The 144179-nt window shown below is 41.3% G+C and overlaps 3 protein-coding genes and 1 long non-coding RNA gene across 6 annotated transcripts in view; 2 read left to right on the forward strand and 2 right to left on the reverse strand.

Moving 5' to 3' along the window:
* The first annotated feature begins 32391 nt into the window (after nucleotides 1–32391).
* On the forward strand, nucleotides 32392–90760 carry glp2r (glucagon-like peptide 2 receptor). The gene is made up of 11 exons (XM_073026553.1): nucleotides 32392–32491; nucleotides 33810–33934; nucleotides 35742–35848; nucleotides 43193–43349; nucleotides 44464–44623; nucleotides 58622–58682; nucleotides 61006–61075; nucleotides 65881–65969; nucleotides 74487–74625; nucleotides 84437–84478; nucleotides 89717–90760. The coding sequence occupies exons 2-11, from the start codon at nucleotides 33857–33859 to the stop codon at nucleotides 90014–90016; spliced, it is 1203 nt and encodes a 400-aa protein (XP_072882654.1). The 5' UTR covers nucleotides 32392–32491; nucleotides 33810–33856; the 3' UTR covers nucleotides 90017–90760.
* A 12724-nt stretch (nucleotides 90761–103484) lies between these two features.
* On the reverse strand, nucleotides 103485–109461 carry LOC140714550 (recoverin-like). Its single transcript, XM_073025832.1, has 3 exons — nucleotides 108914–109461; nucleotides 104346–104457; nucleotides 103485–103719 (listed from the first exon to the last, which is right to left on the reverse strand). Exons 1-3 carry the CDS (start codon nucleotides 109292–109294, stop codon nucleotides 103610–103612), a joined length of 603 nt encoding a protein of 200 aa, XP_072881933.1. The 5' UTR covers nucleotides 109295–109461; the 3' UTR covers nucleotides 103485–103609.
* Nucleotides 109462–132890: 23429 nt separating this feature from the next.
* On the reverse strand, nucleotides 132891–134245 carry LOC140714552 (uncharacterized). Its single transcript, XR_012095904.1, has 2 exons — nucleotides 133949–134245; nucleotides 132891–133587 (listed from the first exon to the last, which is right to left on the reverse strand). It is a non-coding gene; the product is annotated as an uncharacterized lncRNA (long non-coding RNA).
* pts (6-pyruvoyltetrahydropterin synthase) overlaps nucleotides 133552–144179 on the forward strand; it is a 15616-nt gene continuing 4988 nt past the window's right edge. For 2 of the 3 annotated variants that reach the window (XR_012095903.1, XM_073025833.1), the window contains exons 1-5: nucleotides 133552–133865; nucleotides 137437–137516; nucleotides 139340–139362; nucleotides 140870–140926; nucleotides 141142–141212. Coding sequence is in view for 2 of the 3 variants with exons in the window: in XM_073025833.1 (XP_072881934.1) it covers nucleotides 133771–133865; nucleotides 137437–137516; nucleotides 139340–139362; nucleotides 140870–140926; nucleotides 141142–141212 (326 nt within the window). In the remaining variant the exon portion in view is untranslated. Of the gene's footprint in view, nucleotides 133866–134149; nucleotides 134262–137436; nucleotides 137517–139339; nucleotides 139363–140869; nucleotides 140927–141141; nucleotides 141213–144179 lie in introns of those variants that run through there. The other variant, XM_073025834.1, reaches the window with a different exon arrangement.

The following is a 144179-nucleotide window of genomic DNA, read 5'->3' on the forward strand; positions in this document are numbered from 1 at the left end:
TTTCCTCCCTTTCCACAGGGATTGCTCACTCCGTGATTCCCTGGACCATTCATCCCTCCCTACTAATCTCCCTCCCGGCACTTATCCCCGCAGTGGCCAAAGTGCTACACCTGCCCATTCACCTCCATTCAGGGCTCCAAACAGTCCTTCCAGGTGACACAACTCTTCACCTCCGAATCTGCTGGGGCTGTCTATTGTGTTCAGTGCTCCCAATGTGGCCTCCTCTACATTGGTGAGATCCATTGCAGACTGGCAGATGACTTCATCGAGCAGCTCCGCTTCATCCGCCAAATGAGGAACTTCCCAATGGCCAGACATTTTAATTCCCATTTCCATTCCAACATGTCAGTCCATGGCCTCCTTGTGTGCCACGAAGAAGCCATACTCAGGGTGGAGGAGCAACACCTTATGTAGCCTCCACCATGATGGCATGAATATCAATTTCTCATTCCAGTAAAAAAAACTTCTTCCCTCCTCCTCCCCTCTACTTCTATTCCCCCTCTGGCCTTTTACCTCTTCTCTACCTGCCAATGGGTCCCCTCCTCCTCCCCCATCTCCTGTGGTCCACTCTCCTCTCCTATCAGATTCCTTCATCTCCAGCCCTCTAACTTCTCTACCCATCTGACTTCACCAACGCAAGAATTTCTGCAGTTGCCGGAAATCCAAAGCAACACAAACAAAATGCTGGAGGAACTCAGCAGACCAGGCAGTATCTGTGGAAAAGAGTAAACAGTCGACGCTTTGAGCCAAGACCCTTCAACGGGACTGGAAAGGAAGGGGCGAAGTATGAATAAGAAGGTGGGGGGAGGGGAGGGAGCAGTACAAGGTGGCAGGCAATTGGTGAAACTGAGAGACAGGGAGCATGTGAAGTGAAGAGTTGGGAAGCTGATTGGTGAAAGAGATAAAGGGCTGGAGAAAGGGAAATCTGGCAGGAGAGGACAAAGAAAGAAAGGAAAAAAGGAAAGGGGGAGTAGCACCAGAGGGATGTGATCAACAGGTGAGAAGACAAGGTGTGAGAGTGAAACAAGAAAGGGCAATGGTGAGCAATGGAGGCAATTACCAGAAATTTGAGAAACCAGTATTCATGCCATCAGGTTGGAGGCTACCCAGATGGAATATAAGGTGGTACTCCTCCACCCTGAGTCTGGCCTCATCTCTGTAGTAGAGAAGGCCACGGATTGACATGGCGGAATGGGAATGGGAAGTAGATTTGAAATGAGCGACAACTGGGAAATCCTGCTTTATGTGGGAGATGGAGGAGAGGTACTCAATGAAGTGGTCTCCCAATCTACATCGGGTCTCATCAGAAGAGGTACAGTTCAGATAGCTGTGAGAGTCAGTGGATTTATAAAATATATCATTAGATAGACTCTCTCCAGTGATGGAGACAGAGAGATTGAGAAAGGGAAGAGAGGTGTCAGAAATGGACTAAGTTAATTTGAGGGCAGGGTGGAAATTGGAAGCAAAGTTGATGAAATTGACAAGCTCAGCATGGGTGCAAGAAGCAGCACCTATGCAGTTGTCAATATAGCGTAGGAAGAATTGGGGATCGATGCTGTTGTGGGCTTGAAACATAGACTGTTCCATGTAGCCGACAAAAAGGCAGTCGTAGCAGAGACATGTACGAATGCCCATGGTCCACCTTGAGTTTGAAGGAAGTGGGAGGAGCCAAAGGAGAAATTGTTGAGGGTGACAACCAGTTCCACCAGATGGAGGAGAGTGGTGATGGAAGATAACAGGTCTCCTCCCTGCATCTTTTTATTCCACCATCTTTCAGCTTCCTTTCCAGTCTTGAAGAAGGCTTTTGGCCAAAAACATCAATTGTTTATTCATTTTGATAGATGTTGCCTGACTTGCTGAGTTCCTCCAGCATTTTGTGTGTGTTACTGAGTTGTTAGGTAATTTGTATTTTTAAAGTGCGGAAGATTACAATTTCAGTTTGTTACAGATTTCTGTGTACAATAACCAATTTATATAGGGTAAATATGAGCGGTGATTGATAGGTTTGTGGCCTAAGGTAGAAGGAGTCAATTTTAGAAAACCTGGCACATTTATTTTTCAATGTAGTCCCCTCCTACATGTACACACTTAGTCCAGTGGTCGTGGAGCATACAGATCCCTTCTTTGTAGAAGTGGTCCACAACAGGGGTGATTGATAAGTTTGTGGCCTAAAGTAGAAGGAGATGAGTTATTAACTTCAAACCTTCTGCATTATCACTCAAAGAGTTGAACTGCATGTGCATGTAACGAGAGTGTCTTGGACCTCCAGATGGTCCACAGCAGGGGTGATTGATAAGTTTGTGGCCTAAGGTAGAAGGAGATGAGTTATAGAGCTCTCGTTACACGCACACAGTTCAACTCTTTGACTGATAATGCAGAAAGTTTGAAGTTAATAACTCAACTCTTTCTACCTTAGGACACAAACTTATCAATCACCCCTGCTGTGGACCATTTCCGGGGTCCAAGACGCCGACTTCTACAAAGAAAGGATCCGTATGCTCCACGACCGCTGGACAAAGTGTGTAAATGTAGGAAAAATAAATGTGGCAGTTTTTCTAAAATTGACTCTTTCTACCTTAGGCCATGAACTTATCAATTACCCCTCGTACATTTTCATGTCAGTTTGTATTTTATATACATGTTGTGGGAAAATAAAGTATTCCAAACATCCAATTATTGAATGAAGTATTCTTGAATCATGGAATAGATTGCTATTTGGCCAAGTTAAACTGCCAAAATAATTGCGCAGTTAACAGCTTCTCAATTGTGTTTGTATAAATAATAAGACAACTTCAGACAGGAGGCAGGCTTGCAGTTATGTGTAAACACAGCTTCACAAAACCTTCAGAGAGAATAGCACGTTGCTATTTGCCTTGTAAGTACAGTACCATGTACTGGAGGCCACGAACCTCCGGAATTTGCGTAACAGATTACATTTGCTGCAGCGCCTGCAATTATGTACTACAACAGTAATACTCTTTTACTGATGTGTTAATATCTGCCAAGTATTCATTCTTAGTACAAAAGTTTTTTTCTTTTCTCGATATGGGGTCTCAGATAGTGAACTGGTTCGATAAATAACAAATATTTATCATTTGCACTTTGGTACTTCATTCTCCTTTATTAGACATCAAGGAAAAGGAAGGGAAATGCACAGCCAGTGCAGAGTACACCTGTGGTCATTCCCCTCAATAATAAGTTAGCAACTTTAGCTACTGTCGAGGGGGGAAGCCACAGTGACAGGGTCTCTGGCACTGTGTCTGCTGCAGTGGTTCAGAGGAGCAGAGGATTGCAATGTTGATGGGAGATTCCATAGCCAGTGAAACAGAAACGAGATTCTGTGGGCAAGACAGAGACACCAGGATGGTATATTACATCCCAGGTGCTAGGATAAGGGATATCTTGGATCAGATCAATGGCATTCACAAAGAGGAGGATGAGCAGCCAGAAGAATTGGTACATATTGGCACCGATGACATAAGTAGTCAAAGTGAGGAGGTCCTGAAGAAAGATCATAGGGAGCTAGGTAGAAAGCTGAAAAACAGGACTGCCAGGTAGTAATCTCTGGATTGCTGCCTGTGCTACATACCGATAAGGGAAAGAATAAGATGATTTAAAAGGTGAATGCATGGCTGAGGAACTGGTGCAGGGGACAGGGGCTCAGACTTATAGATCTTCTGGGGAAGGTACAACCTGTACACCCAAATCCAAAGGGGGACCAATATCGTTGCAGGCAGGTTTGCTGGACCTGTTCGGGAGACTTTAAACTAATTTGGCGGGGATTGGAAACTGGAGACATAGTGCTGAAGATGAGGCAGCTGATTCACAAACAAAGGCAGTATGTAGTGAGACTCCTAGCAATGAGAGGCTGATGAAAGGGCAAAATTTGCAGTCAACATGATGAGTTGCAATGTAAAAGATGAACAAAATCAAAAAGAATACAAGACTGAAAGTGTTACATTTGAATGCGCACAGTATATGGGATAAGATAGATGAAGTTGTAACACAGTTACAGGTAGGCATGTATGATGTTGTAGGCATCACTGAATCATGGCTGAAAGAAGATTATTGCTGGGACCTCAACGTCCAAGGATACAAAGGCATTGAATCGTTGTGGGTAGAGCTAAGGAACTGCAAGGGTAAAAAGAACCTGATGGGAGATATATACAGACCCCCAAACAGTAATAAGGATATGGTCAACAAGTTACAAAGAGATAAAAAATGCATGCCGGAAGAGCAATGTTACAATAGTCATGGGGGATTTCAAAATGCAGGTAGATTGGGAAAATCAGGCTGGTGCTGGATCCCAAAACAGTGAATTTCTAGAATGTCAATGAGATGACTTTGTAGAGCGGCTCATTGTTGAGTGCACCAGGGAATCAGCTATCCTGGATTGGGTGTTGTGCAGCGAACTGGAATTGATTGGAGGGCTTAAGGTAAAAGAGCTCTTAGGGGAAAGTGATCATAACATATTATTATGATCAAATTCACCCTGAAATTTGAGAAGGAGAAGCTGAAGACAGATTTATTAGTATTACAGTGGAGTAAAGGGAATTACAGAAGCATGAGAGAGGAGTTGGCCAGAAATGATTGGAAAAGAACACTGGCAGGGATGACAGATAGCAAAACGATGGTTGGAATTTTGGAAGGCACAGGTTATGTACTTCCCAAAGAGGAAGAAGTGTTCTAAAGCCAAGATGACACAACCTTGGCTAACAAGAGAAGTCAAAGCCAAAGGGAGAGCATATATTAGAGCAAAATGTAGTGGGAAATTTAGAGGATTGGTCAGCTTTTAAAAACTAACAAGGCAACTGAAAAATACATTAAGCAGTATTCCCTAAAGGCTAATTTGTAGGTTGATTCGGTGGTGAGGAAGGCTGATGCAATGTTAGCTTTCATTTCAAGAAGACTGGAAGATTAAAGCAAGGATGTATGTTGAGGTTTTATAAAACACTGCTGAGGCCTCATGTGATGTACTGTGAGTTTTTTTGGGCCTCTTATCTTAGAAGGGATGTGCTGACACTAGAGAGGGTTCAAAGGAGGTTCGTGAAAATTATTCCAGAATCGAACAGCTTATCATATGAAGAGCGTTTGATGGCTCTGGGCCTGTATTCACAGCAATTCATAAGAATAAGGATGACCTCATTGAAACCTATCAAATGTTAAAAGGCCTTGATAGGATGGATATGGAAATGATATATGGTGGGAGAGTTTTGGACCAGAGGACACGGCCTCTGAATATAGTGGTGGCCTTTTAGCATGGAAATGAGGAGGAATTTCTTTAGCCAGAGAATGGTAAATCCGTGGAATTTGTTGCCACAGGTAGTTGTGGAGGCCAAGTCTTTACAAATGTTTAAGGCAGAGGTTGATAGGTTCTTGATTGGTCAGGGCATGAAGGGATATGGGGAGAAAGATGGAGATTGGGGTTGAGAGGGAAAATAGATCAGCCATGATGAAATGGCAGAGCAGTCTTGATGGGTCAAATGGCCTAATTCTGCTCCTATATCTAATTATTGTTTACCCAGTCCATTCCAATTCCACATACTCTGTTTCCTGCACTGCACTGTCACCAGATTAGACTTTAAGCTTCCTGGTCAGCAAGGTGTTTCTTGGATTGTGGGCCATAGGAGTTATTATACTCAGTGCCAAATGCCACTCATAGTACAACTGTAATTAAGTTTGATCCTATCGTCACTGATGTAGGGAGGGAATAGGAGTACTTTGAAACCAGTCACTATGTTGCTGTATAGTTGATCCGATCATTTAATGTGTGCTTCTTCTGTCCATGTCAGTATATTTCAATGTAACAATGATTTTAAATATGATGACAGCTCTAACTGTATATGAAGGAACTTCTGGAGGGCATGTACGTCCTGAATGGCTGCAGCAACATTACGTGCCCTTTATGGCGTGTTTAAGGACACTGAGGATGTTACTCTCTCGCCCCAACATGGCTAGTCTCGAGTCTGATGGATCTGTTTGTGTGGATCAGCGCTAACTCTGTTGACGCTTGCACGCCAGTGAGGGGGCATCTGTCATAACCAAGTGCCAGTGGCCAGTTGGAGCAGACTGGAGATTATGTTGGAGGCATTAATCCTGTCATGAAAAATAAGGAAAGTAACTGAGCAAACATAACCTGGTGGCTATAAGGGATGGAGTAAACTATACCTTCAAATCATTTACCTTGTATGAAAAGTTCAAAGGAGTAGACAATATTGTCAAGGTGCTTTGACAGGACACAGAGCAGAGCAATGCTGGGCCACATTACAATCTGATAACAACACACACAAAATGCCGGTGGAACACAGCAGGCCAGGCAGCATCTATAGGGAGAAGCGCTGTCGACGTTTCGGGCCGAGACCCTTCGTCAGGACTAACCGAAAGGAAAGATAGTAAGAGATTTGAAAGTAGGAGGGGGAGGGGAAATGCGAAATGATAGCAGACCAGAGGGGGTGGGATAAAGCTAAGAGCTGGTAAGGTGATTGGCGAAAGTGATACAGAGCTGGAGAAGGGAAAGGATCATGGGACGGGAGGCCTCAGGAGAAAGAAAGGAGGGAGGGGAGCACCAGAGGGAGATGGAGAACAGGCAAACAACTAAATATGTCAGGGATGGGGTAAGAAGGGGAGGAGGGGCATTAATGGAAGTTAGAGAAGTCAATGTTCATGCCATCAGGTTGGAGGCTACCCAGCCGGTATATAAGGTGTTGTTCCTCCAACCTGAGTTTGGATTCATTTTGACAGTAGAGGAGGCCATGGATAGACACATTTTGAGAATAGAGGAGGCCATGGATAGACAATCTGATGTTGTGCTTGTAATAAGCGCAGGGACATACCAGAATTTGGTGATTCTCTTAGCCCAATATACTACGGACCAGGTGTCTTGTGAGGTATTGCAAACAACTTGAAGGGATCGTTTAATTCAACCACTTCAGTAAGTGTTAGGAGCTACAAGTTTAGCTCTTGCACCCATGAAGCAGATGAAATGGTTGTCATATGTATAGTCAGCGAAGCGTAACTGTCAAGTTCTTCAAATCCAATGGTGACATCACTTTGTGTGCGAACTTGCCAAATGCTGGATCTGGCATGTAGGAGTGTGCAAACTGCCACCATGGTGGAGATGCTGTATAACATTGTTAAACAGTTTTGCCGATGTCAAGGTTCAAACAAGGAGCAAGCCTACAAAAATATGCTGTTATAATCATCTTCTTTGAAAATGGGTCACGAGGACGCTACAAGTGGATTTGTAAGGACAAAAGTAAGTAGGAAAGAGAGAAGGCTTGCCATGAGAGCCACCATGACCTAATGGCCTAGAGCTCAGAACAGCCTAAACTTCTAAGTGGTATCAGTGTCATAAGGTAAGGGAAGATCCACAGAGGTGTAGGTCTCTGAATAAAGTAATTGTGAGTAAAGTCAAATTTCTGGTGTGGGCCTGGACACAAAATCACAGAAAGACCCACACCCTGGCCAGTCAAATCCACATCAGCTTTATCTAAGTAAAATCCAGCTATTCCCACTCTCCTGACCTCATCCCATTGCCCAACAATTGCTTTCCTTTCATAAGACATAGGAGTACAAGTGCATTGTTCTTTGAAAGTGGTGTCGCGGGTATTAAAGGGTGATGAAGAAGGCATATTGGCATATTGGTCTTCTTCAGTCATTGAATATAAACTGCCCATTCACCTGCTCTCTCACCACCACTCAGGGCCCCGAACAGTTCTTCCAGGTGAGACAACACTATACCTGCAAATCTACTGTCATCTACTGCATCCCGTGTACCCTGTGTGGACTTCTCTACACCATTGAGACCTGGCAGAGATTGGCGGACCACTTTGTTAAGCACCATCGCTCCATCTGCAACAGGAAGGGTTTCCTGATGCCAACCGTTTAATTCCACTCCCCATTCCAATTCCAACATGTTGGTCCATGGCCTCTTCTATTGCTATGATGAAGCTACACTCAAGTTGGAGGAAGAACACCTGATATTCCATTTGGGTAGCCTTCAACCTGACTGCATGAACATCGATTTCTTCATCTCCCAATAATATCTCCCCCTCCTCCTTCTGTCCTTTTCCATTCCCCATTCTGGCTCCCCACCTTATCTCTGCACTTCTCCTCACCTACCTATCACCTCTCTCCAGTACCCCTCCTCCTTCCCTTTCTCCCATGATGCACTCTTCACTCCTATCAGATTCCCCTAGTGATGTTGACGGGACACCCAGATGGTATCTTGCCTCCCAGGTGCTAGGGTCAGGGATGTCTCAGATTGCCTCCACAACATTTTGGAGGGGGAGGGGGAGTAGCCAGATGTCTTGGTACATATTGGTACCAATGACATAGGAAGGAAAAGAAATGAGGTCCTGAAAATAGAATTTGGAGAGCCATGTAGAAAGCTGAGAAGCAGGATCTCCAGCGTAGTAATTTCTGGATTGCTGCCTGTACCAGGCGCCAGTGAGGGTAGAAACACAATGGTTTGGCAGATAAATGCATGGCTGAGAAGAAGGTGCAGGGGTAGGGCTTCAGGTTCTTGGATCATTGGGATCTCTTCTGGGGAAGGTATGACCTGTTCAAAAGTGACAGGTTGCACCTGAACCCAAGGGGGACCAATATTCTTGAAGGGAGGAGTTAATAATCTGGCATGGAATACTCTGGTGGGAACCGGAGTGAAGGAACTCAGGGTAAGACAGACAGTAACAAAGTAAAGGTAGCGTGCAGTCAGACTGTCAGGAAGGACAGGCAGGTGATGGGACTTAGTTGTAGCCAACAGGCTGAGTATCAAATCATTAGGGATGCAGAATCAGAAAGGGTAGCAGATACAGTACTCAAGGTGTTATATCTAAATATGTGTAGAATAGGAAATAAGGTGGATGATCTTGTTGCAATAGTACAGATTGCCAGGTATGATGTTGTGGCCATCACTGAATCGTGGCTGAAGGTTGATTATATTTGGGAGCTGAATGTCCAAAGTTATACATTATATCTGAGGGATAGGAAGGTAGGCAGAGGGGGTGGTGTGTCTCTACTGGTAAGGAATGGCATCAAATCAGTAGAAATATGTGACATAGGATCAGAAGATGTTGAATCCTTGTGAGTTGAGTTAAGAAAATGCAAAGCTAAGAGGACGTTCATGACAGTTGGCTGGGAGGTTACAACAGGAAATAGAAAAGGCAAGTCAAAAGGGCAATGTTATGGTAGTCATGGGAGATTATAACATGCGGGTGGATTACAGTGGCATGAGAGAGGAGTTGGCCAAAGTAAACTGGAAGGAGCTGCTGGTGGGTGTATCAGCAGAGCAGCAATGGCCTGTGTTTCTGAGAAAATGAGGAAGGTCCAGGACATATGCATTCCAAAAATGAAGAAATACTCAAATGGTAAAATAGTACAACCGTGGCTGACAAAGGAAGTCAAAGCCATTGTAAACGCAAAAGAAAAGGCATACGACAGAGCAAAAATTAGTGAGAAGATAGAGGATTGGGAAGTTTTTAAAAACCTAGAGAGCAAATAAAAAAATCATTAGAAGGGAAAAGATGAAATATGAAAGCAAGCTAGCAAATAATATCAAAGTGGATAGTAAAAGTTTTTTCAAGTATGTTAAAAATAAAAGAGAAATGAGAGTGGATATTGGACTGCTAGAAAATGAGGCCGGAGAAATAACAACAGGGGCAAAGGAGATGGCTGATGAACTAAATGAGTATTTTGCATCAGTCTTCACTGTGGAAGACACTAGCAGTGTGCCTGATGTTGTAGTGTGTGAGGGAAGAGAAGTGGGTGAAGTTACTGTTACAAGAGAGAAGGTGCTCAGAAAACAGAAAGACCTAAAGGGACATAAGTCACCCGTCCAGATGAACTGTATCCCAGGGTTCTGAACGAGGTAGTGGTAGAGACTGTGGTCGCATTAGAAATGATCTTTCAGAAATCATTGGACTCTGGCATAGTGCCAGAGGACTGGAAAATTGCAAATGTCACTCCACTCTTTAAGAAAGGAGGAAGGCAGCAGAAAGGAAATTACAGACCAGTTAGCCTGACCTCAGTGTTTAGAGTGAATTGTTAAGGATGAGGTGATGGAGAACTTGGTGACACTGGACAAGATAGTACAAAGTCAGCATGGTTTCTTTCAGGGAAAATCCTGCCTGACAAACCTGTTGGAATTCTTTGAGGAGATTACAAGTAGGATAGATAAAGGAGATGCAGTGGATGCTGTATATTTGGACTTTCAGAAGGCCTTTGACAAGTGCCACACATGAGGCTGCTTACCAAGTTAAAGCCCATGGTATTACAGGAAAGTTACAAACAGGGTTAGAGCATTGGCTGATTGGTAGGAAACAGTGAGTGGGAATAAAAGGACTCTTTTCTGGCTGCCGGTAACCAGTGGTGTTCTGCAGGGGTTGGTGTTGGGCAACTTCTTTTTATGCTATATATTAATGATTTAGATGATGAAATAGATGGTTTTGTTCCCAAGTTTGCAGATGATATGAAGATTTGTGGAAGAGCAGGTAGTGTTGAAGACACAGGTAGGATGCAGAGGGACTTAGGCAGATTAAGAAAATGGGCAAGAAAGTGGCAAATTAAATACAAACGTATATTGTTGGGAAATGCATGGTCGTGCACTTCAGTAGTAGAATAAATGTGTGGACTATTTTGTAAACGGGGAGAAAATCCAAGAATCTGAGGTGCAGAGGGACTTGGGAGTCCTTGTGCAGAACTTCCTGAAGTTTAACTTGCTGACTGAGTTGGTACTGAGGAAGGAAAATGCCATGATAGCATTCATTTCAAGAGGTCAAGAATACAAGAGCAAGGATGTGATGCTGAGGCTTCATAAGGAACTGGTGAAGCCTCACCTTGAGTATTGTGAACAGTTTTAGTTCCGTCATCTTATAGAAGATGTGCTGGCATTGGAGAGGGTCCAGAAGAGGTTCACAAGAATGATTCCAGGAATGAAAGGGTTATCATTTGAGGAACGTTTGATGGCTCTGGGTCTGTACTCGTTGGATTTCAAATGGATGAGGGGGGTTCTCATTGAAACCTTTTGAGTGTTGAAAATCATAGACAAAGTAGATGTGGAAAGGATGTTTCCCATGGTGGGAGAGTCTAGGACAAGAGGGCACAACCTCAGGATAGAGGGGCGCCCTTTCAAAACAGAGATTCAGAGAAATTTCTTTTGCCAAAGGGTGGTGAATTTGTGGAATTTAGTGCCACATGCAGCTGTGGAGACCAGGCCATTGGGTGTATTTAAGGCAGAAATTGATAGGTTCTTGATTGGACATGGTATCAAACTTTACAGGGAGAAGTCCGGGAAATGGGGTTGAGGAGGGAAAAAAATGGATCAGCCATGACTGAATGATGGAGCAGACTCAATAGGCCAGATGGTCTAATTCTGCTCCTATGTCTTATGGTCTTATGGTCTTATTTCTTCAGTGCTTTACCTCTTCCACCAATCATATTCTACCTTATTTCATCCTCCCTCCCCCACTGACACCTTCCCATCACCTCATTTCACCTATCACTTGTCAGCTTGTACTCCTACCCTTCCACACTTTCTTATTCTGGCTTCTTCCCTTTTCCTTCCCAGCCCTGATGAAAGGTCTCAGCTGGAAATGTTAACAGTTTATTCCTCTCTATATTTGCTGCCTGACCTCTAAGTTTCTGCAGTATTTTATGTGTGCTACATTGAATATAGGAGATAGGAAGTTATGTTGTAGTCACATAGAGGTTTACTTGGAGTATTGTCTGCAGGTTTGACCACCCTATTATAGGAATAAGTTATTAAACTTGAAAGAGTAGAGAACAGATTTCAGGATGGAGGCCTGACTTACAAGGAGAGGTTGTGCAGATTTAGGATTGGGAAAGTGAGGGTGACCTGATAGTAGTTGATAGATCATGAGGCAGCTTTGGCAGAATAGAAGAACATAGTCTTTTCTACATAGAGGGAGTGCTAAAAACAAGAGTGCATAGGGTTTAAGATCAGAGTGAGAGATTCAAAAGGGACATCAGGGACAGTTTCTTCACACAAGAGTGGTGAAATAAGCTGTCAGAAATAGTGGCTGGAGTGAGCAGATTAATAACATCTAAAAGCTATCTAGATAAGTACGTAGATAGGAGGGATTTGGACGGCTATAGGCCAAACACAAGCAGATGGGACTTGTTTGCTAGACAACATAATTGACATGAATGAATTGAACCAAGGACCCTTTCTCTATGCTGTATGATTCTATGATTAATGTCCCCCAAAGGGATGACTGATCAAATCCCATGCAAATCCCTCAATGATTTCTCCAAGAAATTATCATGAAGGACAAAAATTAAAGGCAGCCATGTGAAAAAGTGGAACATGGAATGCGAGCTCACATGGGCGTGTGTGGTGATCAAAGTGATCAAAGACAGCAAGGCACTGTAACTGTTACAGAAAGAACCTGCCGACCAACTACCTGGAAACAAATGTGAAGTTTGGGTTGCAATTGAGGTAAGAAGCTAAATGTGAGACTTTAAAAAGCTAAAGACTTTTAAAGTTAGGGATTTTCAATAATGGCATTCAGGTATCTATCAGTAAGTGGGTAGACACGTCTGCTTTGTTGTGATTCACCAAGTATCTAAAATACTGGATTTTCATGGCAGGAAGGTGTTGAACCCAATGCAAAGTTAATTAAGTTTGCAATGACGAGTAAGAGGCAAGGCAGTGAATGAGACCAGGGTGGGATAATCAGAGTGAGGGATAGTGCATCATAAAACACCTGAATCTAGCATATCATTTAAATACAGATTTAGCACTGTTACATCAAAAGGAATGTTCATAATCCTCAACAGTTATTAAGAGGAAATATTGGTGATGTGTTCAGAATGGTACAAGAGTCTGTTCACTTGAGATGTGAAATAATAGCTGTGTCATTAAAAGGATCCAGAGAGGGTGAAAGATAAAGGACAAGGTGACTTCAATAACGTTTGGCAGAAATGGTACTGTACAGAAGACGAGAATGTGTGAGTGTTAGCAAACAGGCTTCTGTTTTTGCAGAATTACTGAATTAACTGAATCAAGTGCAGACTGAGCCGGATGCTTTAAGGGAAGTTTGCATTGTCATGTGGAAGCATTTCCAAAGTTCCAAAAAAAATCCTACAGAAAATGCGAAAATGGGCATGGACTTCCTGATGTCAACTTGACACAGCAAAGCCAAAGTGTAACAGGAAAAGTTGAAAGCATGACCGAACAGAAAGTCTTGGTGACATCCCAGAAAGTGAAGGTGTTATGGAGAAAAGTGAATGACTTCCAAAGGGACGGCAATAAAGAGGAAACGTCCAGGTTTAGTGGAGGTCAAGACGGAGTGAAAACAGAAGCCCAAAGATCGAGAGCCTTGAGAACAACCAAAGCAAAAATGACAGTAATTGAGCTTATGGTATCAGACAATATACCAAGAAAACACATATAATGCAATAACAGCCAATATCAACTGTTATGTTATTGAGTTTATCATTATCTATAGTTTTGGAGAAAACTGCTAATACAATTGAAACATAGAATGTGAGATCAGATGTATCTGAAATATCAGAGAAGTTATTCACTGGCATTTATCACAGAGCAGACTAATGCTAGGGTAGAATTGAGATAGTTTAGATTTAGACATATGGGCTCTATGAACAATCTTAAACTGTAAAAGGCAATGGCGAGCAGAAAGAGAGGTTGAGTTAACCGATTTGAGAACTGTGTCCCAGCTCTCCTCGGATAAGGAGATAATTAAATCCTGCTCCCAGGCCATTTTAATTTTATCCACAGGGGCCCGTCATAAGGCTGCTAGTTTATCTCGGATAATTGATATTAAACCTTTACCTAGTGGATTGATGGAAAGAAATAGGTCCATAGCATTTTTCGCAGGCATTTCAGGAAAGTTAGGAATTAAAGGAGCAATAAAGTGTCGGATTTGGAGATATCTGAAAAAATGAGCGTTAGGCAGATTGAACTTAACAGAGAGCTGCTGAAAAGAGGCAAAGCGATTATCAATGAAAAGATCTTCAAAATGTCTAATGTCCTTCCTATACCAAACATGGAATGCTGAATTGTACGTAGTAGGTAAAAAAAGGTGATTATGTGCAACAGGGCTGGAAACGGAGAACACCTGGAAGCCATAGCATTTCCTGAACTGAGCCCATATACGCAAAGTGTGTCTAACGAGAGGATTAGCTATTGATCTGGACAGGCTACTAGGGAGTGCAGAGCCAAGAAGTGCAGAAATAATAATTCTTTAATGGAGCTCAACTCCATTGCCACCCAGTTAGGGCACTCAGGTTGGCTGTGGAGAAAGACCAGAAGGTAGCACAACGTATATTAGCTGCCCAGTAATATAAGCGAAAGTTAGGTAAAGCCATGCAACCCTCTTTTTTAGATTTTTGGAGATGTATTTTATTAATTCTAGAGCGCTTATTTTGCCACAAATATGACAAAATAATAGAGTCTAAGGAATCAAAAAAAGATTTAGGAATAAAAGTTGGGATAGATTGAAATAAGTATAAAAATTTGGGGAGAACATACATTTTAACAACATTAACACGACCTACCAAAGACATAGATAGTGGTGACCATTGTACCAGACTCTGTTTTGTAGCATATGAAAGATTGGCAAAGTTTTCACGAAAGAGATCTTTAAACTTCCTTGTGACTGTAATTCCAAGATAAGTAAATTGATTATGGACTACTTTAAAAGGGAGATCACGAAATGTTAGTTCTTGTGCTTCTTTATTAATTGGGAAAAGTTCACTCTTATGTAAATTAAGTTTATAGCCAGAGATCTGGCTAAACTGGTCAAGAAGTGAAAACATTAGAGGTAAGGACATAGACGGATTTGAGAGTAAGAGTATTAAGTCTTCAGCATAGAGAGAAACTTTATGCTCAACACCCCCTCTCCAAATCCCGGTCAATTCAGGACAGTTTTGAAATGCTATCGCCAGAGGTTCTATAGCCAAATCAAAGAGAAAGGGACTTAAGGGGCATCCCTGACAGGTGCCACATTTGAGATTAAATACTTGGGATTTCTGAAAATTAGTTAAAACAGAAGCAGTAGGACACAGGTACAGCAATTGGATCCAGGAGATGAAACTTTGGCCGAGGTCAAATTTTTCTAAGACTGCAACAAGGTAGTTCCACTCTATACGGTCAAATGTTTTCTCCGCATCGACGGATATAACACATTCAGGAATCCCAGTTGGAACTAAGTATAAAATATTAAATAGACGCCGAATGTTAAAAAAAGGGAGACGGTTTTTAATAAAGCCTGTTTGGTCATCAGAGATAATGGAGGGAATAACGGTTTCTAGTCTATGAGCCAAAACTTTAGCTAAGATCTTTACATCAACATTGAGCAGAGAGATCGGCCTATACGAGGAACACTCTATTGGGTCTTTGCCCTTTTTTAAAAGAAGAATAATAGATGCCTCATTGAAAGAGGGTGGCAATTTGCCGTAATTAAACGAGTCAGATAATACTGAAAGTAACTGAGGAGAAAGAAGTGAAGAGAATGATTTATAAAATTCATCAGGTCCAGGAGATTTCCCTGAGGACAGTGCAGAAATTGCAAAAGATATTTCTTCTGATGATATAGGCGCATTGAGTTTGGCTTTGAAATCAGATGAAAGTGAAGGGATATTCAGATTCTGTAAAAATTGATCAACAGAGATATTGTCATTCAGAGATTCAGAGGAATAAAACCGAGAATAGAAATTTTTAAATGCATCATTAATTTCTAAATGATCCGATGTAAAGTCTCCGTTCTCCTTCCGGATCTTTGTAATATGTTGTTTGGCTTTGGAACGCCTCAGCTGATTGGCTAGGAGTTTACCAGACTTATCCCCATGAATGTAAAAGCGACTCTTGCTTTTGAGAAGTTGGCGTTCGATAGGTTGAGTGGACAGAAGGTTAAATTTAGTTTGGAGTTCAACGCGCTTCTTGTATAATTCAGGGTTCTTAGTTTGGGCATATATTTGATCCAATTCTTTAATCTGGTTAATGAGGTCTAGTCAATCTGCATGGGATCTTCTGTTGAGATTTGCTGTGTAAGAGATTATTTGACCCCTCAGATATGCTTTCATGGCATCCCAGACAATCTGGGATGGCACTTCAGGTGATGTATTAGTGTTAAAATAAAAGGTTATCTGATCCTTAATGAATTTTTAAAAATCATCATCTGATAATAAAGTTGAATCAAACCACCAGTGTTTATTCCTCTGAGAGAGACCAGGAAAGTTCAGAGAGAGAGTAATTGGGGCATGGTCAGAAATCAGTATACTCTGATAGTCACAAGAGTGGGCAAATGGAATAAGTTGGTTATCGAGTAAGAAATAGTCATTTCTAGTGAAGGTATGGTGAACATGTGAGAAAAACGAATAATCTCTCTCGGTAGGATGAAGGAAACGCCATATATCAGAGATACCAAAATTAGAGAGAAACGATTGGATAGCTAAGGCAGATTTAGTAGGTGATCTGGTAACAGAGGACAATCGATCCAGATTAGGATCCAACCAACAGTTGAAGTCACCACCCAGTATAAGAGAGTATGAGTTTAAGTCTGGTAGTGAGGGAAAAAAACGTTCAAAAAAGTTAACATCATCAAAGTTGGGGGCATACAGGTTTGCTAGTGCAACTTTAGTGTTATATAGTTTACCAGAAACAATAATAAAATGGCCATTTGTATCAGAAGTTTTATTATGGAGTTCAAAAGGAATATTTGTTTTAATAAGAATGGAGACTCCCCTAGCTTTAGCGGCAAAGGATGAATGAAAACGCTGGCCCGCCCACTTTGACAGAGGCCGGGAGTAATCAACACACCGAATATGAGTTTCTTGAAGGAAAGCAATGTCAGCTTTGAGTTGTTTGATATGTGAGAATACCTTCCTCCTTTTAACAGGGTGATTCAATCCCTTTACATTCCAGCTCACGAATTTAAGTGCACTAGCCATTATCAATTATTAATGCATAAAAGGCAGCAGGCATATAAAAAGTCAAGCGGTACAATAGCAGTCTGGGAGCAGAGATGTAAACATAGATTCGTAAAATCAAAACATATACGTGTCCTGAACAATAAAGAGAAACAATAAATACAGTGAGTGATGTTGGAACTGGAAAATCCGCCCCAGCCACACAACCCAAAACTAGACGGCTACCAAAACAAGTAGCTAGCTCTACCAAAAAAATTAACCCAAATACAACTTCCAGATCTGTGTCATTAACAACAGTTCCGTATAAATACTATAGCAAATAGTAACTAGTTTACGCACTAGAAAACATAACTACAGATTAGAACACCTTCTGCAGAAATATAAAACTTAATACAGAGAAAATCGGGAGAAAACCAAAACTAACCTACCCGCGAAAAATTATAGAAGAATAAAGTAAGAGAAAGGGAAAAAAAGGTTAAAAAAAAGAAAGGGAAAATTATAAATTCAAGACAAGTATTTATCAACCATTTACAGAGAGGAGAGAAAAAAAATTCAGAGATTAGAAAAAAGGGTGAAGAAAAGAAAGACAAAAAAAAAAAAAAATATAAAAAAAGGAAAAATAAATCAGCAATTAAACTGTGAACCAACAAACAGGGAGGCCTTCACTAAAGACTTCAAACCTCCAAAACAAGTTAGAGTCAGTTGTAGAACTCTGTAGATAAAGTTATACAAGAATAAAATAGATTACACACACACCAAATCCAGGGAGAGATTGTCGACAGCCCTTAGAGTTTCAATGAATAATGTCTGAATGATTCACGTAAAGTCTGAGTCCAGAAAAAGTAATTTTACTATGAGAAGTACTTATCCACCATTTTAGGAGGTCCGATCGGGTTCCGAAGATGACTGGATAGCCGGAAGACTTGCCACAAATGCTTCAGCTTCCTTCACTGATTTAAACCACTTGTATTTTCCAGTATTAAGCTTGATTCATAGATCAGCAGGAGTATGAAGAGAGGGTTTAAAACCACAATCAAAAAGCACTTTCATTGCACCTTTAAACTCAGCGCGCATCTTTAAGGTCTGGGGTGCAAAATCTTCCACAAAGTGAATGGTTGTATCCTGGAAAGAAAAAGAACCTCTGCGATGTGCCTCGACAATCAGACTGTGTTTTACCTGGTATTGATGGAAGCACAAAATTACTGGTCGCGGGCGGGAGCCCAGAATTCAGGGGGGAACGTAAACTCTGTGTGCCCGTTCGAGCTCGGGCGGGTTCTTTCCCGAGCAAATCTTTCCCGAATATCTCACAGAGAAACTTGGCGAAAAACTTCACTGTTGATCCCTGTTCAGTGGTCTCTGGTAATCCAAGAATTCTAAGATTGCAGCGTCTCCTGCGATTTTCGAGATCCACCATTTTGGAAAGGAGTTTGTTACATTTTCCCTCTAAGCTGGATCAGAGGGTCTCCAAGTATCGAACACGGCTTTCTAAATCTTCAGAAGTCGAATCGATGCGAGATAAGTGTTCAGCATGTTTGTCCACTTTATCGTTGATCCAATCCAGTTTGTCTTCCAACTGTTTGAAAGCGGTTTTGAATTCCTTTAAAATTTCGTCTCGGAGCTGACCGAGCGCAGCCCGGGTCTCGTCTGAGGGAGCCGTAGCTTCCTTTCTCCCAGATTTAGAACTCTTGCTAGACATTGTAAGTTAAATGTGTTCACAGGCAAGTAAGAGATACCGAAAAAGTTCCTAATTAAGGTTTAAAAAATGGAGACATTTAGTGCAAAGATAGCGACCGTAACGGAACAAAAGTTCGAAGCAGCTAAGCAATCGCCATCTTACCGGAAGTCCCGGTATAATTTAAAGTAAATAAATTATTCATTGATTGTTGTCAGGGTTTATTACTTTTTAAGGAGATCTATTGTATTAGAGAAGCTTAATTGTCTTTAAAAACTGAGTAAACTGTACCTAATGATATTTGATGCTTTGTTGAAGCAGTAGCTGACATTAATTGGACATTGTCTACCTTTAATATCTTATGTTTTGTTGGTAGTTTCACCTCTGTGGTTTCCCTTTGCGGCACTAAAGAGCCCATAGTCAACAAAAATCCCCTGCAACCCAAGGAGTGAAGCCCTGCGCTAAGAAAAGCCCACCTGGTCAACGATGTTTGTCTGGAAAGAGATCATTGTTTTAAAAAAGTATTCCAGGCATAATGTTTGAACTCGTGCTTTGTCATCTCTTCGGTTCTTTTCTCTGAGGATTCAGTTCAATGAACAGTGCAGCGCGAGACCAACAGGACCTCTGGGTTTTATCAGCGGTCGCCACATGGCCTGTGCATAGTTCTTTGATAGAAGCTGAATCTGTGGAGTATCAGTCTGAACACTGAACTCCGGCTATTACACGACATCTAATATATCAGAACGTAATGATCTTGATCAGCTAAGTAATTAATGCACATAATTAAGAGACACGACTGTGTTTGATAATCCCCATGTCAGCGTGTAGAACTACCAGTCAAGACTAAAAATGAAATTAAAGCAACATAATTAATTATTAACGAACATAATTTACAATACATCTGTTGCATTTGGATGTTGCACTGAATGACCACTGTGGCAATTTGGAAGCAGATACATCAGAACTATTTCAGAGTAAGCTTGATGTGTGCACAGTCTATCTCCCTGCTTCCTCCCTCGTGGGGAATCTGTTGGACAGCTTTACCAAAAAACAAGTGGGCAGAATATCCATGTAACATTTTATTATCATCACTCTTCATGGAAGAGCTAAAAGCAATGACTCTTGCAGAAGTAACGTGAACAAACTGTGCTCAGTACAGTTCTCTATGTTATACAGATCCTCTATTATTATGCAGGTAAAAGATCATTGATTTTTCTCAATGACAGATTTTTTAAAATAATCATTCATTGTCTTCTTTGACATACTCTTTTTCTTCTGCTTCTCTTGATTTATCTTTGACAAGACATGCACTGGTATTAAGTAAAATAGAACATAAATTTCAACATTCACGGTTAATACCAGTGCACATGGTACTATCAAAGAAAAATGCCGAACCACAAGCAAAAGATTAAAGGTCTCAGCCTGAAACGTCAACTGTTTACTCTTTTCCGTAGATGCTGCCTGGTCTGCTGATCTTCTCCAACATTTTGTGTGTGTTGCAGAAGATTAATGCCTTTTTTATTTATTGAGATACGGCATGGAATAGACCCGACCGATCTTTTGAATGATGCTGCCCAGCATTCCCCTGATTTAATCTTAGCCTAATCACAGGGCAATTAACGATGACCAATTAACCGACCAGCTGGTATGTCTTTGGACTGTGGGAGGAAACCGGAGCACCTGGAGGAAACCCACACGGTCGTGAGGAGAGCATACAAATTCCTCACATGCAGCAGTGGGAATTAAACCCGGGGTCGTCTGTCTAAAGAGTTGTGCTAACCACTACACCAACATGCTGCCCAATACTAGTCAGGTGCTCTCCATGAATTAGTGAGTTCCTGACTTGCATAGTTGCAGATTGTAAGGGTGATGTGAACTGAAGATCAGACACTGGCAGGTCTGTTCCCTCTCCATCTCATTGGACTCAATACTGAATCCAACAGCAGAAAGTCAATAGGTTGACCTGTAAGATTATATGTAATTTGCTTCAGCTTGTTCAACTTGACACTAATCATGACTGGAGAATATTGTGCAGCCTTCTGAATAGTTTCACTGCTCTGATCAGAAAGTGTAAGTGCAAGTGAGTGAATTTGTTCTATTTATTCTACATTTTAATTATTAATGATAATTTATTATCTTTGGTTGATATTTTAAATAAATAATGTTATACTTTAATTTTTAAAGTACTTCTCATGTTTTAAATTAAAATATTCCTGTTTGGGTAACTAAAATTCACCTATATGGAACAAAAATTGGTTCTTGTGGAAGTTATATGAAAAAGGAGCAAACATTAAATGTGTACAGAGAACAAAATGAATTTACCAAGAGAGAAAATTACAGACTTCCGGTTCACAGCAGGAGTTCATGTAAGGTACTTGCTTTGGAAACTGACAAGGCAATATCTTTGATTGATAAATGTGCAAATATACTTTATCAAATAATGTAATCAAAAATTTCTGGTTAATTGAAAGAGCAACCCTTTTTTTTGCCTAAAATGTATTCATAATTCCGTTGTTTGTAGGCTGATGCACTCCTGAGGATATGACTGTTGAGAGCCCATCTCCCACAGAGAAGTGCAGCTCCACTTATAACATGGGATTCAGTGAGAAAGAAGGGTTCATATCATGGAAAATAACTATATATCAGCGGTTTTCTAGGGATGTAGTCCCTCTGTAATGTAGTGGTACACCATGCACTGAAATGCCAAAATAGATTCATGCTTGACGACCCAATTCCTATGCCCTTTCATATGTTTTACTCTGAAGAAGTACATTGCCAAAGGTAATTCTACAAAGTTATTTCAGTCAGGCAGAAAAAAATCAAAAGAAAAATATAAACGATAATTGTTTAAGTTTGTGGGATTTAATTTACAAATATAAGCAGATAGAATACAATTCCCAAACACAAATAAAACTAGGCTAGTTTTTGAACTGATTAACTACTTTTCTGATTCTATCCCCACTATTAGCATTAGTTAAAATATACACTCAATGCATACTGGGTAAGCTTATCATCCAAGGAATCCAATTTAAGTCTCTAGTTAAATAATAAATCTTAAAATTAACTGACTTGCATTTTGTCAGGAGATTGTTCAAACAGACCTCGATAGTAAAGATTTTGTGATGTTCGTTGTGTTGAATTGTACCTTAACATATCTGATAGTTTTTCATAAACTTACATCAGGTTACTGTAAATTATGCCACAGGTATTGAAGATTAGAAGGAGTGATAAATCAAGAAATAAGGTATGAGAATTCAACTCGGTTGGAATCAAGTACATTGCTTTCCACGCAAATCATAACAGCAGTCATTTCCTCTAGTAACTTGTAAAGTATGTTTCTTGTTGTAATTGCTCAGAGACTTGTTTATATCTTCCATCCTGTTTATTCTGCAGGTCAATGGCACGCTACTGGAGGATATGGTCAATAAATGGCACTTGTATAAGGAAGAGTGTAAGCAAAACCTAAGCCTGTCTAATGGTAAAACTGGTGAGCAACCTATCCTAATAGCAAAATTAATTCATAGGAAAATAATGCTCTTTAAACATTTTTAAATTAGGCTAATAGAGTTCTAATGAAGAGATGGTTGTTGAATGCCCTCAGTCCCCTCATTGAATACAGTCAGATGCTCATTGGTGTTTGGGATCTACAGAACCATATTATGTAGTAACATTAAGAGAGGGGAATAGCTAAAGGAAGCTTTGTCAATAGTTTGACCTTGAAGAGTTGTTTCAATGTGGGATCATAGTCTGTAGTAAAAACAGAAACTTACTAACTGGTCCTAAAGAATACATTTTCTGCTTTCCTCTCCCAGAAAATGATCTCACCCTGCAGAAGCAAAGGAGGAAGCTTATGCCAGTATCACTTACAATTAGTAAAAACTTATCTTCCACATATGTACGTGAAAATACTCTTGATGGATAATGTGATCCACTGCAAGATAAGAAAATAATTTGTCATGCTGAGTACTGTATTGAATTTTTAAGCTGCTCAATAGGAGAGTTAGTTCCGAATTTAATTCTAGAAGATATAGGCCGCTTATTTTAAGTGAAGTTTGAATATTAATAATTAGTGATTGTCTTACTTTTATTTTTCTTCTGTTTGTGAAGGTTTTGCTTATAAATATTCAATAACATGAGGCAATTCCGGTCATTAGAAAAAAAGTCATTCAGGAGTGAATAAAAACTAGATGAATTGAATTCCCAATAATGGGCCAGAAGACCTTGGATCTGGCCTGCCTTTGTGACTGGTAGAATGTGGTATTTGTGTATATGAACATGTGAAAGAGTTGCATATGCATGCTACACACTGCCTTCATCATATGTGTAACATAAGCATGCATGTTCGTTGTTGCTGTTCTGCAACCTTGCTTTGAAGTTCCTATTGTTTCATGGACGTTATTACAGATAATAATTACCGATCCAACAATGAGTAGCTGGAGGGAGAATCAGATCAGCTGATCCTCCAAGTCTGCAAGGCAGACACTGGGGCATGTATCATGAGGGCAGGGCCTTGCAGTGCCATAACAACTCTTGACTACAGGTTTTTGATTATCTGAGACATTTAACAAAATATTTAAAGTCTTCTTACAAATAATTAATTTAATGCACTCACACATACGAAAATAAATGAATTCAATCACTTTGAAAAACACAAAGTTCTGCAAGTGCTAGAAATCTGAAACAAAAACATGAAAATAAAGAGAAATATTCAGGCAGCATCTGTGGAGAGAGTTCAGAAGGAAAATCAATAACCTGAAGATTTGGCTTTTTAATCCCTCACATAGGTGCTGTCTGGCCCACAGAGTATTACTAGTGTTTTCTCCTTTTGTACTCAAACATTCACCCACCCTTCCCTTTTGGTATAGAGGAATGAGTCACAGAGTCATAGAAAAATACAACATAGAAGTAGGCCCTTCGGCCATCTAGTCAGTGGTGAACCACTAAATCTGCAAAATTCCATCGATATGCATCCAGACTGTAGTCCTCCATACCCCTACCATCCATGAACTTATCCAAACTTCTCTTAACCACTGTAAATCAAGTTCACAGGCACCACTTGCTCTAGCAGCTCATTCCACACTCCCATGACCCTCTGAGTGAAGATGTTTCCCCTCATGTTCCCCTTAAACATTTCACTTTTCACCCTTAGCCCTTCGTAGGATTACGTAATTGTAGGGGGGAATCTCATAGAAACATTCCAAATGTTAAAAGGCCTGAACAGATTAGATATGGCAAAGTTATTTCCCATGGTAGGGGATTCTAGGAAAAGAGGGCACGACTTCAGGATTGAAGGACCTCCTTTTAGAACTGAGATATGGAGAAATTACTTTAATCAGAGGGTGGTAAATCTGTGGAATTTGTTGCCATGAGTGGCTGTGGAGGCCAAGTCATTGGGTGTATTTAAGGCCAAGATAGATAGGCTCTTGATTAGCCAGGGCATCAAAGGGTATGGGGTGTATGCAGGGGAGTGGGGATGACTGGAAGAATTGGATCAGCCCATGGCTGAATGGTGGAGCAGACTCGATAGGCCAAATGGCCTATTTCTGCTCCTATATCTTGTGGTCTTATGGTCTTATAACCGTATATAACCATATAACAATTACAGCACGGAAACAGGCCATCTCGGCCCTTCTAGTCTGTGCAGAATGCTTACTCTCACCTAGTCCCACCTACCTGCACTCAGCCCATAACCATTCATAATTGATGGAAATGTACATAATTCACAACCACTGACATTGAGGTGGGGTTTCACTTTAAGAGGCTGGTCTGACGTGATGGTGTAATTAAGTAAAGGGCTTTTAGCGTGTTTTGAGCTCAGACTTTCTGGTGTTCAATAAATGACTTGCTGCAGCTTCCCTGAAGCATAAAACGGCTCAGCCATTGTACTTCAGAAAACCTACACCGTGACCTCTGGTTGTAGTCCCACCCAACCTCAGTGGTAAAAAAAAAATCTGTTTGCATTTATTCTATCTATACCTTTCATAATTTTGTACATCTCTATCAAATCTCCCCTCGATTTTCTACATTTCAAGCAATGAAGTCTTAACCTATTCAATCTTTCCTTATAACTCAGATCTTCCAGTTCTGGCAACATCCTTGCACGTTTTCTCTGTATTGTTTCAACCTTATTTACATCCTTCCTGTTGGTAGGTTATCTAAAACTGCACACAATACTCCAAATTAGGAGCATCACAAATGTCTTATACAACTTCAACAAAGCATCCCATCTCCTGTACTCAGTGTTTTGATTTATGAAGGGCAATGTGCCAAAAACTTCCTTCATGACGCTATCTACCGTTTATGATTCCATTCATGTCAATGTGGTCACCATTTGTATGTCAGCTAGTCTGGGCTGAAGCTAAGGGGGGCTGACTGCAGAATGTATCCAGGCCCTCCCAGCGCCATATCTATGTCCCACTGCTGGGCTCAGTTTTCACCTCTATGTTTGTGTGAATACATGTAAAAATCGGAAACAAAACGAGCCACGGATAAATAACAGTCAATCATTCAACATGATTTGGGCCACCATCAAGCCATACTCTTCTAAAGACACATTGACTTGTAAAGACGTGCACCTTTTATCAAACAAAAGACAATAAAATACTTGGTTTGATGGTATAACTGACCAAAAGCCTTGCATGGACTATTGAATTGTGTGGGAGAATCCAGCACCAACCTTGCACAGGACTTCATGCTGAACTTGGGTGCTCCACTTTCCAGTGTACAATTGTGTGCAACTCCCTTGGCCCATGTGGACCTAATTACAATACCAGACAGCTAATATCTCAACTCCCCTTCTGGCATAGATGAGAAACTTGTCCAGACTTTTATCCAGAGTGCTTCTTACAAACAGATCACAAAAGTGCCCTGTAGTGAGGGTGTGCTGTGGCTTGTGGAATACAGGTCAAGGTGACCTCTTGAATGCTCCCAAAACTGACACTCAGACTGCTTGTCAAACAGGCAGCCCAGACTGCTGCGGACCATGCTGTGTTTGGAGGCCAGGCCTCCTGGCCCTGAGCTACAAGGATTGTTTACAAGCCATTTCCACTGGAACATGGCAACCATCCACCAGCCATGATGAAGCACACCCTCAAAGCACAAGAGCCAATAAAGACTCAAGGCCAATAAAGGAACATAATGTAACTGTTATTAGTTGGAGTATGGCTGCAATTTAGCAAGCTTTAGTTTATAGCTTTGGCTTGGAGATTTAATTTTATGTTGCAGACACTCTGATGGTCAGCCACAGGGAGAATATAAATGTGGCTGCTGGTAATTTGAGGAGTATACGAGGCTAGGGATTGGTGATTTAAAACTGGTGTGTAGGAACTACTACCAGCAGAGAGTGATAAATCTCTGGAATTCTCTACCCCAACCATTGTGGAGGTTAGATTACTTGTGTATTGAAGGAGAAGGCAAACAAATTCTTGAAAGATTAGCTATGATCATATTGAATGGTGGGGTAGGATAGAAAGGCAGAGTGGCCTACTTCTATTTTTTTATGTTCTTATGTTTTAGCGGTATTTAGTTTGGGCCAAATTGCGTTCAAATCCCCTGGATCTACCTCTAGGTCCTCCTTATGTTTTGGGACTTCTCAGTATACTTACGACCTTAAATCAGGGGTGTCAAACTCATTTTAGGTCACAGGCCGGATTGAGCAAAATGCAGCTTCATGCGGGCCGGATCAGTCGGACGCGTGCGAACGCAGCTTTCGTTGCCTCCATTTTTTCAGCCTGCTCTCATGTGTCTCAGTCTCTGCTATAACTACAAAGTGTTTCACTTTACAAATTCCATTTCTTATGAAGAAGACTGCCGAGCAAGACTGCCGAATAAACACTAAAAACCCTGAAAACCTGGTACCTGAATAAACTCAGCATTAGCCATATCATACGCCATAGGCGCTTCGATTACTGGGGCCAGCTTTAATAGTAATTAGATATTATCTCGCGGGTCAAAGATAATTCCACCGCGGGCCGGATTTGGCCCGCGGGCCTTGAGTTTGACATATATGCCTTAAATAAATGATTGTCTTGTGAAGCAGTACTCACCATGAATGGTGAATGACCAGGTACCCGGACATCCAATTTCAAGACTTGCTGTGGCAACCAAGGGCACTTTCATTCCTTCACAGACATATGGAAACAATTTCACTTGAATTAATTTGGAAAAGAAAATTATACAACTACATTAATAAATAATGAAATTATTATCCGGACTATCTCAGATCTAAAAATAAAGTCAGGTAACATCTGCTTCTCCTGTTTTCCTCTTCAATAGATATTTCCTGAAATCCTTGAATTTCCTATTATTTATTGTTTTTATTTCTGGTTTCCACCATCTACATTATATTATTTTTACATTAGGTTTCGCTCCCTGTAAGAACACCATGGGCACCAGGTACAGTGACGGTGCTTCAGTTTAATAGCTCATTTAAAGAATAGAGCTTCTGACAGTGCTGCACTTCCTCAGCTATCCCTGTGCTATTGTTTCTGCCTAGATCTTTGCATTCAACTCTGTGTAGTGAGACTCGAATGCACCACTTTCAAACTCAGATGCCACCAGTTGATGGGTCTTGGCAGGTAGCTGAAAAGTAGCAATGTAGCAGGTTAGTACAGTAACATGACCACTACAGGGATAATGCACAATGAAATAATTCCATCTGCAGTACACTCCGAAACTAACCAGTGGCACCTACAAATCAACATGCAAAGTATAAAGATTCTAAATATATTTATTATCAAAGTTTGTATGTAGTATACAGCCCTGAAATACATATTTCCCACAGACAGCCACAAAACAAAGAAAAACCATGGAACCCATTCAAAGAAAACATCAAACACACAACATGCAAAAATAAAAGAACAAATCGCACAAATGGGGAAACAAAGAACGATTAACACACAGAATATTAAACATCAAACCTTATGGTCCTTGAAGCAATCTAAGAATGTTCAGTTTAGTTCAGTTCAGTTCAATTTAGTGTTGTGTTGTTCTTTGACTGCAGGCTGCCCTGATCAACATCGCACAGAATAGCAATACCAGAAAGAGTAACCAAAAGCTAGAAACATATATAACATGAACCGCACACTCATTTTCAACATCACTCTCAACCACGCTGAGACAGCAAAAGCACCAGTTCCCTCAGATGGCCCAAAAACACATCAATAAAATGTGAATTACAGGCTTCAATCACACACAGATTATTGATAGAAGTTACTGTATTTAAAAGAAGGAGGAGAAGAAATAGTTTAGTCACGTTGGTCACTGGCAACATCTTGCCAAGAGATGGCACCAGCGTGTCATCCTGCAGTCACTCCATCTTCTGCATTCTGGCATTTACTTAGAGCAGAATTTATGAGTTACTTCCCTTACACATCACTGGGTGGTCAAGCACATACTTTGCATATCTCCACCTTCAGCTTGTTAGGAAAAACTCATAACAGTTCATGGCAATGGTATCATCACAGCCAAAGGAAGTTTACTCTGGCCCTGCTTCAGTGCCTGGAGAAAGGGGACCTATTTCAGTTAGAATATTCTTAGTGCACATTAAAATTCAAACTTCAAAGTAAATTTATTATCAAAGTACACTTCTGTCACCTTATACAACCATGAAATTCATTTTCTTTCCAGCCTTCATAATAAGTCAGAAGAAACACAATAGAATTAATCAGAAGCCCACACAACAAAATGGGCAAGCAACCAAAGTTAAAGAGACAACAAACTGTTCAAATCAAGAAGAAAAGAACAAACAAAATAATAACGAATAAATAAGCTATAAATATCGAGAATGTGAGATGAAGAGTCCTTGAAAGTGAGCCTCTGTTTCAAGAGCCTAATAGTTGAGTAATAACTGTTCCTGAACCTGGCAGTATGGGCCTGAGACTCCTGTATCTCCTTCCTGATGGAAGTGACAAGAAAGAAGCATGGCCTGGATTATGAGAGTCCTCGATGATAGATGCTGCTATCCTGGTTCAGCACTCTGTGGTGAACTACATATACCTGTCTGGACACGCCTCCCTGCTGACTGCTCCTGTGGCTCCTCCCACGGACCCCGGTATAAAGGCGATTGGAGGCACAGCCCCGGCCTCAGTCTCCAGGATGTTGTGTGGTGGTCACTTGCTGCTTGTTCTTTCTTCCAGCCAATAAAAGCCTATATCTCGTCTCACGTCTCCGAGAGTTATTGATGGTGCATCACACTCCTTGAAGATGTGCTCAGCAATGGGGAAAGCTTTACAGGCACGTTATGCAATTTTCCTTTCAAGTTCAGTGGGAAAAAGGGAGTGAATCTCCAAGATCCTGTTTCCTCTCTTCTTTCACCAATTAAACAACACTGTGAGCCGATTGATCTGTGTCCAGCAGGTGTCACCATTGCGCATACAATCATCCATCAACGCTATCAGGAGAGAACCTGGAGATGCTGGAATTCCAAGCAACGCACACAAAATGCTGGAGGAACTCAGCAGGCCAGGCAGCATCTATGGAAAAGAGCACAGTCGACATTCTGGGCTGAGACTTTCAGTAGGACTCCTCATCTTTTCTTTCTCCAGGGCTGCACAATGGTCTTGGCCCGAAACGTCAACATCACTTTTCCGTAGATGCTGGCCTGCTAAGTTCCTCCAGCACTTTGTGGGTGTTGCTCCATGAACACTATGACACATCTGTATACAATTACTGTCAAAAACCAATGAGAAAACTTCCAGTGCCAGACAAGGGCCTTCTGAAGAAACGTTGATCATTGCTTAACAAATTCTTGGTAAAACAGACCCAGGAGTGACAAGTCTGATCCCAAACAAACCTCGCTAAATTCTGCAAATAATCATAATTATTAACAATTACCAGCCTTAAATTAGCTAGCTTTCTTGAAGAAAAGCAGAGGTCACAGTACCTAGGTCACTGATGTACAGTATCTAAAAGAACATAGACCATTATCTGAAAGGATGTGATGCAGAATGGATAGAGAATAAAAACACTTCTCGGGGAATCCAATGGAATTAGCTTCAAAGCACAAAATAAATTTATTATCAAAGTACATATATGTCACTATATACAACCCTGAGATTATTTTTCTTGTGGGCATACACAGTAAATCTAAGAAACACAATGGAATCACTGACCAATGGCACCCAACAGGATGGACAAGCAATTAGTATGCGAAAGACTCCAAACTGTGCAAATACAAAAGAAATAATAATAAATCAATAAAAACTAATAAATACCAAGAACATGAAGTGAAGAGTCCTTGAAAGTGAGTCCATATGTTGTGGAACTAGTTCAGTGATGGAGCAAGTTGAATAAAGTTATCCCCTTTGGTTCAAGAGCCTAATAGTTAAGAGGTAACAGCTTTTGCTGAACCTGATAATGTGGGTCCTGTGGCTCCTATTCCTTCTTCCTGATGGCAGCAGTGAGAAGGGAACAGGGCCTGGATGGTGGATATCGTTAATGATGGATGCTGCTTTCCTGATGGCAGCAGTGAGAAGGGAACAGGGCCTGGATGGTGGATATCGTTAATGATGGATGCTGCTTTCCTGATGGCAGCAGTGAGAAGGGAACAGGGCCTGGATGGTGGATATCGTTAATGATGGATGCTGCTTTCCTGATGGCAGCAGTGAGAAGGGAACAGGGCCTGGATGGTGGATATCGTTAATGATGGATGCTGCTTTCCTGTGACAGCACACCGTGTTGGATGTGCTCAATTGTGGGGAGGTCTTTACCTGTGATGGGTTGGGCCATATCCACTATATTTTGTGGGATTTTTCATTCAAGGATATTAGTGTTTCCATGCCAGACTATAATGCAATCAGTCAATATACTCCCCACCACATATCTGAAGTTCTAGATGTCATGCTGAATCTTCACAAACTCCTAAGGAAGTAGAGGCACTGTTGTGCTTTCTTTGTAATGACGTTTACGTGTTGGACCCAGGCCAAGTTGCCTGAAATGATAAAGCAGAGGAATTTAATGTTGCTGACACTCTGCACCTCTGATCACCCAATGAGGACTGGCTCATGCCCTCCAGTAGTAAATGATCATCTCCTTGGTCTTGCTGGCATCAAGTGGAAGGTTGTTGCCGTGGCACCACTCAGAAAGATTTTCAATCTCAGTCCTATAATCTCCTTTCTAGGACCAGAGGGCACAACTTCAGAATAGAAAAACACCAATTTAGAATGGAAATGAGGAACAATATGCTGGCCCACAGCATGGAGCTGGTTGCTAAAGAGTGCAGTGTAAGACAATGGTGTTACGTTAATTGGGCTTATATCAAATCAGTCAACATTGGCAAAATTATTTAGTTCAAGGAAGCTTGCAGGCCAGATTGATATCACATCAAATAGCTAACCTATCAATAGTTGGAGGAATCTGTGTACTCATATAGTCAGTGTTCACAGTCTTAACTGTGGGTGTCTGGAAACTCTGTCCCTAGAAGCTTTTAGATCATCTGTGTAAAAAAGTATCTGAAAACATATATCATGTTTGCGTGAAGTGGCAAAAAGTCATTAAGAGAGTGTAAGTCAGTAAAAAGTGTAAGAGAGTAGTCAGGCTTGTTATGAACGATCAAAGAAAATCAAGAAGAATGACAGAAAAACAGAGTGATCTAGAATCCATTCCCCTGCCTTTGATTTCTGTGATGAACAAAACACTCATCTGCAACTCATTGGTATGTCTTTCCAGCTTATAAGAATTGTACCTGTGTGTACTTTGGAAATCCTTTGTGTTTTAGAAATTGTTTGTGATTTGGAAATCTTTTATAAGATAGAAATCTTCTGTAAGTTTTTAATGGGTTTTAAGAATTTTATTTAAATTAAAAATAAATGAACTGTGTTTAAGCTTCTTTGTTAGCTGGAAGTACCTCCTCTTTTGTAGGGAGAGGAGACCCATTGCTCAAATAGTGGATATTACAAGCTAAATTTGCTGTGGAGGATAAATGGGGAGATGATCCAGCCTTTGAAGAGTAGTATAACTTCCCTTTAGTGAGGAACCCATAGCTATCTACATCAGATAAGGGTGCAGCCCTTAGTTTGAGTTTAGAACTCCAAGGTCAGCAAACCCATTACCATCACAAGAAGTTCCTCAAAGGAGGAGTGCAAGATTATTGAGAGCACCAACGAAACTATTAATGAAACTGTCCTCCCAGATTAAAACTCAACCTGAATTAGGGAAGGAGAGCCAAAATAGAAAAGCTTATATTTCAAAACAAACTGAAACTAAATCTCAAATTATTCTTGTATTGCAGTTAAAAATGTTTTAACTTATTGTAAACCAAAGTCAACAATGGCGTATCAGTGGTATAACAATTTGTGATAGAAATAATATTCCTTATTTTCAATTTGACTGTGGATTATCTGCTTATATTTATGCTTAATTCTACTATATAAATTCAATATAAATAAGGTACCTGCTAAGGGCACTGAAATTGAATGGTTAATATAGAATTACTTCTGAACGAGAAGTTATGTCTATCATCTTAATCAGAAATTAGAAATATTAATGCAGTAATTTATTTAGCAAAACACTGCCAAGGATATAATGCAAGTGAACCAGCCACTATCCAAATGGAATTTTGATGAGATTTATTCCAAGAAACTCCCTTCCTAGGATTTAGGCCGAGTATATCAAATCTCACTTTACCTCAAAATCACAGTGAATGTTCTTCAATAAATGTTCTATTCCAAAATCAACTATGAGACCTTCAAGTTTATCACTCATAAAATTGTGTTTCATATTTATCTTCTTTATCTTCTTGAATTGTACTTTCAGAAACAACTCGTTTGTCACAGCTTAAACAATTGACATCTTTGCTTCCACTAGGAATATTTTGTAAGGAAGCATTTGATCAGTATGTCTGCTGGCCGGCATCATACCCGGGGAATGTGTCAGAACCTTGTCCTTGGTATCTTCCATGGATTACGCCAGGTAATTTTTACATTACTTCTTGGACCCTTTGAGTTTTCCCTCTGCCTCTTAGAAAAACAATGCATCTCTCTATTAGTTTCTTTTTCATATCTGTGCCAAATGTTCACTTTAAGCCATTTGTAGCAATGGTCACTCGTGCTCTATATAAAAGGCAGCCTGAATTAACTGGGTTCTTGATTTCCTTCCTTCCCAATAGACCTGGAATTGAGTGATGATATCCTCTTTGGACTGATAAACCATCCCACTTTCCCATTGCGCAGCATGCTGAAGTTCTAATGTACTGCGTCATCAAAGTACATTTCATCAACAACATTAAAACATTAACTTCTCCCCAGGCTTTGATCATCATACTATGAATGTGATTTTGTGATTTGCTGACTTCCGTAATTATGTAACTGGTACCAAAAATAATGGCACTAGTTGATTTAATCTTTGTGCATTGGTGTAAAAATATACAAATTTCACACGTATGGACAGGAAATTTGGACAGTTGTGCCTCATCAGCCCCTACTTCCCAGAAATCTTACATCCCTTCCATCTCTTGCTCTCTCTGAAGCTATCCTGTGTGATAGCCTGCAAAAAACTCCAATTTGCATTCAGTATTCATGCTGCTTGACCATGCAAGGGGTTCAGTGTTTTGCCTTCTGCAGAAGCTGCTGAACAGCAATTGCGCCATTTGCCATTCTTCACATGTGATACCTCCATCCTTCATTAGGAACACAGACTAATTAAGCATTTAAAAGAAGTTTGAACACACTCCATCACTCTAGCAGCTGAGAACCACAAGTATATCTTTGTAAGGCCCCATTCATTACACCACAGATGCCGCCCTAGATCGGGTGAACTAAGTCCATTTGGTCACTACCAGGTGACCTATTTAGGAAATAAAGATTCTACCTGCAGAAATAGTTTTTTTTGGTAGTAATTAGTATCACACATATAAAATAAATGTTTAATGGCCAAGAAAAAGGCAAATTGTCTGTGATGTTAAACCCACACCCCATAACAGTTGTGCTAATGTGGTTAAACGACACACGCCTCCCTCCCGCCCCTGCCCCCTTCCTCTTGAACCATGAGCTACTTATTCTTCTGAGAAAGCAAGAAACTTAAAAGAAAATTGTCAAAACTGTTATAAAAATTTGATAATGATCAAAATCATCAGATTATCAAAACTGTTCAACATAAGTCATTTCTCTTGGGGTCATAAACCTTGAATTTTGCACTCCATCAATTTCAGCCAATAATCTATAAGCTTTTAAAGCACAACATTGCTGTCTTCTCTCTGCCTCTTAGCTTACATCAACTTTCTTCCTTGCAGGCACTACAAAGAGGGTCTATAGATACTGCCTGAACAATGGAAGTTGGATGACATTTTCAAACTCTAATGTTATCTGGAGGGATCATTCTGAATGTAATGAAGACAGCCAGAATGACCAGCAAAATGTATGTCATCAGAATGTCTGTAATGTTTTATTTATTTATTGAAATACCGTGTGGAGTAGGCCCTTTTGGACTTTTGCCCAGTAACTCCTGACTTAACCCTAGCCTAATCATGGGACAGTTTACAAAGACCAGCTAACCTACCAACCAGTAGTTATTTGGACTGTGGGAGGAAACTGGAGCATATGGAGGAAACCCATGCTGTTGCAGTGAGAACATATATAAATTCCTTACAAGCAGCGGTGGGAATCGAACCCAGGTCGCCTGTACTGTAAACCGTTGTGCTAACCGCTACACCTTCAAGATTTAAAACTATTCTAAGCCTGGACCCCATCATAGCACTAGTATGCATCTCCAAAACCTTTGATTCATTCAGAATAAAATTATAACAAGGTTAAGCAAATCCAAGATACTAACTGTTATTTATATCTTCAAAACTTTTGAAAACGTTCACCTTCCTCTAGCATCAATGATTAGACAGCATATTTTGGGCAGTTAATCTATTTCTTTGAAAAATAAATGTAATCTGTTCAGATTTTCTAACTGTATGGGCTCCAGAGAGGTTTTGACAATGTGCTGTTCCATTGCTATACAATTGGATCCCCTTTAAAACAGTTTTTCCTTTAACCTTAGATCTATACCCTGCTGTACTTGATTTTTCTTTCTATCAGGCCACCCCTCAAAGAAAAAAATCCCTATTCAATCTCTCCCCATAACTGAAGTCCTCCAATTGAAGCGACATCCTGGTGATAAGCTAAGTTCATTATCTTGATAAGACAATGTTTAGCAATCTTGTCTACTATTTCAAATTAATATAATTGGAGAAGATAGAAGTTATTGAATAATTTGTACCAGTTGAATGTATTTTTCCAGGTGTGCGTCTATCGAACAGATCATTTCATTCCTGTAATATTCCAGGTTTCTTTGCTGCATTGGAAATTGTCTTCTATGAAGCACTTCTCTGAAAGTTATTCACCATGGTACCATTTTGAACTTGCAGCATTATATTTCTCAAAATGAGAAGAATTTCATGAATACATTACCATAGGTTATTTGTTTTCAGCAATGTTGTTAGAAATTGCTAAGTTCTCTTCTTGTCTAAATCATAATCTCTGATGATTTTCGAATTGTTTAATTTAGCAGCATAAAGATTACTATTCAATCTCCTAACCATCTGCCAAACTTCAGCTCTCTTACTTTTTTCATTCAGGTAACTTGTGTGCACTCGACTACCAATTAAAATCTTCTTTAGAGAACTTTCCCCTTGTTACTCAATGCACTACTATTAATGAGCACTCCAAAACTTAGATCCCTGGGAAGGACACCCTTAAAAAGAAACAAAACTCAACCAGCCACATGAATACATTGAGAAACTCAAGACAAAAATTCAGTGAAGAGCTGCTTTCTTTGTGACTCCCTAAATATGAGAACTCCATTACCTAGAAAGATGTGAGCAGCAGATACAATGAAGATCTCCTCAGAGTGGCACGCAACCATAACATTTATTTGTGGTCTCCTGGTCAATGTTGTATCTAACATTATTGTAAATAAACTTTAACAGTATGGTTTGTGATTGTCTAAGAAGAAGGTTCAGCAGCTCCTTATTTTATTAGCAGTGATTGCATCTCAAGATGTAGTGTAATTATGAAACTGAGACTCTTAAGTAGATTTATCAATATAAATATGGAATGAAAAGATGTGTATCTACAGCACTGAAAATACACTCTCAGTTATTTTATCACCACAGGAAAGCACTCTTACTGCATTTAATAATACATATTGTGTTTTGTGTCATATCCTTTCTTTGCAGAACAATCGGCATAGGCTATTGAAAAGCTTGCAACTGATTTATACCGTGGGTTACTCAGTCTCCTTGTTTTCGCTTTCATTGGCCATATTGATACTACTGTGGCTTAGGTTTGTTACCCACATATTACTTTTTATACACTTTCACAATGCGCTTGGGATAATATTATAGGTTTATGTTGCACTTTCCCATTGGTTTTCCTTCTCCTGTGTGGTACTGTAGTGTAGCAGTGCCAGTGACCCAGGTTCAGTTCCACCTATCTCTGCAAGGAGTTTAAACATTCTCTCCATGATCATGTGGGTTTCCTCTGGGTGCTTTGATTTCCTCCCAAAGACATGCAGGTTAGCAGGTTAATTGGTCACTTGAATGTAATTAGCTGGCACAGTCTTGTTGATCTGAAAGGGCTTGTTAATGTGCTATGTCTCTAAATATAAAATCAAAGGATTATTGATATGACACAAGTGATTAGTACTATATGATACCCATTGCATTAGTCAGTGACATAAACCCTACTGCTACATCTGACAGAAGCATATGCTTAATATCACTTCGACCTTAATGTTGTGTTGTAAAATGGTATAAACTTTCTGATGCATTTATCATGACAACACCATTGGTATAAAAGCAGAGATGAGAAACAGGGAGAATAAAGAAATGGCACAAAGCCATAATGAAATTATAAAGTCTATAGTATAAATCACTCACACTTCTTTTGGTCTGAGTGATACTATTCCTAATATTTAAAACACTAATTCATTGCATCACAATCTGTTCAGTGTTATGGAAGTGAACTTGAAAATCTGCGTTCTGTTGTTTAGCCATGACAACTTTTACCTTGATGACCCCAAAATTATCTCTCACAGTGCAAACAAAAACCATTTTTGCTGGGTGTGGAGGAATGCAACTCTGAGCACATAGCACTGCCCTTTCTCCATGTATTTAACTACCTCTAGGTCAAGTATTTATGAATTTTTCCTTTAATGATACAGACCTAAAAATTCCTTTGCATAAAGCCCCAGAATCCAAGTGAATTTTACATTAATGAATATGACAACTTTTAATTGGAGTATGTCACTAGTAAATATGTTTTTCTTTGTACAGGAACTTGTCTTCACAGTACTTCACCGGTGTCCTGGTGCCTCAGTGACATCTACAGTAATGCAATGCTCAAGCTTTGTTTCTAGCAAGATTTTTGAGCATATTGTTGCTAATAAGAATGGCATTCTGAAAAAAAGGAATTGTAATAATGCTAAACATGAGAAAGTCTCTAAATGCTGGAAATCCAAAACAACTCACACAAAATGCTAGAGGAACTCAGCAGGTCAGGCAGCATCTATGGAAATGAATAAACAGGCAATGTTTCAAACCAGGACCCTTCTTCAGAGCTGAAATGGGATGGGGAAGATGCCAGAGTAAACAGGTGGGGAGGGGGGAAGGAAGGAGGCCAGCTAGAAAGTGATAGGTGAAGCCAGGTGGGTGGAAAAGGTCATGGGCTGGAGAGGAAGGAATCTGCTAGGAGAGGGGAGTGGGCCATAGGAGAAGGAGGAGGGGATTCAGAGATAGGTGATGGGCAAGTGAGAAGAGGTTAAAGGCCAGAGTGGAGAATAAAAGAAGAGGAGAGGGAGAGGATAAAATAACACCAGAAGGATAAGTCAATATTCATGTCAGAATGGGAAATGGAATTGGAGTTAGAATGTTTGGCCACGAAGATGGAGCGGAGGTGCTTGACAAAGTTGTCCCCCAATAATGCTGAAGGCTTAAAATGAAGATTAAATAGAGTCAGGTATGTCTCTTACTCGCAAAGGTAGAATACAGCACAAGTTTCAAGTTCAAATTTAATTATCATTCAGCCATGCATTAATATACCCAAATGAAACAATATTCCTCCATGGCCAAGGTGCAAAACACATTACCAACAGCTCACAGAACATACTATGAAAAGCACATAGCACAAGTGTGATTGCAATTAACATACAGTCACAAAGAAAAACAATAATGTAGCTCAAGTCCCTGAATGGCATGACTGTAGATTGTTGGCAGGTTGTCCTGGTTTAATTCTACTTCCCAGTCCCATTCTGACATGTCAATCCATGGGCTCCTCTACTGTCACGATGAGGCCACACTCAGGTAAGAGGAGCAATACCTTATTTTCCATCTGTGTAGCCTCCAACCTCATGGCATGAATATCAATTTTTCAAATTTCTGGTAATTGCACCCCCTCCACCATTCCCCATTCCCATTTCCCTCTCTCACCTTAGCTCCTTACCTGCCCATCACGTCCCACTGGTGCTCCTCCCCCTTCCCTTTCTACCATGGACTTCTCCAGTCAAGTCACTTTTTATTGTCATTTTGACCATAACTGCTGGCACAGTACACAGTAAAAATGTGACAACGTTTTTCAGGACCATGGTGCTACATGAAACAATACAAAAACTACATTGAACTATGTAAAACAACACAAAAACTACACTAGACTACAGACCTACACAGGACTTCATAAAGTGCACAAAACAGTGCAGGCGTTACAATAAATAGAAAACAAGACAATAGGCGCAGTAGAGGGCAGTAAGTTGCTGTCAGTCCAGACTCTGGGTATTGAGGAGTCTGATGGCTTGGGGGAAGAAACTGTTACATCGTCTGGTCGTAAGAGCCAAATGCTTTGGTGCCTTTTGCCAGATGGCACGAGGGAGAAGAGTTCTCTCTTAACAGATTCCCCTTCTCCAGCCCTTTATCTTTCACCAGTCGACTTCCCAGCACTTTATTTCACCCTCCCCCCTCTCCCAGTTTCACCTAACTCCTTGTACTTCTTCCTCCCGTCCCCCCACCTTCTCACTTTGATTATTCATCTTTTTTCTCCAGTCTTGATGAAGAGTCTCTGACTGAAACATCGAATGTTTACTCTTTTTCATAGATGCTACCTGACCTGCTGAGTTCCTCCAGCATTTTGTGTGTTTCTTGTCCTATTCTAGCTTGTTCTTCCACTGAGCGAACACCAGAGGGCAGCATACATATATTTCTTACTGGAATTACATAATGTAGCAGTGATAAAGCCATGGAGTCCTAGAATTATACAGCTCAGACAGAACCTTTGGTCCACATGTCTAAGCTGACTATTGTACTCATCGACATTCAATAGTTAAATTATATGCAGCGTATATCAGCAGAGATAGCTTGCAAGGATCCTGAGGCTTGTTTCTGAGAATGAGGGATGCCTTGACATTGACTTTGAGAGCAATGCAAGCAGAAGACTGAGTGGTACTTTTGGCTTTCAGAGATCATGGACAAACCTGAAGTTAGGTCAACCAAAATGGAATCTGTCACCACATATTCATATAGTTTCAGCATCCCACCGCACCAACCTCAACAATAATCCATGGTCAGAAATGCCAGGAGAAATCCTGCAGGGACAGAGAGTTGTGTGGTCATCAGGTGAGAAATGTGTACAAAGCAGAAGAAAGATGAAGGGCCAAAGAGGAAGCACCAGGAACCATCTCCACCTTTCCTGGTGCAACTCTCAAATGGTCATTTGACAGCCAGTCAGTCAGCGTTGTGGAAGGTTGCTCCCTCATGAGTTGTTCATCAGAGGTTGCTCCCTGTGAAGATGGGGGGCAAGGTTTTTGGTACCAATTCTTTCATGTAAAATGTAAAAATTTGAGTAAGCCCATGGTAATGCATTTCAGCATTCAGACACATGGAACAGCTGAGACAAAGAAGTCAGAGGTAAATATCTACTTTACTCAAAACCATAAAGAAATTACAAGCAGACCAACACAGCTAGCGTTGCAGGCACATTGACCTGGACTGGACTTTGATCTCAGCTTCTCCCTTGGCTGAGCTTAGACATTCTCCTTGTGACCATGTGGATTTGCCCTGGGTGCACTGCACTCCACCCATATCCTAAAGGCATGTTGGTAGGTTAATTGGCAACTTGAAGAAACCCTTAGTGAGCAGAATAGCAGGTGAATAAAGGGATCCCAGGGAAAACAGGTTACAGGATGGTGTGGGGAAATGCCACTGCTCTGAGTGGTGTCATAGACTCGATGGGCTGAATGGACTGATTCTTTGCCCCAGGAAACTATGAACAATATGATAGGCTGCATTATACCTGTTGTTGCCAAGTATGCACAGCATCTGTGCATTTACTATTAACTCATGTTACCACAAGCAACTTCATATGTTTCACCCTTCTCACTATAATTAAGCTGCATCTACTCCTTTACAATTTGCAGGCCCGTTTAAATTATCACAAGCAAACCTTACATGGTGGGACAACCCAAACATTTGTTTCACCTTTGATCCAATTTATCATCACTGGCTAACAGCCAATTTTGGCCCTAATTGCAAATGTGCATTGGCAGCACTTTATGCAACTTGAAGGCTTGCATTCCTTGCAAAATCTGCAACTCCTGGAGAGAAAGTGGTCAAATTTATTCAAGTTGGCTAACTTCAACTTTCTGGAAAGCAACTGTACATGCATCTTGCAGAACCAGACAGACATGATGGTTTCAGTTCAATTTCCTGGCAAAGTCACATGACCCAGTTCCTTTTTCTCCTGGAAATCAGGTGATCTGTAGAATTCAGTTAAGTAGTCAGAAAAAGGAAGTCTTAACATATTCAGGTCTTGTATGTTCACATCATTAGATAGTTTTCTTTAATTGTGTAGTCTTCTGATCTTGGTGACCTATGAAACATCTTTATTCCTGTAGGATTTTTGCTGGATACTGAGTTTTCAGCGGAAACATACTGAGACTACCTAGGTGTGAGAGGTCAGAATCCTAGTTTAGATCAGTCAGTTCAAGTTCAGTTTTGCTACTTGAAACTTTTTTTATAATCTTTGAAAGCCATTCAGATTGGTCTCAAAGTTCACCTTTACTCGCGGTAATCAGAGTCCCTCCAGGCTGCCTCTGGTACACACACAGTGGTCACTTTACCAGATATCTCATGAGGGTATGTTTATGACCCTCTGCTACTGTACCCCATCCACTTCAACGTTCGACATATTGTGCATTCAGAGATGTTCTTCTACACAACGCTGTTGTAACACATAATTATTTGAGTTACTGTTGTCTTCTTGTCAATTTGAGCTAGTCTGGCCATTCTCCTTTGACCTCTCTCATTAACAGGGTGTTTCTTGCCACAGAACTGCTGCTCACTGGATTTTTTTTTGTTTCTTTTGCACCATTCTCTGTAAGCTCTAGAAACTGTTGTCCGTGTAAATCGCAGGAAACTGCAGTTTCTGAGATACTCAGATCTGTCTGGCACTAACAATCATCCACAGTCAAATTCACTTGGATCACGTATGTTCCCCTTTCTGATGTTCGGTCTAAACAGCAACTGAACCCCTGAACATCTTGGCCATATCTGTATGCTTTTAAGCATTGAGTTGCTGTCACATGAGCAGGTCTACAGGTGTACCTAATAAAATGGTCGCTGAGTATATGTCAAATATTATGCCTTGCTCAACTGACAAAGTTGTGGCCTTATATTTTTGTTAAATGAGACAATTTCTTTCACACTTGGTATGGACATCCAACAGAGTAGAGGGTATACCAACAGTGTAGATATTCCTAATTCTACTCAGGCTCTATTAGATACATTCAGACTTGGGCTCAAGGTCTTAAATTAAAAGGAAAAGTTGGACAAGCTATGACCTTCTTCTTTGAAGCATAGAAGGCTGAGGTGTGACCTTATTAAGGTGTGTAAAATCATAAGGGAGAAAGGTGTGGTGAATGCACAGTCAATTTCCAGAGAAAGGGAATCAAAAACTAGATGGCCTAGGTTTAAGGAGAGAGGGGAATGATATAGAAGGGACCTGAGCGGCAAGAGGGTGTTGCCTGTAGGGAAGGAGATGCTTGAGAACAGTGGTTGAGTCAAGTACAATAAAGGCACATGGATGAGTACACAGATAGGAACTGATGAGCAAGGATGAATTTGGCCGAGGACCTGTTCCAATTCTGTATGACTCTATGACTTCATGAATAATGATAACCTCCTCTCAGTTTTCCTCTCCTGACTAAACAGTTCTTCAGAAGCCTGTGTATCGATGGCTTCCTAGACAGGTTTTGCCACTGCCAGCAGTCACCTCCATTTAGGGAGCATGCTAATATTGCCTGGCAAAACTTCCTCCTTGTTGAAAGAATGCTGCTTGTTTGTTATGTGTCCTCTCGACATCTTTTGGATTGAGTTCACATCTGCGTGAAAGTGACATTGCATGAGAGAGCCCAAGTGTATAGGTCTCAAACGGTTACTAACGAATTTAGAGATCTTTAGTTAATGCCAGAAAACAAGTGCAGACATTATGTCAGAATGTAATTTTCATGCCAAAGCAGTTAGTTCATCTTTATAAAGATTTTCCAAAACCTTTAATAGCTCTTCAGTTTGCTAATAATTCAAACTGAAACTTTTACAAGAAGCCTCCTGTAAGACACCTACTGAAAATTTACGTGGATTCTACTACATTCCATTCATCCTTCCCCTCTGTCCGTAATCTAAGAAATGATTTAAACAAATGCCTCCTCAGTCCATTTCTACTAGCTGCCTACGTATTCAAAACATTCTCTGATTTGATTTTGAATTATTAATTCAAAGAGTTCAAGTTTTCCACAGATGGCGTTGTTATCTCATCTAAAATTACCCAAATTAGCCCCTTTTTTTCCAACAAGTATGTTTCATTGGTTTATCTCTGGTTCTATCTGCAATGCATTTTCATCATTGACTAGGTCTACTTCTCTAAAGTTATTTGTTTTCTTTTTATAACTCAACAACTACATTTCTCAGCTAACTTTCTTTATTCTCTTTTGTTGAGTCAAAGTTCATTTTCTCCTACCTACAGCTTTCAGTACTGTCTCAGTTAACCCCACTTACTTTCAATCCTTTTATGCCATTTATGTTCTTAACTCTGCCTCACTCATACAATAGTGAATACCTATTCATTAACATATCTTTCATACATCTGAAGATTCTCCTTTATCTGATTGAATTAACCAATCAGCTTGAACCCATCATCTTAATAACTCTATCATACCACCATTTATTTCCTTGTTGTTCTAATTCTCTCTCAACTTCAATTTGTCCTATTTCATATGCATGGAGCAGATCAAACAATGATCTTTATAGATGTATAAACAATTTTTAGCTTAAGGAAACAACAAGTTCTAGTTAATGTTCTGAATAACGCTCCACTGCAAATCATTCCTTTAAAACAAAAATCCATGCATTTTCAAATATTTCATTATACTACTCGGACCATACAGAAAGTCTAGTAGGAACCAAAAGCATGGTCCCTCTTATGTGTAAATGAGCCTACTGGAACACACGTACAAATATTAGAATGCATGAATATTTCCATTTCTGAGAGGATGCTCTTTTTTGTGTGCGCATAGAAAAGATATTCTTATCCATCATATGTTTAAGGGATAAACGGATAACTGTGTTTTCATTCTTTCTATTTGTAGGAAGCTGCACTGCACTCGAAATTACATCCATATCAATTTATTTGCTTCCTTTCTCCTGAGGGCCCTGGCAGTCCTTGTAAAAGATATTTTTCTGAAAAATACTTACGCGAAACGTCCAGATGATGAAATGGGATGGAAGTCATTTTTTGATAGTCAGGTAAATGATAAATAATGTATCTGCTTGTATCCAATGTCTTCTGAGACTGGCTTTCAGAATAGTCTAGAATGATACAACTTACAATGACACCCGTCAATCAGTGTATTTTGTTTTCTGTCAGAGATCAGCTGTCCATCCAAAACCTTCTCTATGTCCACTCCTTCAGTCTATATAGTTGCTCCTCTGATGAATGTCCAATGTCCCAAATCAAATGATATGTTAAGGGATAGGTCTGCAAGTAAAATTTGCCATTTGATTCCCTGTTGTTTTTAATATAATTAAAGATGAAGACGATTTTATTCTCTAGTATAAATTTGATAGCTCTATACAACGAGCTTTACTAATGTTTCTCCCTTACAAACTATACTTTACTGTATGTTTAGGTCTTACCAAAATTTAGAATGCCAGTCCCACAACATCTTAAAACTGTTCTAGTCTTTTAAGGCAAAATTTTGAGCATATAGAGAAGAGAATTTTGGAGCAGAGCAGCAGATCCCTTTGGCCCACGATGTTTGTGCTGAATGCAAACCAAATTAAACTAAATCTCTCTGCCTGCAGATGAATCATGTCCCTCTAACCGTACACATTCATATACCTAAATGCCTCTTAAATGCCTCATATATGCTTTCGACCTCTCACCTCAAATGCATGCCATCTAGTATTTGATACTTCTATCCTGGGAAAAGGACTCTGATTAGAATATCCTTCTATTCACACATAAATACATTTAAAATGTAATTGTGGAGAGTGACATTGTGATAAAGAGTCCTGGATCTCCTTGCTCCCTATAGGAACAGAATTCAAAATTCTTCTGCTTTTTTGAAATTTCCTAAGCATGGAGTCACCTGAACAATAATTGCCTCTTTTCCTATTTATTTTGGGTCTTGCCCAATCAGCCACATTCTATGTTCTCTGCATAGACAGTTATGTGGCATCAAGCAACTAATCATCTGGAAAATTAGCCATTCAAGAACAGTGTCCTGTTTCTGCAGAGACCACATGAACAAGATTCACAAGCTTCAAAAACTATTGAGTTGTACTTGGATTTCTTGTGGCACACGTTACGGTCTCACTTCAACACTTGTTAACGAAGGTTATACTTTGTCTTTTCCAGTCCTCGAACGGATGCAAAGTGGCCCAGGTTTTAATGCACTACTTCATCGGAGCAACCTTCTTCTGGCTTTTAGTTGAAGGCATTTACCTCAACAAACTGATAGTCCTGGCAGTCATATCGGAGAAAAGATTGCTAAGGCAGTATGTGTTGATAGGATGGGGTAAGTGAATCTCAAGGTCGAAACTGAATTATACACCTCCTCTTTGCTACTACGTTTAAAATTATTTTTCCCTCTATAATCAGCTGCTGTCCTTTTCAATCAGATTGAGACAAAATGACTCTTTCTTTGACTTCTTATACAATTGAATAATTTCTTGTTGATGTAAGCATTATGAGGATCGTGAAAACATTTCAAATCTGATTGTGGATCAGATATAGAGTCAAGCTCCATTCTAACACTTGGGCCACATGACACTGTGGTACCAGTGCAGAAGAGCAGAGTGCAGATGTTCACTCTGTTGTTCTCTTTACAACTAAGAACCTTAATAATGGATGTAAAGTATCACATGGCATTATTCTGATGCAGAGCAAGAGGGTCCTCATTGATATTCTCCCTCATGTTAACCCTCCAGTGACAACTTTAAGCTATTTATATGTTAATTTAATCATTTATATCTGTACAGCATGCAAATGCGCAGGGACATTCCCCTTTCATCAAAAAGCTAATTTACTTTTTAGTTAAAGAATACTTAATTTGTTTTATGGAGTTATAGGAAACACTGCATTCAGGAAGAGCAGTAACTATTCGATAGTTTTACTTGTACATAGTATTTTGATATTCCCACCAACCCAAAGGGAATGATTTGGCCAGTCCAATATACGATGGAGCTTGTGTATTAATATTTCAGCAATTTTTGAGTAATATTGTAAATATATTGTTTGATTAAGCATTCTTGTTCATTTAGATAATTCAGCATGGTTTATATGTAAAAGTACGTAATTGGCTTATGTCATCACGCTATCATGACATGTGTATGTGCCTCGCTAGAAGTAAAAATGAATTGAGTTGGATTGAATTAAATTGACTTTATTTCAACATCCTTCACATATATGAGGAGTAAAAGCTTTATGCTAGGTCTCCGTCTAAATGTGCAATGTGCAAATTATAGTAATTTGTAATAAATAGTATGTATAGTAAGATATACAACAGGACAGTCAATATAGCTTAGAAATACAACTGCATCAGCATAAATTAATCAGTCTGATGGCCTGGTGGAAGAAGCTGTCTGGGAACTTGTTAGTCCTAGATAGCAGTGATAGGATTGGGCCGAGCCAGCATGGATTTACCAAGGGTAAATCATGCTTGACTAATCTGTTGGAGTTTTTCGAGGATGTAACCAGGAAGTTAGACACGGGAGATCCAGTGGATGTAGTGTACCTCGATTTTCAGAAGGCATTTGATAAGGTCCCACATAGAAGATTGGTGGGTAAAATCAAAGCTCAGGGCATCGGGGGGAAGGCATTGACATGGATAGAAAACTGGTTGGCAGATAGAAAGCAAACGGTAGCGGTGAATGGGTGTTTCTTGGAATGGCAGGTGGTGACTAGTGGGGTGCCACAGGGCTCAGTATTGGGACCACAGCTGTTTACCATTTACGTTAACGATTTGGATGAAGGCATAGAAAATAACATCAGCAAATTTGCTGATGATACTAAGCTGGGTGGCAGTGTGACATGTGATGAGGATGTTAGGAGAATTCAGGGTGACTTGGATAGGCTGGGTGAGCGGGCAGATACTTGGCAGATGGCATTTAATGTGAATAAGTGTGAGGTTATCACTTTGGGAGTAAGAACAGGAAGGCAGATTATTATCTGAACGGTGTAGAGTTGGGTAAGGGAGAAATACAAAGAGATCTAGGAGTCCTTGTTCATCAGTCACTGAAGGTGAATGAGCAAGTGCAGCAGGCAGTGAAGAAGGCTAATCGAATGTTGGCCTTTATTACAAAGGGAATTGAGTACAAGAGCAAGGAAATCCTCTTGCATTTGTACAGAGCCCTGGTGAGACCACACCTGGAGTATTGTGTACAGTTTTGGTCTCCAGGGTTAAGGAAGGACATCTTGGCTGTAGAGGAAGTGCAGCGTAGATTCACGAGGTTAATTCCTGGGATGTCAGGACTGTCTTACGCAGAGAGGTTAGAGAGACTGGGCTTGTACACGCTGGAATTAAGGAGATTGAGAGGGGATCTGATTGAAACATATAAGATTATTAAGGGATTGGACAAGATAGAGGCAGGAAATATGTTCCAGATGCTGGGAGAGTCCAGTACCAGAGGGCATGGTTTGAGAATAAGGGGTGGGTCATTTAGGACAGAGTTAAGGAAAAACTTCTTCTCCCAGAGAGTTGTGGGGGTCTGGAATGCACTGCCTCGGAAGGTAGTGGAGGCCAATTCTCTGGATGCTTTCAAGAAGGAGCTAGATAGGTATTTTATGGATAGGGGAATCAAGGGATATGGGGACAAGGCAGGAACCGGGTATTGATAGTAATTGATCAGCCATGATCTCAAAATGGCGGTGCAGGCTCGAAGGGCCGAATGGTCTACTTCTGCACCTATTGTCTATTGTCTATAATAGAAACGGCAGACAGAGACACAATTGACTTACAATCATTAATGAAAATGGGTGTGAACAGAATTGCAATGTCTAAACAGAAACGTGTTAGCTGAACATATTGTGCTCCTATTGTGGTAGGGACTCACATATACCAGACCAATTCTGATTTAAAGGTGAAACCTGCATAAAATGCCACAAATTACGACACATACAAAGAGCATGTCAGGCAGACAAAAATAAATGAACTGCACAGGATAGAGAAAGAGATAATTAGTTATGGCTTGAAAAAAGAGCTCAAGATGAAAAATGCAGATGATGCACTGTGATGACAGTGACACGAGACTGAGAAGCCTTGAGGGTGACAATGTGAAAACCAACAAGAGACAAGTAATATGGCTTACACCAGAAGAGAAAAGCAATTAATTAAAATGGAATTGGATTTTGGCTTGGCTGTTTTGGTCAATCCATAAAATGAGTTTGAACAGCATTTCAAAGATACTGAACTGAAGCCTGCAGACATCCAGCTAAGAAATTATACTGAAGAAATAATAACTCCTGTGGGAATGACATTCTTAAAAGTAAAATACAACAACTAACAAGCTGCATTAGGCTTGTAATTGGTAAAAACAGGAGGGCCAGCATTGTGAGGCTGTGATTGGCTGATTTAACTACACTTGATTGGCAATCCATGCCACATGCCCTGCAAGAGAGTCGATTAAAAGTGAGTTAAGAAAAGTAATGGATGATACCACAGAAGTGTTCAAGGATGGCACTGGAAATCTCCAACATAACAAGGGTAAAATAGTGTTAAGTGAAAATGCCACACCTAGGTTTTTACAACTGCAGCCCGGTTCCTTATACCATTCGTGATAAAGTAGCCAGTGAGCTAGATCACATAGAGGCTGAAGGAATTCTTTCCAAGGTCAAGTGGAGCCTATGGAAAACACCAGTGGCATCAGTAGCCAAGAAGGATGGGTCTGTGAGGATCTGTGGTGATTTTAGAGTCACCATCAATCCAGTACTGTAAGTAGATCAATACCCTTTGCCTAGGATAGAGGATTTCTTTGCAAATTTCTCTGGAGGGAATCATTTCAACAAAGTGGACAGCTGAGCCCTACCTACAGATGGACATGGAAGAAGAGTCCAAAGTGTGTCTCACCTTGAACACTCACCAAGGGCTTTATCACTACAATAGGCTTATTTTTGGAGCATCTGCACCTGCACTCTGGCAGAAAGCTATGGAGCAGGTGCTGCAAGACTGTCCAAAGTTCATGTCACAGTTGCAGTCCTTTGTAAGATTTGTCAGTTACTATAACAGGTTTCTGCCAAACCTGTCTACGGTGCTCTAGCCCTTGAAATTATCACTGCAGATCAGGAAGAAATGGAAATGGACAAAGCGGAGTGAAGTGGCTTTCCAAAAGGTAAAGGAAATGGTGATGTCAGACACTGCACTCACACATTATGATCCATATTGTCCAGTGAAGCTTCCCATCTCAACCCATCCAGAAGAAAGATGGCCAGAGCTGTCAGAACCACTTCCTGAAATCCCAGAGTCAACTCCTACAACCACCACGTAGGAGGCCCCAGAACCTAAAATTGTTGTACAGCCACAAGTCTCAGCTGCCAAGCAGAGCAACTCTCCTCATCAGGAAATGCATTATCCCACAAGAGTAAGAAATCATCCACAGCAATTGATGGGACAATTTAAAATTTTCTATTCTGTGAATGTCTATATTGTAGTTGTATTATATAGTAAGTATAGTATTCTATATTCATTACGGGTTATATATATCCATATTACAATTACAGCACGGAAACAGGCCATCTCGGCCCTTCTAGTCCATGCCCAACGCTTACTCTCACCTAGTCCCACCTACCTGCACTCAGCCCATAACCCTCCATTCCTTTCCTGTCCATATACCTATCCAATCTTTTTTAAATGACAAAATCGAACTTGCTTCTACCACTTTACTGCTACCACTCTCTGAGTAAAGAAGTTCCCCCTCGTGTTACCCCTAAACTTTTGTCCCTTAACTCTCAACTCATGTCCTCTTGTTTGAATCTCCCCTACTCTCAATGGAAAAAGCCTATCGATGTCAACTCTATCTATCCCCCTCATAATTTTAAATACCTCTATCAAGTCCCCCCTTAACCTTCTACGCTCCAAAGAATAAAGACCTAACTTGTTTGACCTTTCTCTGTAACTTGGCTACTGAAACCCAGGTAACATTCTAGTAAATATATAAAAGTACATAAGTGGCATACATCATCATGCACATCATACACATACACAACATCATTACACAGCATACACATCATACATTTGCACTTCGTTAAAAGTAAAAACTAAGTTAGACTCACATTTTGGACTAAAGCCTTTTTCTTTTAATTAATTTTATGTTTTGGAATTACAGAATATAACAGAGCTCTTTCCTAATTTAGTGCTGAAGTTCACAAGGACTCAGATCTGGTTTTTGGCAGACTGAAATCTGGTCTGGTTTTTGTTTTGATCATATTAAAAGATTCATAAATATTATGCATTTTACATTTACTATTGGGTGTAGAAAGATAAGCAAAAGGCTTTAATGTATCTTCTGTTTCCCACTTTCAATTTGCAGACTGTAATGGTTTTTGTGCTGCACATTTTTATTATGGGTTACGGTAATCTGTTACGTGGGTTGGAGCGTAATAGAAGTAAATGAATTTAATCAGGTGTTCACCCTTTGTGCCACTAGTTTAGTTAGAGATAGACTGGGCAAGAGATGAATATATTTTGTTACCGTTAATTACTCTCCTTTTGCTAACTTTGCTTATTACACTTATGTTGCTAATTCTGTAAATTATGTTGATATCGCTAATTTGGTTATTGCTATTTTTGTTTGTTTGGCTTTGCCACTCAGCTTTGCTGGTTTCGTAATAAAGGATTGAACATACTTATTTCAACTTGGAGCTCAGTTATTTGGAAGAACCTCATATGGTGTTAATTCCCTCACTCAGTCTCTCAGCCGTTTTGGTATGTTTTTCAAGTAGCCACTACATTTCGTCAACAAAAGTAGTTATATTCAATGAACACCCGTTTACAGCAAAGGAATACCTCAGACCTGTTGCCGAAATTGCAATCGCAACACTGAGAAGCCAGCACGTCGTCAACAGGAGCTGCTTGTGGTTGGGTTATCTGCAACCTTTTGTTGGTTCATGTACCGTATTTGTGGTTTGAACATATTTTTGAATGGTCAACACTGACTGTCCATTGGGGACCATTGCTCAATCATGTGGTGCTTGCTGAGGAGTCATTGTTTTGTTTCATTGAAGTCCTAACATATTGTCCCAGTAGTTGACATTTGAATTGTACGCTGTTTGTTTTGTCTGGTTTAAGCACTGTGGATGCATGGTCAGTTTGATTGTTGTCTACATTTATTGAACATAATATCACCTGTGCTATTTGAAAATGTGCTGTGGGTGAACATGGAGTTAATTGCAAGTTGTGCAACAAGGAGAGAGTAACATGAGTGGATCAAAGCATGGAACTCTTGCCAGCAAACCTGCAGTTGGGGCTGGTAAAAGAGAAATTGGACTCACTGCCAAAGCTTTGGTGAATAGAATTGAAAATCTTCAAAAGAATATCAAACAAATGTAAACAAAATTAAAGGCTTAATGCCATTAATTAAGGATCTCGCGGAAAATAAGGAAAATGTCTTACAAGTACAATCTTATCTTGAGAACTTGACTACTCTCTATGAAGCTGTTGCTAAGCAACGTCAGATACTGATTTCTTTCCTTCCCAAAGATGAACAGGAAAAACAGAATGAATGGTTCCCAAGCATTGATAACTATAGCAATGCATTCAAAGGGAATGTGAAACAATGGTTGACCTAAACATGTTACATTGAAGGTCATGCTGTTGCAATAAGTGAATATGTGCATCACCTTCCAAAAGACGACATTTCTCAAATTCCAAAGCATGCTTCGACTACACACATAGCAGATGTGGAACTGAGTGACAGTGCGTCAAAATGTCAGAACTCAAAGTTCTGCTGCAGGAGGTAAATCTTTTGGGTCAACTACCTCCTCTGCATGCATGAAAACAGAGGCTGACCTAGCAGCATTAATGGCACATCAATGATTATTGAAGGACAAACATGCACTGGAAGAGTAAGAGGAACTGCTACAGAAAAAGGAGCAGATTAAGTTGCAGGAAGTGGTTGTTGCACAGGTGGCCAAAGTTAATGCACTAAGGGCTCAGTGTGACAAGTGCTAAGGTGTTCCAGCAGGACACTCCTAGAAGTGGAGGGGCAGGTAGTGTTGAGGAAGTAGAGAGGCTACAGAAGGACTTGGATAGACGAGGAGAATGGGCAAAGAAGCTGCAGGCGGAATACAGTGTTGGGAAGTGTTTGGTCATGCACTTTGGTAGAAGAAATGAAAGAGTTGACTATTTTGTAAGTGGAAAGAAAGAACAAAAAATTGGAGGTGCAAGGGGACTTGGAAATCCTTATGCAGGATTCTCTAAAGGTTAATTTGCAGGTTGAGTCTGTGGTGAGGAAGGCAAATGCGATGTTAGCATTCATTTCAAGAGGACTAGAATTTAAAAGCAAGGATGTAATGATGAGACTCTATAAAGCATTGGTGAGGCCTCACTTGGAGTGTTGTGAACAGTTTTAGGCCTCTTATCTTAGGAAGGATGTGCTAAAACTGGAGAGGGTTCAAAGGAAATTTCACGAAAATGAATACAGGATTGAACTGCTTGTCATATGAAGAGTATTTGATGACATTCACTAGCACTCAAAAGAATGAGTGGTGATCTAATTGAAATCTATCGAATGGTGAAAGGCCTTAATATAGTGGGTGTGGAGAGGATATTTTCTATGGTGGGAGAGTCTTAGACTAGAGGACACAGCATCAGATTAAAAGGGCATACTTTTAGAAGGGAGATGAGGAGGAATTTCTTTAGCCAGAGAATGGTGAATCTATGGAACTCAAGTTTTTATGGATATTTAAGACAGTGGTTGACAGATTACTGATTCGTTCAGGCATGAAGTGATATGGTGGGTGGGGGATTGTAGGTGGAATGCAGGAGATTGGGTCTGAGAGGAAAAATTGATCAGCAAAGGCCTAATTCTGCTCCTATATCTTATGGTCTTATGCCATGTTGACTCTAAGAAAGGATATGTCAAGGCTAAGTCTTTACCACAGGAACATTTTTGTAATAAACTGAAAATTGCATCCACCTACATGCAAAAGGCTCTTTCTTGTATGCAACCAGCTACTTGGAGCCACAGGTAAGAGCTGAGAACCCAAGGGATACAAAGGTGAGCGAGCTGCCTTGGAAAGGACACAACAGGCTCCCACACCAGAAGTGCTACTCCTCCCTGGGCACCCCATACATCCCACAACTTGCTGGAAGATCTCTGCCTGTTGGTAACCTTCAAGGTTGTTAGATCTTTGAAACCCCTGGATTTTGGAGAAGCTACTGCTGCACAGTTGGACCAATTTCAGATACAAGCAAAGATGGCAATGGAGCAGTGACCTTCCTGTTGTTGCATAACATGTACTCCCATGTGCACAGTGCTTTTATCATGGGAAAAGCTTGGGTACTTCCATTAAGGTCAGTTTCCATCCCTCGTATAGAGCTCACTGCTGCTACAATGGCAAACTATTATGGACAGATTGTGGAGGAAGGAGTTACACATGCGACTTCATGACTCAGTTTTTTGGACTGATAGTACTTCTGTGGTGAAATATATTAGGAATGAAACTTACAGGTTCTGAACCTTCATTGCAACCAGAGTTTCAGAAATTCTTAAGGTCACACAGGCATCCCAGTGGAAAGTATGTAAACACTTTACGCAACCTGGCAGATGAGGCCTCTAGAGGATTGAAGGTGAAAGCATTCCTGAAGAATGAAACATGAGTGTCAAGGCCTCAACATCTTCTTCAGCCTGAAAGGGAACGGCCTGTAAATCTTGATTGTCCTGAAGAACTCCTGTTATATGATCTGATCATCAAGAGAAGCATTACGAAGAATGCCAAGCAGATTGAGGAGGAGATGGATAAGGGAACATGTACGATTTATCACTTCTCATCTTGACCCATTTGGGGAAGACAGTGGCCAGGATTATTAGATTTAAGAACCTTTTCTTGTTTCTCAGACAGAAGAGAAAGCAATTGAGCATGGCTCTTGCTTAGTCTGAAAGATGAAGAACAATAAAAGTATATTTTGGAGAGGGAGATTGAAAGGGCTAAAAGTCATATCAGCCAGAATTGTCTCTGTTGAGGAGGTCTGAAAGGCTGAAACAGAGATAATTGGATTTTGCCAGTGAAAAAGATTCAAGAGAAATTCTCAAGTTTACAAAGGGAAGAAAGTTTGAAACAGAACTGCCATATTTTCAAACTCAGCCCAGTTCTTGAAGATGGTGTCTTGAGAGTTGGTGGACAGATTAGTAGGGCAGATATGCCTAAAGACCCTAAACCTCCTGTTATACCGGCAAAGGATCTCCATTTCGGAGACGTACATCAAGAGGTGGGATATGGTGTCCTTAACCATGTTATCCAGGTTTTGCCAATAATACTGGATTCCCAGTGCCAGTACAGTTATAAGAAGAATCCTAAATATGTTGTTTGTTGATGGTTGCATGCAGCTCCAGGGTACCAGCACATGGCAGCTCTATCTCTGGACAAGGTCCCTCCAGATAAACCTTTGTTTTGCACATGTACGAGTGAACTACTTTGGACCTTTTGAGGTAAAGAGCAGGAGGGGTACAATGAAGAGGTATGGGATCATATTTACCTGTCTAGCTATATGAGTCACATTTAAGTAGCATCTTCATTGGACATAGATCCCTTTGTTAATGTGCTTCTGCGACTTATAGCAAGACGAGGACCGGTTCGTGAACCGCACTCTGATATGCGACAAACTTCGTTGGACCTGAACATGAATTGAGAGAAGTGGGAACCATTCTCAGATCAATAATGCTCTTTGTCAAGTAGGAATTTAGTGGATTTTTAACCTCCTGGCTGGCTCACATCAGGGGGGAGCATGGGCGAGATTGATCAGGTCCGTGTGAAAAGTCCTCAGTTCCACCATGAAGGTAGAGGATCTTGACGAAGAGGGCTTCCACATAGTCCTTTGCATAGTAGAGACTATTATCAATGGTTGTCTAATCACTAAGATATCCTCTGATCCCAATGACTTGGAAGGTCTAACACCCAACCATCTGTTGCTTCTGAAAACCTTGCCATCCAGTTATGCTTGTCATATATGGAAGCCTTTGCAGACAGAAGAGGATTTGTGCAGATGTGCTCATCAAGACCAAGGCTAGCTATCTGGACAGGCCCATAACCAACATCTGTCTTTTACAGAAGGCAGAGGTTTGAGGAGCTACAGCTCTAGAAGCCTCCCTTACTTTGGTTGTTTGATTTTATAACTTTGACATGACTTATTACCTGGACAGAGAGTGGTGGTAAAGATCACTCTGTGCTGGGCTATGCTGGTAACCTCTGGCGTTGACGACTTGATGAAGAAAGAAGCCATTTGCATGAATGTTAAGAAGTTCACATGAATCCTAGAAGATTTCATGTCTCCTATTCATTTTAGTATGTAGGTGTAAATATTATAATGTCATAATGAGGGGCTGTGATGTAGGAGCCATGTCTGTCTGTATTTAGTGTTGCACATTTTTATTATGGTTATGGGAATTTGTTACACGGGTTGGAGCGTGGTAGAATTAAACGTGTTTAGTCATGTGTTCACCCCTTGTGCAGCTCGTTTAGTTAGAGGTAGACTGAGCAGGGGATGTATACTTTTGTTGACCACTAATTAGTCTCATTTTGCTAATTTCTCTTGTTACCCTTATATCACTAATTTCGCTATTGCTATTTTTGATTGTTCACCTTTGCCGCTTATCTTTTCTGCATTCAATATAAAAGATCATACATACTCTTTTCAGCTTGGAGCTCAGTTATTTGGAAGGGCGTCACACAGGTTAATTCACTCACTCAGTCTCTCAGTGGTTTTGATATGTTTTTCAAGTAGCTGCTACACATTCGTTCAGTTACCGAGTGTCATTGCTGCAATTCTACCCGGCACCCACCTTATCTCTGCCTGCCTGAGGTCAGCAGAGCTCCAGTTCAGAAGATCATTAACCATTGCACAGGCCAATAGCCCTGGTAATCAGATAAGGTATATTACCCAACGGCAGCTTTTTTTTTATTTTCACAGATTTTTATTGACCTGAAGATTTACAAAAGGCTAAACTTATTAACAGTGCTTTAATGGTGGATTAACCATACTTCAAAATGGAGAGTTCTGTAAACATAGGTAACTTGAGATAGATGCAGGCTGACCTTAACATAGAGTAAAATTTACATCTGGTCCTCAGTGTTCTAAGTGAAAGTCGAGTTTATTGTCAGATACTCAAGTGTACGTACAGGTGCAATGAAGAACTTACTTGCAGCAACATCATGGGGTGTAGCATCAGATACACAAAATCCATAAGAATTTTCAACGGATAGTTCAATAAATAGTGCTACGAAGGCAGAAACCTTCTTTCAACTTTGCCTTTGTTAACTCGGGAATCATCTCCAAGTATATATGCCAGGTTTCCTACTCTTTCACGTGTTGTTTGGAGTATCACTACACTTGACTTCTGCATGTAGTCCTGCACTTTTATTACACAACTTCTCCCTTTTTCAATTCACTTTGAAGAATCTAAACCCCACCTTCATTCTAGCCCTATAATAAAGACATACAATAGAAGGCTTGTAAAGATCAGCAGGTCAGTCAGCATCTGTTAACAGAGAAACAGAAACACTGTTTCAGACTGATAACCTTTTTCCAGGATTCTGCTGCTGCTGCCTTACTTCCAGAGTATTTCTAGTGTTTTCTACTTATATTTTCGATTTCCAGCAGCTCCAGGAATTTATTTTGTCCTATGACCTACTTCCATCAAATCCTTCTCTGACATAACCCACTCTGCATCTGACATAGAATAATGCCTACACCATAACGCTGGACTCTGCACTGGAGCTATTCATTGGAGGATGAGAGAGAAATGTAGCTGTTGTAGGAGTCAAAGAGTTCAAATGTTATTAAGTTGCTGAAGAAAAAGCAGCTTCAATAAACGGTTTTGTCATTTGAAATTTAGCTGTCAATGTATAGTAAATGGATTGGTCCTGAGAGAGGTCAGCCCAATCTTCTAATGGAAACCATTTAGGTTTTGCTTGTTAACATCTGGCTTCAGCATGTCTCTCCACATGTTCCTGTGTTACCTGATGTCAGGCCTTGGCCCTAAGCTTCCCCACCCAGCCACATGACTTGAAGGGATGGAGAACCATATCTGTTTATCTGGTTATGACTTCATTGGCCTGTGGATGAGGGAGAGAGGGGGAGGCAGGTTCTCTGTATCAGGAGTGTCAGAATGCCACCCAGAGCTGACATGGTGACAGAAGCCGGCTGCTGATTTTTTTTCCCTACAGTGATTCAGCCCACAGCAAGGAGCATTGCTACAAAAGAAATTAACATTAATCCTTGGACTGCACTTCATGTACTGCCTTCAGTCACAGCTCGTGCTGGAATAATTGCCAGTGTGAAGATTTCACAGAGATAGCAGCCAGGGTCAGGATTGAACCTCGGACCCTGGCAGTGTGAGGCAGTGCCTCTACTAGCTGCATGAGCATGCTGCCCTTTTGCAACCCAGGGGATCACTGATGGCTGTGACAGATGGAAATGTGAACACAGACCCATAACGAAACACTTGATGCACTGTTTGGACTGGTGGACTATGTGCAAAAGAAGCTAATGAGAATATAGAGCCAGGAATGCAGGATCGAATTTGGAACTAGTACAAGGGACTATTAACATTTGAAAAAGCAGCTACTGCAGCAGGTTTCTACTTCCATTAAAGCAGAGGTGGAGGCCAACCACAGTTTTCATGCATCACTGTCCTAACGGTGGATTGACTCATTGCAGACCACTGTTGTGCAAGAGCAGAAAAAGATGCAGGATAGACAATCTGTAGTTCCTGTTCTGTGGTTACAGCTCATGCAACACACCAAGCAGGGGCTTCACAAAGGCAATGTGGTATTAAGTGAGAAACAACAAGGAATATGAAGCAAAGCTACAGTGATCAATAGCTTTCCAAACAAACAGAATGTTCTGTTGCTTACTGCAGAAGTGTGTGTCAATTGTGTGAAAGCAATGTCAGCCTTCAGGAATGACCCTGAGCTTCTAGCTACTTGCCAGCTTAGTTCAGTGTGTGTGTGTGTGTGTGTGTGTGTGTGTGTGTGTGTGTGTGTGTGTGTGTGTGTGTGTGTGTGTGTGTGTGTGTGTGTGTGTGTGTGTGTGTGTGTGTGTGTGTGTGTGTGTGTGTGTGTGTGTGTGTGTGTGTGTGTGTGAGAGAGAGAGAGAGAGAGATTTCTGCTGGTATATGCTTTCTTATTTCCCTCATGTGGAAAATTTGCCTGTTGTCCATATCTTCGGTGGGCCAAAACCACATCATGAAACAAATTACACAGCCAAGCAGTTTAATCTGACCCCATATGCCACAGGCCTTTATTATCATCAAAATTCCATTTGTTTCATCCACATTTCTTTGCTACCAATGGTAATTTATTTCTCTCTCATGTCTGCTGAAGGGTGCTTCACTTGAGAAGTTAAAAGTTTTCCTTTCCATAGTTGCTGTCTGAGTTGCTTATTTTTCCAACATATTCCATTTTCAGCTTTCATCTCACATTGGCTCAGTTTGTAAAAGTCTGATGCCAGACAGGTTCCAGATGCTTACCATTGATGAATGGTTTCAGCTGAAATATCGATCCTTTGTTCCTCTCCGCAGATGCTGCCTGACATATTGAGTTCTTCCACCATTTTGTGTCTTACCATTAATAACTCATTAATGAAATCACAAAGGTTAATGTACTGGTAATGGCCCCTTTAAGCTATTTTGACTCACTCTATCACAGCTATTGCCTTTTTTCTCCATACTGAAAGCCAACCTGAATCACTCTCTTTCCTACTTCAGACTATGATTTCCATATTCAATATGTTGACTGTTCTCTCCCTCCTTATTTGTTGCCTGACCTGCTGAGTTTTTCCAGAATTTTGTCTTTCTCTATCAGTTGTGTGGTGTTCCCTGTAGTTGAGGGGTTCCCAGACTGGTGTCCTCAGACCCCTCAGTTAATTGTAAGGCTCCATAGCAGTGTTCGGGAAACCCTGCTTTAACTCATACAGCTGGAGGGAATCCAGCATTACAAGACCATGCTTGCCTGTGAGTGGAGAAGCATTTGTCTGCAGCTTGTATAGGGTGGAAGATAACTTGCTTGCAAAGGTTCATTGGAGAGGCACTTACACATTGGTAATTTGAAGTAACAACTTGATGCAGCTCTACACCGTGAGTGGTTTCTGCTCTCCCACCAGTTCATCCAGCATTTACAGTATCAGGGAGCTTTTGCTTTAGTTCTCCAGTCCTATGTAAATCTGGATAAATCTGCTGAATAGAATGATCAAAAACTTGGATTGCTTTTCATCTGAATCTTCTTACCTTGATCAGTTAGTCTTAATGTAACTTAATAAGTAAATCTGGTATAATGTTTAAAAAACTTCTCATTTGTCTTTCAGTGTTGCCACTATTGTTCGTCATCCCTTGGATAATAACAAAGGTTATCTATGAGAATGAAGGGTAAGACTTTGTAGAAAAATAATTAATGGTCAAATTAAGATGCTATTTTAAACCCTTGAAACCGATTCCAACTTTCTAATAGCCACATTCCTGGATCGTATTCAAGAAAAACTTCATTTAATCTGATGAGTCCTCCTTCACCGCATGTCTTTTTCTCCTTTGGTCATCTATTTCTTTATAAATATTATTCTGTCTTGCAATCATACTAGTTACCCTGAGGTCAAGGCTTGTTGGACTTTCAGTCCTGTTCCAACTAACATTTTATTTGGTGTCCACAGTTATATCCAACTGGAAATTATTTCTATCCCAAGGTCTCCTTCTTCCCACTTTCTCACTCTATTACAACAAAGATTCATCATGCAATTTCCGTGTTATTTTCCCTCAGTCTTTGCTCCATATTAGGCTCTTCAAGCAGTGAAATCTTGGTCTGTCATTCATTAATCACTGATTTACATTGTTTTAACTTCTACTCTTTTCAATCTTTCCACTGATTTACACAATGAATATTAGCTATTAATAATCTTCATTGTAAGAATGTAAATATACTGGAGAGACCAATTCAATATTTTATTCATTTTTGGTATGTGGTTATCACTGGCAAGATAGACATGTTTTGCCTGATGTTAATTTTCCTTGGGAAGGGAGTTCTGAGCTGCTGGAGTCCTTCTAGTGAAGGATTCCCATAGTGCTGTTACAAAATTAAGACCTAATAATGATGATGGAATGGGGACATATTTCCGAGTCAGGCTGGTAAATGACTCGGGGGACCCTTGAGACTGCAGATGATGGAAAATGGATCAACAAACAATCTGCTGAGGGATCTCAGTGGGTTGAGCAGCACCTGTCGGAGGAAGGGAATTGTCAACATTTTGGGTCAAAGCCCTACATCAGCTCCTTATGCTGGGGGGGGGGGGGGGGCTTTGACCCAGAATGTTGACCGCCCTTTTCCTCCAACAGACGCTGATTAACCTGCCAAGTTCCTCCAGCAGATAATTTATTGCTTGGGAAATGATATGGAGAGGAAACTGCAGATGCTGCTGTTTGCCGAGCAACTCACTCCCTTATTCTTCTCAATGATAAAAGGTTTCATGGTTGGGAGGTGCTGGTTGAGTATCTGTAAAAACATTAACTATTACCATTGTTAAACCCCCATGTATGGGAGTCCATTTGTCTAATTTACTTGACCTTTGAAAGAAGTTATTAAATCTTTCAGCAGTAGAGTAGCTCTGTAAAAGATATGCATTTTAGATGCATTGTGGCCATAATGAAATCAGGAAGACACATCGGGGTTGATTCTCTCACTAACATTGAGTTGACAAGTCAGTAATTTTGTATTTTCAATAAAACAAGGTAAATGTTGAAACACTTAACAGATCAGGCAGAATTCATGGGGGGGATTTCTGTTGAAAAGTCATCAACCTGAAACATTAGCTTGTTTCTTTCTGTCTTCATAGATGTAGGTGGTAGGGTGCTAAAGGTTTTATAGACGCTTCCTCACAACTACAGCAACCTGGATCATTCCCGACCACAACTCCTGTCACCGTGATATTTGTATTTTCTCACTCTGATCAGGTTTTTTGGTTTCCTCCCATATCCAAAAAAAAAAATGTGTGAGCTGGTAGGTTGCTTGGCTAGTGGCATATGTCCTATTATAGGTAAAAGGTAGAGTTAAAGCAGGAGTTGATACAGATGGGGGAGAAATAAAGTGGGTTAGGGTAGGATTAGTACAAATAGGTGCTTTATCATCAGCATGAAGCTGGTTGTCCATAGGAACTAATTCATACTATATACCCCTATAACTCAATAACTCTAACTATTATCGAGTTAAAGAAATATTCAGCATGAATCAGTTCTTTTGAACAATTGACTTCACGCTGGCTGACTAGCTGAATATCTCCAGCGATTTCTGTTTTTATTTCAGTTTTCCTGCATCTGCAGTCAAGTTTCACAAGATGTTTTCACCCCTTTATGGTTGAAAGTAGCAGAAACATTCCAAACTTTGAGTATACATTTTTGATCAGAGCACTCCGCACATTAATATTCTTCTTTCCTAGAGAAGGTAGTGAAACTGATGTCCCAAGCACTAAAGAACATGTGTATCTGCTAGACTTGGCACACTTATACATCAATATAAATAAGAAACTACACTAAGAGCAAAAGGGTTCACAACATAAAAACTAATCACCTAATCCATAATCGGAGGTTAAGGACACAGGGAGAAAAATAAGCAAAATATACAGTATTAACAATAGTAAGGGAATGAATTTCTTCTCAAGTATTGATGAGTGGCATATAGAAATGATGACTGCTTTTTGGGTATTAGGTGCTGGGCAAGAAATCGCAACATGGTCATTTGGTGGATCATCAGGGGACCAGTGATATTTGCAATTATGGTAAGTATGGATATCTTGCAATGAAAATAGTTGGGATCAAGAGTCCCTCATCATTCGGTTTCATTTTCTGTGTATCCTTTATTTACAGTCACTACCAACTCTCTGATACTGTTATAAGTTTCCTTCTGCAGTCTTTCAGTCCTGTTGGAAAAGCTCCTTACTGATCTCCCATTCATTTGGATGCCATAGGGCTTGGAGGCTTGCGTGCCTCAATGACCCAGAGAGCTATGCTGGCTGGAGTTAGGGCTTTATGCTTTGACTCTTGGTAGGGTCACCCATGCCAAACAGGTCAAAGGGTAGAGGCCAGACTAAGAGCAGTCCACTGGACCTCCAGGTTCAAGAGTCCAGCTCAGGGCTAACAAACCTGACTGGTAAAACAAAATTGCTACAGAAACAGCAATGAAGGATCCTGCGGCAGTATTCCCGAGTTTCCACCCAGGAATGGCATGACTGACAGTAGTGAAATCCAAGAACAAGCCACTTGCACAACAAAGGAAGCCCTGAACACCACCAGAGGTGGAGAATGTTCATTGCTGCCAGTGGCATAATGGGCAGTTAGTAAGTACTGAAGGCAGTAGTTCTTAGGGAGAATCTATTCCTCCTCCCCTGTGTTTTAAACACAAGGACAACAATAAAAATCAAATAGTTTCAGTGGCTATAATAACCAACTTAGCTCTAACATTCTGAGTATAAACTTATAATGGTAGCTCACCTAACTAGCATAATTCCTTTGAATAATCAATACTATTGGTCCTCTTGAAAATCATTGTGGTCATGGATACCTTAAATAGATTTTTTGCACCTGTACTTACGTGGGAGACAGACACAGTGTCTACAAAACTGAGGCAAAGCAGCAGTAAATCATGGACCGTATATGGATTCCAGTGCAAGACGTGCTTGTTGTCCTGAGGGAAATTAGGAAATTAGGGCCTTACAAGTGTCTTCTTGGACATTGTGGGAGGCTGTTTCAGAAAATGCAGGGGCACCTGCAGAATTGCTTGAACCATCCTTTGCTACAGGTGAGGAGATGGGGGCTGAGAAGTTAACTATTCTTTTTCCTTTTGTTTAAAAAAGGATCTAAGAATAATCCAAGAAATTATAAGCCTGAAGTCAGTAGTGGGTAATTATTGGAACGTATTCTACAGGACTAGTTTATAAGTATTTGGAAAGACAGGTCCTGATTTGGGGTAGTCAACATGATTTTGTGCATGATAGTTCACATCTAACCAATCTATTTTTCAAGGAGATTACTGCGAAAATTGGTGACAGAAAGCCAGAGAATGGTTTTGACATGGATTTTAGCAAGCTCTTTGAGAAGCTTTCGCACAGGAGGCTGTTCAGGAAGGTTCAGTCACTTGGTATTCATGGTGAGGTAGTAAATTGGATTTGACTTTAGCTTTGTGGGAGAAGCCAGAGAGTGGTTGTAGATAGTTGCCTCTCTGACTGGAGGCTTGTGACTAGTGGAGTGCTGCAAGAGTCAGTGGTGTGCCTGTCCGTCGTTGTTTGTCATTTGTATCATGACAGGATCAGCTGTTTTTTGCAGATGAGACTGAGACAGGGGGACACAATAGAAAACAAGCAAAGCTATCTGAGGGTGCAGTGTGATCTGGACCAACTAGAATAATGGGATAAAGATGGCAGATGGAAGTTAATGCAGAAAATTGTGAGGTGTTGCACTTGGTGGGACTTATACAGTCAATGGTAGGATACTGAGGAGTGTGGTAATATGATGAGATCAGGGAATACAGGTTCATAATTCCTTGAAAATGACATTGCAGGTAGATAGGGTCATAAAGAGAGCTTTTGACATATTGGCCTTCCCAAATCAAAATATTGAATACAAGAACTGGCATGTTATGTTAAAGTTGTATAAGGCATTGGTGAGGCCTAATTTAGAGTATTGTGTGCAGTTCTGGGGTCACCTACCTACAGGAAAGATATCAATAAAGTTGAAAGAGTACAGAGAAAACTTACAAGTATATTAGTAGGACTTGAGGGCCTGAGCTATAGAGAAAGGTTGAATAGGTCAGGACTTTATTCCCTAGAATGTAAGAGAATGAGGGGAAATTTGATAGAGCTTTACAAAATTATGAGTAGCAAGCAGGCTTTTCCCACAGAGGTTAAATAAGACTAGAACTAAATGTCATAGGTTAAAGATGAAAGGTGAAATGCTTAAATGGAACCTGAAAGTGTAGTGAGAGGGTGGATTGACCTCACAGTGGAAGAGCAGGTTGCGAGTTTGATTTCAAAGTTTGGATAAGTACATGGATGGGAGGGCTATGATCCAGGGACAGGTCAAAGGGATTAGGCAGAATAACAGTTGGCATGGACTAGATGATCTGACGAGCCTGATTCTGTGCAGTAGTGCTCTGTGACTCAATGACTACTGGCCGATCCAAGAGTTTCTGAACACCAACTCCTGACATCCAAAGAAACACTTCTTTTAATACAGTGTTGAGGGATGGCTCACTCAATATTCAACCAGCCAGAATATTCTGACAGAACATACATGTGCTAAACTGTGCATGAAGTGGCATGGATACACCTTTAACAATGCGTAAATACAGGGGTAGCCACTTAATGGCTTCTTTGATGAAGGTTTCAATGAGTGCAATTAACATGACATGACTTTGTCTAGATTTCCCGCTGTATCAGTAAAGCAGCCGACATATTCAAAAACATCTCCTGCCCCTGATATTCTCTCTTTCCCCCCTCCCATCAGTTAGATGATACAAAAGTTTGATAGTACCAGATTCAATGACAGCTTCTATCCCACTGTTATAAGGCTATTGATCAGATCTCATGTACATCAAGATGGTCCCTTGACCTCACAATCTATCTTGGCATGGCCCTTGCACCTTATTGTCGGCCAGCACTGCATTTTCTCTGTAACTGTAGCTCTTTATCCTGCATTCAGTTATTGATTTTTCCTTGAGCTCTCTCAATGCACTTGCGTGATGAAATCATCTGCATGGATGGTGTGCAGAGCAAACTTTTCATTGTGCTTCAGTGCATGGGACAACAATGAACCAGCTAACCAATTCATAATCAACTATTGTCTTCTTCTGCCTATTTTAATGGTACAGAATAAGAATGTTCCACATCTTCAAAAGCCTGAAAGTATCAATTGAAGCTGAATTGTGAACAGCTTTTATTTTCTGAAGGCTGGTTTATATTTTAACACATGCCATGAATTAATTTCATAACTCCAGAATAATCCCTAATAATCACCTATTGATAAGATAGTGGAATCACTTGTTACACCTCTGTGTCTAAGATAAAACAGCTAATGCACACATTGTGAGGCACCTGCAAGGAGAAATTCCTGTTAGTTTGTCAGGCAGCTGGTAGAACCACTGATTCAGATTGGTAATATTCACTTCATTTGTGAGCTTCCACTGAAGTTAATAGATCCAATATTCAGAGGGCTGATAGCTACACATATGTTTAGCACAAACTACCAAAAAACTTCTTCCTTCCACTACTACGCAATCAATGTCTCCATAGTAACAGAAATTATTGATTGGACAAACTCTGGATCAAGATGTTATAAATGTCAAACCGTCTTCTCTTAATTGAGTGCCTGTGATTTTGAAAAACATCTAGAAGTCCTTCTTGGAATCACTCACAACAAAACTTAACTGAAACAGATACTAAGGTACTCAAAGGTTGGTCAAAGGGTAATATCAGCCAAGTGTCTAAAAGGAGAGGAAAGGGTAAAGGGGATTATGGTGGGAGAGAATTGGAATGCTTAAGGCTCAGACAGCTGAATGGAGAAGGAATGAAGAATATTTAGAGACAGAATTGGATGCACGTTAACTCAAGCACAGTTTGCAAGCCATTACTTGCGACAAGCTGAAACCTAACACCATGAATGATTGTGAAGCTTCGCTTCCAGACGAGCTCAATGCCTTTTATGCACATTTTGAAAGAGAGAATAAAACTACATCTGTGCAAATCCCTGCAGCATCTGGTGACCCTGTGATCTCCATCTCAGATGCCAACAGATATCAACATATTTCAAAAGGGTGACTCTCTCAAGGCACCAAGCCCTGATGGTGTACCTGGTAGGGCATTAAAAACCTCTGCCACCCAACTGGCAGGAGTGTTCACTCTCATCAGATTTTTGAATGGACAATGAACCCATGGGGCAGCACCTTGCTATTTATTTTCTTTTATTCTCTCTTTTTGCACTACTAATTTAATTTAATTTTACATATGTTTCTTATTATAATTTATAGTTTTTTTTATAATGTATTGTATTATACTGCTGTTGTAAAACCATTTTCATGATAAATGGCAGTGATATCAAACCTGTCTCTGATTCTGATTTCCAGCTGAACTTGGATTATCTCCAGTTGACAGCCAGTAATAGCTGGGAGGTCAGTAGTATCATTGGGGGCTATTGAAGTGATAAAGGAAATAAAAACACAAAATATTTGCACTACTTACATTGTGTTATGTTGACTTAAGAGGATGCATCCCTTCTCATGTGCAAACACTGTGGCCTTGAGCCTCAACCTAGCCTTCCAAGTTTGAAATTCCTGCTGCATACCTTCTTTCAAGTTAGATGCTACATCTGGCTGACAATTCTTCAGGTGAACATTAAATATTCCAATTCCCTTAAAAGGAGGGGAAAACTTAATCTGTCTCTTGATAAACAGCCATCCCGCAAACTACATCAGCAAAAGGTCAGGGCGCTTCACTAATAACCAGTAGTAGGTTCATTTCTGCATATTATGTTTTAATTGTAAGTACATGCAATTATTGTATTTTGATTTTTTTTCTGCTATTCTTTCTGGCAGATGAATTTCTATGTATTCATAATGATCTTGAAAACGTTGCTTTCCAAACTTAAAGCTCAACAGAGGCGATTTAATGACTACAAGAACAGGTACTGATTTATTTACCACATGACTTTACATGCTGTGCTGAACTTATAATAAATATCTGAGATACTGACATCACAGCTACAACTCATTAAGCCTTAAAGTGATTTTGTTGATTTGTTTATCAGATACTTACCTTTTTACATGTTGATACTCACTGATTTGTAGTTACCCAGGAACCAACTGCCCTCCTGGTCGAGTACTCATTATTAAGGCATGTATATGTATAAATAATCCAGGAAACTATGGGTAGGAAGGGTCCATTCTGACTTCACTGTAAATCAACAGGTACATAATCCAGAAGGATTCATGGGGTAACAATGAATGCAGGAATCCTCAGTGATGATTTTCTCTGCTTCCCAGTTGGATGAGATGTAATCAAGTGGTCTGTCAATTGTGGTCCTCGTCCTTTACTCTACACAGGTCATCCTTCACAATTTACACCAGCTTCAACAAGACTCCACCATCATATACACCGTCTCCTCTGCTCCCCTTTCAGCATTTCAAAGCATTTCCTCCACAGCTACCCAAGTTGTTCTTCCATCCCCACCAACCAGCTCCCTTTCGGAACTTTTCTATGCAGAACGAGGAGGCGGCCCATTTACAGATATCCTGAACTTTGAACTTTTTCTTTTCGACTATCCAGGGACCCAAACACTCCTTCCAAGTTAAACAGTGATTTGATTGCACCTTTTTGAATCTGCTTCGCGGTGTGGTTTCCTCTGCATAGGAGAAACCAAACTCAGATGGGGTGACCACAAGTTGGAACACCTGCCTTCAGTTCACGGAGCTTCCATTTTAATTCTCCATCCTTCTCTCACTTACACCTATTTGTCCGTGACCTTCTGTATTGTCGAAAGGAGGCTCAACAAAACCATCAGCAACAGCACCCCATCTTCTGTCTGGATGTTATAGCTTCCTGACTCAAATATCAAATTCTGCAAATCCTTTTAATTCACTTTCTCTGTTTATAGCTGAAATGACCATTTCAACTGTAAACATTCCATCTGTGATATTAGTTGAACATTTCTCTTTCTATTAGCACTGTCTAATCTGCCGGATATGTCCTACAGCTCTGCATTTCATAACTTTTACTCTCCTTCACTTACTGTATGTTCTCTACATCTGACATATTGTGTCCAGCCTGCCAGCCAACAGGGAGGATGTGGAGAGGGTGCAGAAGAAGCTTGCACAGGTGTTTGCTGGTTTGGAGCAATTTGGCTTACAGGGAAATTTGGACAAACTTGAATTGTATTCTCTGGAGTGTCAGAGGCCGAGGGTTAACCGAACAGGACTATATAAAATTATAAGAGACATAGAAAGGACAGATCATGTTTTTTAACCCCCAGGATGGAAATGTCATATATTAGAGGACGTAAGTTTAAAGGGAGAGTTCAAAAGTTGAAAAGAGGTTTATAAAGCGAGTTTATTTTACACAGAGTGCCAGCTCTCTGAAATACACTGTGAACGTGGTAGAAGCAGATACAAAGGCAATAATTAAGAGGCATTTTAGACAGACATGTAAACAGGTAAGGAAAATATAGGCCATGTGTAGGCAGAAGAGATTACTTCAGATTGGCTTCACGGTCAGTGTAGACATGTTAAGCTGAAGAACTTGTTCCTTTGCTGCAATGTTCTATCCTCCATGCTTTATGTTGGGTTTATCTACACAGACAGAATCCTCCTTTGCCACTCTGCCAATTAAGATGAACTTGTCTTCTCTCTTTCCCAGATCTGATGAAAGGTCTTTGGTCTAAAACATTAACTCTCCATAGACACTGTCTGACCTTCTGAATGTTTCCAGCATTTGTCTCCAACTTATTTCAGATTTCTGACACCTGCATGTTTTTGAGTTTTACTTGCTATGTCTGATATCCTCAGGTATACTTTCCATTTCTTCAGTGAGGGTGCTGAGTTTGTGAATGCGTATCAGAAATACTGTTCTGTCATCTGTAAGTAATTAAAGCAGAGATTCTATCTGCTCCAGGGGCCTTGCCGTTTCTTAACCATCAAACAGCCTTCTCAAAGAATTCTTTATGCTGGCTATCCTCCCCTCTACACTCTCATTCCTGATACAGGTCTCAAGCCAAGATGTTAACAGTTTCTTCACCTCCATATATGCTGCTTGACTTCTGGATCTTCCCGGAGTTTGTAATTTTGGCAACAGATGTTTGTTCAATTTAATTTACATCAGCTAGCTAATGGAACAGTGAATAAATCTTTTATAAGCCCAAAGACCAGAGTAACTGTCTCAACCAATAGGGCAGAGTGACACTTTGGCACAGTGGCCTCCAAAATTCGACGACTGGATCATAAATTCACCTCATAACGAAGAATAAAGAACTTTCTTCATTTAATGATTTTGACATATCAGGATGTCTCAGAGATCTTCACAGCCAAGGAGTAGTGTCAAAGTAGAAGCATGAAAAGGACACAGATAGACTGTCTCTGCACAGCAAACTCCACCAACACAAATAAAATGAGGGAACATTCAGCTTCAGCTGCTTCAGGTTGAGATAATTGTTTCCTAGGAGACTGAGTAAACTCTCCTGCTTTCCATCAATATAATTGCTGGAGATTCTATTACATTCATGCATGCAGTTTTAAACACTAGAGCCACCAGCAGTGTAAAATGCCTCAAGTGCTGACTATACAGATTAAGTGTTCAAGCTTTTGGAACTGAGTTTAAATACAAAGCCTGGATGAAAGAGTATTACCAGTGAGCAGTAAATTACAGAAAATTTACAAAGGGGAGCCATTCAATCAATTTTACATGTGTTAGTTGAAATGGAGAAACCCTCTTCACCCAGCACCAAGCATGTAGTCTAGGCCAGAGGTCATAGGTCTCCAGGTACCCACGCTGAGTTTAAACATAGTGAGGTTTTCTACATCAAGTCAAGTTTATAGTCATTTAACTATATACATGTATATAACATATATAACCATATAATGTATTTCAAAACAAAGCATTGTTTCGGAACCAGGGCGTAAAGCACCATAGTACACATAACACACATAACATATGGTAATTTATGAAGGTAAAGATAAAATCTACAGAAGAATCACACATAAATAACAAACTAAAGTGCATTAATATTAAATATTATAAGGTTTGGAACAGATTAACAGATCTACTTCCTATTCATAAGTTGGGTCAAGACTCACCTCTGACTCCACCAGTCTAATACTTAAAGTAAATAATTTCAGCTCCATTGATTTTTGTCAGCTCCCCTGCCCTCCCCACCACCACACCTCCTTGCCTCCCTCCAGTGTGTAGCACTTTCAGGGAGTTATGAACGTGGACTTGGACTATGATCTTTCCCTTAAGAGTGTGGGTCAATGGTGATATAAGAGCTAGAGCCAACAACAGGGTAGAGTTCCTCAAGTGCTTCGCTGAGGAATATATCCTTCCCTTATCTGTTGTTCAGAAATAAAGAACCATGGTTAATCCAGTCTTTTCTCATAACAACAAGTTTCAGTCCTGACAACATCCTTGTATATCTACTCAACCTTTCGGTACTACTGTGACCAGGACTGTATGCAGTATTCAAGTTCCTGTGGTTACTGTCGTTATGCATAGTTGCACCTCTTATTCCCAGCTCTCACATTCTGTGCATTCACTACTAGAAGAATGCATTCTAGGTGTCTTTTTACCCAATATAGTGGCCTGTTCTGCTACACTGAATGGTGCACAGATGCTCCAAATCCCTTTCCACTTCAACATCACCAATGCCCCACATTTATTGAATATACTCGTCCCATTTTGCAGCTTTCTAAATGCATTACTCCATACAGACGGATTACTGCATTACCCAATGGGGTATATTGTAGATCAGTTCAAAGTTCAAGGTAAATGTTATTATCGAAGTACATATATGTCACTATATAGAGTCCTGGGATTCATGTTCCTGTGGACATGCTCAGCAAACCTATACAACAGTTACTTTAACAGGATCAACCAGAGACAATAAACTGTGCAAATGCAAATATAAATAAATACTAATAAATAGTGAGAACATGAGATAACAAGATAAAGAGTCCTTAAAGTGAGATCATTGGTTGTGGGAACATCTCAATGGATGGGCAAGTGAGTGCAGTTATCTCTCTTGTTCAAGACCCTGATGGTTGAGTGACAGTAACTGTTTTTGAATCTGGTGGCATGTGTCCTGAGGCTCATGTACCTTCTACCTGATGACACCAGTGAGAAAAGTGTATGGCTTTATGCAGATAGGGCCAGCTGGTGGTGTAGTGGCATCAACACTGGACTTCAAGGTAGCAGATCCTGAGTTCAAACCCAGCCAGGTCCCAACCTGGGCAGCAGCAGTATCTGCACAGAAGAAAGTCGGGCAATCTACTTCCGTATCTTGCCATGAAAACCCTCTGGACCCTATGGTCCATAAGGTCATGAAGAGTCGGGCTCGACTTAACGGCAGAACAACAACAACTGATGCAGATATGGAAGGAGCCACGGCAGATGGAGTTTATATGTGAAGTGTTGCACCTTGGTAGGTGAAATGTAAAGAGGGAGTACATTGTTAAGGGCAAGGCCAAAGTCCTAGTCCAAGTGCGTAACTCCCTGTAAGTGCTACACTGTTTGATAGGGTGAAGGCATATGGTATGCTTGCATTTAATAGTTGAGGGTCTGCGGTCAAAAGTCAGGAAGTTATATTGCAGATTTATAAAACTCCACATCTGGAGTATTGCATACTTTTCTGGTTACCCCATTATAGAAAGGATGCCAAGGCTTTGGAGAGGAAGAGGAAGAGGTTTACCAGAATGCTGCCTGGATTATAGGACATGTGCTATAATAATAGGTTGGACAAACTTGGGTTATTTTCTCTGAGGTGGTGGTAGCAAAGGGGAGATCTGGTAGAGGTTTAGTTAGAATAGACAGACAGCATTTTTCCCTGGGTTGAAATGTCTAATACCAGAGGACATGCATTTAAGGTGAGAGGGGGTAATTTCAAAGAAGATGTGAGACATTTAGATTGACAATTAAATATAAGGAAAATGGAGGGACATGGACATTGTATAGGCAGAAATGATTACTTGAGTTAGCTATTTGATTACTAATTTAATTGATTTAGCACAACATTGTGGGCTGAAGGATCTGTTCCTGTGCTGTACTGTTCTATGTTATATTTTCTATGTTCAGATTGCATTAAATTCCCTCTACTGTTTTTTTCTGCCCTATGCTTATTGTTTAACAATCTGGAGTATTCATCCTTAATCTGCTTTCAACAAATCAGTGGTCCCATGCACAATGGTAATAATGCCTGGGACTCATTAATCTGTTCTGAAATGGTTAAAGCATTGAGTGGAATACTTTTAAACTGGACTCGAGCATCATGCCGAACATACTCCAGACTGTTAAACTACCCGATCCTAAAATACCATGTGACAAAACATTTAGAATGAAATAAACAATTTCTCTGCTTCATATACTAATTGTCCTGGTCTGTATATACTGGTGTGATTTATTCACTCTTAGTAAAATTTTCTCCATATGGGAATAGATTGGACAGAGAGTATGGAGCTGTTTTGATGAATTTGATGCCAGATGCTGGGAAATATCAAAGGCAGGATTACATTATAAACTAAGGCTCCAAAAGATATTTTTTCCCATCCATTTTAACCTTGTATGGCCTTAGTGTCAGCACTGCTCAGTTACTAGCTGTTGAACATAGCTGAATTCAAAAAAAATTATAGTTAGACTTCCTAAGCTGATTACTTTTGTGAAATATACATAAAACAAAGAATTATAATATTTTCCCTGTCACCCTACCTCAGAATCCAATTCCTATATGAAGAATAGCCATTTACATGAATATAGAATTGCAGCATCATGTAAGTATGCCCCTACAATGTATCAACCAGCTCTGGCCAAAAGGAAAGAGAGGGAAGTGTTCTCAAGCTTTGCCATTCGTTATCAGCATAAAGAGCATCATAGATCATTCATATACATAACCAGCATTCTGAATAATTAATGATTGTAAATAATATAATTGTGAACTACAAGGAAGGTCTAGTTTCTGCCACATTACTTTGCATTACAGCTTTGTTTTGTACTTGAATTTCCATTCTTCCTTACAAGATAGAAGAAGTCATTTTCTCCATCGAGTATACACTATCTTGAGCAAACCACTCATCTCTGGACAAGTAGAGGAGGGAAAAATCTGGATAAACAACAGCCTCATAGACTTGTCCAACACAGAAAAAGGCTCTTTGCTCTATTATAACCATGCTGACCTATTAATCCATTTACTCCAATCACATTTGTCCACATTAGGACATTATCCTTCTATGTCTTGCCTATTTAAGTATCTAGCTAAATGTATCTTAAACATAGTATTTGTTTCTCTTAAACATAGTAATTCCCCCATCTCCACCGATAGCACGTATCAGACATCAACCTTTCTCTATAGAAAACCTCTTAGAACCTTTTCCTCTTGCCTTAAAACTATGCTATCTTGTGTATGATATCCCTGCCATGGGGACAAATGGCTATCTATCCAATCAACTACTCTCATAATTTTATATACCTCTGTCACGTTATCCCACAGTCTTGTTCATTCCAGAGAACACAATTCAGCCTGTGCAATCTCACCCCATAACTAAAGCTCTCTAACTCAGACAATATCCTGCTGAAACTCATCTGCACTCTCTCCAACACAATCACAACTTTCCTATGGTATGTTGATCAGAACTGCACACATTACTCCAGCTGAAGCTTAACCGCTTTGCCATCCCTCCATACTGAGTTTACCTTGCCCCGCATCCTCCTGATTCCAAATACCACTCAGTCTCAATACCTACCCTCAAACCATTCTCCCATTTCCACTCTACTTTCATCACCTCCCTTGCCCTCGCCTCAATAAATGTAGAACCTAATTTTCCCTCCCTTCCTCTGACTCCCGGCCTCATCCTAGCCACAGCCCCTATCATAGTTTCAAGGGATGTCCTTAAGTTTTGCCAAAGGAATATTCTACGTGTGGATTCAGGCAATGAGAGTGAGGTTCTAAATGAATACTTCTCTGTATGCTCCAAAGAAAAGGACATGGAAGATAATGAGATCAGGGTAGAGTACACTAATAATTTAGAGCAGGAGGAGGAGCTGTTAGATAAGATGGGATGCATAAGGTTGATAAATCTATCCCAAGTTGCTATTCAAGGCAGGGGAAGAGATACTCAGGCCCCTGACAATGCTTTTTGCATAAGTGAGATGCTAAAAGACGGAAGTTGTTACTTTATTTTAAAAGATCAGCTTGGATATAGACCAAAGAACTTTACATCAGTAGTAGGGAAATTATTGGCAAACATTCTCAGGGATAGAATTTATAAACATTTAGAAAATGAGGGTCTGATCAGAGAGTTGGCATGGCTTTGGACAGGGTACATCCTGAGTCGCTAATTTGATTGAGATTTTTGAGGGATTAACTAAGAAGACTGGTGAAACCAAGGAGGTAGATGTTGTCTTTCTATTCTTTAGCAAGGCGTTTGACAAGATGCCGCATGGTAGGCTGGTTCAAGAGGTTAAGGCACATAGGATCCAAGGTGAGCTTGCGAGTGGAATCCAAAATTAGCTTGCTGATAGTAGGCAGAGTGTAATGGTGGAAGAAGCCTTTTTAATTGGAAATCTGTGGCCTGTGGTGTATCAGAGGGACTGGTGCTGGGACCCTTGATGTTTGTGATAAATATTAACAACTTGGATGTTAGTACTTCCAAGGTATAATTAGAAAATTTGCAGATGACACAAAACTTGTTGTGGAAAGTAAGGAATGTTGTCTATGACTAGAGCAGGTTATAGATCATATGGAAAGTTGGGCTGAGTATTGGCAGAAGGAATTTAATCCTGACAAGTATGATGTAATGTATTTTGCAGTGTCATATTGTGGTAGGACGTTTGAAGTATATGGTAAGGCATGAAGGAATTTTGAGTTGAGCTAAGAGTGGAATTCAGATTGGTTTATTATTGTCGTATGCACTGAGATGCAGTAAAAAGCTTGCCTTGCTTACTCTTTGTACCGATCAGACAGTGCATTATGTTAGAAAAAGGTAAAACAATAACAATGTTGAAGAAATCGTAAAAGGGACCTATCTGAAAGCATTACAGCTGAGTACAGCAACTGCTTTGCCCAAGGCCACAATTTATAGAGAGTTGTCTGAGAGTAGCTCAGTGAATCACAAAAGCCAATCTCCCTTTCAGTGACTCCATCTACAATTCCTGCTGTTTCAGTAAGTACCCCCCTCCCTCCACCCACACCATTCTCTCTTTTCCACACAGACAGCTTCACAGGGCAGCATTGAGCCCAGCTCACTGGAGTTGTGAGACAGTAACTCCATTAAATGTGCCAGAGTGTGATACCCATATCTCAGGTCTAGAAATGGAGCTGGACAATAGTGCAAGTGATATATTTTCATAACTATCATAATGGTTGTCAGACAATCTATCTGAATGTGCTGCTCATGCTGAAGTCAGATCTCAACCCAAAGATAATCTCTGAATGTCTTCAATGTTTTAGGTTGACACGATCAACTTTGGTTTTGATACCATTGCTTGGGATCCACGAATTTGCCTTCACCTTCCTGCTAGACGAACATGCTCATGGTTTACTGCTGCACATCCGACTCTTTCTTCAATTAGCTATCAGCTCATTCCAGGTACAAGAGAAATACTTTTCAATAAGAGCCTAGACATATAAGTTTGCATTCTTTACCTGCTATTTTAAGAGATGTGAAGAACTGGTTATTTCCTCTCATAAGCTCTTACTTTGAACAATAATTTCTTAGCTAGGTGAATCATAGTTATAGAGAGATACAACACAGAAACAGGTCCTTTTGCCCATTCAATCTGCATATTTACACCCCCACTAGTTCCCCCAATATTCACCTACCATCCCCACCTATTAGAAGTCATTTGCCCACCAAACCTTTGGGATATGGGACAACTAGAACACCCTGCAATCACAGGGAGAAAGTGCAGACTCCGCACAGACAGTGCTGGAGGGCAGGATTGAACCCATGACACTGGAGCTTGGAGACAGTGGCTCTGTTAGCTGTGCCATTGTGTTATCTGTAGTTGAGTTCATTATTACATTCATTCTAGGGCCTAGGGATCCACAAGCAAAATGTTCTTTGCCTATCTCTAGTTGCCCTAGAACTTACAAAGTGAAGCCTTCTTCTTGAACACCAAGGGGTGCATAACAAAAACCCACCTTTAGCAGAAGTTAATGGGGCTTTCAGTATTTTGACTCAGCACTAACATTAAATTTCTAAGAAAAGATGAGATGAGGTTCGCAAAGTATCAGGACAGGGTTTCCCTGCACTTTTTGTCATTGCCCAGGTATCTGGTGTTGAGGTAAGAGAGGGAGTTCCATCTGAAGCTTGTTTGAGTCTCTGTGTGACATCTTTTAGAATCCTAGCAAGGTGGAGAAAATGGGTACTTGTGCGTTATTTTCAAAAGTGGGGCCCGGGTGACCTGCAGAGTGAAGGTATTGTGATGTAAATGTGCTGTTCCACTGGTAAATAAATTCTCAGTGCAACTGTGAAGAGTTCAGAAAGTGAACACAATTATGTTGGTTAAAAATAGGGAAATGATGAGCACAAACTCAGTTAACTATTTGTTAAAATCCACAAAATCTGCTACATGCATCCATTGGTGACATTTATCCATTGGTGATGAGACAAGTCATTCTCAACTGTCGTCCAAGTGTTATCTATGTCCAGATATCAAAAACGAACACTTAAAAATCTCCAGCCATCTCCTTGGAACAACAGCAACCTGCACAGCCTGAATAAACTGGTAATATGTTCATGCTGTGGAATTATTTATCAGGAAGATCTGTCATGAGAAGGATTAAGAGAGATCTAAGGGGAAAAAATCAATCAGAAGGTGGATGCAATCTGGAGCATTCTGTCTGAAAAGCTAGTGGGGGCAGATACAGTCACAGCATTTAAGAAGTATCTGGATGAGCACTTGAATCACTAAAACATAGTAGGATATAGATCAAGTGCTGATAAAAGGGATTACTATTGATGGGGACTTGAAGCTCAGCATGGATATGTTGGGCTGGAGAGGCACATCTAAGCTGTATAACTGTGATTCTGAAAAAGTCCATGAACCCTTTCATTTTACCTCATAAACCTTATTTGTCCTGTATGTTGGAACTGTAATAACAACCTCAGATACTACATGCCTTGCACCTTCAAAGGCAAACACAGCAATGCTTTATTTTATTTGTTCCTCTCTGCATTTTGAGGCATGTCGGGTGACATCCTTGCGGTTTCTTTAGCATTTGTCTGTTTTTTACGAGGCTGAGTTGACAGCTCGACACTCAACCCAGCACGGATGGAAAGCGTGCAAGGAGCCGGCCGGATTCGAACCTGGGACACTCACCTCAAAATCCGATGCGGATATCACTACTCCACCAGCCAACTTATCAATACTTTATACAATCTTCTTATTTACTTTTTTGTAATCCTTGTGTCTCTGACAAGACCAGCATTTATTGTTCAGCAAAATAATGCCTCACCAGATCGTGACGAGCCTCCTCTTGAACCACTGTCATCCCTGTGGTGCCATTGGGTGGTGAACTTCAAGATTTAGAGCCATTGCTTTTAAAGAATCAGTGATTAATTTCCAAGCCTATGTGTCTTCAAGTGGAACTGGTGGTGGTGCCATGCTGTCCTGGTCCTTCTTACTGGTAGAGGTTGTAAGTTTGGGAGATTCAGGTGGAGTAGACTAGGTCAATACCCGTTATGCATTTTGTAGCTGTTGCAGACTAGAATAAGCTGCATCACTGGAGGAAGGAGTGAATATTATGGATGGTTGCTGAGGTATCAGTCAAGCAAGCTTTGACCTGCCTGTGTGGTGACAAAGTGTTACTAGAGCTGCATTCAAGTGGAGAGTATTTCATGCCATCTATAAGCCTGCTGCTGATGCAACCATTGTTGGCAGAATTTCAGATGGTGATGAAAGAGTGGACAGGAGTAAGCTATACCAGTTAGTTGAGCGCTGTGGCAGCAATACCCTTGCACTCAACATCAGCAAGACCAAAGAGCTGATTGTGGACTCCAGAAAGGGTAAGATGAGTGAACACAAACAAACCTCAGAGGGATCAGAAGTGGAGAGAGTGAGCAATTTCAAGTTCCTGGCTGTCAATCTTTCTAAGGACCCGTCCTGGACCCAATATATTGATGCAGCTGTAAAGAAGGCAAAAGAGCGGCTATATTTCATTAGGAATTTGAGGAGATTTGGTTTGTCCACTAAAACACTCGAAAGCCTCCACAGATATTCCTTAGAGAGCATTCTGACGGGCTGCTTCACCGTCTGGTATGGGGGGAGCTGCTGCAGAAGATCAAAGTAAACTGCAGAATCTTGTAAAGTTAGTCAGCTCCATCATAGGTACTAGCCTTCATAGTATCCAAGACATCTTCAAGGAGCGGTGCCTTAGGACAGTGGCATCCATCATTAAGGATCTCCGCCACCCAGGATATATCTTCTTCTCATTGTTACCATTGGGAAGGAAGTACAGAAGCCTAAAGGCACATGTTCAGTGATTCAGGAACAGTTTCTTCCCCTCTGCCATCCGATTTCTAAATGGACATTGAACTCATGAACACTACCTCACTATCTTTTTATTTATTTGTTTTTTTTTTGCACTACCTATTTTAGCAACTATTTAATAGATATACATACACTTCAGTTTTTTTATCTATATTTGTCTAGAGGAACAACATAGAAACATGGAAAACCTACAGCACAATATAGGCCCTTCAGCCCACAAAGCTGTGCCGAACATGTCCCTACCTTAGAAATTACCTAGGGTTACCCATAGCCCTCTATTTTTCTGAGCTCCATGTACTTGTCCAGGAGTCCCTTAACAGACCTTATCGTATCCGCCTCCACCACCAGCACTGGCAGCCACTCTCTGAGTAAAAAACTTACCCCTGACATCTCCTCTGTACCTACTTCCAAGCACGTTAAAACTGTGCCCTCTCGTGCTAGCCATTTCAGCGCTGGCAAAAGCCTCTGACTATCCACGTGATCAATGCCTCTCATCATCTTATACACCTCTATCAGGTCCCCCTCATCCACCGTCGCACCAAGGAAAAAAGGCCGAGTTCACTCAACCTATTCTCATAAGGCAACATCCTTGTAAATCTCCTTTGCACCCTTTCTATGGTTCCCACATCCTTCCTATTATGAGGTGACCAGAACTGAGCACAGTACTCCTTATGGGGTCTGACCAGGGGCCTAACATAGCGGTAACATTACCTCTCGGCTCCTAAATTCAATTTCACGATTGATGAAGGCCAATGCACTGTATGTTTTCTTAACCACAGAATCAACTTGCGCAGCAGCTTTGAGTGTCCTATGGACTCAGACCCCAAGATTCCTCTGATCCTCCACACTACCAAGAGTCTTATCATTAATACTATATTCTGCCATCATATTTGACCTACCAAAATGAACCACTTCACATTTATCTGGGTTGAACTGCATCTGCCACATCTCAACCCAGTTTTGCATCCTATCAATGTCCCGCTGTAACCTCTGACAGCCCTCCGCACTATCCACAACACCTCCAACCTTTTTGTCATCAGCAAATTTACTAACCCTTCATGTATTGCATTGTACTGCTGCCATAAAGTTAACACATTTCATTACATATGCAAGTGATATTAAACCTGATTCTGATTCTGATCATGTTGCTGGCTTGTGCCCTATGGGTGGTGGAAAGACTTACGGGTGTGAGGAGGTGAACCTCCCACTCTGGATACCCAGACTTTGACTACTCCTGTAGCCATAGTCTTTAGGTGGCTGGCCCAGTTAAGTTTTTATTTAACATTAGCTCCTGAGATTTGGATGCTTGTGTTGCTTGGAGGTGTTAATGCCATTGGACAAGGTGAAGATAAGTCATAAAAAATTGGATCTGAGTTCAGTCTCTGAAGCTGTAGTTTGTTTTGTGACATGGAACTCCTGAATTAGCATTTTAAATTGACTGTTAGTTATATTGTGTACTTTGGCACAGATTTGGTAACCGATTGTATGTAGGCTGAGGAGAAACAGGGACTTAAAGAGACTCCATTTTCTAAAAATGGTCAATAAAACAAATTAGTCATTAAATTAAAGCAGCTCATTCAAAAGCCTGGTATCCCTTTGCTTGAGTTGAGTTGCTTGAGTATCCCTGGAGTTCAACCCGGAGAAGTGTGAGGTGGTACACTTTGGAAGGACAAACTCCAAGGCAGAGTACAAAGTAAATGGCAGGATACTTGGGAGTGTGGAGGAGCAGAGGGATCTAGGGGTACATGTCCACAGATCCCTGAAAGTTGCCTCACAGGTAGATAGGGTAGTTAAGAAAGCTTATGGAGTGTTAGCTTTCATAAGTCAAGGGATAGAGTTTAAGAGCCGAGGGTAATAATGCAGCTCTATAAAACTTTGGTTAGGCCACACTTGGAGTACTGTGTCCAGTTCTGGTCGCCTCACTATAGGAAGGATGTGGAAGCATTGGAAAGGGTTCAGAGGAGATTTACCAGGATGCTGCCTGGTTTAGAGAGTATGCATTATGATCAGGGATTAAGGGAGCTAGGGCTTTACTCTCTGGAGAGAAGGAGGATGAGTGGAGACATGATAGAGGTGTACAAGATATTAAGAGGAATAGATAGAGTAGACAGCCAGCGCTTCTTCCCCAGGTCACCACTGCTGAATACAAGAGGTCATGACTTTAAGGTAAGGGGTGGAAAGTTCAAGGGGGATGTTAGAGGAAGGTTTTTTACTCAGAGAGTGGTTGGTGCGTGGAATGCACTGACTGAGTCAGTGGTGGAGGCAGATACACTAGTGAAGTTTAAGAGACTACTGGACAGGTATATGGAGGAATTTAAGGTGGGGGGTTATATGGGAGGCAGGGTTTAAGAGTCGGCACAACATTGTGGGCCAAAGGGCCTGTACTGTGCAGTATTGTTCTATGTTCTATGCTTGTCTTAACTTCAATTTTGGTAAATACATCAAATGTTAGAAGCTGATGAGAGCTTTAATAAGTCACACATAAACTATGGACACTTCCACCTCTGTGGACAGTGATGGTCTAACTTTTCACTTGCCCATCTCACTTCACATTTCAAAACATCTGAAGTACTTTGTGTGAAAGATTGTAGTTACAGATGACTTGTTCCAACCACAGTGTTCTATTTCAAACTTCTGACAGTCAGCCCTGTGATTTCAGCTCCTTGAGGTACAACGTGATATTTATCAGCCAGCACTGCCCTCCTTTGGTAGACAAGGGTAGACCAGAGGACACCTGCATTGCTTGCCATACAGAATTGTAAGAATTTACGTTTATTCGGAAATTTTGACATCACTGGAAGAATATTTGATATAAATGTCACATAGCTGTTTTCATAGGAAACCAGCAGTCGCCTTGCAAACAGCAAAACAGCACATTCTCACAAATAGCAACAAAGAAAAAAGCAGATCATCTGTTTCAATGATAATGCTTGAGCCAGAATGAATGCTCATCTCAAAAGCATTTGGATCCTATTTCTGGCACTTGATCAAAGAGAATAGGGCTCAGTTTAAATTCGGTGCCCTAGAAGTTCATCCTTCAATCGAATGAATTTTGGAGACAGATAACGTGCTCCCAAAAGCAACCATTTTCAGAGCAGCCTGTACTGTCACCAAGGGGTCTGGCTTGTATCAAAAAGCTTATACCAGTTGTGCTCCCAACTGAAACAATTCCAACGCAACTATAGCATTGAATTGAGGCAAAATCAGAACAGCTACAAGATCATGAAAGATTTTGTGCCACTGAGCAAAATAATGACTTGTACCTCTGCTGATGATCAGGAGCCATTGAACAGTTATGCCATGCACTAAAATTATAAGGGCTTTCATTCTAAAAATGTGAACACCAGGAGAAAGTTTGATCGTACGCTCTTGTGTCATTACATTATCAAACACCTTGAGATGGATTAGGAACAGGCAAATGCTGGATAGGATTGCATGCCCACACCTGGCAACTTCCTCAAAGAGCGGTACCTCAAAAATGCAGCATCCATCGTTAAGGACCCCCACCACCAAGGACCAAGGAAGGAGGTACAGAAGCCTGAAGGCACACATTCAACAATTCAGGAACAGTTTACTTCCTCCCCTCTGCCATCAGATTCCTAAATGGACATTGAACCCATGGTGTGTGTGTGTGTGTGTGTGTGTGTGTGTGTGTGTGTGTGTGTGTGTGTGTGTGTGTGTGTGTGTGTGTGTGTGTGTGTGTGTGTGTGTGTGTGTGTGTGTGTGTGTGTGTGTGTGTGTGTGTGTGTGTGTGTGTGTGTATTCCATCAATTCCACGTTCTCCAGTCTCATCCATTTTTAGTTTGTTCCGGTAGACAATTTCTCACCAGATGGCCCCAGTTCCCAAACTTTGGCGCAAACCTTGTTAATCCAGGCAATGTCCGACCTGGCATGACTCTTCTTGTTCTTGTCACTCTCATCCGGAGGTTCTTGTGGCCAGATATAGCATATGCACGAGGGTCCAGCCCAAGAACCTCACCAGCCACCACCACCAGGTCCTGAGCTCTGGGTTCAGGTCCCAGTGGCTGCAGAAGAACAAGCACTGGGCACAAGAGCTATAGAAACAGGCAAGACCCAAGATGCAGACTGTGCAAGGAATCCATGGAAAGCATCCAGCATGTAGTAGCAGGGTGCAAGGTGCAGGTAGGGACAGCACACACTGAACGGAACAACCAAGTTGCAGGAATTGTGTACAGGAACATCTGTGCTGAGTACGGATTGGACACTCCCAAGTCCAAATGGGAAACACCCATGAAGGTAGTGGAGAATAACAGAGCTAAGGTCCTGTGGGACTTCCAAATACAGACTGATAAGCAGACATAGTAACACCGGACAAGGAACAGAAGAAAGCAATCATAATAGATGTGGTAATCCCAAATGACATTAACATCAGGAAGAAAGAATACGAAAAGCTGGAGAAATACCAGGGCTTGAACGAACAGATAGAAAAGATGTGGTAGGTTAAAACCAGAGTAATCCTGGTGGTGATAGGAGCACTTGGAGCTGTGACACCTGGACTTGGAGAATGGCTCCAACAAATCCTGGGAATGACATCTGAGATCTCAGTCCAGTAGAGAGCAACTACTAGGAACAGCAAGGATACTGTGCCAAGCCCTCAAGCTCCCAGGCATCTGGTAGAGGACCCAGGATTGAGGGAAAAATACACGTACACACCACCCATTAAAGGTGAGAGAAAAAAAATACATAAAACTAATTCACGGTGTTTTTTTCTATCATGTGTTGCAATGTACTCCTGCTGAAAAGTTACCAAATTTCACAACATATGCTGGTGATATTAAACCCAATTCTGATTCTGATTTCAGCCCAATCAATAATTAATTGTTTGAGACTTCCGCATGCAGGTTGTATTTACCACATCAATGTATGAAAAGCCAAGTTTTGAAATAATTTATTAATTACTATGGATTTAAATGCAATAGGGAAAAGATAGATTAAAATCTGTAATAATGCATTGGTTCTTGGCAGAACTAATTTTCTAATAATTTAGTCCTGGAACATGGTTGAACAGCCAAGTTCACTGCATGTCCTGTCCATTCTGAGCATTGCTGTGGTGCAGCAAACTAAACAATGTTATTGTTTAAGCATTTTCTTTGATAAAAAAAACATTTGCGTAACAGTCAATTTCCTTCATAATGCCTCCTTTCAATGTCAGAATCAGAATCAGGTTTAATATCACTGGCATATGTCGTGAATTTTGTTAAATTTGCAGGAGCAGTACAATGCAATACATAATTAAAAGAGAAAAAACTGAATTACAATGTGTATATAAATACACGCACACACACACACACACACACACACACACACACACACACACACACACACACACACACACACACACACACACACACACACACACACACACGCACGCACGCGTGCTAAAGACGTAGGAAGTTTTAAAAAGTAGTGAGGTAGTATTCGTGGGTTCAATCTCCATTCAGAAATTGGATGACAGAGCAGAAGAAGCTGTTCCTGAATCATTGAGTGTGTTCCTTCAGGCTTCCGTATCTCCTTCCTGATGGTAGCAATGAGAAGAAGGCTTGCCCTGGGTGATGACAGTCCTTAATGAATGACGCTGCCTTTATAAGGCACTGTCTCTTGAAGATAATTTAGATAGTATGGAGGCTAGTGTCCATGATAGAGCTGGCTAATTTTACAGCTCTCTGTAACTTAAGTATTTCGATCCTATGGAGGAGACATCCCCACCCCATACCAGGCAGTGATGCAGCAAGTTACGATGCCGTCCGTGGTACATCTGTAGAAATATGCAAGTGGTTTTGGTGACGTACCATATCTCTTCAAACTCTTAATGAAATACAGCTGCTGTCTTGCCTTCTTTATAGCTGCTTCAATATGTTGGATCCAGGTTGGATCTCAGAGAGATTGACAACCAGGGACTTGAAATTATTCACTTGCTCCACTTCTGATCCCTCTATGAGGACTGACTGATCTGTTTACCCCCATCTTACCCTTTCTGAAGTCCACTGTCAGTTCTTTGGTCTGACTGACACTGAATGCAAGGTTGTTGCTGTGACACCACCCAACTAGCTGGTATACCTCAGTACTGAATGCCCTTTTGTCTCCATCTGAGATTCTGCCAACAATGGTTGCATAGTCAGCAAATTTATAGATGACATTTGAGCTGTGCCTTGCCACGCAGTCATAGGTGTAGAGAGAGTAGAGCAATGGGCTAAGCACACACCCCTGAGGTGTGCCAGTGTTGATTGACAGCAAGGTGGAATGTTATTTCCAACCCATACCATTTGTGGTCTTCTGGTTAGGAAGTTAAGGATCCAGTTGTAGGTTCTGGAGCTTTTCGATCAGAATTCTGAATTGTAGGAATCAGAATTGTGTTAGCCACTGAGCTATAAACAGCACCTCGACATAAGCAGTGTCACAAACACAAGAAAATCTGTCGATGCTGGAAATCCACAGCCACGCACACAAAATCAGTCCTGATGAAGGGTCTCGGCCCAGAACGTGACTGCTTACCCTTTTCCATAGATGCTGCCTGGCCTGCTGAGTTCCTCCAGCAGGCATCCTGACATAGGTATTTGTATTGTTCGGGTGATCCAAGGCCAAGTGGAGAGCCAGTGAGATCGTGCCTGCCATAGATCTATTGGGGTGATTGCCAAATTGCAGTGAGTTCAAGTCCTTGCTGAGGCAGGAGTTGATTCTGGCCATAACCAACCTCTCAAAGCACTTCATCACCATAGATGTGAAAGCTACTGGATGATAGTCGTTAAGGCAGCTCCCCCTGCTCTTCTTGGGCACTGGTATAGTTGTTGCCCTTTTGAAGCAGGTGGGAACTTCTGACTGTAGTCATATTTACCACAGCTTTAGTAATGAGTTTTAAAACATTAATATGAATTCCTTTCTCCACAGGGTTTTCTGGTTGCTTTGCTGTATTGCTTCATCAATGGGGAGGTAAGGAAATGAAAATCTTCGTAATGACTGAGTGCTTCCTGTGATGATAACGTACTCTACATTAAAAGTGAGGGAGATGTTCAGCTTGTATTTTTAGCTGATGTTGCATAGATAACTGATCAGCAACACTGTTGCAGGTGATTTATGGATTAGGAAGAGGGAAAGGCAGAAAAATAGTTAACAAAATCATGTGTTCAAGGTATAAAGACCTGATCTATCAACTTCCTTTTTAATAACTGACATTAATTACAATATTTCAGACTTTGGAACAATGCTATGACTCGCTTTAGATGGAAGCTGTGCCTGCTCTTATGAAGCATAAATTCAATTATTTTTTTAATGATTTTTGCCGCAAAATCCACAAAATGTTTTGATAGAGATTTTAACTGTCAACAGGATCTGGCAAAAAGCAAAAATTAACCCTGACAGTTCATGCCTTTGTTTATGCCCCTTGGCTTCACTGTGCCTATTTCTCTCAGTGTGCTGAACCTGGGGAAGCTCTTGAATGAGAGGGTTTATGTGCATTACTTTTTAAAACAGAAGCTGAAATCCTATACTCAATGCAAACCGGTGTGCACTACTTACCTGCTGTCCATTACATCGCTGCCGGTTAGGACACAATAGGTCCTCCTTCTCTGTCTGACCTTGGCCACTCAGATGTAGAAGGGTTTTTCATTGCTGCTTCTGTAACTGACCAGTCAAGGTTGTTCACCCTGAGCTGAACTGCCGAATCTGGAGAACCAGTGGACCACTCTTGGTCTGGCCTCTACTCTTTGACCCTACAAAGCCAAGGCATAAAGTGCTGACTCCAGCTAACATCGCTCCGCATGCAAGCCTTCAAAACACAACTAGATGGCAGTCCTTTTGGAGGAAGTATTCAAATTTCAGTGTTCAAAGTAAATTTATTTTCCAAATTCATAATGTCACCAGGCACAACCCTGAGATTCATTTTCTTGCAGGCATACTCAATAAATCCATAATAGAACAATAACTATAATAAATCAATGAAAGACTGCACCAACTTGGGAGTTCAGCCAATGTGCAAAAGATATAAAGTGTGCAACTGCATAAATCAAGAAATAATACTAATAATTAATAAATAAGCACTAAATATCAACAATATGAGATGAAGAGTCCTTGATAGAGTGCCCATAGATTGTGGGACATTTCAATGATGAGGTTAGAGAATCTGAGTGAAGTTATCCCCTCTGGTCCAAGAGTCTGATGATAGAGGTGTAAAAACTGTTCCTGAACCTGGTGGTGTGAGTGCTGAGGCTCCAGTACCTTCCTCCTGATGACAGCAATGAGAAGAGAGTGTGACCCAGGTGGTGGAGGTCCCTGATGATGAAAGGAATGAGAGCATGACCTGGACGGCGGGGATCCCTGATGATGTATGAGAAGACAGCATGTCCTGGGTGGTGAGGGCCAGTGATGATGGATGAGAAAAGAGCATGCCCTGGTTGGTGGGGGTCCCTGATGATGGATGTCTTGCATGGTGGGGGCCCCTGAAGGAGGAGTTGTCACTACACTGACTGCATAGATTTGTAGTTTAAATCCAGGACCACTATATCCAAGCTGACCATCAATTATCTGTTGAAACTAATCCTATTTACCAGTACTTTTTTCCATTGCCTTCTATACCTTTGTCATTGAAGAACTTACACAGATGATTTTAAATGTTGTATCCAATCCAGCACTGTCTCAGGCAGTGTGTTCCAGATGGAAATCACCCTCTGAGTGAAAAATATTTATTTTCATTATATCCCTGCTCATCTTAATCCTATGCCCTTGGGTTATAAGCATCCCCTTTGAGGGGAAAAGTTTCTACCATTAGATCTATGATTTTTACATCCCTATCAGAAACTCACCTCAGCCTCCTTTGTTCCAAGTAAATTAAATTTATTGTCCTGTCTTTGTAGTTGAAATGTTGCATTCCAAGCAGCATATCACTGCACTCTCTCCAGTGCAACATACCCTATGTCAGCTCATGTCACATACCTGTGCCTTTTTACAATGTCAGTTTTAAGCCTCTGTGATAAAAGGTCACACTTTCCATTCACTTTCCTAGTATACTCTGGAAAAACACTAGTATAGAACACTGGTGCACATTGTATTGAATTATCCACTTCAATGCCAAATTATGTAGAGGGACAGAATATGGGAATTAGGAAGAAAAAGGAGAAAAAAAGAGCGTTAAAAAGTTACATAAATTCTTTATATTTTGAAATCTTCAGTAATGATTCAAACTGCAATGGGGGTGGAAATATTATTTTGCAATAGAGTGCCGGTAATTAACTTGCATCATACACTGGGGTGCTCTCTTCAGTTACCTGATGAGGTAACTGTAGGCTTTGGCCTGGGGCAGATGTCGTCAGGTGATACCCAACCTCTATAGAATGTTCCAACCCTTAACCACTACACTGTTCAGCTGGCAGATCAGCAGTGCTGTCCAAGTCACTGCCCATATGATCCTGGCTTCCAGCTGAACTCCTCTCGCCTGCTCCATATGCAGCAAGAGGCTCTTTCTGCTTCCACCCCCATCCTGTGAGCGGCTTGGGTCTTGCTCTTTTCATCAAGACCCAGTGCAGGCAGCAACCTCCATGCATAAAAATGAACTTACATTGAAATGTTCAAGCTATTGATCTGTTGCACTTTGTGGACACTAGTCAAATAATTACCAAAAATTCTCTTCCATCTGATACTAAGTCTTTTACCAAGAACTAACCAAATTTACAGAATAACAGAGTAAATAAGCCAGCAACCTCTGATTCCAGTGATTAGCTGCATAAGTGTGATCAGCAGATATTGCCGTTTGATCTACACTGCATCATTTGGCATTTTGGACGTAATTTCTTTTTGTAGCAACATTCAGCAAAAAGGTACTATATGTCTAGAGTTTCCAGTTTCTGTGAGTCTGTGGGAGCTTGAGGTTGGGAAATACTAAGGCGCCCATTCCAAACAGTCACTCTCCCCTATCACACTAGCCCAATTGCTACATTAATCTTCTGCAGCCGCACATCTCAAGCTTCACTTGATGGCTGTCTCACTAGGCATGTGGATTACGAGGAGTCAAAGCCAGGATTAGCAAATAAGTCTCCTGAGATCCCAATCCAACAGAGACTAATGGGCTTTGATGACTCATTACAGTACCAAGATTTACTTTGCTCTTTTATAAATATCAATGACAATCAGAGACTTCATAAAAGCTATGGAAAATTAAGGTGAATTGGCTATTTGGATTCAGAACTGGCTTGTGCATTGAAGGCAGAAGGTAGTGGTTCAAGGGATTTATTCGAGCTTAAGATCTGTAATTGGTGGTGCTCTGCAGGGATCTGTGCTGGGACCTCTGCTGTTTGTGATGTATATAAATCACCTGGATAAAATGTAGCAAGGTGGGTTAGTAATTTTGTGGATGATTAGTGGAGTTGAGGATAGTGTAGAAGACTGGCAAAGAATACAGTCTGATTTAGACCAGTTGCAGATGGATTGCAAATGACAAATGGAGTTTAACCCAGATATTTGTGAGGTTTTGCACCTTTGTAGGGCAAATGCAAGGAGATGGTACACTGTTAAGGTCAAGATCCTTAACAGTGTTGCTGAGCAGAGAGATCTTGGAATCTCTCCAAGTTCATAGCTCCTTGGAACTGGTTTCATAGGTCGATAAGCAAACCGTGGTTAAGAAGGCTTATGGAATGCTTGCTTTTGTTAGTTGGGTCATTGAGTTCAAAACTCTAGTTAGGCCACAAATGGAGTATTGGAAGAATGTTGAGGCTTTTGAGAGGGTGCAGAAGAGGTTTACAAGGATGCTGCCGGGTTTAAAGGGCATGTGCTATCATAAGAGGCTGGATAAACTTGGGTTGTCTTCTCAGGAACGTCAGAGGCTGAGGGGAGATCGGATAGGTGTTTATAAGACTATGAGAGGCATAGATAGAGTAGACAGGGAATATCTATTTCCCAGGGTTGAAATGTCTATTACTAGAAAGCATGTATTGAAGGTGAGAGGGTCTAGGTTCCAGGGTGATGTGAGAAGTAGGTTTTTCACTCAGCGACTGGTGGATGCCTAGAATGGTGGTAAAGGCATATACATTAAGGTTTTTAAGAGACATTTGGATAGGCATATGGATGTAAGGAAAATGGAGATAGTGTAGGTAGGAGAGAGTTTTGGCATCTTTGATTTGTTTTTAGCTGGTTTGATGCAACATTCTGAGCCAAATGGCCTGTTCCTGAACAGGTACTATGTCCATGTCTACGAAAATTAACATTACTTAAAATTAAGAAAAAATACAAACGTGATTATATGCAGACAAATTCAGAGCATGAGTAGGTGATCTGTCCCCTCAAGGTTGATGCACCATTTAATCAAATCATGTCTGATACAATGGCAACCTTATCTCTCATTCCCATTTAACCCTGGCAAACTTGACTGTCCTTTTTAATGCAGATTGGTGACTATTCCAACAATGGTCCAGCTAAGTGTACTGTGTAGCTAGCATAGAAATATGAAGTGTAATCATTCTATCCGGTCAGCAAATCCTGGAAAGTTGAGTCCAGGGAGCAGAGCAAGAAGACAGTCAAGCCTCATCCATACTTCTCTGCACATCCTGTAGCTCACTGGTAGTCATCTGCAGAGCCATTGAGTCACCAAATCAGCAATCTGGAGCAGTGTGCAATAAAATTTCATATCTACTACGTAGATTGATTCTTACTAAAATGATTTTTGTTTTTATCAGTACAAAAAAATGGAAAATTCACCACTGAAAGAATACAATGAGGAATGCCAGTTTAATTCCATGGATGGCATGTTTGCTATACAGGGGTGGATTAATGAGATTAGGCCTGTGTTCTGCAGCATCTGCAGCAATGAAATTCGACATTTATGGAGCTCCTAAAGGGTGCAGAAGGCTTTCACTGCCTGAGGAGAAGTCACAACTTCTGAATAAGAGACAGATAGTTTAGGACTGAGGTGGTAAAATTTCTTCTCTTAGTGGGTGGTAAAAGGGTGAAATTCTCTACTTCAGAACTCTATGGGGTCTTAGTCATTCAAAACAGAAGCTGACAGCTTTCTGGTTATATTAGAGGAATCAGGGGATATAAGTATTTTGCGAGAATGGTGAGAGCTATGATCTAAATGAACAGCAGAGCAGGTTTGAATGACCAGAAGAATAATCCTGTTTCTAATCCTTATGTTGCTGGTTCTGCCCGGTAACCTGACGCACATTATTTTTGATTTCCCAATAGGTCAAAGCAGAATTGAAAATGCGTTGGCAATCCTGGCTGCTGGCAAATCACTTTGAAAGTTCTGGATGTATGGGCAAGCACTTCAAATACCTAAGAAAATGCTCCAAGCCCAGGTCAAACAGTTACATTAACAGCAGCAGCTACTGCTATAGCGACACCAGAACTTCCAGTGTGCAGCTGAGCATGGCCCCCATATCAGATCAGCAGGCACAGAAGGCCAACCCAATGGAACAGTTTACTCAGACCAGTATCTGCGAGAGCACTGAAGGAGAATTGGGAGATGGAGAGTGTCAAATCTAAGAGCCAAATTTAAAATACAGTACTGAAGACTGAATGGTGTAAAGGCCCTTAACACAAGAAGTCAGTGCAAACACAGCTCTTATTTGCTTTATGATGATCTCTACGTTCTGCTGTAAATATTGGATCATGCAAGTGATCTCACTGGTGCTTCAAATGCACACTTGGTACTGGTAATATTGTCTCTGTAACCACAGAGCAGGACTTCACCAGGTTGGATTCTCAGTTAATGCTAAATCAGGTGACATCATCAGAAGTTCTGCAAATGGCTTCAGTGTCCATGAGTTCAGGAGAAGAACGAGGTTTGTGGAAAACATGTGGACTTTTGAGAGTGCCCGCAAAGGCAGTTCCAATTGCCTTTTGACTAACACTCGCTGTGTCACCTTACACTGCTTCAAGTTAACACATTGCTTTGGAAGATCTCGGAGAAATAGTTGGGAATCCCTTTTGACTTTCCAACTGCAGGACAGTTAATTTTTCCAACACATACTTTGAGCGCAAGACTGCTGCTGCCTTCCTTCTGCCTTGAAATGAGAACAGTCATGATCCACGCTTTTAGAAGCAAGCACGGCTCGGTACTATAATGTGGTAAAGCAGCAATGGAAAATAGCTTGTACATATTGTGCACTAGAGTAAACATTCCTCTCACCTCCTACTATACCAAGATATTTTACAATGTAAAGAAAAGTTACTAATTCCATGTATTTTAATACTGTAGGTGTGAATTTTCTTATAAGGAATGCCCTCTCTATGTTCAAATAAAAAAATTCAACCGTTTCACACATTAAAAGTTATTTTCATCAGTTTCCATATTTCCATAATCATCTTAATACAGACAGAAGTTATTGTACATTTACAAAGCGACACACAAAGGTAAAGACTGTTTGAAGATATTAGCCAGAAACTCCACTGCAACATATAAAAAAAACTGGATTGGAGACATCACCCACCTTCTTGTTCACTTCTCCTGAATTGGCCTGAATTAGAAAAAAAGTTTAAAATCCACTGCTGATTGTTAAGAAAGGCCTATACAACCATATGGCATCTAAGAGCAGTATAGGACTGTAGGCCGTTCCATCATTTCAATTACATATGTAACCCCCTGGCTAGCCTCAGGCTCGCTCAGCTCGCTTCTGTCTAGGGGGAGCAGCCTTTGGCCTCGCCAAACTGGGTAATCAGCTTGTGTGGATGCTGTGTGATGTCCCCAACACGCCAAATGACAGACAGTACACCATATGCGATTAAATGATTACACTTTATAGATCTTACTGGAACTATGTACTTAATAGATATGCAATATAAAAGGAAAAGTAAAAGGCACCAAACTTATCAAAGTCCAAACCACTTCGTGCACAACCGTTGGAGCTCAATTAACGAAGTCTTCTGGCCACCTTTCAATCCCCTCAGACCTCCTCGACTCGCAGCTCAGGACCACCCAAAGTGATCAACCAAGCAATCCCGGCACGTCTGTCATCGTCTCCTCTCCTCACCGAAAACCCTGGCCTCGGACCCCCGCTTGGAGTCCCTTCCGTCGCCCCGCTTACAGCATCGCGTTCTCTCTCTCTCACCCCCTCGCACCGACTCCCCAAAAGCCTCCCAACGATAGCTTACAGACCCAGAAGAGAGAATAACATCTATCCCAATTGGTTAACAAATGAATACAATTCTTATTATCAGTAATTTTAACCCAAACAAGCTGTGAGAGAAAACACTGTCTCTCCAGTCATCATAACAAAGAAGCATTCTTACTTTTAACAAAACAAAGAAGCCATTTTGATTAACATACACAGTAACATAAAGAAGAAACCCCTTACAGATAGATGATCAGGAATTCAGTTACATTTGTTCCCCCTTAGCTCAGTATCGCTGCAAATTATGGCCAAACAAAATTCAACACAACAACCTGTTAGGAACTTTTCAATGTAGCGCTGAAGGAGATTTTCAAGAAACTGGAAATTTGCAGTGCGTGTCTAGAGAACAGAGGAATAATCTTTGACAGAGACTGGAAAAAGTAGTATGTTCTGGAAGTTTTATAGACTGGGCATTCAGGGATGACTTTACATGTGGTCTTACTGACAAAAAAATACAGGTGCAGCAACTTACTAAGAAAAACCTAGTGTTCAAGGGATTGCCCCTGATGGAACTGAATGGCATTCTCTACATTTCTGGAGTGTGAGCATCAAGTAAGCAGCAGAAAGATGGTATTGGCAGTGTCCCTTTCCTTGACCCCGGTCTCAGATTATGTCCTTACAGAAAACAAATAGAAGCCTTGCATCACAAGAGGCTGAGACAATGGTACAGCTATGGTGAGAGTCATCACAGAGAGAAGCCCCATATATTGGGGACCTGCATGCACACCAGGCAACCCCAGGAGTTAACAATGTATCAACAGCCAAGGATGTGGAGTTATAGAAGCATAGAGATTAAAAGGTCACCGTAACAAGATCGAGCCGCCTAGTGATATTGATACAGGAGTTTTATACAGATGTGTATTACTGATATTAGTTGCAATACATCACCAGATGTTCCATTCACCTCCACTGGGGAGCTGTGGTACCACCACAGGAAGCTCTTGCAGATTCTTGGGCAAATATTATGCACAGTTTGGCACAAACAAATGGAGAAAAAGATTCCAATGATCCTGGCTAAGTGTATGAGTCAGCTGATAGGTAAGGATTAGCCATGGACACTGCACGTTGACTATGTCTTGGCATAATAACTGAGAACTTTAAGAAGCTTCTAACTGTGATATAGGTATCCCTTCACCATCTCAAGCTACAAAACCCACAAGGAAGGATTCAGACTCACACTAGCCTGGGTTCAAAGCCTACTTATTGGCTGAAAATGGTTCCTTGCACCATTAGTCCAAAGGTGGAGGGTGAGCTGTAGAGGTAGAGGCAAAATAAGGTGCTTTTAAAAGTTCAACACAGTGATGGGCAAACCCATTGATTGTCTGCTAGAAAGGTGAAAACATGTAGGTATATAGAGACTGCACAGACCAGGACTGCTCAGTATTATCCACTGCCTATGTCACAAGATTAAGCAACAAATTTGGCAAGCTCTCACTATTTTGGTAGCACAGCCACCATTATGGCTGTGCACAGTTTTTTTTCTGGGGGGCGTGTGGTGCTTGGATATTTATTTTATTTTCCTAATTGTCCTACAGAAGATGGTTGTGAGCCATCTTCTTGAATCATTGCAGTCCTGCTGATGAAAGTACTCCAACATTCTGATAGGTGGGAGAGTGGTTACGGATTTCAACCCAGCGTGAATGAAAGACCTGCGATAAATTTGTGAGTCAGAGTGGTGTGTAGGTGGGAGATGATCTTACAGGTTGTTGTAGCGTAAAGTTCGTAGGTTTCGGAGGTGTTGATACAAGTAACTTATACACATTTTGTACATCATACGCTGGAGGGAATGAATGGGAGGTTGATGGACAGCAATCAAACAGATTGCTTTGTCCTGCATGCTGTCAGTCTTCTCAAAAGTGGCTGGAGTTGCAATTTCTCACTTTCATTCAACATGCTTCTGGCTTGTACCTTGAAAGATTTATAGAGCAGCAGAAGGCACATCACTCACTGGAAGATATCAGTGCCTGAGCTGCTTTTGAGATTCTGGTTAACCTGTACTGCCCAGTCTCTGCAACTGCGTCTCTATACTCTACATTCTGTTTTATTTTCACTACCTTGGCATAGTTATGCATGAGATGGTCTGTCTGGATGCCACGTAAGTCAAAAGCTTTTACCTGCACCTGTGTACACAACAATAATAAACCAATCAATAATGAATCTCAGGATGTTGATGCTGGGAGCTTAGCAAAAATATGGCATTAAATGTTAACTTTAGAGAGATCAGGCACTATTTTGTTGGAGTACCATTTGAATGTTACGTTTCTGTTAAGGTCCTGCTGCATGGAAGCAGGAGCTGCTCCATTTGCTGAAGAATACAGAATATCGAACATAGAGAAATGCAGGACAAAAGCAGGCTCTCGGGCCCACATGTTATGCTGAATATGATATCAAATAAAACTAATCCCTTTTGCCTGCGGATGATCGATATCTATTCATTCCCTTCTTCAATGTCACTATCATACTGCTTCCACGACAGCCTCTGGCAGTGTGTTCCAGGAACCAAACACTCTGTATAACAATATCCCACACACGTCCCTTTAAACTTTCCCCCTTCGCCTTAAAGCTATACTTTCTAGTATATTCATGTCTTCCTTGGCGAAAAGATTCTGGCTGTCTACCCTATCTAGGTTCTCATAATTTTATAAACTTATATCAGGTCTCTGATCAGCCTCAGACATTCCAGAGAAAACCACCTAAGTGTGTCCAACCTCTCCTTTTAGCACAATTTCCCTCATCCATGAGTTAGCCTGGTCAACCTCTTTGAACTCTCTCCAAAAGCCTCCACATTTTTTGTGTAATGGGGTGAAGAGTTGTGGAAACAACAGAAAATTGTGGAATTATTAATGAGCACCTGCATTTCTGACCTAATAATGAAAGTACAATTTCAAGTAATTAATATTCAATCACACATGAATATAGCCAAACAAAACAATGTTCCTCCAGGGCTAACATGCAAAGCACATTACCAACATCACACAAGACACAAATAACACTTATGTTTACGATAGCAGAAAATCATCCTGGCATGAAAACAATAATGTAGTCCAAGTCCCCGAGTAGAATGTCCTGTAGATTGACAGACCATGTGTTCTCCTGGTCCAGCTGGTTCTTCTGCCAAGGGAACACTGGAGGGCAGCACTGACAGGAGGGGCCAGTGCCCAACCTAGTACAGATTCCAGCACTCCCACACCACCTACGGTGTCTTCTCCCCTGGGCAGCTGCAAGAGGCAACCCAAATGTGGCCTCAAGATTGCACTAAAGATCATATGCCTACACCAAACTACTTTATAGAATTAGTCGGCCCCAAAGATATTTCCATCCATAATTAACCTAGGCAAATCTTTTTTACTTTGATCTTGACCCTAAATTTGGTAAGGAAAAAGTTACTCCTCATCTACTCAACTTTACAAAGTGCACCGTAGGAACATGCCAACATAGACCCTTCACAGAATCAGATCTGGTGGAGGAGTCTGGCAGCACAGTGATGCAGACAGAGCCCTGCTGCCTCAAAAACACAAGAGACCCATGTCCAACCTTGTCGTCTAGTGCTTTCTAATGGAGCTTATGCCTTCATTGTGTGACCACATTGCTTTCCTTCAGGTGTTTCGTTTTTCTCCCACGTCACAATAATGTGCCGGTTGGAAGGTTAATTGAAATCACAAATGTAGTTGGTATTCCGATAGCTCAATGTGGAATTGTCATGTTATTCTGTAAAATCAATGAAGTTCTGTGATAGCATTTCAGCGTGAATAATGCAAATGACTTTCCTTAGTGTTCACTTAACTCTCCGTCTTCCTTCAATGACTTGCAGCCAGCATATGTGATACCTGAGTAATCTGCCAACTTCCTGAAGACGTGACTAACAAGTGCAAAGGCATGATAAAACTATGGAGTGACAGCTTTCGTTGATGCAGAACTGACAATTTCTACAACAAAAAGACTGTTACAGGCTTTGACAATCATTGGCAAATGATCACCAGAACTTTGATCAAGAAAATCAACACAACATTAACTGCAACCTTAGGAATAACACATATTCTGATAGATTTCATGTCACTCAGTGTTGGAGACAATGTGTTAAAAAAAATCTGTTATTAAGAACCGTAATAGTTGTCATGATTCATGAGCAATGCCCATATCACATTTTATTTGCAAATAGGGAATGACAAAGTGATTAGCTCATAGCTCAATTCAAAATGTACTGCAATCATAAGTTCATAATGAACTTTGTGTAGATCTTGAAGATTACAAGTGCATCTTTTATAAGCTTTGTTCTGTTTTTGTATTTGAATTGCAGTTTTACATGAGCATGGACAACATTTTGCTTCATTGCAGCTTTGACTTTGCTTAGTATTCGTTTTTGTACGCTGGATTCCTACTCACATTCATAGCCAATAGGGTAGGCTGTGGGTACTGTGTATATGATCCCTAAAAAGTAAAGCACAGGAGTTATGTTTAAAGTTAAGAAGAAAGTCACCTCAGCTGAGTTTACTTGGAATGTTGGAGTAGAATATCTTCTTGTAATGAAAACATGCCCCAGATTGCCAAAGGTGTTCGATCTTGGTGTTTCCTCATTGAATTAGAGTAGGATGAAAGACAGGATTGTCAAAAGCTTGCTCACTCATCACATTATCAGAGGAATGTTTATTAACCAGTAAACTGAACCCTGAGTTGTAAATGTTTAATTTGACGCAATCAGGATGTGAAATAACAAATATGTACTCAGGATATTCAGAATTGTTATAGATTTCTGCATTGACTTTAGCATTTAGAGTTACAGAGTTCTAGAGTCATACAGCATGAAAACAAACTCTTCAGACGATCCAGTAAATCCATCCAATGCACATCCTGACCTTTCTATCCAAACACCTCTCCATGTATCTTATAAACTTTATCAACCCTTTCCTATGACAGCTCATCCCACATAGAGTGTGTAAAAAGTTGCCCCTCGAGTTTCTATTATGTCTTTTCCCTTTCACAATAAACTGCTACCCTCTAGTTCTTGATTCCCCAAGCCTGGGTAGTAAAATACTGAGTGCAGTCACTTGATCTATGCCCCTCGTGATTTTATGCACCTCTGTAAGTCATCCCTCTGTAATGGGTTTGCAATGGCTACAGAAGAAGTGCAGTGTGGATAAACAGTAAAGTGCAAGATAATAACAAGGTCAAGAATCCATTTTATTGTACCAGGTAACCAATTAGAAGTCTAATTACAGCTGGGTCGAACTTGTCCTTGAGCCTGGTAGTATGTGCTTTCAAGCTTTTGTATATTCTGTCTAATGGAAGAAGGGGGAAGAGAGATTGCACGGGGTGGGTGTGGTTTTGATCATGCTGGCTGCTTACTGAGGCAGCAAGAAGTATAGGGTCCATAGAGGGGAAGCTGGTTTCCTTGATGTGCTGCGCTGTGTCCATATCTCCCTGTAGTTTCCTATGGTCGCAGGCAAAACTGTTACCATACCAAGCTGTTATGCATCTAGAAGGGATGCTTTCTATGTTGCATCAGAAGAAAAATTGGTAAGGGTCAATGGAGACATAACTCCTTGAGCTCTGGCAATATCCTCGCAATTTCATAGGATATCGACTGTATACAACCCTTGCACACATAATAATGGAGGGGCTGGAGGAAAACAGGAGCAGGGAGGAACAGGGATGTGGTTCATGGGTCATAGGTCAGGATGTCAGAGGGGAAGGCACAATAAGGAGGAAGAAGGTGAATAGAAAGATTGGTACCCACAGCTCATGCTCTGATGTGAGTAAAAGCACGGTTGAATAGATTCGATTGACTTGTTATAATCAGATAGAGTGAAGAGCTTTATTTACGTTTACATGTCACCCAGTCAGATCATGCCATACATAAATAGATTGAGGTCACAAAAAGGAAACAATGCCAAAATAAGTTCAAGGACAGTGTGAGGTAGACTGGGAGATGAAGAATTCATCTGTAGTGTATGAGAGGCCCATTCAACAGTCTGATAACAGCTGGATAGAAGCTGTCCTTGAGCCCAATGGCACATGCTTTCAGGCACTTGTATCAGGAGATGGGAAAATAAAGAAGGACCAGGGTTGGAAGGGTCCCCAGTTATGCTGGCTGCTTTCTTGAGGCAGCAGGAAGTTTAGACGGAGTCAGTGGAGGACAGGATGGTTTGCATGATGGACCAGGCTGTATCCACAACTTTACAATTCCCTGTGGTCTTCGGCAGAGCAATTGCCATGCCAAGCTGTGCTGAACGAAATACAAGGTAGAACTACAGCATTTTTAAACATAGAGGCACCTTCTTCAAGAAACACACAGGAGCGTGGAAGCTAAAATCTGGAGCAACAAGATGATTTGGGTCAAGCAGCATATAGGGAGGCGAAGGAATGGTTGCAATTTTGGTTTGAGACCCTGCATTGGGACTGACAGCATAGAGGGAATATATAGAATTGAGAGGGTGGGGTTAGACAGAGATGGGTAGATGATATGTGGAAGCAGATGAGGTGGGATGTGATGGGCTGATGGATCCAAGTGGGGGAGAGGGGAGGAGAGGCTGAAAGGTGATAGGTGGAAATAGATAGGAATGGGGGAGGTGGTGTGATTAAGCAGATGGAAGTGGGTGAAGGATAGGAGAGGGAGGAGAGCAACAAAGACTGGTGAGTAATAAATGGAAGCATAAGGAAAGTATGATCATGAGATTGTAGCTTGCAAGTCAGTGGTATGAATAATGTATTCCCCAATCCCCCTGTGTTCCTTTCCTACTCCCACACAGTCACCTTGTCCATACCCAACCCCTCCATTACCCAGACTCATCCCCCTTCAGTTTCCATCTACCCACCACCCCATACGTACTCTCGTGGGTTTCTTCTCCCCGACTCCATCTGCCTCTCGCAAGTCAAGGTAACAGACAAAGTAACTGTCGTATTTAAGTTTGCTGCTGACGCTATTGTTGTTGGCCAAATTAAAGGTGATGCCAAATCAGCATTTAGGAAGCATATTAAAAATCTTGTCGAATGGTTCCATAACAACAACCTGTCACTCAATGTCAGTAAAACCAAAGAAATTGGAGGTTCTTGAGCCATAAAACCAAAGGGCCATAAGACATAGGGGCAGAATTAGGTGTCTTGGCCCATGACGTTTGCCCCATCATTCCATGAAGGCTCATTTATTATCCCTCCCAAACACATTCTACTGCCTTCTCACCATAACTTTTATTTTATCATATGCATCCAAGTACCCTGAAACCTCTTCCTTAATAATGGATTCCAACATCTTCCCAATCATTGAAGTCAGGCATTGAAGTCTACAATTTCCTTTCTTTTGCCTCACTCCCTTCTTGAAGAGTGGAGTGACATTTGCGATATTCTAGTCCTCAGGAACCATTCCAGAATCTGATGGTTATCAAAAGATCGATACTAACGCCTCCACAATCTCTTCAGCTACCTCCTTCAGAAACCTGGGGTGTAGTCCATCTGGCTCAGGTGTCTAAAGTACTTTCAGACTTTTCAGCTTCCCAAGCATCTTCTCCTTTATAATAGCAACTACACTCACTTCCACCTCCTGAGACTCTCAAAATTTTTGGCATATTGCTAGTGTCTCCCACAGAAAAGACTAATGCAAAATACTTACTAAGTTCATCCACCATTTCTTTGACATCTATTACTATCATTCCAGTGCCAATTTCCTGTGATCCAATATCCACTCTCACCGCTCATATACACATATATTTTTTTTCAGTTGCCTTCAGTAGGTTTTTAAAAGCTTCCCAATTCTCCAAATTCCCACTAGTTTTTGCTCTATTATATGCCCTCTCTTTTGTTTTTATGCTGTCTTTCACTTCCCTTACCAGCCACAGTTTCTTCATCTGCCCTTTCGAATTATTTGGGATGTATCTATTCTGCAACTTCTGAATTGCTCCCAGAAACTCCAGCCATTACTGTTCTGCCATCATCCCTGATAGTTTCCCCTTTCAATCAACTTTGGCTAACTCCTCTCTTACACCTCTGCAATTCGCTATCCTCACTGTAATACTGATATGCATTACTTTATCTTCTCCCTTTCAATCTGCAGGGTGAATTCCATCATATTACATGTTTCCTTGGGGTTCCTTTACCTTCAGCTTCTTTATCAAATCTGGCTCATTACACAACACCCAATCCAGAATCGCCTTTCCTCTAGTGGGCTTAACCACATGCTGCTTTAAAAAGCCATCTCATAAGCGTTCTACAAATTCCCTCTCTTGTGATCCATGACCAACTGGATTTTAACAATCTACCTACATATTGAAATTACCCATGTCTATCATAACATTCCCTAATTGCATACCTTTTTTATTTCCCACTGAAATTTATATACCGCATACTGGCTACCAACTAAGGATATTGGTATCCAAGTTTTTAGCTTCCTGGAAGTGGCTACACAGGTCAATAAACCGGTTAAGAAGGCTTACAGCATGCTGGCCTTTATTAGTTGAGGTATTGAGTTCAAAAGTCAGGAAGTTATGTTGCAGTTTTATAAAAAAGATAGTTAGGATACTTCTGAGTATTGCATACTGCTCTGGTTGCCCCAGTATAGGAAGGAATGAAAGCTTTGGAGAGGGTGAGATCTGATAAAGTTTTATATGATTATGAGAAGCGCAGATAGAATAGAAGACAGTAACCTTGTTCCCTGCCTGAGTGTCTAATTCCAGAGGGCATGCATTTAAGGTGAGGAGGGGTAATTTCAAAGGAGATGTGAGGCGCAAGTTTTTTACCCAGAGAGCAGTGGGTGACTGGAATGCACTGCCTGGGTGGTGATAGAGGCAAATACATTAGGAACCTTTAAGAGATGTTTAGGTAGGCACATGAATTTGAGGAAAATGGAAGGATATAGACTGTGTGTAGGCAGAAAAGATTGGTTTAGCTGGCTACTTGATTACTAATTTAATAGTCCTGCTCCTGTGTTATAATGTTTTATGTTCTATAATAAATGGGGCAAGTTCACTTACTCTGCCTTTAGACATCAATATCAAAGTAACTTCTACAAAATTAGCTCTGGTGCCAAATGCTATTGAAATATGCAAATGATAAATACACACATAGCAGGAATCTGTCAGCAATCGTGAACTTTAAAACATGGCTTTAAAACATACTTACAGCCTGTTACACCACTGACACTTAGGGCAGCTCTGAAGGTCCTCCATCTCTATCTGTCCTTGGCTTTCTTCATTGCCATTTCTGTAACAATTTTTATTTTACCAAGAACCTGGAGGACTGGTGGACCACTCTAAGTCTGGCCTCTACCCTTTGACCTGTTAGGCATGGGTGACCCTACCAAGAGTCAAAGCACAAGCCCCTGACTGCAGCCAACATACCTCTCCACATCACTGAGACACAAAGGCCTCCAAACCGTACGAGAAGGTGTGGTCCTCTTGGAGGTTTAAAAGATAACAAGTAGTTAAATGGGAATTTTTAAAAATCTGCAGAAGTTGAAAATATGAAATAAAATCAGAAAATACTGAAGACAACATCTGCCATCTGAAACTTTAATTATATTTATCTTTCTGTAGATGCTGCTTCACTTGCTGAGTGTTTCCAGCATGCTCTGTTCACGTTTTAGATTTCCAGCATCAGCCGCTTATTTTAATTTCTACCTACAGTTAAATTCACAGCTACATCTCTCCCAGATCATCCAAGGTTGGAACTCCAGTGAATGGGATCTCCATCTGCCCCTTTGGTCTTGTCCATTCTCAGTTATTTCTGTAACGTTCCCTGCCTATTGTAAGGTATGGATCAAAAATGCACTGACACAACTCATTCCAGAGCAAATGTCTTCAGCGGTTCAGATGAGGTGACTCAGAGCAAACACTTCATTAATGTTTCAGTCTACACAGATGCTGCCAGACCTGCTGAGAATTTTCAGCATTTACTGTACATGTAACCGAAACACACCTCGAGTTTCCAGGTTGGCATTCTTCCCATTATTTACACTCTGCTCAGCAGCAGCTTTCTTTGTAAATATCTCATGGCAATAACTGACTGGCAATGCCATTTAGAGACTGCTCACAATATTCCTTTCAGTGCATTGGCAGAAATAGTGCACTCTTGTCATTCTTGCCCATATACGCTACATGAAAGCAGAATGTAAATATTGTGCATTACACAACATAGGAAAGAGTCACTGTGACTCCTTAGAAGAATGGTGAGGGCAAGATGATAAATGTCTGCCTGCAGTGCTTGTAGAAAGGCGTAGCAGATGGAATACAGTGTGGGGAAGTGTTTGGTCACGTACTTCGGTAGAAGAAATGGAAGTGTTTTCTAAATGGTGTTTGCCCCCCTTTTCTAAATGGAGTGAAAATACAAAAAACTGCAGCACAGTACTACTTGGGAGTCCTTGTGCAGGATTCTCTAAAGGTTAATTTGCAGGCTGAGTCTGTGGTGAAAAAGGTAAATGTGATGTTAGCATTCATTTCAAGAGGACTAAAATATAAAAGCAAGGATGTAATATTGAGACTTTATAAAGCACTGGTGAGGCCACACTTGGAGTATTGTGAGCAAGTTTGGGCTTCTTATCTTAGAAAGAATGTGCTGAAACTGGAGATGTTCAAAGGAGGTTCACAAAAATGATTCCAAGATTGAACAGATTGGCATTTGAAGAGCGTTTGATGGCTCTAGACCTGTATTCACTGGAATTCAGAAGAACGAGGGGTGACCTAATTGTAACCTATTGAATGATGAAAGGCCTTGACAGGGTGAATGCGGAGAAGATGTTTCCAATGGTGGGAGGCTCTAAGACCAGAGGCTACAGCTTCAGAATAGAGTGGCATCCATTTAGAATGGAGATGAGGAGGAATTTCTTTAGCCGGACAGGGATGAATCTGTGATATTTCTTGCCATACGCAGCTGTGGAGAACAAGCCGTTATGTATATTTCAGGCGGAGATGGATAGACTCTTGGTTGGTCAGGGTGTGAAGGGAAACAGGGGGTGGGAGGCAGGATATTAGGACTGAGAGGAAAAATGGATCAGCCATGATGGAATGGCAGAGCACACTCAATGGGCCAAATACCAAATGCTCCTATATTTTATGGTCTTGTGGTCTTACATCACAACTGCTTTAGCTGAATTAACAGGAGCCTTGAGGCTTCCCATTGCAAACAGACAGGCAGAGGCCTGAAGACTAAAAAGATGACATAACTCAGACCACCATGTAACTTTAACTGAAAATATCACTGTCTCAGAGTTGGCAGTGAAAGCTGCATTGTGGCCAAAAGGTTTCTGGGTAAGTTTGACTTTATCCATTTCCTTGGGGGCCACTAACTGACGTTTCTCCATAGTTGAGCAAAGACATTTTCATTGGAGTCTTCACCTGAGTATTAAACATCTCTCCAAAAACAAACGATCTGGATAAATTAAGTAAAGAAAAGTAATCCGAACTTTTATCAGGATTGTTATTGAATCAATCTTGAGAGAACAGATGCAAATCCAAGTCAGTGCTCAACTTTTCTTATTGCAACTTGTGTTGACTATTTGTGAGCGTTACCTGATGTTTGCAAATATATTTTTTGTGTTTAACTTCACAGCCATTTAAATACTCACTTCGCATAATCCCAGAAACATACCCGTATATTGAGCTAGATCACATTCTCCCCAAATTCAGAAAAGGAAAGAATGAAAAAGAAAATCTTTGTAATTTCCTTTTAGCTTTTATATAATTAAACGTAATTTATTTAGGACACGAGTATCCATTAAAATTATTACTGATCTCTCAGTAAAATGACCTTGAGGATTAGAAGCTTTAACTGTCACTCCAGATTAAGAGAATCTTGATTACATTCACTGTGGGTGTAATATCCTTTGTAAAATAAATAGGCAAATTCAAGTAAAAATGTACAGTGATATTTTTATTCATATTTAATTGTACAGCTCTTGCACTAGATCATGCAGAAACATGCAATTTGTAAAGAAATTTGGAATGGTCTTTGGATATACTTTATCCGCAATGAAATATTGAAGCTAGTTTCTTTTTAGCTTTTCTTTGATTTTCTTGGGTTCTAACTGTATCAATCGAAGAATTTCTGTGTTTTCCAGTGTGCCCTGAATAAACTCACCCTCTGATAACTTATCTGTGAAAAAAGAACATTTAATTAAGGTGTTATATTTGTAAGAAATTTTCACTTCAACACAATCCACATAATATTAGAAACCACTTTTATATTTTGGTTGTCTTGCAACATGGCTGATGAAACATGCTCACCTGCATGAAAACATGAAGCTTTTTTAATTGGCTGGATCTTTTTATGTAGCTATAGATATTATATTCAATAGGAAATATAAAGAGTGTTGGAAATATACTCAGCCTCTGAAAAGGGGAGCTATTTCAATTTCTTGGAAAAGAACTACAATTTTAACTTTCATTTACCTTCAGGTTCAAGGCATGAAGGGATACAGGGAGAAGGCGGGAGACTGGGGCTGAGAGGGAAATGGATCAGCCATGATGAAATGGCGGAGCAGACTCGATGGACCAAGTGGCTTAATTCTGCTCCTGAATCTTACGGTGTTTTGGTCTAATATCCAGATCATCCTGGCCATTAAAGGCATTGCAATTAAAAAAATATCAGTATCTATCGTTATATGTACAGAACTATCACAAATTTAAAACTCGTTGCTCATAATGTCAGTTTAAAATGTTTCAAGGCTAATCTGCATATTGGTCTATCTTTTAATCCCTTTACCATATCAGTGTGCTTACCAGTTTCTTTCTTGCCAAAATAGTCCCAGATTTTGTCAGCTCTCTTCTCTGGTGTGTTCTCATCCTCTGGTAGGCCTTTTTGTTCTTCATCATTTATCATTTTAAATATTGCCTGTTTGGAGTAAAGAACGGATTTCACTAAACCAGTCAGACCACATGATAATTCTTCACAGGCTGCAGCCAGCTGTAGCTATCTTTTCATTAACGTACAGAAGCCCTGACAGCAACGTGGCACAGTGAGTGGTGCTGCCATCTCACAGCACCAGAGATACAGGTTCAATCCTGACTTCAGGTGGTGTCTGCACATACCCCGAGAGACTGTACGGGTTTCTCCTAGGAGTTTTGATATCCTCCTGCCTTCCACGTCCGTGTGGGTGGAGTTAAGTTGTCCCCACGAATTGAGGAACACTATAACTTCTCCCCAGTTTGTGGGTGAGTGGTAAGTTATGACAGCGGTTGATAAGAATCTGAAGTTGAAGAGAATGTGGGGAGAATCAAACATAGGAATAATAGAGGGTTAGTATAAAATGAGTAGTTGAGAATTAGAATACACTCTATGGACTGAAAGGCCAGCTTACATGCTCTACAACTATGAGAAACGTATTTACTTCTTTAATTAATACAGCTAAAATAAGTCAAATCATTTCCATTTCAGTAAATAATTGGTGGAAAACGAGAATTCATTTGATATCTGCATAATCTCTTGCAATTATCATCCCTTTTTCTCTCTCTTCCCCTCCTTAAATAACTGTATGGTTACAAACCATTCAAGAGGCAATTCCTGGCCTGTGCATGCCACTGACCTATACAACCAAAAAGATCATGACCTCAGACCCCGTTAAGTTTCCCAGCAGAGATCATCAGGAGATGATCAAGACTAATTCCTGTTTATATTCTCCGTGCTCCCATTCCAAAGCCAACGGCAAAATGTACCTGAATAACAATCCTCACTGAATACTTTTACCAATAGAAAAGGTAAAGTCTTCAGTTCAAGTCATGTTTGACAAAAGATTTCCTTGAGAAAGGCACTGTAGATTGAATTAAAAACTGCCACCAAAAGGCTCCCCGAATTTAAAAAAACAGGCATTTCTAGAAGCCAGATGTTTAATTAACACACTTGACTAAGTGTAACAAAGTAATTAGGAATTAACAGGCCATGCAGAGAAGAGACAGATATAGTCATTGGGATAAATAATTTGACACATTGCCAAATAACCTGTCGTGTGCTGAACTATTCCATGTTCTCTGTTTATTGGTGGCAATTTGTATGGCTACTTGATAATCTATCTGCAATCTACAATATTCTGACCTTTTCATGTTCATTAGTGCCAATGGTGAAAAGCATTTGCAGGATCTCTGGCACAATCTGCAAAGATCCCGGAGAGATTTCCATGGACCATCTCCACCAAGACATCTAGAGGCATATTAGAGAAACAGTGCAGGTCTCCATTGAGTTCTCAGCTCTATATGGAGTTCCACCTCTGCCTGTCCCTCAATGGAGGTGACAGAAAATTGTGCCTTATCTACACTGGAGTGGGGAACCTTAGGTTTCAGGTTTAGAACCTCTAGACAAGAGTTGATAAATTAACATTTAGGTTTGAAACTGTATGCCAAATCCAGAATTTTCAGTAGGCATGTCTTGTTAATGCTACAGATACTTAGCACCTGTTTTCACTGCAGGACAAATATAATCAACTTCTTACACTACCCCACATGCATTTATATACCACTTTTCATAATTGCAGAACATCAAAAAGCAAGTTGTAAACACAAAGCAACAATGACAACACCCCTTTGTTATCCTCAGTCAAAGGTGCTACAACTCCAAAGCAGCATTGTGTACCCCAAACCAAAAAGATGATACACTTGGTCATAGAAAGAGCTTTTAAGGAGGGAATTTAAAAAGGAGAAGTGTTTTAGGAAAGGTTAGAGACTTGATAACTGAAGCCACAGGAATGAATGGTGAAATAATTAAAATCCAGGATTGTTTAAGATGAATACACACAAAATGCTAGAGGAACTCAACAAATCAGGCAGTCTATGGAGGGAAATGTACTGTCAATGTTTCAGGATTTATAGATTTTGCAGAATCACTTGTGTATATATGGTTAAGAATCCAACATTGGAGAACTATCTTTGCCTTCCCCTCCAGCATTAGAGAACTGTAAATATGGAGGAGACTGCAAAGATGAGAAGGTGTCATGTTTTGGCATGATTTGAAAACAAGGTAGTAACCTGAAAATCAAGGTCCTGCTTTTAGAAGCAAGCACTTTAGATCAGAAAACCTGGGGCTGATGGATGAAGAGATGTTGGTGGGAGTTGGGACAGAGGCAAACAGAGTTTTGGATGACTGCAGATTTGCAGAAGAAAGAATCTCAGAGACTAGCCATGAGTAGGTTGGAGAAGGCAAGCCTAATAATAAGATATGTCTGTAGATCTTAGTGGGCGATGAGCTGAGGACCTGGAATGTCACAAAGCTGATGTTGATGGGGATGTACGGATATGTAGTTGAAAGCTCATCATAGGATTAAAAATAACATCAAGCTGGCAATATGCCAGATGCAACTTCAGACAGAGGCCTGTCACGGGGTGGAATCGAGGCTAAGGTTAGTGTTTTTGGTTATCAGACTCAAATAATTCTAATATTACCTTACAACATAGAAGGAAGCCATTCGACACATCAAAGCTATGCCAGCACTTGGATCCCATCAATTCCATTCCCTGCATATATCCCTTAAATTTATTCTTACCAAACCCCCCTCCTAATTTTCTTCCCATTCTCTACACTTGGGAGTATTTTACAATGGTCAGTTAACCCGCTAACCTATAGGTCTTTAGAATGTGAGAGCAAACTAGAGCAACCAGGATCAATTTATGTAGGCAAGAGGCGTACATACAAACTTCACAAAGCCAGCTGTGGAGATCAGGATCAGGCCCATCTAGAGCTGGGAAAATGTGCCATACATGGAATGTGTGGTCAATAATAATTCCATGCGAGTTTCCAGAGTAAACCTTATGAATAAAAATAATGCCATTGGAGGAGAGTCTTGGACCACAGCTAAGAATAGAATCAATTGTGCCACCTTCCAATGCCTTATCAACAGCCAGCTAACCTGATGGTAAAGCGTTGGAGGGTGATGGAGCAACTGATAATACCCGAGAGCTAAAGGAGATTGAGAAGGAGAAACAGTCTCATTGGATGCTATTTTGAATTCGACAAAAGTGCGCTTCCTTTGGTGTAAATCCAGTTGCAGAGATCCCTAGATGTTTCAAGGAAAATTTGGAAGTCCCTAACATATTCAAGGAATTTTAAAAGAGGAAAATGATTTTCAGATGGAGCAGTAATTTAGAAAGACAAATCTGGGGCAGGGAAGGAATATGTGGGAATGTTAAGGAACGATTTTGGGCGGTATGGTGATAAATTAGTTTTAATGTGTATTCTTCATTGTAATATGCGTAAAGCCTATTGCAATAATCCTCTGCATTTCTATTAATCTAATAAGGAAAGGAGAATTTACTGCCCTTTAATCTGTTTAGAATTATTGCTCCAGTATAAAATACACCTTAAATTCACATCAATAACTCTGTATATAGTACTGTGCAAAGGTCTTAGGTACACATATAAAACTAAGATGCCTAAAACTTCTGTAAAGTACTATAAATTATATACATTTTTTTTTAAACAAAAAAAATTACCTGAACAAAGAAAATGCACTCAATGAGCACTTTATTAGGTACACCTATACACCTGCTCATTAATGCAAATACAGTACTGTGCAAAATCTTAGGCACCCAAGATATATATATATATATATATATATAATGTGCCTAAGACTTTTGCACAGTACTGTGTTTCTATTATAACTTTTGAAATTCTGTACTGTATTTAGTTAGTTCTTTAAAACTTAATATTTACTAGCATTGCAATAAAAGTGGATTAATTCCAGTTCAATGATATTGAAAACACATTACTTAGTCTGGATATATATATTAATGAAAGAGAATAGTTATGAGGTATTTTATCTTTTATACATAACTGAACAAGAAAAACAGTTTATGAGGCCCTAATTTTTCCAGTAATTGAGATAACATTTCTCCCTTGACCTGCCCTTCAATCATATGGCACCTTGCTGAGAATTTACATAACAGGGACAGCATTTCAAAAGCAAAGTGTCTTTGGTTGGCTGGGGCATCTGTTAAGCTGCAATATAAATAGAAACACCCTTTCAATGTCTTTTAAAGTAATGAATATTACCATAAAATGGTAGAAGCCATATTGTTTTGGGTGGGGGGGGGAGAGAAGGCCCTAGATTGTCTGAGAGGATATTGACTACTTATTTTAAAGCAGGGTAAATATAAAGAGAATCACATCAACCTTTCCTTTTGCTTATAGTAACTGGTTATAAAGCAGGGATAACTGAATTGGCTGCCTGCAAAAGAATCTCAAAAGAGGAGAAGTGACAACTGAAGCAAAATAGATGGAAGAAAAAGACCAAAATGGAAAATGAGTATCAGTATTTTCTAGCAGTTTGTACAATCAGAATCATGCAATTTACAAATCAGTGTACCTTGACAATTTCTAAGATCTCCTGCTTGTTGATTGTGCCATTACCATCCACGTCATAAAGGGAAAAGGCCCATTCTAGTTTCTGAGAGGTTTTTCCAGAGGAGGTGAGGTGAAGAGCAACGATGTATTCTTTAAAATCCAAGGTGCCATCACCATTGCTATCAAAGCTTCTGAAAACGTGCTGAGCATATTCTTTCGGATCTGCGTCGGGGAAGAAGCCCGAGTAGATTTGCTGAAATTGCGGCATGGTGATCTTGCCACTCGGACATTCCTTCAGAAAGGTTTGATACCACTCGGAGAGTTCCTCCTCTGAGTACTTGGTGTTGAGTTTGAGATCCTCCAAGATATCTTTGGAGAGGGCACTGCTTTTGGTGTTTCCCATTTCCAGTACCAGAGGTAAGTAGCAGGAAGGGCAAGAAAGGACTCCTGGCTCAACACTGCACAGTCTAGCACCAGATGCAGGTTTATCTGAATAGATTAAAGGTTCATGGTTTAGAGGGATTAGCCTTTATCTCCTTAAGATTGACATTCACGCAGACAGCAGAATTCCTATTAACAAAGAAAACCAATTAACTAATGGAAGTAACTGTAACCCGAGGCATAAATTCCTAAAAATATTAACAAATCTCATCTCCCCTACTGCAGTGTTGTTTAACATCAGAATTTCTTTTGGTCATTTCTCCCATCTGAATATACCAAGAATTGGACAAATGGTATAATTTGTTCTCAAGATCAGAGTGATATTGGTACCTAAATTTGTTGCCAATAGAGCTGGAGCTCTATCCCCTGGAACAGCCAAAATTTTTCTGGTGATAATGCCTCTGCATTGACCCGCAGGAGGACCCTAACACAATGGCAATGACATTTGGCACTGGGGTGGGGAACATGAAATGAGAGACAGGAGAAGAAATTAAGCTGGAAATGGACATTGGAAATAGAATAAGCAAAATAAATAGGCTGTAGAAACAAAGGGAAGTAACAAATGGGATCAGAGTGTGGAGAAATGTAAGATTAAACATAATGGAGTACTGTCGTAGGAAAGCAGCATCCATCATCTAGGACCCCCATCATCCAGGCCATGCTCTCTCCTCGCTGATGCCATCAGGAAGAATGTACAGGAGCCTTAGGTCACACCCCACTAGGTTCTAGAACAGTTATTACCCCTCAATCATCAGGCTCCTAAACCAAAGTGGCTAACTTCACTCACCCAAACACTGAACTGATTCCACAACTTATGGACTTACTTTCAAGTATTCTGCAACTCGTGTTCTCAATATTTATTTGTTTATTATTATTTTGGTTTTATTTTTGTACCTATACAATTTCTTGTCTTTTGCAGTTTATTTGTGTGTAGTTTTTCAGTCTTGTATTTCTTTGTACTTACTGTGGATGCATGCAAAAGATTAATCTCAGGGTAATTAATGGAGATGTATATATAATTTGGTAATACCCTTACTTGGAACTTTCGTTTAAACAACAAAGACACAATGGATAGACTGGTCGTACCATGGATTAGAGATAAGATAGTGTTATATCTAAGGAGGGCTTATAAAGTTTCAATGAAATGAGTAACCTTGAGGATTTGGAGAATTTTGGTATTTAGGTAAGCGAACTGATAACATTGATAATGAAAGATAAAACAAAGCAGGAGAGTAACCAAGAAGAAACATAAAAACAGACTGATATGCAAGAATGAAAAACATACTGAGAACAGCTATGGGTCCCTTACAAACAGACTGGGGAGTCAGGATTTATCAGGGGGACAGGCAAACGTTAGAGGAATTAAATGAATATGTACCAGAAGTACTAGATGACAAAGGCTCCAACGCAAAGGAAGAAGCAAAAGAAATTATTGTTAATTAAAATATCTGTGAGGAGCTAATAAGCCTGAAAATCAAATATCCAAGGGATCTAATACCGTAGTTTATTTCTCAGAGCAACAGGGATAACAAATGCTCTTTTTATCATTTCCCCAGATGATATTGAATCTGGAACGGTTCCAGAAGACTGGAGGATAGCAAATGAAGCCCATGTTTAAGATAGGAGGGAGTAAACAGGACACTATTGTCTTGTTAGGTAGACATTAGTATTTCAGAAAATGGGGAAATGTATGGCAGCTATCTGACATCTAGAAACTTAGAAAATCATACTACCATTAAGCAGAATGTAAATATATTTATGAAGGTGAAAATTATGAAGGTGAAAAGATGTCCTTTGCAGTCAACAGGATGAGTTGCAACATAAAAGATGGATAAATTCAAAAAGGGTGAAATACTGGACTGAAGGTGTTATATTTGAATATGGGCAGTATGCACAATAAGGTAGATGAACTTGTAGCACAGTTACAGATTGTCATGTATGATGTCATAGGTATCAATCCATCATGGCTGAAAGAAGGTTATGGGTGGGAGCTTGATGTCCAAGGATACACATTGTATTGAAAAGACAGGCAGGAATGTGGGGGGGGGGGGGGGTGTGACATTGCTCTGTTGGTAAGCAATGAAATCAATCATTGAAAGGGGTGACACAGGGTCGGAAAGTGTTGAAGCATTGTAGGTAGAGCTAAGGAACTGCAAAGGTGAAAAGACCCTGATAGGAGTTGTCTACAAATGCCCAAACAGTAATAAGGACACGGTCTACAAATTACGACAGGAGATAGAGAATGCATGCCAGAAGGGCTATGTTACAACAGTCATTATGCAGGTGGATTGGAAAAATCAGTTTGGTGCTGGATTCCAGGGGGGATGTTTCAAGAATGCCTATGAGATGGCTTTTTAGAGCTGCTTGTGGTTGAGCCCACTAGAGGGTCAGTTATTCTGGATTGGGTGTTGTGCAATGAACCAGAATTTATTAGAGAGTTTACAGTAAAAGAATCCTTATGGAAAAGTGATCATAATACGATTGAATTCACCCTGAATTAGGAGAAGGAGAAGCTAAAAGTCAGATCTGTCATTATTACAGTGGAGTAAAGGGAAGTACTGGAGTATTACTGGAAGTAGTGGAGTATTACTGGAAGTAGTGGAGTATTACAGAGGCACGAGAGAGGAGTGGGTCAGACTGATTGAAAAGGAACAGTGGCAGGGATGATGGCAGAGCAGTAATGGCTATAATTTGTGGAAGCAAGTCAGAAGGCACAGGATATATACATCCCAAAGAGTAAGAAGTATTCCAAAGTCAAAATGACACAATCATGGATAACAAGGGAAGTCAAAGCCAACATAAAAGCCAAAGAGAGGGCATATAACAGAGCAAAAATCGATTGGAAGTTAGAGGATTGGGGAGTTTTCAAAAACCTACAGAAGGCAACTAAAAAGTCATTAAGAAGGTAAAAATGGAATATGAAAGCTAGCTAATAATATTAAAATGATACCAAGAGTTTCTTCAGATACATAAAGTGTAAAGCAGAGGGGAGAATGGATATCGGACCACTGGAAAATAATGCTGGAGGGGTAATAATGGGGGACAAGGAAATAGCGGACAAACTGAATAAGTATTTTATATCATTCTTCACTGTGGAAGTCACAAGCAGAATGGTGGAAGTTCCAGGTGTCATAGGTCATGAAGTGTGTGAAGTTACCATTTCTAGAGAGAAGGTTCTTGGAAACTGAAATATCTGAAGTTAGGGAAGTCACCTGGACCAGATGGTGTACATCCCAGGGTTCTGAAAGAGGTGACTGAAGAGATTGTGCAGGCATTAGTAATGGATTTTCAAGAATCACTAGATTCTGGAATGGTTCTGGAAAGTTGGAAAATTGCAAGTGTTACTTCACTCTTCAAGAAGGAAGCGAGGCAGAAGAAAGGAAATTATAGGCCAGCTAGTCTGTTTTGAGGAAGGCAAATGCGATCTTAGCATTCATTTCAATAGGATTAGAATATAAAAGCAAGGATGTAATTTTGAGCCTTTGTAATGCACTGGTGAAGCCTCACTTAGAGTATTGTGAGCAGTTTTGGGCCCCTTATCTTATAAATCCACAGGTAGCAGTGGAGGCCAAGTCAGTATGTATATTTAAGGCAGAGGTTGATAGATTCTTGATTGGTCAGGGCATAGAGAAGGCAGGAGATTCAGGCTGAGAGAAAAATGGATCAGCCATGATGAAATGGCAAAGCAGACTCAATGGACCAAATAGCTTAATTCTCCTCTTATGTCTTATAGTCGTATGGTTTTTAAGGATCCATCTAATAGAGCAGGGTAGTTACATTTTCAAAGGCTTCTGATAATGTTTCATGCTGGAAGCTGGTAAACAAGGTTAGAGCAAATAGAGTTGGAAGTCAATACAAAAGTGTGATAAGAATTGATTTCTAGATGTAAAACAGAATAGCAAACAGTGGGTGCTACTCAGATTGGCAGAGTGGAAGCTAATGAGAGTGGCCATAGTGTTGCAGAACGAGTTTGGTTCAAAAAGTGAATTGTTGAAGTTAAGTGGCTATTCTTGAACTTGATGGTGAGGAGCTTCAGGCCTTTGTACTTCCTGTCCAGTGGTGACAGCGAGAAGATGGTGGGGATCGTTGATGATGTATGTTGCCTTGATGAGGCAGCGTCTGCTGTAGTTACTACCAGCATTGGGGAGGAATGTGCCTGTGATAGATTGAGCTAAGTCCATGGCTCTCTGCAGCTTGTTATATTCCTGCACATGCAGATTTGTGTATGAGACCAAAATGTAACCAGTCAGGATATTTTCAAAAGTACAATTGTTGAAATTAGTGTGAAATGACAAGCTGAACCTCCTTAAGCTGTCAGAAGATGTGGTAGCGGCAGGTACAATTGCAATATTACAAAGATATTTGCACAGGATCATGGACACAAAAGGTCTTTGCAGATAAATGGGACGAACTCAGGAAGGCACCTTGGTGTTTAAGGATGAGTTAGGCCAAGAGACCTGTTTCAATGCTGTATAACCTTATGATTTGTCAGTCATCTAACGCCACAGATAGAATTATAAAAACCATCAAAGTGAGAACAGCAAAATACTATAGTCCCAACAAGTCACTATTTATATCAAAATAAGGAACAGCAAACATCATATGGAGATGCTTTCAGTCGAAAGGTCTGGCTGGCCCATTATGGGGCTCAATATTTTATGTGCTAAACATCAAAGGACAACTCTATATTTACAATGTATTTACAATGCTTTCTTTGAAACAACACACAAACTTCACACCTCCTGATCCACACCCACATCACAGATATTCAAATGAATTTTAATCAGCATTGTCTGGGCTGAGATTCATTTTATTTCAGAACCCATTCTTCAGTGCTGCACTCCAAATAAAATCCACAATTTATACTCAGACCCAAAGACTGGTGGCCAAAGTCTTTTGCTAAATGTAAATGTGCAAAACCCAAAAATTACTCTAACCATATGCAGAGAGATTCAGCTAAAATGCTTTGGGAGTTTACAGTATATGAAAAAATATTGTTTTAAATAGGTACCAGTAATTCTCAAAAAAGTCATAATTCTCAACAAGAGCATAAAATTTCAATGGGGAAGGGCAACCATATATGGATTGCTAAAGAAGTTACATTTAATAAAGATTTATTGAAAAAAGATGGAAAGATGATGGAAAGTTGGAAGAACACAGCAGCTAAATTGCAATGGCAGCTAATAGATGGTCCTGGAGCTTACTGATTAGTTTTGTAGGGATGATGGTATGGAATGCTGAACTGTAGTCAATAACCAGCATCCTAATATATGCATCTTTGCTGCCCAGATGTTCCCGGTTTGAGTGAAGAGCCAAAGATATGATATCTGCTGTGGACCTATTGCTCCAGTAAGCAAACTAGAGCAGATCAAAATTGCTTCTTAGGCAGGGGTTGATATGTCTCATCTCATGAGGCGGCACAGCATGCCTTTCTGACCTGGTGTCACTTTAATTTAATTTTCTATTTTAAGTTTGATACACAATTTTTGATTAGGGCACATGGATAACAGAGCGGCTATCTACCATCACCAGATACTACTACAATACAGAGATCGCCCGAAAACAAACCTCCACAAAGATCCGCTGGCTGAATTACGCGACGTCGGCTTTCTGAGGGGTACAGGCCTACATTCCTCGAACTTGCCTGATGCTGGGAGCCAGAGATGGAGACGTCGAAAGCGATGTGCGAGGAAGCAGAAGCGAAGCAAACGGGCAGGGGTCCGTGCCAGGCTCAAAGCAAACCCTAGCCGGCCGGCTCTCCTGTCCATTCTGCTCTCCAATGGCTGCTCCCTGGACAATAAAATGGACTACATCGGACTCCAACGTAATACTCGGCGGGAGTACAGAGTTTGCTCCGCATATGTCTTCACAGAGACATGGCTCACTGATGGGATTTCAGATGTTGTCTCCAGCTAGACGGGCTCGCCTTGCTTCGTTCGGACAGAGATGCAGCTGTCTCCGGTAAGACTTGCGGTGGCGGTGTCTGTGTTTACATCGACACGGAATGGTGTAAGAACTCTGTGCTGGTTTCCAGACACTGCTCATCGTTAGTGGAGTTTGTGGCAGTTCGATGCAGACCATTTTATTTGCCATGGGAATTCAGCTCTGTCCTTATATTCGGTGTCTACGTTCCCCCCAGCGCTAATGTGGAGGCACTCTGTGAACTGTACGGGGCTATTAGTGAACTGCAGAACGCACATCCTGATGGTCTGTTTATTGTCACCGGTGATCTTAACCACACGAACCTTAAGTCAGTGCTACCCAAATTCCATCAGTATGTGGGCTTTGCAACAAGGGGGGAGAACACATTGGACCTGGTTTACACAAACATCCCCAACGTGTACCGGGCAGAGCTCTGCCCCCACCTCGGATACTCAGACCACATTTCTGTTATGCTAATCCCAGCATACAGACCGCTCATCAGGTGCTCCAGACCAGTTCAGAAGCAGGTGAAAACCTGGCCAGCAGGAGCCATCTCTGCTCTTCAAGACTGCTTTGAGCACACTGACTGGCACATGTTCAGGGAGGCTGCAACCGATGGCGACTCTACCAGCTTAGAGGAGTACACAGCATCAGTGACCAGCTACATCAGCAAGTACATTGATGATGTTACTCTGTCCAAGACCATCACTATACGTGCCAACCAGAAGCCATGGATGACTGCAGAGGTGCGTGCGCTGCTGAGGTCCCGTGACTCCGCCTTCAGAGCAGGTGACAAGGCAGCCCTAGCAACAAGGGCCAAAGTGTCCCGAGCCATCAGAGGGGCAAAGCGTGCACATGCCCAGCTAATCCACAGTTATTTCCAGGACAGCGGCGACACGCGGCGCATGTGGAAGGGCATCCAGGACATCACCAATTACAAGACAACATCACCTGACTGTGCAGATGATGCCTCCCTCCCAAATGTGCTGAATAACTGCTACACCCGCTTTGAGGCAGAAAATGACGTGGTGGTGAGGAAGTCCACCCCTCCTACGAATGACCAGGTGCTGTGTCTCTCCGTGGCCAACGTGAGAAAAACCCTGTGCAGGGTCAACCCACGGAAGGCTGCTGGACCAGACAACATCCCTGGTAGAGTGCGCAGAGGATGTGCAGACCAGCTAGCAGATGTTCTCACTGACATCTTCAACATCTCCCTGAGCAGCGCCACCGTTCCAACGTGCTTCAAGGCCGCCACCGTCGTCCCCGTGCCGAAGAAGTCTTCAGTGTCCTGCCTAAATGACTACCGTCCCATTGTACTTACATCCATCATCATGAAGTGTTTCGAGAGGCTCGTCATGAGGCACATCAAGACCCTGCTGCCCCCTCACTGGACCCCCTACAGTTTGCATACCATCCCAACCGCTCAACAGATTACGCCATTGCCACCACCCTACACCTGGTCCTAACCCACCTGGACAAAAAAGACACATGTTCAGATGCACCCCTCGTACAATCTCTTCTCCCTCCTGCCGTCTGGGAAAAGGCTCCGAAGCATTCGGGCTCTTACTACCAGACTATATAACAGTTTCTTCCCCCAAGCTATCAGACTCCCCAATACCCGAAGCCTGGACTGACACCTTGCCCTACTGTCCTGTTTATTATTTTTTGTAATGCCTGTACTGTTTTTGTGCACTTTATGCAGTCCTGTGTAGGTCTGTAGTCTAGTATAGTTTTCTGGGTTTTTTTATTACATAGTTCAGTCTAGTTTTTTGCACTGTGTCATGTAAACCATGGTCCTGAAAAACGTTGTCTCATTTTTACTATGCACTGTACCAGCAGTTATGGTCGAAATGACAATAAATGTTGACTTGACTTGAAAACACTTCATCACTGTGGATGTAAGTGCTACTGGACAATAGTCATTGGGGCAGGTCATTACATTCTTCCTGGGCACTGGTATAAGCCTGCTTAAAGGATGTCGGTTCCACATACTGCTAAAGCAGGAGGTTAAAGATCTCAGTAAACACTCCAGACAGCTGATCAGCACAGGACTTTAGTACTTGGCCAGGTACCCCATCTGGGCCAGATGCTTTTTGTGGGTTCACCCTCCTGAAGGCTCCTCAGATATTCCGTGTTTTAATTAGGTGGGTGATTACAGGAATTGAAACTGTAGGTAATTGTTTGCTCTTATAGAAGTAGTATAACACGACTCTGTTACAGCTCGGGGTGTTCCAGCATTCAGAGTTCAATTCAGGCACCATTCTGTAAGGAGTCTCAGTATGTTCTCCCCATGGAAGGGGTGGCTTTCCTGAGTGCTTGGGTTTCCTCCCACAGTCCAAGATCTACCCGGTAGGTTAATTGGTCATTGTTGATTGGCCCATGATTAGGTTAGGGTTTATCAAGTTTGTTGGGGGTTACTGGGACGGTATGGCTCGAAGGCCCAGAAGGACCTACTCCACGCGGTATCACAAAATAACTAAATAACATCATGTCAGGACAGTGCAATTTTCTTGGATTCTCCTGGACTCTCTGTCCTGGAGGTTAGCCACATACAGCAAGTGAAGACTTTTGTATTTCCTAGTTACAGTTTCCTGGTGGCTCAGCTTTAACCAGTCACAACAATGTTCAATATTGTGGGCATTCTTGTCATGCCACTCTTTAATCTAGCACGCATTGCCCTGAAATGTTAGAAACGTAAAAACATAGAAAACCTACAGCACAATACAGGCCCTTTGACCCACAATGCTGTGCCAAATATGTACTTACTTTAGAAATTACCTAGGGTTACCCATAGCCCTCTATTTTTCTAAGCTCCATGTACCTGTCCAGGAGTCTCTTAAAAGAACCTGTTGTATCTGCCTCCACCACCATCGCCAGCAGCCCATTCCACACCCTCACTCTAGGCAAAAAAAAAAACTTTCCCTTGAAATCACCTCTGTACCTACTTCCAAGCACCTTAAAACTGTGCCCTCTCCTGTTAGGCATATCAGCCCTGGAAAAAGCCTCTGACTATCCACACAATCAATGCCTTTCATCATCTTATACACATCTATCAGGTCACCTCTCATTCTCTGTCGCTCCAAGGAGAAAAGGCCGAGTTCACTCAACCTGTTCTCATAAGACATGCTCCCCAATTCAGGCAACAGCCTTGTAAATCTCCTCTGCATACTTTCTATAGTTTCCACATCCTTCCCACAGTGAGGTGACCAGAACTGAGAACAGTACTCCAAGTGGGGTCTGACCAGGTTCCTATATAGCTGCAACATTACCTCTCGGCTCCTAAATTCAATCCCAAGGTTGGTGAAGGCCAATACACCATATGCCTTCTTAACCACACAGACAACCTGCACAGCAGCTATGGACTCAGACCCCAAGATTCCTCTGATCCACCAGACTGCCAAGAGTCTTACCATTAATACTATATTCTGCCATCATATTTGACCTACCAAAATGAACCATCTCACACTTATCTGGGTTGAACTCCATCTGCCACTTCTCATCCCAGTTTTGCATCGTATCAATGTCCCACCTTAACCTCTGACAGCCCTCCACACTATCCACAACACCCCCCAAACTTTGTGTCATCAGCAAACTTACTAACCTATCCCTCCACTTCCTCATCCAGGTTATTTATAAAAATCACAAAGAGTAAGGGTCCCAGAACAGATCTCTGAGGCACTCCACTGGTGACCGACCTTCATGCAGAATATGACCCATCTACAACCACTCTTTGCCTTCTGTGGGCAAACAGTTCTGGATCCACAAAGCAATGTCCCCTTGGATCCCATGCTTCCTTATTTTTTCTGTAAGCCTTGCATGGGGTATCTTATCAAATGCCTTGCTGAAATCCTAATACACTACATCTACTGCTCTTCATCAATGTGTTTAGTCACATCCTCAAAAAATTCAATCAGGCTCGTAAGGCATGACCTGTCTTTGACAAAGCCATGCTGACTGCTCCTAATCATATTATACCTCTCCAAATGTTCATAAATCCTGCCTCTCAGGATCTTCTCTATCAACTTACCAACCACTGAGGTAAGACTCACTGGTCTATAATTTCCTGGGCTATCTGTACTCCCTTTCTTGAATAAAGGAACAACATTTGCAACCCTCCATTCCTCCAGAACCTCTCATTGCCAGAGGCTCAGCAATCTCCTCCCTTGCCTCCCACAGTAGCCTAGGGTACAACTTATCTGGTCCCTGCGACTTATCCAACTTGATGCTTTCAAAATGTCCAGCACATTCTCTTTCTTAACATCTACATGCTCAAGCTTTTCAGTCTGCTGCAAGTCATCACTACATTCTCCAAGATTCTTTTTGATATTGAATACTGAAGTAAAGTATTCATTAAGTACCTCTGCTATTTCCTAAAGTTCCATACACACTTTCCCACTGTCACACTTATTCTTTCACATCTTATCCTCTTGCTCTTCATATACTTGTAGAATGCCTTGGGGTTTTCCTTAATCCTGCCCACCAAGGCCTTCTCATGGCCCCTTTTGGCTCTCCTAATTTCCTCCTTAAGCTCCTTCCTATTAGCCTTATAATCTTCTAGATCTCTAACATTACCTAGCTCTCTGAACCTTTTATAAGCTTTTCTTTTCATCTTGACTAGATTTATTACAGCTTTTGTACACCACAGTTCCTGTACCCTACCATAACTTCCCTGTCTCATTGGAACGTACCTATACAGAATTCCACACAAATATCCCTTGAATATTTGCCACATTTTTTCTGTACTTTTTCCTGAGAACATGTGTTTCCAATTTAAGCTTCCAATTTCCTGCCTGAGCCTCATAATTCCCCTTACTCCAATTAAATGCTTTTCTAACTTGTCGGTTCCTATCTCTCTCCAATGCTATTGTAAAGGAGATAGAATTATGATCACTATCTCCAAAATGCTCTCCCATTGAGAGATCTGATACCTGACCAGGTTCATTTCCCAATACCAAATCAGGTACAGCCTCTCCTCTTGTAGGCTTATCTGCATATTGTGTCAAGAAACCTTCCTGAACACACCTAACAAACTCCACCCCATCTAAACCCCTTGCTCTAGGGAGATGCCAATCGATATTTGGGAAATTAAAATCTCCCATCACGACAACTCTGTTATTATTACACCTTTCCAGAATCTGTTTCCCTATCTGCTCCTCGATATCCCTGTTACTATTGGGTGGCCTATAAAAAACACCCCATAAACTTATTGCCCCCTTCCCATTCCTAATCTCCACCCACAGAGTCTCTGTAGACATCCCTCCATGGCGTCCACCTTTTCTGCAGCCGTGACACTATCTCTGATCAACAGTGCCACACCCCCACCTCTTTTGCCTCCCTCCCTGTCCTTTCTGAAACATCTAAAACCTGGCACTTGAAGTAACCAATCCTGTCCCTGAGCCATCCAAGTCTCTGTAATGGCCACCACATCATAGCTCCAAGTACTGATCCACGCTCTAAGCTCATCCACTTTGTTCACAACACTCCTTGCATTAAAATTGACACATCTCAAACCATCGGTCTGAACGCATCCCTTCTCTATCACCTTCCCAGCCTCCCTCACACACTGTCTCCTGGCTTTCTCTATTTTTGAGCCAGCCGCTTCTTCCCCAGTTACTTCAGTTTGGTTCCCACCCCCAACAATCCTAGTTTAAACTCTTGTCCGGTCTCCATGACCTATCCAACTTGATGCTTTCCAAAAGCTCCAGCACATCCTCTTTCTTAATATCCATGTGCTCAAGCTTCAGTCTGCTGTAAGTCATCACTACAATCGCCAAGGTCCTTTTCCATAGAAAATACTGAAGCAATGTATTCATAAAGTACCTCCACTACCTCCTGTTTCCATACACACTTTTCCACTGTCACACTTGATTGGTCCTATTCTCTCACGTCTTATCCTCTTGCTCTTCACATACTTGTAGAATGCTTTGGGGTTTTCCTTAATCATGCCCACCAAGGCCATCTCATGGCCCCTTCTGGCTTTCCTAATTTTATTCTTAACCTCCTTCCTGCTCGCCTTATAATTTTCTAGATCTCTATCATTACCTAGTTTTTTTGAACCTTTCATAAGCTTTTCTTTTCTTCTTGACTAGATATTCAACAGCCTTTTTACACCATGGTTCCTGTACCCTACCATCCTTTCCATGTCTCTTTGGAACGTACCTATGCAGACCACCATGCAAATATCCCCTGAACATTTGCAACATTTCTTCCGTACATTTCCGAGAACATCTGCTCCCAATTTATGCTTCCAAGTTCCTGCCTGATTGCTTCATATTGCCCCTTACTCCACTTAAACGTTCTCCTGTCCCTCTCCAATGTTATGGTAAAGGAGATAGAATTGTGATCACTATCTCCAAAATGCTCCCCCACTGAGACCTGACTGGGTTCATTTCCCAATACCAGATCAAGTACAGTCTCTCCTCTTGTATGCTTATCTACATATTGTGTCAGGAAACCTTCCTGAACACACCTAACAAACTCTACACCATCTAAACCCCTTGCTCTAGGGAAAAGCCTATCAATACTTGGGAAATTAAAATCTCCCATCATGACATCCCTGTTATTATTGCACCGTTCCAGAATCTGTCTCTTTATCTGCTCCTCGATGTCCCCATTACTATGGGTAGTCTATAAGAAACACCCAGTAGAGTTATGGACCCCTTCCTGTTTCTAACTTTCACCCAGAGACTCCATGGGCAATCCCTCCAATAATTCCTCCTTTTCTGCAGACGTGACACTATCTCTGTTCAACAGTGCTACAGCCCCACCTCTTTTTCCTCCCTCCCTGTCCTTTCTGAAACATTTAATGCCTGGCACTCGAAGTAACCATTCCTGACCCTAAGCCATCCAAGTCTCTATAATGGCCACACATCATATCTCCAAGTACTGATCCACGCTCTAAGCTCACCCGCTTTGTTAATGATACTCCTTGCATTAAAAGAGACACATCTCAAACCACACACAAAAAATGATGGTGAAACGCAGCAGGCCAGGCAGCATCTATAAGAAGCACTGTTGACGTTTTGAGCCGAGACCCTTCATCAGGACTGATCTCAAACCATCAGTTTGAGTGCATCCCTTCTCTATCACCTGCCTATCCTCCTTCAATGCCAACAAGCTTTCTCTATTTGTGAGCCAATTGCCCTTCCTCCATTTCTTCAGTTCATTTCCCACCCCCCATCAATTCCAGTTTAAACTCTACCCAATAGCCTTAGCAAACCTCTGTCAGGATATTGGTGCCCCTCAGATTCAAGTGCAACCCATTCTTATTGTACAGGTCACACCTGCCCCAAAAGCGGTGCCAACAATCCAGAAATCTGAATCCCTGCCTCCTGCTCCAATCCCTCACTCTATTCCTATACTCACTGTCACATGGCACTGCTTGTGGTCCTGCTTCTCAGCTTCTTTCCTAACTCCCTGTAGTCTGTTTTCAGGACTCCTCCCTTTTTCTACCTATATCATTGGTACCAATATGTACCACGACCTCTGGCTTTCACCTTCCCACTTCAGGATATTGTAGACACAATCAGAAATATCCCAGACCTTGACACGTGGAAGGAAAACTACCATCTGTGTTTCTTTCCTGAGTCCACAGAAACACCTGTCTGACCCCCTAACTGTAGAGTCGCCCATCACTACTGCCTTCCTCTTCCTTTCCCTACCCTTCTGAGCCACTGGGCCGGGCTCTGTGCCAGAGGCACGGCCACTGTTGCGTCCCCCAGGTACACCATTCCCCCCCCCCCCCCCAACAGTACTCAACCAGGAATATTTATTGTTAAGGGGGACAGCCACAGGGGTACTCTCTAGTATCTGACTCTTCCCCTTCCCTCTCCTGACTCTTATCTGTTATCTGCCGTACCCACTTATCTGTTTCCTGAGGCCCCGGTGGGACTACTTGCCTGCAGCTCCTATCCATCAACTAGTTGGGTGGTGTTACAGCAACAACCTTGCACACAATGTCAGTAAGACCAAAGAACTGATTGTGGAGTTCAGAAAGGGTAAGATGAGGGCACACACACCAGTCCTCAGAGGGACCAGAAGGGGAAAGGGTGAGCAATTTTAAGTTCCTGGGTGTCAATATCTGATGATCTATCATGCAGCTGCCAAGAAGGCACAATACCGTCTATATTTCATTAGGAGTTTGAGGAGATTTCGTATGTCACCAAAGACACTTGTACAGATGTACCGAGGAAAGCTTTCTAACTGGCTGCATCACCCATCGGGTATGGTGGTGGTGGTGGGGGGGGGGGGGGGGGTGGGGGGAATGCTGCTGCACAAGATCACAATAACCTGCAGAGACTAGTAATCTCAGTCAGCTCCATCATAGCACTAGATATCCAGGATATCTTCAAGGAATAATGCCTCAAAAAGACAGCATCCATCATTAAGGACCACTATCACTCAGGACATGCCTTGTCCTCATTGCTACCATTGAAGAGGTACAGGAGCCTAAAGGCACATACTCAGTGATTCAGGAACAGTTTCTTCCCCTCTGCCATCCAAATTCTGAATGGATATCGAACACTAAATTAACAATTTTATATATATATATTTCTGCTGCAAAGACAACAAATTTCAGGCCAGTGGTATTAAAACTGATTCTAATTCTGATTCTTCAAGGTTGGATGAGAAAAAGAAATCTTGAGAGCCAAAAATGACATGAGTATAAGAAAGTGACATTTCTTACAGGGACTGGGCCAGATCCATCTGGTAAAAGAGTTCTTTTTTAATGATGTGTAGAAATTGCAATACAAACCCATTAAGAATAATGTATAATAGCTATAAGCCCAGGTTAAAGAGAGAGGAGGGAGAGTCAATTATTGAATTCATTATTATTAACAGTGAAAAATGTATTCTTGCAATACAATGCAAGTGCATTCCTGGACTGAATCTTACCTGGCAGATCTGCGTCTGAGCTGGCCCATGTAAGGCTTCAGGTAAAGCTTTTGTCCTCATGAGACCTGGAATTTAAAAGGAATCCAATCTTCCTCTTTAGCTGAAAATAACATCCAAGAATTTCAGGCACCAGGTGCAACTGATAACAAGCTATCCAGATACAGAGAGGGTTAGGAATACCCAAGGCTTTGAACCAGAGTCTGAAGCATCCTAGTGAGATGAGGTCAATCAATTGCTGTCTTTCCATTGACCATCGTTCAGTCATTCCTGGATTTAGAATACATCCTCGTGCAACTAGATCCTCATTTTTTTTCACTTATAGACCCCAGTCAGTTCGGGTTAGCAATATCATCCCCTCCGCAATCACCATCAGCACAAGTGCACCACAACGCTATGTGTTTACCCTACTCTACTAGCTTTATACTTACATATGACTGTGAGATTAAGCACAGCTGCAGCACCATATTTAAGTTTGCAGACGACACCACTGTTGTGGGCCAAATCAAAGGTGGTGATGAATCAACATGTAGGAGGGAGATTGAAAATCTGGCTGGGTGATGCCACAATACCAACTTCTCACTCAATGGAAGAAGACAAAGAAGACAATTATTGACTTTTGGCAGAGGAAACTGAGCCAGTCCTCATTAGTGGATCAGAAGTGAAAAAAACCAGCAACTTAAAATTTCTGAGTGTTATCATTTCAGAGGATCTATCCTGGGTCCAGTGTATAAATGCCATTATGAAGAAAGCATAGTAGTGCCTCTACTCTTTTAGAAGTTTGTGAAGATTTGGCATGTCATCTAAAGCTTTGATAAACCTCACTAGACGTGTGTGTTACACAGGGGCGACAGAGGAGAACCCAAGTGCAGGTCACTGGCACGTCAACTCAGTTGGGGAGGCTGGCGTAAACCTGAACGTAGAGCAGGAAACCAGAGGGATCTTGACAAGGAGACAGGATTCACAGGGACTCTCTAGAAACTAGAGCTGAACTTAGAACTACTAGTTCTAATCAGAACAGGGAACAAAGTATCACACAAGAATTGACCAACAAACTGGCAACCTGTGATAGAGTCGCCATTGTATTTATTTCCCAGTCTCTGATGAAAACCAGGTGTATGGTAATTAGGTAACTAGCAGCAATTGACTGAAATTGGGGCATAATCAGGGAGAAAGAAGTGTTAAAGGGGAATGGCCAACCGGAACCATGACAGTGTGGTGGAGAGTACATTGACTAGTTGCATCACGGCCTGGTATGGAAACTCCAGAGCACTTGTAAGTGCACCCTCTTCCCCACACAAAAACCAACAGATCGTGCAACACAAAAAAAACAGCAGGAGCATCAGACCCCACATTCCAACACCTCTCTCACACAAAAACAACACATTGCCCACCCTGAAACACAACACATCAATCGACAAGAAAGAACCCACAATCCAATGATCACATCAATCTCAGAATTTTGAAAACATCCTCCAGCCAGAACTGAGGAGAGTGCCTGCTCAAACTCAGTCCTTTCGCGAAGAGCAACCGCCACACTGCCGACCCACGGCCTTCCGAATGCCGTCGACCCATGGGCCTCCACGGAGAGCAGCCCCTGATTTCCTCTGCATTCGCCTCGATGCTTCAATCTTCCTCAACGCTTTGAAATGGAATCGATCACGTCTCTGGTCTTCTGCATGAGGCAGCCCAAGCTCGCAGTCCTCTCCAGGGACAGCAGCACACCAGACCACTCGATCAAACTTCAGACTGCATGTCACAGGGTCCAACAGTCTGCGAAACTTCAAACCTTGAAATGTTGAGCTTTGTATTGGACTTCAGAGATGTCCCCCCCCCCCCCCCACCCCGCCCTCACTTTGCCTGCAGCTTACCGAGCTTCTTTCCTCTCGTTCCCTATTCTGACAAAATATATTTGACCTGAAATACTAACTCTGCCTCTGTTCCCACAGTTGTGGTCTGACCTATAGAGTATTTCCCAGCCTCTTTTGTTTATATTTTATAAAAGAAGAAGGCTGGCTTCAAATTCTTCAGCCTATTATATTAGTATCTCTGAAATAGCATTCATTTTAAGGCCACAAGACCATAAGATATAGGAGAAGAATTAGGCCATTCAGCCCATTGAATCTGCTCTACCATTCAATCATGGGCTGATCCAATTCTTCCAGTCATCCTCACTCCCCTGCCTTTTCCCCATACCCTTTGATGCCTTGGCTAATCAAGAACCTATCTATCTCTGCCTTAAATCCACCCAATGACTTGGCCTCCACAGCCACTTGTGGCAACAAATTCCACAGATTTACCACCCAATGACTAAAGTAATTTCTCCGCATCGCTGCTCTGAATGGACATCCTTCAATCCTGAAGTTGTACCCTCTTGTCCTTATTTTAGACTAGAATAAGGTTGTAATGCTGAGCCTTTATAAGACATTGATCAAACTGCACTTAGAATATCATGAGCAGTTTTGAGCCCCTTATCTAAAAAAGTTTGTGCTGATTTTGGAGAGGGTCCTGAGGAAGTTCATGAGAATGATCCCAGGAATGAAAGTGTAAACATATGAGGAGTGTTTGATGGCTCTGGGCCTGTACTCACAGGAGTTTAGAAGAAAAAAGGGCGATATCATTGAATTATTTCAGATATTGAAAGACCAGATAGAGTGGATGTGGAGAGGATGTCTCATACATGAGTCCTAATGCAGGATTCTGTAAAATTAACTTGCAAGTTGAGTCAGTAGTAAGGAAGGCAACTACAATGCTAGTGTTCATTTTGAGAGACTGAAAATTTTTTTTTAAATGGATAAATATATGTAACCTGCTGTAAGGTTTCACAGCTAATGTAATGGCTTCTCTGTAATGTTCCACTGCTGAGGTAATGGTTTCTGTATAGCAACAATGTTTGGGTTATGACTAGAGATAATAGGGCATACTAGCCAATGAGTGGGATGTTGTTCTTTCTTGTGTTATGATCCCAGCCCCCTCCTTCCTGAGAATCACAAGATCGCTATTAATTCGGGTCTGGGACCCAGGAAATGAGAGAGAATCCTCAGAAAGACAACGCAACAGATTTTGACCATTGTTTCTTGGAGACACCTTTGTGGATTGCGACCCCATGCTACGTGCCAGCTATCAGGGCTACGTGGACACCCTCGGGCAATGTGGGGTGGGGATTGTATCACTCCACCTTGATTGACATCTACAACTCTGCAAGTCAAGATAAAAAGGGGCTGCAGGAGGCAGTCCCCTAGCGACGCACCAGAAGGAGACACCATCGCTCATCGCTCCCGTGATAACGGGAAGCTATTCGGAAGCCACGTGTGGTTCGTTTCCCCTTGCCTGGGGAACGGGTGGCTGATAACACCGAAAAGGACTTCAAACTGACAACGGGGAACCCACATTCCCGATTCAACGGTTTGCGCCCAAAAGACTGGCAAGTTTTTCTCACCAAAAATCTCTCTCTCTCCAACAAGTGAAACCCAGCGGTCCCCAAATGGCTAAAAGCCTGCATGAACTCGAAAGACTTTTATATTTCCATCAGACAATATTTTTACCCCCTAGACAAAATGATAGAGCTACTTCTTATTGATGATTATTACTATACCCGCGCTTTAGATTGAGTATTGACGACGTATATTATCTGAATGTTTGTATTAACCTTACTTTTGTGCCCCTTTATAAATAAAAACGTTTAAAAATAGTACCATCAGACTTCAACGGACCTCTCTATCTTTGCTGGTAAGTGACCCAGTTACGGGGTTCGTAACAACGAGGGGGCTCGTTCGGGATTTGATACCAAATTGGAGGCCAGTGAATCGGGCTTAAGTCCAAACGTGGGTCTGGTTGCACAGGTAGCCAGACGGGAAACCAGCAAAGATGGACGTGGAGGAATCTATGAGAAACCCGACTCTGGGGGCGCTAGAGGCGGCCACCAAATTAGACTTGGTAAATCTGGCGAAGGGGTTAAGCCTCACAGAGGTGAGGTCGTCAATGAAAAAGCGGGAGGTGCGAAAGGCCATAACTCAGTATTACATTGAGAAGAAGGTGTTTACAGCTGAGGATTTGGAAAATATCCCTGAAAAGGTACTAGCGAGTGGGACGGATCAGTTAGAGTTGGAGAAATTAAGGTTGGAACATGAAATCAAAGTAAAGCAGCTGGAAGCAGCTGAAAAAAAGAAAGAAAGGGCTGAGAGAGAAAGGGAGCAGGCATTCCAACTAAAGGAGTTAGAGGTGAAACGGGATTATGAGCTCCAGCTAAAGGGGTTAGAGGTGAAAAGGAAGCAGGACCGAGCTGAGAAGGACCGAGCCGAGAAGGAGAGAGAGTATGAGGAGGCAGAGAAACAGAGGAAACATGACTTGGAGATGGAGAAGTTAAGGCAAGAGCGAAGAGATCAAGGGTTAGACCGAGAGGAGCGATTTAATGTTAGTCAGGAGTTAAGGTTAGTACCTCCGTTCGAGGAGACGGATGTTGATAGTTATTTCTTGCTTTTTGAAAAGGTGGCAGTGAATCAGAAGTGGCCCAAAGAGCAGTGGGTAGTGTTGCTACAAAGTGTGTTAAAAGGGAAGGCACAATGAGCATATGCGGCGTTGTCCATGGAGGAGGGGGAAGCGGAGAATTATGCCAAAGTAAAGGAGGCCATTCTCCGGAGTTACAAGCTAGTACCTGAAGCCTATAGACAAAGGTTCAGAAATTTACAGAAAGGGTGGAATCAGACGTATACCGAGTTTGCCCATGAGAAGGGGGTGCTCTTGTACCGTTGGTGCACCGCAGAAAAGGTGAGCGAGGATGGGCGTCTCAGGGAGTTATTTTTGATTGAGGAATTTAAAGGTTGTGTTCCGGAGGAGATCTGGATGTATTTGAATGAGAAGCCGAATAAGTCCATCTCAGAAATTGCTAGGTTCACAGATGAATATGCCCTAACCCACAGGACAAAGTTTTCCTCGCCAAAAAGTTACCCGAGAGACCGTGGGAATGGTAGGGAAAGCCCGCCGGCTAAGGGAGAAACTCAGCCGGGAGCTAGCAGAAAAAGTGAGGATAACAGGCCAGAAACCTGGAGATTTCCTGGTTTGACCTGTTTTAATTGTGGAAAGGTGGGACATATTGCATCTAAATGCCCAGCTCCGAGGAAGGAGCCAGAAAAAGGGAAAGCAGCGGCCCCTATCGGGTGTGCAGTGGTAATCAGAAAATCGACAAGAGGGTCCCGGGTAGGCAGAGTGCGAGAAGGATCTGAGATTTGTCTGTCACACGGAACCGTGTCTTTGAGGGAGGGGGACCCACCAATTCCAGTACGGATTTGGAGAGACACAGGGGCTGAGCTCTCATTGATTAGCAGTAAGGTGTTGGAGTTCGGACCTCAGACGGGAGAGATAGCCCTGAGAGGCATAGGAAAATGGACCGAAGTGGTGCCTTTGCATAGGGTCCTTCTAGATTGTGAGTTGGTGTCGGGACCAGTGGAACTGGGGGTCCTGCCGGAGTTGCCGGGGGAAGGCGTGGACGTCCTTCTGGGTAACGACCTAGCGGGTGGGAAGATGGGTGCAGCCGTGAAGCTGACAACCCAGCCTGCGAGGGTTGAGGCCACTCCCTCAGATCCTAAGATCTATCCCGCATGCGCGGTCACTCGCAGCCTGTTGAGAGCGGCAGCTGAGAACGAGAGCAGTTTAAATCTAGCCAGTTTTGATTTGGCCGAGACGTCTTTACCGACCCTGTGCCACGAGGGTTTAGAGGGTGGTAAAACGAGGAGTAGTAAAGTGAAAGGGGGTAAGGGAGAGGAGATAGATCTTCCCTTAGCGAAGAGGAAGGTCCTAAAGGTAGGAAATAAAGATGAGAAACAGATAAAGCTGTTAAAAGGTCCAGGGTTGGACATGGATGATCTGTCGGGGTTGGCAGACCTGTTTGAAGAAGTTGAGAGTTATAAAAGTGTTCCCGATAATGGGATGAGGGCAGTCCTAGATGAAAAGGATGCCATTACCTTGGAGAGGTCTGCTGGCTTGGCAGATGAGGTTGTTTCAGCCCGTGGGGTTGAGTTTACTCCGGAAGGGAGTTGCCCAGAGAGTAGCTGGGAGGAGCAAGGGAATTTGGAATTTGAAAAAGGTACGGGTATTGAAAGCCTGGAAGAGGTCAATGTCCCGTTTGAGTGTGTCCAAGACGGGGATGCACGTGGTCCTGAACCTAGTCACGGAGCTCAGAAAAGGTCTGAGGTATCTGATTCAGCTGAATGAGACGGCCGTCCTTTTGGGTCAGATAGACTGGGTTCAGTGAAGACAGGGTTAACCCTGGTAATTGTGGGAAGTGAGGGTTCCCAGGTGTTTGTACTCGAAGGGGTGGTGAAACTTAAAGTGGAACTCGAACATGGGGAGATAAATATTATTATTGAAAGGAACGGAAAGTTTGTAGTTCCCAAATCGAATGAAGAAATTTTAAACCCTGCAGATCGCTTACAGAGTAAGCCGGGAGCTGCCGGGGCCCCACACATTATTGTTATTCAAGGGTGTGGTGTGAAACAGCAGAATTTGAAATGCTGTTTGAACAAAGAGGGGTCGCTTGCAGATCTTAAATTGAAAACTAATAGCATGACGGTTCCTGAAGAGAAAACTAGCAACTTGCTTAAAACTAAAGAATTGGGTGGAAATGACCTAAGTCTGGGACACGGTGTTGATAAAATAACTCCTATGATCGAGGCGGGCGGGAGTTTACCTCACCAAATTACTTGAGTTCCTCCCGTAGGAACTCACCGGAAAAAAGGTGACGGTTAATGGGGGCGCCATTTTTAAATAGAAAAACCGGCTGTACAGGATTTTGACAAAGCATGTGAATAACAAAGACAACCTCCTTGGAACCTGCCTGTTAAGTTGAAATCTGATGCTACCAGCCTTTAGTCAGGTACAAGAGGGAAAAATATTAAAGGAAGTGCCACTGTAATCGTTAACTGTTTAGATGCTGAATTAAATGTATAACTGTATAGCTCTGTAGTGAAAAGAAAAGCTTGTGTATTGTGTTAGATTCTAAAATCCTGTAAGACTCTGTACAAATCTGTTTTTAACCACTGGTAAAAACGTTTTTAAGAGGGGAGGTGTTATGATCCCAGCCCCCTCCTTCCTGAGAACCACAAGATCGCTATTAATTCGGGTCTGGGACCCAGGAAATGAGTGAGAATCTTCAGAAAGACAACGCAACGGATGTTGACCATTGTTTCTTGGAGACACCTTTGTGGATTGCGACCCCATGCTACGTGCCAGCTATCAGGGCTACGTGGACACCCTCGGGCAATGTGGGGTGGGGATTGTATCACCCCACCTTGATTGACATCTACAACTCTGCAAGTCAAGATAAAAAGGGGCTGCAGGAGGCAGTCCCCTAGCGACTCACCAGAAGGAGACACCATCGCTCATCGCTCTTGTGATAATGGGAAGCTATTCGGAAGCCACGTGTGGTTCGTTTCCCCTTGCCTGGGGAACGGGTGGCTGATAACACCGAAAAGGACTTCAAACTGACAACGGGGAACCCACGTTCCCGATTCAACGGTTTGCGCCCAAAAGACTGGCAAGTTTTTCTCACCAAAAATCTCTCTCTCTCCAACAAGTGAAACCCAGCGGTCCCCAAACGGCTAAAAGCCTGCATTAAATCGAAAGACTTTTATATTTCCATCTTACAATATTTTTACCCCTAGACAAAATGATAGAGCTACTTCTTATTGATGATTATTACTATACCCGCGCTTTAGATTGAGTATTGACGACGTATATTATCTGAATGTTTGTATTAACCTTACTTTTGTGCCCCTTTATAAATAAAAACGTTTAAAAATAGTACCATCAGACTTCAACGGACCTCTCTATCTTTGCTGGTAAGTGACCCAGTTACGGGGTTCGTAATACTTGTGTGTCTGGGAGCCAGGAATTTGCAGTTCTTTTGCCAGGGAGAGATGAGGAGAGAAGACGTGAATGGAGAGAATTGGTAGACCTCAGGCGGAGTGGACATGGAGTGAGGGTCTGAAGGTCAGCGACGATCAGAGGAGGCCGATGGTGAACGAACGGCCTTATCAGTGAGCTCCAACATTTGTGTCTCATGAGAATGGGCCCTTTTTCTTTTTTTGTTTTCTTTACTAACCATATAGTCAAATTAAGAATAATAAAACTCAATTGTTTAATCGCATATTGTGTACTGTTTGATATTTCGTGGTACCGATTAGTAACAGGGGACACATCGTGCAGCATCCACCCAAACAATTTTTCTTAAGTTTGGCCGGGCTGGGGGCGGGGGCTATCATCCCCTATATTAACCCGCTAGCCAAAGCGAGAGTCACATATAAAAGTGTTAGAGTGGTCTCTGTTGGTTGGGGTGAGAACAATGGGCTGTGTATGAAGTAGAAGAAATGGGTGTTTCCATATTGTAAGTTTGGGAGGCATAAATTCAACAGTGAGGAATATCAGGAGATTAACCTCATCTTTAAACATGCAAGGGGTCCATTCAGGTGTTTGACATCAGCAGGATAGAAGATGCCCTTGAGCCCAATGCTGTTTGTATCTTCTCCTGACGGAAAGAGGAAGAGGAGAGTACGACTGAGTTGGGAGGGATCCTTGATTTCCCGAGGCCACTGGAAGTGTAGGCAGAGTCAATGGAAGGAAGGCCGGTTTGCATCATGAACTCAACATAAGGCCAAACTTCTGCAGCTTAGTGGCGCATCAGAACCACTGCCCACGTCCTGGTGTTATCCAACTTAGCCCCTTCAAACCCATGAAATAAAAATCCAATATTACTTCATCAAGCCAACAGGGAAGTGAATGGACATTGAATCCATGAACACTACCTCACTGTTTTTTTTATTTATTTAGTTTGCACGACTTGTTTGCTCACTTAATAACCACATACTGTACTCACTGTAATTCCTGGGTTTTCTCTATGATCATCATTATTGCACTTCCGCCACAAAGTTAACAAATTGCATGACATATACCGGTGATATTAAACCTGATCCTGAAGTGTCAGGACTTGGGTGGAAAACCCTTAACTAGTTCCACCTTCTCATGTTAAGTGACATAGTGGTTCAGCTAGTGCAGCCACTGTTCCGTGCCGGCTCAACCCTCAGAGCGGATTCTATGGAGTTTGCGTATTTTCCCTGTGGTTGTGTGAATTTCTCCTCATCCCAAAAACATGTAGGTTGGTAAATTAATTGGCCAGTTTAAATTGCCATTAGTGTGTGGGTGAGTGGTAGAACCTGGGGTTGGTGGGGGGGGGGGGCACATGAGGGAAGATTAAAAAAGGGATCTGATGGATGGTGAGACAAAGAGCTTATTTTCGTGCTGTATCTCTGATCTATATTTAGATATGATGCCAGCTGTACCCCCAAAATCTCCGGAAGTGTTTTCATTGTTTCAGTATCTGTTTTGTCTTTATCCACACGCCACATTTTCTCCGCCCTCGGGGACAGCGAGACTCGCGTTCACAACTTCCTGCAAAAAAAAAGAGAGAATAAGTGACGTTCGGTATCGAGCTGTAAACATTTCGGCAGAACGTGGAGATTCTGCCCGGAAGATCACCGTAACGTATTATCGTGCGCAGCTGGCGTGAGCATATGATTTACAACGTGCCGGGCTCAGCCAACTCCAATTAGAGAGGAGATTATAGGTGTTCAGATGGAGGTGGGCAATGCGGGAAAGGGAGCAGGAGCTGGCAGAGTCGTGCGGGTCACAAGAGCGGAGTCTTTCTGTGCAGCTCATCGCCTCCACAGGTAATTGAACAAACACACCGGCTGCAGTTTCAGAATGTATGTTTCAAGCCAAAATAATGTATCTGCAATATCGCAGGACATACAATAATCATCGGTATACAGAAAAGTATACGTTTCCCTCTCCTGCCTGCGGTTAAATTATCTGTAGATTTTTTTGTTGATCTTGGAGCAAACGGGAAGGATTGTTCCAAAACTACAAATCCCAGAACCGAGTGGACGTCTCTCTGGTACGGAGGCATTACGTTGTTCCCTTCCGTTGTGCGAATAAGCGAAACCGCGGTCTGCATTTCACTGTAGAAAGGTTGAGAGACTGGATGTGATTGTATGAGGCGGCACTTGCAAACTGCGGAATAAATCCACACCCAGGATGTTAACAAAAACTGCTGGAAACTCTCGGTAGGTCAGGCAGCAAAAGCAGATCAGAGTTCACGTTCCGAGCCCTCGTCAGCCCTTAGTTACCTTTTTTTAAAATTTCGGATTTTTAACAGCTACAGGGTTTTATTTTGGAGTTTCATCAACTCTGAACCTCCGAATGATATTTGGCCCTAAATAACCGACTGTTGAAATTATTTAATTTAATAGATGACATATAAGATTGTCTTAGAACCGAATATATCGATTTTTAAAATAATTACACATTTGACTACATTAACGGGGCAGATTTTTTTTAATACATTATCATTGTCTGCACTTCGATATTTTAACCCTTTTTTTCTCCTGATTTCCTTAAATTGATTCATCACCTGTTAACTTTTCCAGTAGGGAAACAAAACATTGGCATGGATAAACTGGCTGACCACTCGCCCATTGATGAGGAAAATTTAACACATCCTTCATCAAAATCACATGATATGTGAATTCATCTTTTGGGCAGCACCGCTTCTGACTGATGCTAAGCATTTCACATGGATTTCCCATTTGGCAGGGAATTGACTGCTTCTGGAGAAGGTTCAAATTAAATTGGTAGCATGGATTGACAAAAGCACGTCCATAACCTTCATCAGCACTGATGACCACAGGGATGTGGATTTAGCCCCCCCCCCCTACTCGCTTTACACCTATGATCGTGTGGCTAAGTACAGCTCCAACACCATATTCAAGTTTGCTGATGGCACCACTGTTGTGGGCCGTATCAAACAGGGTGATGAATCAGTATAAAGTTGGGAGACTGAAAATTTGGCTGAGTGGTATAATAACAACAAGCTCTCATTCAATGTCAGTAAGACCAAGGAACTGATCATAGACTTAAAGTGAAGGAAACCAGAGGTCCATGAGCTAGTACTCAGGTGGCGATTTTAAATTCCTGGGTGTCACTATCCCAGAGAACCTGTCTGGGACCCATCATATAAATGTAGTTGCAAAGAAAACATGACAGTGCCTCTACTTCTTCAGGAGTTTGCCGAGATTCGGCATGTCATCAGAAACCTTGGCGAACTTTTATAGATGTGTGGTGGAAAGTGTGCTTGACTGGCTGCAGTATGGCCTGGTATGGGAACACCAATGCCTCTGAGCAGAAAACCCTGCAAAAGGTAGTGGATTTGGCCCAGTACATCATGGGTAAAGCCTCCCAACCACTGAGCACATCTACATGAAACATTGCCGTAGAAAAGCAGCATCCATCATCAAAGATGCTCACCGCCCAGGCCGTGCTTTTTTCTCGCTGCTGCCATCAGGTAGAAGGTACAGATGCCTCAGTACTCACACCACCAGGTTCAAGACCAGTTACTACCCCCTCAACCATCACCAGGGGATAACTACATTCATTCTGTTTCTGGTGTTCCTTCAACCAAAGTGATGTTCTCACTTTAAGGAATCTTAATCTTGTTATTTCACACTCATTATTAGACCATAACTGGTAATAGCGGAATTAAGCCATTTAGCCCATCAAGTTGGCTCTGCCATTCCATCATGGCTGATCCCGGATCCCACTCAATCCCATACACTTGCCTTCTCACCATATCCTTTCATGCCTTGGCCGATCAGAAAAGTATCAAATTCTGTTTTAAATATACCCACGGACTTGGCTTCCAGCACAGTCAGTGTCAGAGCAATCCACAGATTCACCATCCTATAGCTAAAAAAATTTTTACCTTATGGTCTTGTTGAGTCGGTGGTGAGGAAGGCAAATGCAATGTGAGCATTCATTTCAAGAGGTCTAGAATACAAGAGCAAGGATGTGATGCTGCGGCTTTATAAGGCACTGCTGAGGCCTCACTTTGAGTATTGAGAACAGTTTTGGGCTCCTTATCTGAGAAAAGATGTGCTGGCATTGGAGAGGGTTCACAAAGATGATTCCGGGAACGAAAGGGTTATCATATGAGGAACGTTTGATGGCTCTTGGCCTGTACTCCCTGGAATTTAGAAGGATGAGGGAAGGGACCTCATTGAAACCTTTCGAATGTTGAAAGCCCTAGACAGTAATGTGGAAAGGATGTTTCCCATGGTGGGAGCATCTAGGACAAGGGGGCACAGCCTCAGGTTAGAGGGCCATCTATTTAAAACAGAGATGTGGAGAAATTTCTTTAGCCAGATGGTGGTGAATTTGTTACCACAGGCAACTGTGGAGGCCAGGTGTTTGGGTGTATTTAAAGTTGAGATTGAGAGGCTCGTGATTGGCCATACCATTAAAGGTTATGGGGAGAAGGGCAGGGAGCGAGGCTAAGAAGGGAAAAAAGGATCAGCCATGGTTGAATGGCGGAGCAGACTTGATGGGCCAAATGACCTAATTCTGCTCCTATGTCTTATCGCCTTATGGTCCTTGCCTCTGTTCTAAAAGGTCGCCCCTCAATTTTGAGCCTGTGTCCTCTAGTTTTGAGTACCCCCACCACAGGACACATCCTCTCCACATTCACCCTATCTAGTCCTTTCAACATTCAGTAGGCATCAATGAGATCACCCCCCCCCCCCACCACATTCTTCTAAATTCCAGTGAGTACAGGCCTGAAGCTGCCAAGCACTCCTCAGATGTTAACTCCTTCATTCCCAGGATCATCCTCTTGAAACTCCTTTGGACTCTCTCCAATGTCCAATGACAACACATCCTATCTGAGATATGGTGTCCAAGTAAGGACTGACTAGTGTCTTATAAAGCTTCAGCATTATCTCCTTGCTTTTAAATTCAATCCCCTTGAAATAAATGCCAACATTCCATTTGTTTTCAACCTTACAGACTCAACCTGTAAATTAACCTTCTGGGAGTCTTGCACGAGGACTCCTAAGTTCCCCTGAACCTCTGATGTTTGAATTTCTCCCCATTTAGATAATAGTCTGCACTATTGTTCCTTTTACCAAAACGCATTATCATACCTTCCCCAACACTATTCCATCTGCCACTTTTTTGCCCGTTCTCCCAATTTGTCTAAGTTCTGCTTCCTCAGCACTACCTACCCCACCACCAGTCTTCGTATCATCCGCAAACTTTGCCACAAAGCCATCAATTCCATTATCCAAACCATGGACAAACAATGTGAAAAATAGTGGTCCCAATACTGAACCCTGAGGAGCATCTGTAATGTATCAAATGACTATTTTTCAGAAAAGATATGATTGCCATTTTCAACTTGTTTTCCAGTAATTCCTTGAGTGATGAAGAGAACAAGAGAATTTTTGGACAATGCAACAACCCAAATGGTCATGGTCATAACTACAAAGGTCAGTACGTGATGAATGGCTTGTTGGTGTAAGCATGTAGTTCAAGAAGCATTTGATTAGCAATTGACTGAATCCAGGTATGGCATGGGATCTGTAGCTGGTAAACTCCCTCAAAAGCGTTTGATTATTGCTCTCAGAAGAGCTGTAGTGCTCCTCTGTGGATCAGAGACAGATCTGTGAGGTTCATTAGCCACTGAAGCACAGAGCAGATTGTGGAGTCAACTGTGTAGCTAAGTTGGGTTGTATGTTTTTGTTTCACTGTTAGTGGCCAGCTTGTGATGACCCTTGCCTAAAAGGAGCTGAATGACAACTATTTCCAGGTCCTTTTGCATCATTTCAGAGATTCAGCCAGCTGGGAGACCCAAGGCTACAAATGCTGAAATCAGGAGAAACTCAGTCGGTGAGCAGCATCTGTGGGGGGGGGGGGGGGGTGATATTTCAGGTTAAAACACTGTGGAGGACTTGTGGAGGGTCTCAACCTGAAATTCCTTTCCTCCCGCAGATAAGGCTTGACCTGCTGAGTTTCCCAGCAGATTGTTGCCCTTTCTGCCACTACGGTGGACCATGGGTTATTTCTCTTCACAATGGAGGTTGCAGGGGAAATTAAAGCACAATGGTCACCTTTCAGTTCTCCTGAGGTTTTAAAACTAAACAATGGATGGAACCCCTGTATATCAAATCCCAATCTCCCTATCTTGCACGGAGTCACCATCCATTCACAATTCCCCCTCCCCCCTATGGCACAGACATTACTTGCTCATCTCCCTTCTCCCCCGCCCACAAACCAGTCCTTATAGAGCCCATATTCTATAATCCTGATGCTTGAAGCACCTTACCGAGCCCCCAGTGGAGGTCCCCATTTCCCGTTACTTAAAGCCGGGTCCTATTGCTACCTCTCCTAAACCTGCCTTGAAACTTCCTTGCCTAACCATTCTCAGGCTTTGGTTATCAGACTATAGCAACTAGCCTGCTCTTTACCTCTCACCAAGCCGTCAGGGTGGGTAAGCACACTTCCAGCCACAAAGCCATGCAACACCCATTTGCGTTTCAGCAATAGCTTTAGAATTGCTATGAGAGTGATCCACTGTACCAATATGCCTTGCAATGGCGGGATATTAACAATGCCTGTTAATGTCTGGAGTCAATGCAACAGTGAACTGTTTTCCAGGGAAAAAACACATTGGCTCCTGCCTGCAGGTACAAAACAGCTTCAGTTGGGTAGGTCACCAAATCGGCTTAGTTTTACTGCACATGGCCTTTGCTCTTGATCAATAAATTTATCAACCCAGTCTTCTGGAGATCCCTTCCCTCTGACAAGCTTCACTGCTGGAGGAGTATCATTGGCATGTTGTTTCCTTGTGTTGCTCAGTAGCATTTGAGAAGGTGTGGTGCTAACGAGGGAACCAAGCAATTAGTAAGCAAAAACTGAGGCGAGTAGATTGGCTAAAGTCGAGTGATCAGGAATGCCGAAAGCCATGCGAAACATTTTTTTCCTCCTTGCTGTCTACTGGCTCCAGTGAGATCAAGGACTGGCGCTTTTCAGAATTACACATGAACATCTGTGCCATGGTGTAGTGGACTGTGCAGAATTTAATCCGGCCTTTATCTTGTGTATTTATTGACCCTCAACTAATTCTCTACCTTTTACTAAAGGTGTTGTACTTGTTCATATGTTGAAATTCTATATTTTAGAAAAATCTGTAAACATACTCTGCAAAGTAGATTTTATCAGTTTTGAAGAGCACGAGTGGTTTTCTAGTTTCATTTCAGCAGTTCAATTTCTAGTCTGAACGTTCTAACTCAATATAATTTGTGTTTTACAGTGGAAGTTACCGTATGTGGTGAGGTGAGTCATGAAATTGCTGGCAACTGTTAAAATGATGCAAGAGCTATATAGAGTCATAAAGTTATACAGCTCAGAAACAGGCCCTTCAGCCCAACTCATTCATGCTGACCAAGTTGTCTACCTGCACTAGTCCCATGAACCCACATTTGCTCTATATCCGTCTAAACTTTTCCTGGCCATATACCTGTCCTAAATCCTAAATGCCTTTAAAAGATTGCAATTGTACTCATCTCCTTCTAGTTTTTTAGACTTTTATACTTGCAAAAAGGAATGTGACTATCTGACTTAACTGTGCCCCCGATGATCTTACCAACCTCGACAAGGTAATCACTTGGCCTTCCACACTCCAGGGATAAAAAACCACAGCCCATTAAGTTTCTCATGTTAATTCTTAGCTCCGTATTTCCCACATAGCATTAGGTCTTGGCATTATTTTTATATTAGAGGCACCCTTTCAATGGTCTTGAGTCACACAACCTGTCAAGAGTTCAGTAACTTACACTAAAGAGATTGTTATTGCTTTAGAGAAAAGTAAGAAGAGTAAAGGCTGCCTGTTAATTATCCTTTAGTACAAAAAAACTCCAGAAATTGACTCTGAAAGTGTCTGAAAGTCTTTGACCTGTTGGATAGCAATTAGAGCAAAAAAACAGCCATTAGCTACTCCTAAGCTAGACATGTTTCAACTGAATTATTTTAATATATGGCTTTAGAATCAGAATTAGTATTTCAGATTGGAGGCCTTGGTCAGGTGGTAGAAGACATACTAGAGGCACATCAGTGAAGAGTTAACATTAATGGAAATGCCTAACCTAGAATTAAAATTCCTTCTGTATTGTCTAGGAGTCTTGGAATTAAATTAAACTTCCGATGATATCTACAAGCAACATGAGATACAGGTCTGCTTATAAGTACAAACATGGACGAAGTGCACAATCAGATTGTGGAATGAACTATCCAGCTGAGTGAATTTGAGGGCATTGATGTCGTGGTAAAGTTGTACCCTTTGAGAAGATGATCTCTCTCGTTCCTGGGCTGAGGCATGAGGTAGAGAAGGGGAAGACAGCCCTTACATTGCATGAGGCTAGATCACAGCAATGAAACCTGTGTCTAATCCAAACTGAAAATTGTGTCAGGAGTTCATCTTGGCTGGTGCTGGTTGTTGAGTAATCATTAGTTATCAGAAACTAAGATATCCAGGAATAAATGAGTCAGCTGGATATTGTGAGAAATGGAAATTGGCAGAAGTAAATACATTTTTGAGTTTTGCCAAGGAGGCTTAAACTTGAAACATTAACTTCATTTTTTCCACTGTTGCTAGCAGACTTGTTGGGCCTTAACAACATTTCCTCTGTATTTTTTTTCAGATTTCCAGTATCATAAGTTCCTGTTTTGATTTTTACCAAAGTTAGCATTCCATGGGTCATCATACTGGCTCCATTTAGACTTTCTCGTGTTCATTAGGAAAACTGGGGAATCTAACTTCAAATTATTTCATGATTTGTTTCAGGTCAATCCTATCACTGGTATGGTGATTAATATCACAGAACTGAAGGAACACTTGCAGGTGATTAAACTGAGGAAAAATTTTTATTGAATGAGTGGGTGAGTGATTCACTCTGCCTTGTTATGTTGTTGAGTGGCCAGGATGAATGCCCATGCTGGTAAATAGTACCTAAGGTTATGAATTATCCTGGTATGGCTGCTGTGTCTAAACCTTTTAGGAAAACAATATTTGTTCCGGTACTGATATCAAATCTTTGTCTGATCTTTCTTTAAAAGGAGGTCATTATGAAGCAGCTTGACCACAAAAACTTGGACAAAGATGTTCCATACTTCGCTAATGTTGTTAGGTAGGTACTTTGATTTTATCTTGTATAGAAGATTCTGTGTGCACAAAAACCTTCTGTGTGTTTATGACAAAGAGGGGTGATAAAAAGTATGGTATGGATAGGGATGTTAATGCTGAGGAGTATACAATTAGTCCTGTTTCAGTTTTGCACATCTAATTGAAATCCGCAACTAGAGAACAATTAGAATTAGAATACTTGAAATATTCAAGTCAGACAGGATCTACGGGGAGGGAAACAGAGTTAACGTGTAAAGTTTGTGACTTTGTAAAGGAGGGTCATTAACTTGAAATTTTAACTCTTTTCTTTCCCTACAGTAGCTGCTTTATTGGAGTGTTTGTAGCAATTTCTGTTTCTAAGCTCCAGGATTTGCAAGTCTTTGCCATTGGATTGAATTCTGCAGTAATACAGTTTCTTTTGGTGTGAATGACAGTGAGGAGGAAGGGTTTAGGCAGCAGGAAGATATAAATAGCTGGTCATTTGCATAGACAAATGGCAAATTGAACTTATTCCAGGGAAATGTGAGGTAATTCATTAGGGGGGGAAAGACAAAACAATGAAATATGTAATATAAGGGTGTACAATTCAAGTGTGCAGGAACAGAGGGTCTTGGAACATATGTGTAAGGATACTTTAAAAATAAAATAATGGGTCAATAAGGTTAAATAACGATAAAATGACAACTTTTCTTTCAGAGGAATAGAATATAATTAGGCCACAGTTTGAAATCTGCATATATTTCTGTTCATCTCCTAGCATGAAAATTGCAATTGCACTGAATATTGTATGCCAGAGGTTTACAATGGTTTTGCCATAATGGGAAAATTGTAGATATTAAGATTATTTGGATAAACTGGAGTTATTTTCTCTGAAGCAGCAAAGGCTGAGAGGAGACTTAATTGAGGTGAATAAAATTGTGATGGCTCTAGTCAGATAAGTACAGTATGCATTTTCTTTGACAGAGTGATCAAAAGACAAGAGAGATAATCAGTAGTAGAAGAAAAGTAGTAAAGAAAAGGCAAAGATATTTTTTTATCACTTAGAGGTCGTAATCTGGAATTCTATATGAAGGGTCTCAGCCCTAAATGTCAATTGTCAATTTCCCTTCACAGGGCCACTGAGTTCCTCCAGCAATTTGATAGATAGATAGATAGATACTTTATTCATCCCCATGGGGAAATTCAACATTTTTTCCAATGTCCCATACACTTATTGTAGCAAAACTAACTACATACAATACTTAACTCAGTAAAAATATGATATGCATCTAAAATCACCCTCTCAAAAAGCATTAATAATAGCTTTTAAAAAGTTCTTAAGTAGTTTACTTAAATACATTGAGTCCTAACCCCGGCACTTTAACATATCTTACTCCTGGCGGTTGAATTGTAAAGCCGAATGGCATTGGGGAGTATTGATCTCTTCATCCTGTCTGAGGAGCATTGCATCGATAGCAACCTGTCGCTGAAACTGCTTCTCTGTCTCTGGATGGTGCTATGTAGAGGATGTTCAGGGTTTTCCATAATTGACCGTAGCCTACTCAGTGCCCTTCGCTCTGCTACCGATGTTATACTCTCCAGTACTTTGAGGGGTTTTTATGCTCCAGATTCCAGCATTTCAGTCTCCTCACATTTAAACTGTACACAAACAGTCGTGATATGCAGGGCTACGGATATAGTGCTGGCAGCTGGGATTAGGCAGGTTGTCCTTTTTAAAATGATACAGATGTGAAAGGCCAAATAGACCTTTTCAGTATTCGAAATAGTTCTCTTGTTCAGTACAGCAGGGCGGAGCAGCTAGTGATTACTGGAGAAACATAACAAGTTAGGCAGTATCTAAGAAGAGAAGTGGACTGTCAACGTATCAGGTCAAGACCCTTCATCTAGATGGACTAATCAGTGCAGATGAAGGATTTTGACCAAAACATCAACTGATTAACTTTTCCTCATAGATGCTGCCCGTCATGCGGAATACTTTTTTTTATCTGATGTTCCATGCAGTCTCCTGAGACTCAGTGTTTTCTTTCAGAGTCGTTGAGTGCTCTAGCATAGAAACAGGCACTCTGTCCCACCTAGTCTATGCTGAACTGTTATTCTGTCTAATCCCATCAATCTGCAGCTGGACCGTAGCCCTCAGTAACCATCCCATCATACAAATGTCTCTTAAATTTTGAAATCAAACCAGCAATTATCATTTCACCTTGCAACTCATTCCATCCTCTGAGTGAAGAAGTTCCCACTTAGGGTCTCCTGCAATATTTAACCTTTCACCCTTAACCTGTGACCTCTAGTTCTACTTTCACTTAACTTCAGTGCTGATGAAACTAGCATTAACCATGTCTATACCCCTCATAATTTTGAATACTTTCCCCGTTCTCCTACACTCCAAGAAATCAAATTCTGACCTATTCAACCTTTCTTTTCAACTCAGATCCTCAAAAGCCAGCAACATCCTTGTAAATTTTCTTTGTACTCTTTTTAATTTTATTTCTATCTTTTCTGTAGGCGGGTGACCAGAACTACATACAATCCTCCAAATCTGTTTTCAGCAATATCTTATACAACTTCAGCGTAACATTTCAGCTCCTGTGCTCAGTAATGTCCTGTTTTCTTCTCTGTTACTTCTTTCTAGACAGAAATAAACATGTATTATCCTTTCACTGTGGCTACTGTACCGAACAACAACGGTCACAAAGCCTACTGGAGACCACTTCAGATGACCTTCTGAGATAGTCTGAAGGGATCTCTAAAGGGGGTATAAATGGGTATTTGTGCGGGAATGGGTTAGGGAAATAAATCATGGATTTGAATTACTCTTAAGAGCTGGCATTAATGCAGGCCAAATGGTGTCTTATGTCACAATGAAATGAAATATATAAGACCATAACGCCGTAAGTTATAGGAGCAGAATTAGGCCATTTTGGCCCAATGAGTCTGCTCTGCCATTTCATCATGGCTGATCCATTTCCCT

The sequence above is a fragment of the Hemitrygon akajei genome, chromosome 22 (assembly GCF_048418815.1).
Source record: "Hemitrygon akajei chromosome 22, sHemAka1.3, whole genome shotgun sequence".
Classification (NCBI taxonomy): Eukaryota; Metazoa; Chordata; class Chondrichthyes; order Myliobatiformes; family Dasyatidae; genus Hemitrygon; species Hemitrygon akajei.

Excerpts from the sequence above, each read along its gene's own strand:
- glp2r (XM_073026553.1), top strand. The coding sequence starts at position 33,857 with ATGACATTTTCAAACTCTAATGTTATCTGGAGGGATCATTCTGAATGT. Across the intron at positions 58,683-61,005 it reads GTTATCTATGAGAATGAAGG|GTGCTGGGCAAGAAATCGCA; the intron begins GTAAGACTTTGT and ends TTTGGGTATTAG. Across the intron at positions 61,076-65,880 it reads CAGTGATATTTGCAATTATG|ATGAATTTCTATGTATTCAT; the intron begins GTAAGTATGGAT and ends TCTTTCTGGCAG.
- LOC140714550 (XM_073025832.1), bottom strand. The coding sequence starts at position 109,294 with ATGGGAAACACCAAAAGCAGTGCCCTCTCCAAAGATATCTTGGAGGAT. Across the intron at positions 104,458-108,913 it reads AGATCTTAGAAATTGTCAAG|GCAATATTTAAAATGATAAA; the intron begins GTACACTGATTT and ends TACTCCAAACAG. Across the intron at positions 103,720-104,345 it reads TTTTGGCAAGAAAGAAACTG|ATAAGTTATCAGAGGGTGAG; the intron begins GTAAGCACACTG and ends CTTTTTTCACAG.